This window comes from Gadus chalcogrammus, chromosome 15, assembly GCF_026213295.1.
Source record: "Gadus chalcogrammus isolate NIFS_2021 chromosome 15, NIFS_Gcha_1.0, whole genome shotgun sequence".
NCBI classification, from domain to species: domain Eukaryota; kingdom Metazoa; phylum Chordata; class Actinopteri; order Gadiformes; family Gadidae; genus Gadus; species Gadus chalcogrammus.
Genome location: NC_079426.1, coordinates 2,398,275 through 2,515,476, shown reverse-complemented (window position 1 = coordinate 2,515,476; position 117,202 = coordinate 2,398,275). Strand labels below are relative to the sequence as shown.

Sequence of the window (117,202 nt, the reverse complement as noted above, 5' to 3'; positions counted from 1 at the left end):
AGGCCCCTTTCACAACAGACCATAACACTGTTCAGGCCGCAACTTTTAAAGGTTAAACTCATGTCGGATTATTCTACAGTGATGGTTATTAAGTGTATGATGTTGTGGTAACCGTTTTCTTTTGGGTCCTTTATCTCTGGGCTCCTTCAGAGACCGTGTGTCCGAACCGAATAGCGATCGATTCCCGCGAGGAGAAGGGCTTCGACCTCCTGCTTCATTTGAACTTGGCCAAAAAGACCCGAAAGACACAGGGGTCGTTTTACGGGACTAGAGCCTATGAAGTAACATCTCGTGTTGATCTGAGTGACTCAACAAGGTAATTTGTGCTTTCTTTCCCTTTTTCCTACTGGCTTTGCTTTTCCTTTATTTGTTTGTTTGCTTGTAAGCTTGCGAGTTCATTGCTTGTCCAACGCCTCTTCGATCATCGTATTATCACCGGACCAACTGACATTTCCCCCCTCTTCCCCTGGTCCTGCTGGTCTCCAAAAGGTCCCTGTTCCCCGACGGCCTGCCGCCCTCCTACGTCTTCGTCTCCACCCTTAAGTACGAGGGCTCCGTGACCATGGAGGAGTGGGATCTGTGGCGGGTGCAGACAAAGACGACAAACCTCAGATGGCCGTGACGCTGAACGGAGCGGACTACACGGTGGCGTTCACCACCACCAGCGAGGCACCCAGTGGCATCCAGACCGTGACGTTCTCGCCAAAGACCGCCAGGGTAAACCGAAACCGTACGCATGCTGCCAACAGCTGAACAGAGGCACACTGGCACGATTCATTCGACCCCTTGCACACAAACGCTTTGCGTTAGAGGTTGCCACGGGTTTTGGTGGGGGCGGTGAGGGACTATTTTGGAATTGGGAATCTTTCATGCGTTCCAAGAAAACTGACATTGTCGTTTAAATCTCCCAAGTGGCACCAAGGATTTCACCGTTTGCTTCCGCCATAAATGTCGTCTTTGTCCCAATGTAACCTCAGAATCCGGACTTTTCCAGCGCATGCATCACATGTCCCTGCTATTTACTTATTTACTTGTTCATTTGTTTATTTATTTTCACACATGCAATCAATCATCTGCCCTGGTCTTGGCTCAAAGGGGCGTCCATTAACTCTCCATTAGAGATGGTTACACATCCCAGCAGAGCTAGAGACAACGTTCCCAACCCTCATGGCACCAGGCATTCATTTATAGTGACCACCGTCTGTCTACCCTCGTAGCTCTCTCCTCTCTCAGTCTCTCACCACAGGACATGTGGAGCTCCTTAATGCCTTGCATTTGATAGGCAGTAATGTGCTAATGTGCAGCGGCACGCCAATAGCTGTTTCCAACGTGCTGTTTCCAACATGCTGTCTCTCTTGACAAAGGTCCTGTTTGATGAGAGGTGGCACCAGCTCAGACTTCTGGTGACTGAGGATGATGTGACGCTGCACGTGGACGACCTGGAAGTGGAGACGCTGCCCTTGGATCCCCCTGTTGGGATCTTTATTAACGGGAAAACCCAAGTGGGGAAGTACGTCAGCAAAGAAAACCACCGTACCGGTACGTTCAATGAGGACGGCGAAAGGTTTACAGCACTGTTTCTATTTGAAACAGTTTAAAAGCAAACTAAATTCATGTGCTTAGAACATTTTATACTTTTTTAACATTTGAAACAAACCATAACACTATAACAAAACGCCTCTGATTTTTATACTATTCATATCAAAGGTGCACAGATGTTAGACCCTGAATCGTGTTGGTCTTATCAAGAATAGCAAGTTACATATTAAGACAAATAAAATAACATATAATGTTTGTAATTTGATGCAATCATGCTAGCTGTTTTCCCATTCTGTCATAGATTTTAAGAAAATATACTGGTTTTCATCTTCGAATATTTAATTGGAACAAATGGCCAAGCTTTTTTTATCGGAAAAACTATTCTATAGATATGTTGAACCCTGTCCTCTTACAATATAAAGATAAGTAGGAACACAACGAAAACAAATGACAATGACAGTTACAAACAATAAACCTTTTATAGACTGCACTTAACTAACTTTACTGGCACATTCTAAGCTCTAAGTGATATAGCCTGTGGCCAGATGCAGGACTGCATACGCACAAAAACTCTGTTGTTCTATTCTATTCAAAAAGCAACAACAATAAGAAGGGACTGTGTTAACTGGGTTTATTTCGAGACAACCTTTAGTGATGCCAATAGCTTAATGTTTTTGGGTATCTGTACTCTCAAACTAAACTGGTCTAGTGCAGAGGTCTTGTTGTCACCTTTCTATGACTGGGAGTGCGTCTTGATTCCTGATTGTAGGATGGTTTGAACTTTTCTCTGGTTATTGGAGAGCGGATGTACAGCTGTAATGTTTATGGCTAGCATGCTAATACAAATCTCACAAGGAGTGCTTTTGTCTGTGCCTAATACTCCCATCTCCGGTACTCGCCACACGGTAAATTATTTTCCATAGTCTTTTCCATAGTCTAAAGGACATTAAAAGGCCATTTCCGTGTAAATGTGTCAAGCTAAAATTCCTAGAGAAGAATGCAGTTTTAAACGAATGAAAAAATATTGGCCCACATAGTCAGTCTATTCTACTCGGTTATAAGACATTGATCTGTGCCAATTCCTTTGATTCACAGATTGTATTGTATGAAACCGCTATCCCACTCGGTCATTTAAGTATTTTCACATTTTACTCTAAAGTAAATCATGTTATGTTATTTTATTTGGGTATTTCGAGATTCAGAAGCTCCGCATCTACTGTGGATCCCGAGCAGAACACCAGAGAACCGCTTGTGAAATACCTGAATCGGAAGTATAATCGTGTCTTGAATGACATTGATTGTTCTGTTTGCTTGTCATGGCTATTTTAAATGTGTCATTTGTTTTCAGACCCATTACAGTGTGTGTGTTATTATAAGATCTGGCATTTCCCTTTGTTTGCAAAACAGAGTATAACCACCAGCGTTGTGTGGTGGCTTGGCACTTTTCTCAGCCGCCCAATCCAGTGCCAAATTAACGTTTACAATGCTTGGTTGATATAAATACTGACTACATTTGGAAGGGCTTTTACACAGGCTTACTTAAAAAATCATGAAATGCCCCCACTGTCTTTTTATGCCCTTCCCCATATGCCTAGTTAAATATTGTCTTTACTTTATACATTTATATGTATTGCACAATTGCAAAGCTAGCTACTTGGCTTGCTACCACTCTCACTGGAAATAGACCAGCAGCTAGACTAACTAACCACCCTGTGAGATCCTACAATGCTAGCTCATTCCCAAACAAAAACCTAAACCTAAATTGATGTCTTCTCAAACCAATGACAATCAGAGGAGCCTTTTTCTGTTGTTGTCCAACCTGGTTCAAGTTCACGCGGGATGATTGATCCGTCGTATGTTTCTGTGTTGGCACTGGAAACTGTTGTGTTGCGTGAGACAGTGGGGTGGAGGGTTACGGATATACCCCTGGGAGAGATATTTCTTGGCGGCGTATGTGAAATGATTTACACCGGTTAGCGTATGGCGCGGAAGGCGTGCTGTTGGGGGGCCGTTTCATATAGACCTCTTGGCATGCGCACGGCTCATTACACACCATGTGCACACCATCTCCAGTGGTGATTGATATCTACAAAGTGCTTTGTTTGCTTCATTGCAGTGTGCCAACAGTCCTGATTACTCAGACCCCACCCCAGAGCCATGTGCCTGTCCCCCGGGACCCAGTGGACTGCCTGGCATGAAGGTCTGTTTGAACTTGGTCTGTCTTCTGGAGCAACGTCGTGAGGAAGGGAATCTGTTAAGGAATATTCTTATGTTCGGGAAATGTTTCAATACTGGACGTGTCGAAAGAAGAGGTGCAGAAACATGTCCTGTTTTTATTGTTTATCAGACATCAGTCAAGAGGGGAGCTTTTAAGATTCTTATCTGGCATTAAGGTTATTAGTTATGTATGCAGGTGAATAATTGCAGGCCTTTATAAAGTATGGTTGGCCTATACACGTTATATACAATTAAATCATACATATTTTTACCAAAGTGCTGTTTTGACAAATAGCTTTTATCACTTTCATAGTTTGGATAGCTGCCCTGCTAAATTCTTACTTAGTGGTTTTCTCTCTCTTAACGGATTTTATACTGACCGTGGATTAAATTGGCACTTGTTACTTTAAACATGGCAGATCCCTAGCTGCCGCTGTGAGTTAACACAGGTCAGTGGTGTTGGGTTCTGTATACTTGAATGTTTGTGTAAAGCAGAACCAGATTGCCGCTTAGGGTAAATAGTTGCCCCAGTGGAAATGTCCTTAACAAGCAACAAAATGTTTCATGTCCTTAACGGATAACACAGTCTCAATTAAAGAAGCTAACTACACTGAGAGCACCTCATCAGAGGCTTTATCTGGGCAACAAGAATGTTTGAGAAAAAGCCCTCCCTGGTGCGGGGACACGTGTGTTTATAAGGTCACGCAGACATGCTTTTACTGCCCGTAGTTACGCACAAAATGTCGGAGGCATCGCTGGCTTGCAGATGTTTTGTCTCCCCACCAACAGACAATTAATTGAGGCAGCACATTCAAGGAAAGCATCATTCCAAATTTCCCATGGTTTAGTGGTCAAATTGACAGTGTACATCCATGAAATTAAAACATATTACATACCTGGTCTTGTTAAACAAACGACTTGTTTTCTTTTTTATTAATGATGATCTTCCCGTTGCCTTCAGGGAGAGCAAGGGGGCTCTGGAGAGCCTGGTAAAACAGGACCAGCTGGTGCTGAGGGTAAGCCTGTGAGTACTAAGCAGTTCAATATACCAAATAACTTCCACCAACACAAAGAGCTAACCAATAGACATGCCCGCTCCTTATGATGCAGGCGAGAACATTGCATTCAAAATACTCCAGCAAGCAGACTATTACAAATACTACAAAATAATATATCTACATTCTAAAATATCATGAAATGGTATATGATGCTCTGATGTCTATCACTCAACACATCCATCACAACTTTTTTCTTCTAGGCTGTTCCGGGTCCCAGAGGACATCCTGGGCCAACGGGTCCATCGGGAAAAGAGGTAGTTTAAGTATACCATAATCGACACTGAACTATCCCCAACCATAACCCCAACCCTATGAATACAAGTTGTGCTCCGTGTTTCATTCTCCTTAGGGCCCACGGGGGTCTGATGGGTTTCAAGGGGGAGCTAGGGCCGGCCGGTGCAATGGTAGGGAGTTTCATTATTGTGCCTGATTAGAATTTATCACCATGGGCCATCTGGGTGGCGGAACGGATTCGGATTTCCGCATTCGTTTCCCCCACCCCCCCGCCCCTCTTTAGAACAAAGACGGAACCAAGGTTGTCTCTAGGTACATGAGGCACATTGGTTTAATTGTCAAAGTAATTAGTAAATCCTTGTGATCATTGTTGTAAGCTGTGACTCATTCCTTCAGGGAGAGAGAGGCCAGCCAGGGATGTCTGGACAGCTCGGGCCACCAGGGGAAAAGGTGCGACACATTGTTCACTATCGACCCAAACCCACATCCATGCTCATTTCCACTTTCCAGGGGTCAGGGGAGTTTATCTACTGGCTACAACCCTACAGATGTACTAATTTTAGACCTCAAAGGACATCCCTAAACAACTGTTGCCCGGTCGCACATTATCTATGGTCTATTAGCGGTAGGCTTTGATCTTATGTAATGACAATGGCTTGCTACGGGAACCACTTTGCATCTGTTTCACGGTGGATTAAACAGAGTAAAACATTCATGGATGCCTGCTTCCAAGGTCAAAGAAAGATGTGAAGGGGCGTTTGAGTCCGACTTCATTAAATGGTTGAACTTCGTGTTGCAGGGCTCACCGGGACTCCTGGGCAGAGCAGGGCTGCCAGGACAAGATGGAAAAGTGGTGAGAAACGTCATCCTCGTCAGCATAGAGGCTGACTAAAAAGCGATGTTACGATGCGTAAAGTTATGGGTAAACACTTCTCGTGCCCTTCCCAGGGGGCTGTGGGCATCCCTGGACCAACCGGGCCAGCGGGTCATCCGGGAGAGCCGGTACGTACCAGGAATCCTCCTCATTAATAATAATAATAATAATACATTTAATTTAGAGGCGCCTTTCAAGACACCCAAGGTCACCTTACAGAGCATATAGTCATCATTCAAAACTATGTAAAACAGACTAGGAATAGAAGAAAAACAGAGGTTAAACATGAAGAGTAATAATAATTAATAACACTCAAAGACGCCTACAGTGAAGGGGGGACCTCACTAACCACCACCAATATGTAGCACCCACTTGGGTGATGCACGGCAGCCAATCGGTGCCAGAACGCTCACTACACACCAGCTTGAGGTGGAGAGTTAGGGATGAGGTGGAGAGTGAGGGAAAAGAACATTCAAACACTATCGACCATATGTAAACACTATCGATCACATTTAAACAATATCGACCACATGTAAACACTATCGCCCACATTTAAACACTGTGGACCACATGTAAACCCTATCGACCACATTTAAAACATTAGCCCCGTTTAGAGACCCCGTAATAGCTTAAAATACCCAAATCTTTCGTTCTATTTCAAGGGTATACACGGAAGAAATGGAATCGACGGGATTCCGGGGAGGGCCGGACAGAAGGTAGGCTTCGCCGAGTCTTGTCAACCATTGACGGATTAATAACAGGACGCATGGCCCAAAACAGTGGCAGGCGGTTCATTACGCCAGTCTTTTACTGCACCAGTGTGTCGTTTAATGACCCGTACGAACAGCTTCCCCGCCGACCGACCCGTGTGCTTGTGTTTTAGGGAGAGGCGGGCGCCAACGGCATCCCCGGTCTGGACGGACGGGAGGGACACCCAGTAAGGCATCGTGTCATCGTCCTCATTCTTCATGTCGGCCGTTGTGTTCACAAACGCATGTTGTGGTTGATGGTTCGCGTCCACCACACGGTCTGAAGTTGACAAAGTGCCACGGTGAAACGTGTGATGGCTGGCATCCCAGTTCTGCAACTGGCTCAGTCACTCTTTCTGCCAGACGTGAAATCCAAACACATGCTTGTATGTGTTCTATATTTATCCTCATGGGGAACAGTGTTCTCAGATTTCTCTCACTCTCTTAAATAAAAAGTGCTATGACGATAAAAAGAAACCTTTCTAAGGAAAACGACGGTATAGGGAAAATCAAGCCGACCATATGCATCTTATTCAAATAAGCATTGCTAGAATAATACCCAAAGAATAAACAAGCCAAACGCAAAGCATGTGAGGCTCATAATAGCGAGCCACGTATTGCAGAACACATACCAGGAACTAGACTGACACTAATTTGAATGTACTGTACGCTCGCTGTTCAAACAACAAAGTACCATGAGGTCATGAGTAGCAGCATGCGAGTGGCCTCCACAGCCAGGAAATGATGGGTGATCCCCCTCTGGTTCACTCCAGGATAACCCTGTTACGTAACGAGCCACCCGGGCCACAGCCTTCAAGCAAAGGATTGAACCGAGGCCTCGGTTTGCTGATGACAGAGAAACCGTTTGGAGGAATAAAAAGTTAAAATTAACCGTTATCTTCCAGCGGTGCTGAATACGAATGCTGCACTGGCAGTTTAGTGATAGATTTATGAATGATGAGTCAGTCGCTCCACAAAGCCATTATTTCCACCAGAACAAAACATTTAGTGGATGATTTAAGGAGGCGGTATCTGCACTCTTTCAAGCTTTATGTAGAATATATTAAAATAATACATAATCCTTAGCCGTTGCAATCGGTCCGTATGTTCGTCTGCATTGATGTCGGTCTGTCGGTCTTTTCTTCTGTCTGGCTGTTCCTCTGCCAGTGCTTTTCACAGTTGTGATCAAACCGCTTGACATCTGCACTAGTTTTACGGGGAAACCAGGGGCTTGAGGGTTTCCACGTCGGTTTCCTTGGTTCTGATCAAGCTCATAAACAATCAGTGCTCTGAACTGATGAATTTAACTTTCCCTTTCCTGCATGTAAAGCAGAACACATTTCCATTGACAAACATAAACATCATACTTTATTAGAATTTGTTGCAGGCTGCTCACGCAAGCAACTATTTTATTTTGATGTTGAGTCCCATCGGGTAAGTCATGTTGATCATTAAATGTGTCTAAAAGAGTCCCATATCTTTCGTATGTCTTGGTTTTTAGTGGCAGCATGTCTGACATTGATGTGGCTCCCGAGAACCATCGTGTTCAGCATCAAAACGGATTCGGTTTTCCGCCGTAAACAGTGGCGGGAAACAGTTATATTTTCCTTGAATGATTAATGAAGTACGTCCTTTCGTCTTTCTGAACGTCCAGACCATTTAAGAGTTCAGTCTGTGTACAAGCATTACTCCGCCCCATTAAATACATCAATGAATGTCACACATGGATGGATTGATGCTGAAATGGAAAAATAGGCCAAGTAAATACTGGGAAGGAAACCATGGAGTGCAGTTTCAGTGTTTTACTATTCTAAAGGTTTCTTCTTGCTCCTAGGGATTACCTGGCCAGACTGGAATGGCCGGACAAAATGGACTTAAGGTGAGCTCCTGCTTTTGTTACCTTTTTCAACCTTTATCTGTGTTTAACAATTGATGTTGTTGTTCTGATAGAGCTGCAGATTGCACTGCTTCAATGAGACACCAATGTGTTTTGTATCTGTAAGGGAGAAGCTGGACCAGCTGGTCCGAGGGGCTTCACAGGATCAAGTGGCTCACCTGTGAGTCCAAATACAATTGTTTATTCACTGAGCATAGCGGTGATAATAATGATGATGATAACAGCACAAATGCTTTTCTCTGGCCCCTGCAGGGTCAGAGTGGTTTACAAGGGGAACGAGGTTCTGTTGGACTACCTGGAACCAAGGTAATTAGTAGTTATATAGAGCTCTTTATCACACTCAAAACGCTTTGCAATTTGTGCCTCGTATTAACCCATTCACACACCAACGGAGGTGTCGGCCATGCATGGGAACAGCCAGCGCGTCGAGAGCATTCAGGGTTAGGTGTCTTCCTCGAGCTAGGAGGATCCGGAGATCAAACCAAAAACGTTCCAGTCGCCAGACAACCCTGCTTTCCCTCCTGAGTCACTGCTATTCTGTTCTCAATGTACATTTAGTTGTGCAGTGGTATATAATTATGTTAACATTAAATACTGGCAGTTAAGCCACATGATATTGCCTTGAAGTAGATAGGTAGATTCAAAGGATAAGTAAGTGTATGACGCCAGTGAACCAGATGAACTCATAGCAGTGTATGGCATATTGAAAAATGCAGATGCATTTGACTTGACAAAAAGACAAAATCTAAAGCTTCCCTGATTTAGAAAGTTGGAATAATAACAGCATTATAAGAAGGCTGCTACGCCGGTCCCTTTCATCTGTGTTTGATCAGGAATCATGAAGCATATACTATTGAGTAATTTGTGCTATGGCTGCCATGCTAATGATGCTAAATGAAGTGGTAATCCAGACAGCCTCATTTGGTCTGTGGAAACATCGTGGAAACTCCAATAGTGTGGGCTCGTCTGGCCTGGAACAGTTGTCTGCCAATCAGATCTCATTAGTTCTTGCGCCGTTAATTGAGCCTGAGTGCTTTGCTACATGGCACAGGAGTGAAGCTCAGAGTTAATAGACATGCGGTCCATGTCAGGATTTCTTACCAGTTAAAATAAAAACGACATTTCTTGGTTCTGTTGAAATGAGAGTGACTACGAAGGAGATCGCTGAGATCATAGTTCTTGAGACATAGGATGATTAAATTAAACGTGTGGCCGACAGTGTACTCGTGTTCCATGTGTTTGATCACTGTATGTCATCATGGGAAAATGCTTAGAAAATGACAGGCTTAAGTCATACATGATTTACTATTAAGTCGTTCTGCAAGACACTTTTATCCAAAGCAACTCACATGAGTGAGGCTTACAAAAAATCAAGGCATACAATAAAGATTGGAGAAACTGCTCAAACTTCCAGGTGCGACACGACCGGGTTCCCAGAAAAAGCCCCAGACCACCTGGACAGAGTGCAGCGTAGCTATAGGACGTAAACCACATTGTTCTCTTGGTATGCAGCCTGCTCAGACATGGGCGGTCCTAATGTAATCCATGATTGGTTCTTAATGAAGGGGAGCAAGGGAGAGAGCGGAGCCCCAGGACTCTTCGGGAAACCGGGCCAGGAGGTACGTCTGTGCGGTAACGTAGAGGTCCACACAGACAGACATGCCCAGACCACCACACTCTTTGTTTGAACCCTTTAATCCGAAGGATGGATTCAAACAAAGTCAAAACCCAGTATGTTTCTTTTCTCAAATCTTGTCGGCCAATTTGTGTTATTATATTCTGAAATGCTGGTGTTTCTCAATAATGGAATGGAAGTTACAGTGAAAACGACCACTGCAGAAACGATAAATGTGCCCTGAGGCACTGAGTGTGGGTAGAACACATTTGATGGGGTTAATAATCGGGTTCGATGAAGTGTTTAATACATGGTCTTTCTGTACTGGATAACATCTTGAAGGGGAAAGCGGGGAGTCCGGGACAAGCCGGGGAGCCAGGTCACCCAGGCATGCCCGGCCTGATGGGAATTAAGGTATTTATAGAATCCCCTTGTAGTCCTGACATCTGTAGTCTCGCCACTGTATACTAACAATGATTCAGCAGTTCTGTCTAGTAATGTCTTATTCTAAGAATATCTTAGTCCAAGATCCTTTGATATGTCTGTCATAGCTCTAGTACTCACTGTATTGTGATACAGCGGTACAAATACTGTGTACTTATAGTAATTACTGAAGTACTTGCAGTAATCTGGCAGGATGAACATGCCTGTGATTTGTCAAAACTAATATTTACATGAACTGGGCTGCCTGCGTGATGTTGCAAACATTTAGTTTGTTGCAATGTTTTCAAATTGCTTCACATAAATATTAACACTGCTTGATTTTGAGCATACATCTAAAGTGACATTTGCCAATTCTGGTTGATAAAATGCCTTGAATGACATTTAATTGTAGACTTCTGTGTTCTGTAACTGATAATGAAGGTGGAGGTAGAATTTATAAGGGATTTCAATCCGTTTTTTTAATTATTATAAAAAAATGTATTAAAGATCAAAATGGCGGTGCTAAAAGTATGTTCTTGTCTTTCATCAGGGCCAACGAGGAAGTACAGGAGAAAGAGGAGGAGAGGTACCCTACAGACACACTCATCCCCCCCCTGACTGCCTCATATCTAAAGTTGATCATGACCCTTCTCAAAACTGCGTGATGCCAACTCAGCCGGAGCCAAAGAACGCTGCCATGTTCGGCTCAGGAAAACATCCATTCCAATAGCATACTAAGATTGATGTAGAAACGCTCCCCTACTAGAGAAACCTTTCACATAAGATTCATATTTTCTTCATCCAGTAAGGAAAAAAGAATTGCATAATCTGGTATAGATTTGGACAACATGGAGAGGTCTGCTATATTTCAGACCTCGATAAGTACAGTACAATTGGCAGACGTTCCTGCGCCTTGCATGCTTTTCAAAATCTGGGGGCGGCCAAACTTAAACAGCAGCAGCCAAAGCTTATGTCACAACAATTATTATTTTTGCCATATGCTATGGTTTCCTGGTAACTCTCATGTGTGTTCCGATGATATCTGATACATAATATATTTATATTTTTATTATATATTATATAAATATCTTATGTGTGTTCCGATTATGTTTATTTATCGATTATATGCCTGTGTGCAGCATATATATATATATGCTGCTGCACACAGACATATAATGGAAGCTGTGCAGGGTTTTCTTGTGGTGCTGTGAACTATGTGCTGTTCTTCCCCCCAGGGAGGTAAAGGGGAGAGGGGAGAGCATGGACGACCAGGGGAGCGTGTGAGTGCTTCCATCCTTGTCTTCCTTCTTGCCTTATATATACACTGGCCCATGTATTAATAAATACGTAAATGTTGTCAACGCTGAAGAACAGCTTTCCTTGAGAAAGTCAATTAGAGAAAATGTTATTTTTAAAGTCGCCATGTGACATTTCAACTAGCTCGCTGCTTAAAATTATCTTGACGTCACGTTACATTTCGGGGATTTAAAGGTTGTATCAGCGATGTTAGGCCGAAAAACTTAAATGATCACATTCATCACAAAAACAAATGATACTACCAACCACTCTAAACCAAAATAAATAGTATTCCAACCGATCACCGACAAGGGGCGGGTGTTGTGGGGTATTGCGCTGCGTTCATGAACGTTTTTACTGGATGCACGAAACACGGAGGGGAGGGGCGAGCTGGCTCTGTTTGTTTGGGATCTGGCTTCAAACACCAACAGAAGAGACGTCACCCGACATCGCTGATAAAACCTTTAACAAGGTTTTTTTGTCCAAAGCGCGTTACAACCAAACCATTCCTACACACATTCACATACCGACAGCAGAGGGGATTGTCTCATCTTACTATCGACGCATCCAAACCCCTCCCACCTGCGCCAGCCGGCCTTCCCAGCTACGCTAGTTTTGCGTCACACAGTTACCAACAATGGAAGGGGCTCAATCTAACACACTGCGACTTTAATAATGGATGACATCAGAAAGAAAACACACAGCTGACAAAAAATATGTGAATACATAATGACACTTTAAGTATCAAGAAAAGTTTAAAATATATATATATATCTGTGATCACTGTTCAACACTACATTCACTTGGTTATTTACATTTTTCACCCTTCACTATATTTATTCTTCCCTTTGGTTCCCTTACTGTTGTCCCTCATAGTATTGGTACCAGTATAAGTATGAGTAGTGGTACAATCCCGTATGATTATCATCAGTCCTCTTTGTTACTCATGAGCGTTTGTGTCGATGTGTTGTTATTGACAGGGCTCTGAGGGTTCCAGCGGCCTGAATGGAGAGGTGTGTTGAAAACCTCGTCCTTCCCCCCCCCCCCATGTCGTCCTTTCCCCCCCCATGTTGTCCTCCCCCCCCCCCATGTCGTCCTTCCCCCCCCCCCCATGTCGTCCTTCCCCCCCCATGTTGTCCTCCCCCCCCCCATGTCGTCCTTCCCCCCCCCCCATATCGTCTTTCCCCCCCCATGTTGTCCTCCCCCCCCCCCCATGTTGTTGTCGTCCCCCCCCCCCCCCATGTCGTCCTTCCCCTCCCATGTCGTCCTTCCCCCCCCCACTGTCGTCCTCCCCCCCCCATGTCGTCCTCCCCCCCCCCCCCCATGTCGTCCTCCCCCCCCCATGTCGTCCTTCCCCTCCCCCCCATGTCGTCCTCCCCCCCCCCCATGTCGTCCTTCCCCCCCCACTGTCGTCCTCCCCCCCCCATGTCGTCCTCCCCCCCCCCCCCCCCATGTCGTCCTCCCCCCCCCCATGTCGTCCTCCCCCCCCATGTCGTCCACCCCCCCCCCATGTCGTCCTTCCCCCCCCCATGTTGTCCTCCCCCCCCCCATGTCGTCCTTCCCCCCCCCATACCGTCCACCCCCCCCATGTCCTCCCCCCCCCCCCATGTCGTCCTCCCCCCCCCCATGTCGTCCCGTCCCCCCCCCCCCCCCCCATATCGTCCTTCCCCTCCCATGTCGTCCTCCCCCCCCCCCCATGTCGTCCCCCCCCCCCCGCAGCGCTGCGCTGGTCTGCGCCCGGCTAACTCCACGCTTGTGTTTGGCTAGAAAGGGACAACTGGAGACCCAGGACAGAGGGGCCCAGGAGGTCAGGACGGCCGACCCGGACAGCCAGGAGCCGCGGGCCCCCCCGGGTCCCGGGGCGTGCCTGGGACCAGCGGCTCTCAGGGGCCCTCGGGACCAGAAGGCCAACCCGTACGTATGGTGCTTCTTGAACGGGAAGGACCTCACCAGAAACCGCCGGCATCATGGTGGCGATGATGAGGTGGAATGAAGCGAGGCTGGGCTTTGGTGCTTGTGCCCGACAAACCCGATGGTGTCGGACGAGGACCCACCAGAAGGCTGCCAGTTCCCTGGAGGAACTCGCAGACGATTGAGAGCCTCAGGAATTCTGAGCGCTCGTTAGTCAGAGTGTTTGACCCTGACACCGGCTGAGCGTGCAACATGATGTCTCCCATTATCCATTGTTGGGGAGGCGTTTCGAGGTACGACCGGGACATAAATCCAGAGCCAGGGATCTCGGTGTCCTCGATGGTGGTCACAATCCTTTGTGTTGTGTTGTATCGTATTGTATGAAGGGTACTTTGGCCACCACCCTATGCAACAACGGTTGTACTGAGGATTATCGTACGTGTATTTCAACACAGTCCACTTCTTTCTCTTCGTTTGTACAGGGCAGCGAAACCTCCGACCAGCACATTAGGCAGATTTGCAGAGCAATGCTTGAAGGTAAGTTAGTTATGTATGTTGTGAAGTTTGTAGACGTGGGTTTCTATCGGGTCTCTCTTGTCAAAGAGATGCATAAACTCAGTCACAGTTACCACAATGAATAAAAGGTTGATCCAAAATGTGTATATTTGATATTGGCCAATGGGGAGACCCGGTTGCTCACCGGGTAGAGCGCGTACCCTGTAGGGACAGTCCTGAACACAGCGACCCGGGTTCGATTCCTGCCTGTGGTCATTTTCTGCGTCCCCTATACCTCCAATCTCTCACTCTATAATAAAGCATAAAAATGCAATCTTAAAAAAAAATACATATATAGTTAGAAGTGCATGTAGTAGTATATGCTACACGTGAACCTCCTAAAATGGCGTAATTGATTGGTTCGCTATCTCGGGATATTGGGCAATATCCCATGATTGAGATCTCAAACTCGGGATATTGTTTTCATCGCAAAATGTCCCGCTTTGTTTGCTAATAAAAACAAATAATCCCGGAAAAAAGTGTTATCTTGTGGATTTTGTGGAGTGTTCACGTGTAGTATATACTAAAACAATTATTCACCTCAGCCCCGTGAATAGTGGGGAATAGCCCCGAGACCTCGGGGCTGTTCCCCACTTTTCATTTATATCATAATTGTTAAATATTCAACAACCCATTTAATAATTATTTCGGCCCTCGGACCCTAACGAGCCTAACGAGCCTAACGAGCTCTTCTTTGTGGTTCTCTGCTCCCCAGCGGAGCTTCCTGTGCTGTTGCTGAGCCAGCCGCAGCCCAGCTGCTCCGGTGCTAACACACTCCCTGGTCGCCGGGCCCCCGTGGCCAGTGGGCCGGCGCGCCTCAGGGGGTACCCCGGGGTTCCCGGGCTCCAGCGGCTCCCCGCCGGCGCGGGATACCCGACAATCCCCGGGATTCAGGGCTCAAAAGGTACCTTAGGTAAAGGTTTAAGGAGCGTTTGAGGACAGGAATATACACACAGACACTGATTCACACACACACACACACTGACTCACACACACTGACTCACACACAGCACTCACTCACACAACACACTGACTACACCACACACTAGACTCACACACACACTACTCACACACACTAACTCACACAGCTGACTCACACCACTGACGTCACACCCACTACTCACACACACTACTACACACGACTCACACACACACTGCTCACACACACACACTGACTCACACACACTGACTCACACACACACACTGACTCACACACACACACTAACTCACACACACTGACTCACACACTGACTCACACACACTGACTCACACACACACTGACTCACACACACACTGACTCACACACACACACTGACTCACACACACTGACTCACACACACTGACTCACACACACTGACTCACACACTGACTCACACACACTGACTCACACACACACTAACTCACACACACACACTGACTCACACACACACTGACTCACACACACTGACTCACACACACACTAACTCACACACACACACTGACTCACACACACACTAACTCAAACAAACACTCGCTCGCTCTCACACTCATACTCACTCATACCTACACGCACGCACGCACACACACACACACGCACACACACACACACACGCACGCACGCAAGCAAGCACACACTAAAACTCTGACTCACCTCACTGAATCACCCACTCACTCACTCATACACAGCGTATACACACAGATAGATCAATGAGATAGTTATTGTGGACATGTGTGCCCTGTTTACTGCCAGTACATGGATAGTAATATCTACACCGTGTTTGTGTGTGTCTTTGTGTTTGTTCTCAGGGGACCCAGGCTTTAAGGGGGATACAGGAAACCCAGGAAGATCAGAGGTTGGAGATCCAGGGCCACAGGGCCCCCCAGGTAAGACACGGTGGAGGGGCTGGGTCCCCTTAAAGGGGCCCGATCCGGCCACCAGGTGTGAGTGTGATCTGCCGTTACAATCTGTTTTGAATATGTGCAGCTCCCGACATCACAGGTGGGCGTGTCCACCTAGATGTGTGCTGGATAGATCAGTCTACCAGCCTACCCAGTGGACTGGAGCAAACGTTGCTCATCTATCCGTCACACATCTAGGTGGACACGCCCACCTGTGATGTCAGAAGCTGCACATTTTCAAAACGAGCTTGTAACGGCTAATCACACTCACACCTGGTGGTACATATGTACCCTTTAACAGGGGGAAAGAGTCTCCGTTAGACACACTGCAGAAGGCAGCACTTCACTCGAGGACAGCTTGACATGCATCCCCTGGTGTTAGAACCCTGCAAGCTGGAGAACGTAGATCTGGGTTTCTACTGCACACGCATACTATAGGTACAAGCTTGGACTGTATTGACTTGCATTTAATTAACTTAGTGAGTCGTTTAGCAGATGCTTCTACCCAAAAACAACTTAAATGGATTAAGTAATTAAGGAGCAGGTATGGGCTTCTATACCTGGGATAATTACAGGCTACGGACATCAGGACGCGAGTCCAATCCCCGGGGTCGGGATTCGAAGACGCTAGTGGTTCCCCGTATATTGGGGTATGGACCCCACTGGGATCCTTTGATATGCATTATGGGTCCGCAGAACACTGCTGCTACAAGGCTATAGATATTTGATCAATCCATTTTAGCACAACCATTTAATTAATTTTTAAAGGTCTGATAGCTGCCCTGTATATCGGAGCTGACTTCAAAATAAACCTTAGCCACGAGCACAGGGGCGCCGCTAGGGATTTTGGGCCCCAAGAAAAGAATCTTTACTACACGAGCAAATCAATTGGCTGTGCACGTAGAGCGATGCGATCTACGTTCACCGAGAGATATAGTCACTAATGTACCCAGGGCTGATGAATCCGTACGGGGGTCGTACTGAAAAGCGTGACGACAGGCTTCTCGATGGTGCATCTTGAAATTAAGGCTCCGTTCGGACAGAGCCTTTTCTTTTGAGTTTGGTTAATGTAATCATGCGACCCTGAAATCGAGCCGGTGGCTCTCATCCGATTGTATGCATACATTGCATCAACATGCTGACTAGCGGTCGGTAGCATCCTGCTCAAGGGACCAGTTTGGGTACTCCGCAGGAAAACACAACAATGACTCGTGACCAATCTCCGTAACGTTTTGTCCGCCAGGTCCCATGGGTTCCCCATGTTACAGCAAGCAGGGGTCGCGGGGTAACCGGGCGCCCCCGGCCAGAGCGGGGCGAGGGTAAGCGAGGGACAGTCCGGGCCGCCCGGGTCAGAACGGAGCTTGTCACCCGGCGTTGTGCTACGGCAACATGTCGAGGCGGGACCCTTCAGTAAAGGACCCACTATTGAGGCCCCCACCCCGCCACCCCCCCCCCCCCCCTAGATTAGACTAGATTCACATCAGGACCCACGCAGTTGAAAACACTGGTCCATCATTTCCAATCTCAGGAAGAAAACTCATTCTTACAGGCGTTTTTTTTGTCTTTTTGTTGTTGCGTCATGTGGACACGACCTCCTCTGATAGCCCACATGTCAACATGCTTCTTCATCCTCATACGGCAGCAACAGCTTCATCTTCAATTTTGTGTGTTATGTTGTGCTGTAATTATCCAGATAGGCTTACAATGGATCTTGCTAGAGTTTGGGGCTTTCAAGTTTTGACGGAGGTCTTCCGTTGCATATTTAAGTGCTACACGGCTCACAAGAATTCGGATTAACCATTCGTTTCAACTAGGAAGCCGCCTGGGTGGTACGTTTTCCCATCTGTGCCCCCTTGTGGTGCTTCTTTGCATGTTTTCAACACTGGGTTTAAACTCAAAGTACATCACATTATTGTAAACATTTTCCGTGCTCAAGAAAATTATTTTGTGATAACTTTCTGAGGAATCACATATTTCAGGGGGAATATGTTAATGCTGACTGTACAAAACGAAACGCCAATCTTTGTAAGAAACCCGGAAACTGACACATCATGTACTTTAATGTCTTGTAATAGCTTTTACTTGTGAATACCCTCATTACAATAGTCTAATCCCCCAAGAGTAATGTGGCTGAATTTCAGGTTGCTTGGTTAGTCGTTTTTAGTGTTAGATTTATTTTATTGTTATTTATTCAAGGATCCTTAGTGTTCTTAACAGTGGATATTGGAGGAGCTGTTGTAAAACTTGTGTGCGCCGTGTGGATTTTTGAATGGATTTTTAAAAACTAAATAAAGCTTTTTCTTTAAAGTTTGTGAAATAATAATCGTCATTTTTTTATAACTTTCTGAATCATATTATATAAAATATTTGAATCTCAATGTCGGCAGCACTTCTGCACAGAAAATAACGTGCTTCTCTTAGATATCCCCTGTAGACTACTCGGAAAAGTTTACAAAATCCTTTAATTTACCTTGTAGAAAGGTAAATTTAAGAGACCAACGTTTCCACATGACACCAGGGGGCGCTGTTGAGTAACATCTAACTTAACGATCAACCCGTTTATACAGCGAAATCTGATTAAACCGGAGCGTTGTGTGATGCTCATAAACACTTGCTGCCTCACCAAAACAGGACGCAGTGCAATAAAGAAGGCATTTCCAGCTGAAGTGTGGAGCATTAAGCTTTATTGATCAACGACACTGTGCGGTAATAAAACAACAAAATAAAAAATATACAACTATTTGAATGATTTAACACGCATTAGGCCCCGTTCAGGTGGTTTTCACTCATATATTTCACGTTGGCTCAACATATGGTTCTTCCGCACATTACTCGGGTGATTAAAGGGCTCTGTCATTATTCTTTCTCTTGTTAAGTCCAGTCTCCGATTTCAAGTGTCTCCTTTTACACATTTGAGCCGCCACATTCATCTTCCGAGTCAGTTCACTTTTATTGCTGCTGCCGCTAGCTGGCGCAAAATACACACGCACACGCACGCGTATACAAAAACACACACACGCACACACACACACACACACACACACACACACACACACACACACACACTCACACCACACACCACACACACACACACACACACACACACACCACACACACACACACACACACACACACACACACACACACACACCTCAGTGGGATGGACTCGTAGGGGCACAACATGCCTCATCACTTCACTTGCTCCACAAATCCTGCTGGTGGAAGCATGTTCTTCCAGGTAGGCCTACTACAAGTCGCCACCGCTTTGCCATCGTTCAACACACTTTATTCAATGAGGAATCTGGGATCCCTCGACTGGATGGGCGTAGTCTACGTGCTTTGTCACCGAGGCGGAAAAAGTTGCGGGACCAGGTCATACTACACCAGCAGTGCAGCGCTTTAAATATGACCTGCTGGTGCTGCTGCTGCTTCTCGAAGAGGAGTAGGGCTGCTGCAGACTCGCTCTGAAGGACCGGAGACCCCCACCCAGAGAAGAGGAGACCCCCACCCAGAAAGGACCGGAGACCCCGGTCCAGAGAGGAGAATCCCCATCCAGAGGAGAGGAGACTGGGACCTCACAGCCACCAGTGGATCACTTTCTCCCACGATCCAAACTTTTGTTTTCCTGTGGTTATTTGATCACAACCAGGCGATGTGATTGTTAGAACTGTTCTTTTTAAAACTATTTTTAATAAATAGGCTAGGGCGATGTAGTTTGGCTCAACTTTAAGTGACATTTCGAGCTACTTGTTATCACCATGGCAACGACCCTGAAGCCTCTGAACCGCGCCGTCGGCCTGCTGGGACTCCTGTGGGGCTGCCTGAGCGCCCTGCACGGCGCCCACTGCGGCTTCAGCGACAACCACGTGCACTCCAGCTTTATTTATAGGCGCCTGCGGAACCACGAGCGCAGGGAGATCCAGAGAGAGATCCTCTCCATCCTCGGTCTCCCGCACCGCCCCAGGCCCTTCTCGCCCGGGAAGCAGGCGTCCTCGGCGCCCCTGTTCATGCTCGACCTGTACAACGCCATGTCCATCGAGGAGGAGGAGGGAATACAGCAGCCGCAGAGCGCGGGGAAAGGCTACGGCGGGAAGCACTACGGAGCCCCCACGCGTAATAAGGCGCTACATGCGTCGCCGTCCGCCCAGGGCTACTCCCGGATGGCGCACTACCGCGCGGCACCCCTCACCAGCCAGAGCCCACCGCTGCCCCCCGCCGCCGCGGCCCAAGACACCAGCTTCCTCAACGATGCTGACATGGTCATGAGCTTTGTTAACTTAGGTGAGTTGGTGTTAACTTAGTTGCGTCAGATGGTCACCCTAGTTCGGTTGTTTTTGCACTGGTTTTTGTTTTGTTTGTTTTGATGGAGCTGGAGGTCTGTGTTATTAGGATAATATTGGGCATTTTCCCCGTGTTCAGTATACTTTCTTATTTTTCATACTTCCTATATTGTATTTTGGAGAGGATAAGTAGGATCATATCGTTTATTTCTTTATTCTTTGAAACAGATTGATCCCTCGTCCCACTCGTGTATTATGACCTAATTAAGTTGTTCTAACTTTGAAGGAATGTGGCATGTAATGCAGGCAGGCCTAGGCGTTTTAAAGCTGTCCATTTAGTTCTCCTGGATAGTTAAATTATTCAGTTTCTTCGGTAGCAGCCGACCCTTGACCCAGCGGTTCAGAGCAGCTTATCAGATGACTGTCTGACCTTGGGAAAATTGTTCTCAATTATTTCCTGTTGTTAAGACGGAACGCGGCAGAGCGATGCCTTGTGTAGTTCATACCCTGGTTTATCCCCTCTCCCCGAAGGCCAACGTTGTCTTTGCCACTAATTGAGGGCGCAACGCTTTTGTTTATTTCATCAGACTTAAGCATCAGTTACATTTAATAGGCTCAGAAACAGCGGGCTTCTTTTGTAATGTGATACAAAGTCGATAATGAGATGAACGCAGCTTCACAAATTGGCCTGTAGGTTCCACGCCATGCACTATAAAGCAGAAACAAAATGTGTATCAGTATAATCACAAGTCAAAGGAATGTTTTTTTCTTCTCAAAGAGACCGTGATGCATGTAAAGCTGAATATATGTTGAGCTGGTTGGAGAACTAATCCCTCACCTTGGCCCATGGGCCCATCTGTTTCCACTTAGCGCTAGCGGGGCATGCACACTGTCAGCCTTGAAAGCTCCGCTCTCATGTTGGGGACTGTCAGTGAAGTATTCAATTGCTCTTTATGGCAGAACACTCCAAGCTCACTGTTGACGGTTAACTTCAAATGTTTTACAAACCACTCTGTGACTCATCCGAGTCACTCACTGAGGCTATAATAACCCATAGGCTACTACCACTAACAACAACAACGCGATACTAATAACACTAATGATGATATTATTAACCTGCTAATACGAATACTAATAATAGAAGTAATAATCATATAATTAATAGGCTACATGCATTCATTATTATTATTAATAATAATGATAATAGTAGCAATAATACTACTAATAATAAAATTAATAGTTATAATAGAAAGCACTAGAGTCAAATTGCTTAGGTGCAAACAACATGTCGGAAAACTATGGGAAAAATGGATTCAATAATTTAAAAGTTTATTTTATCACATTAAGTAATTCTTGTACATTTTTATATATACCCTCCTCAGTAACAATATTCCCTCAGATTACTATTGCTATAATAAGACCTACCCTGTAAAGTACTAAATTAACCCACTACAACTAATTGGTTTGAAAAACGATGGATAAGACTTAAACCAATACCAATTATTATTATTGCTAATTTTATTCAACATAATTGATTCAGCAACCCATATATTTTGAACACGGCCTGTGTTTTTCTCATCTCCAATAGAATTTCTGAGAATATCATAGATAGGCCTATTCAACGTCATTATATTCCTAACAGGGCTGTTAAAGGAGTGAGTGATGCTAGCCAATCCCGGGTCAATATAAGGTCAGGTCTACGGACGTGTCATAGCCACATGACGTGGAGTCTTTCCCTTTAACTGAAACACAAATTCAAGCTTTATATTTTCTGCAAGGAAAAACACATAGGCCTACATATGGAATATCTCTCATTGTATCGTAAACGGCATCATCTGAACCGCGTGAGTCAATATGAGGTCAGGAATGAGGTAAGAATCCGTCGGTCACATGATGTGAGAGCCTGCTCCTGCCTCTACTACCCTCTGCGTGACGTGAGAAGCCGACGAAAGCGTCTTTAATTGAAATCAGCCTGTTTTCCCTCCCTGACAGCCCATTCATCACGGCCAGAGAATGCAGTTAGCTGCACAGTAGAGGGCCTGTCTGGGAGCGGCTACCTGTATTCACTTGACTGATTTAATGGAGTGGAAAGTGCTTTTCTAGGTAGTCAAAATGTTTAGATTGGAGCTGGAATGTGAAAGAAGATGTGATGAATGTATTCCAGCGTGGCGTTTCACATCCACCCCGCTCACACGCCCGCCCCGGGCGGGAGCCGAGGCCCCTGTTTTCGGATGAGTAACTGTGTTTCCCTTTCTCCCGTTCAAACATGGCCGCCGCTGTGTTTTCCTTCTCCAGTGGAGAAAGATAAAGACTTTTCCCACCAGCGGCGACACTACAAGGAGTTCCGCTTCGACCTCACCCAGATCCCGGACGGGGAGGCGGTCACCGCCGCGGAGTTTCGTATTCACAAAGACCGGGGCTATGCCCGCTACGACAACGTCACTCTCAAGGTCACCGTCTATCAGGTCGTCAAGGAGTTCCCCAACAAGTGAGTACCGGCGTCCGACCGTGGTGGGGGGGGGAGATGGATGCAGAAGGCAGGGTCTTATTGGTAGTGTGTTGTCTTTCACACAACAGTGCTTTGTGTTGTTGATTCATTATGATGTTTTGCACAAATTATAATTTGTTGTGTGTCGTGTCGATATGAGGACTCTGTGTCTTGTTTCATTCATAGTTCTGCTAAAACAGTTATTTGGGAAACATAACGACCCCATAGCTTGTTGAAGCCTGAAACACCAACCAAAATAATGTTTGTTATTGAATTGGCATCAGAAAAGCTAAATGAGCTCTCTTATATCATTTAAGTATAATTTCATATATATTTCCCAGCCCTGTACAGCGTCTTATTTTTACATTCAAGCAACACTTCCCCAGGCTCTTAATAAATAAAAAAATAACTTGATGATTAAATTGCAAATGACACAAGACAAATTTCTTTGTGATTGAATCATTTTCTTTCGGTCGGGGACACATTATTTATAGCTCTCAAACATATGAAATACATATATACGGCAATAACTTTTTTATTTCCTACCACAACGTCTCCATTTCAAAAGGGTTAAAAAAAACAAACAGAGCAGGAACATTTCTTTAGCAGCTGTTGTGGATTTCCACCGTTGTATCTCTCAGGGAGCAGTCCGTGGCGCACAATACGGCTATCTGCTATCTCAGACCCTGTTCCACTTCATTCTCACCGGCCCTCCTTGCAAATATAGTTCCGGGATAAAGAGGATTCCATTAGTCGGCCGGCCACTTATGAAGCCTTGAAGGCCTGTCACTCAGCACCCCTTATGTGTTGCCTACCAGGGCAGCCCGGGGCCCGGATCGGGTTATGAGGGCCCATTAGGGGGTGTGGTGGGACCGGGCCTGTCAAGGGGGGGGCCCGTACGCTGTCTGCTTTACCCTCTCCTCTCGCATGCCCACCACCTGGGTCCCTTAACAATATTCCGGAAGTTTGAGCCATAACTCAGCCGAAGGCACAGGGGTGCACTTAAGGAACGGGCCCACATTAGCTCACCAGAAATGTGTTGAGGTGATGGAAGGCCAGATAGGCCCGTTACCCTTGGGGGCTTTGAAGAAGGCCCAGCCACTAAACCATGTCCCGTTTCAAACAGGGGGGGGGTTGCAGACCGCCCCTTCAATGTTTCTACGGACAGATTTATAGTCTCCGGTAAACATTACTTATAACTATAACTCGATACTTGTCTTCTGACCCAACACTGTGCATATCATGTTTGTCGAGCCATGTGAAAAATGTGACGGCAAGTTTCCAAAGAAGGAACGTAAAGAAAAAAGCATTCTTCTAGAGCTTCAGGGTCGCGCTACATTCGGCCGAACCACATGGTGTGTTGTGATTTGAAGGCGGTTTTGGTGGCGTGCGTGAGACGTGTGGTGCGGAGTGTGTGTTCATCCATCATGTGGTGTAATGTTTGGATCGTGTCAGTAATTTGGTTTAACTCCGCTTCCTGAAGTGCTCAAGACCTTCTCTCAGCCCTGAAATGCGTCACAGCTCCCGACATCCTTACAGACTGCTTCTAAATTATCTTCGGTTCCAGCAATTGTTTTGGTTTAAGAGTCCCCCGAAAACAATGGAGACTGAACAAAGTAACTCAAACACTTGTTACATTATAATAAATACAGATTTAAAGTGCCACCTTCAAAGATTAAAAAAGGATAAGTTAGGTTGAACCAGAAAGTTAAACTAATTGACGCATTGGCAACCCTGTCGAGAGTTTAAAAACCTTCAAAGCAAGCATTAGGTGGGTCAGATCCCCTCTACTGTGTTTCAGTCTACTGGTGCGGAGGTTCGAACCTCTTCAATCATGGCCGGATATGATACGAAAGTAACTCCAAGACATAGTTTTCATCTTAGCTTACTCCTTGTAATGTCATGTTTGTGAGAGAATTGTTTTAGGGATAGAAAAGTTTATATATTATACTAGTTGGTCGTACATATACATAAGTAAGGGAGTTATATAAGGCAAGGGAGACAGACTGATGCAATCGCCTTGTCAAGGTTTATTCACTCTAATGACCGGCTTGCGGAACATTTTTCTCTCTGATTACAGCGTCAACTTTTATTATTGATTTATGCTACTGCTAGCAACAATAAAGTAGTGCCATTAGATTCTGCGGTTGAAATAGCGTCCGTAGCAACGTCTGTTATTCACACAGCAATCTATGTCTGCTATCCAGCAATACAGACCACTGAATGCCGTAACTGATCATTCAGAATTGAGCATTCAAAAAAGCCATGTAATAAATATAATGTTGTATGATTTGCAAATGTATTTATGTGTTGGTTGGGAATATACTTTTGGTGATCAGCCCCAAAAATGAACTCAATGTTTACAAGGGTAAAAAGCTTAATCAACTAAATATTAATATTGCCTGATGTATATCTACTGTTTAAATCTAATTTGAGGAGTTCACTTTTGAACAACGCCATTATCCATTCAGAGACGCAGAGATGTTCGCTGGACTCCAAGAAGGTGCGGGCGTCTGAATGGGGGGTGGCTGGTGTTTGACATCACAGCCACCAGTAACCACTGGGTGGTCAACCCGCAGCAGAACATGGGCCTGCAGCTCTGTGTGGAGACGCTCGACGGTAAGGGGAACCTCCAGCTTCTCTTTTCATTGTTCTGGACGGTTAATAAAGAGTTTTTAGAGTTGTTAGTATAGGCCCCTTTTTACGATATGAGGCGCTCGAGGGAGGGGGTTTCAGTCCATGTGAATACATACCAAACATAAATACTGTATTTCTATACTATATTTAACATGTATGTGGTTTAAATCACTTTCTGTTCAACGGCTACAAAAAGAAAAGGGGGAAAAAATACCAAAAATGACTTAAACGGATACAGTCCGAGAATAAAAAGCGTTTGACGGTTTCACTGGGTGTGAGCTGACGTGGCGCGTTCTGATTGGTTCGCCCGCAGGCAGGAGCATCAACATGAAGTCGGCGGGGCTGGTGGGCCGCGGCGGGCCCCAGTCCAAGCAGCCCTTCCTGGTGGCCTTCTTCAAGGTCAGCGAGGTGCTACTGCGCTCCATCCGGGCGGCGGGGGGCAAGAAAGAACGCCAACCGCAACAAGTCCGCCGGGCAGCAGGAGACGTCGCGGGCCCCCGGCGCCGGAGGTAGGGGCCCCTTCGCCGATCACGCCGGCTCTCTCTGCTCGCCGACCCCTAACCTCAGACGTTACTGAGCATGTGTCGCCGAAAACGGTTGAATGCTGTTTAATTAAGTGGAATCAGTATGCTTCAGTTTTGCGTCTGGATCTGTGTGTAATACAACAATATGTTAATTAAATGTATATATGCTTACAGTAATAACAGGGTTCACAGGATCCAATTTGATCACATTGTGCTCAAATATAGGTAGATCTAATAAGCCACACCTCGCATCAGGACCATGATAATACTGATACTGATTAACATTTATGTCTTAAAATCAATTGAACAATACCCACGTACCTTTTCCCGACATATTTATTATATATCATTAGCAGTGCATCAATCCAGTAACTGTGGCTTAAAAATGTATGTTACATTATTTCTGTATTATTTCGGCTCTAAGCAACACTAAGTTATGTTGACCACTTTTCTTCATTTCTTTTTTTCTTCTTCCAGACCTCAACATGAGTGAACAAAAGCAAGCCTGCAAGAAGCATGAACTCTACGTCAGCTTTAGAGACCTGGGCTGGCAGGTATGCAACACGACCGTTATAACCACGTAATCCACAACTCCGGCGAGGTCAACGGTGTATTCGGTGTTACGATAATGGAAGTCGCCATCGCTCTCCGGTCACAATGAAAGACAGGGACACCTTCTATTCTCTCCAAGGACACTGTAGCACCTTGAAGAAAACCTTTCCTAATGGCAACCTGGCAGGCTCATACCCGACTCGCTGATATCTTTGGGGGCCTGCACATCCTCATCCAGTTTTAATTTTAGGCCAGCGTGACGTTGCTCGGATAACAGCAAGTTGTGCGGATCTAATTGAAGGTAGTTCTTAAATAAGGTTGAGGTACCGCGCACTGTGCCAGTCTCTAAATCCCCTGACGTGTGTCGTATCTGACTTTTTTGGCGGATGACAGTGGCCTCCGCTTACGCACGACTTCTGTTGAACCCATTGAACGCTTCAATAACACTTGAATGTATAACCACGCCGCTGCCTTCTAAACCGTGTAATGTTTTCTACTGAATGCCCATGCAAACACGTGTTATATTGCTTTGTCACATACTTTGTACACGATTTCCATGCATTCTTGTGAAGTGTGATGGTGGGGGTGCCCTCTGGCTGGGTTGTGAGTGGGCTACGGCCGTACTGAAAAAATGTTGGTTTGAGTGTGTAAATTTATTGAAAAGGTACTCACAGAAAGACACTTCTTTTTTTTCCCTCCTCCTCCCCCTCCTCCTCCTCCCTCCTCCCTCCTCCCTCCTCCTCCTCCTCCTCCTCCTCCTCCTCTTCTACAGGACTGGATCATTGCAACGGAGGGCTACGCAGCTTTTTACTGCGACGGAGAATGCTCCTTCCCTCTCAATGCGCACATGAATGCGACCAATCATGCCATTGTGCAAACCCTGGTGCGTATTTTGTCTGCCTGCATCCAACGCTTATTTGACCAGCATTCCTAAAAGAGGAAAAACTACACCAACGCTAACATGTGTTAGCATAACAAACAACTTATTAACTGCCTGTCACTTCCATCTCTGTTTTTTCTTTTTCCTCTTCCAGGTTCATTTAATGTTTCCTGATAACGTGCCAAAGCCATGCTGTGCCCCCACCAAGTTGAACGCTATATCAGTGCTCTACTTCGACGACAGCTCCAACGATATCCTTAAGAAATATAGAAATATGGTAGTGAGGTCTTGTGGCTGCCATTAAGCGTGAAGAGTCACTGTTTATTTATGATAGGTGGTATAACCCAAAAATAAATATATGTTCCACAGATGTGATCCAATGTACAGTATTATGTATATATGTTTTGATATCTAATTTATTTTCCACTCTTTTGAAAGACACAACACTGAACGTCATAACATTCATCCAGAACATGGCACTTGACTGTTTCCCTTTCTGTCCATTGTCATATAATCTCTATTAGTCCAGCTATATATTGAACCGTGAGTTAACATATTAAATATATAGATATAATATCCATTGGAATATTAACGCATCCCTGAATATAAGATATTACATAATAAGATGTGCTTGGTTCAATGCAGCCCTGGAATGCAGTGAACTCAAAGCACCTAAACAGATATTCTGACATATAAACGTATAATATTGCGAGGTGTGTTCCTTGTGTTCTTTTGAATAGGCTGTCCAACCTCAAGCACTACAATCAGACATTCAGTGTTGGCTACATAACTGCCTGTATTAACTGCAAATCACGAAACTGAGTTATTCTTTGTTTCCTTTCACATCACTATAAAGATCTTCAAACAACAACTTTTTGGCACACAATTATAATCTCACCAAACAAACAATTTGGAGTAGTTGTGTTTTGTATCTCCATTTTAACATATCAACATGATTTTTGTGTTTTTATAATGGCTAATGTATTTTAGAAGATTGCCCTTTTTTCTAACACTAGTGCCTGTTCTCTAACTCAATTGAGCTCTGTCACTCTCCCAAAACACTGGCATTGACAAGAATTTTCCTACAGGATTTCCTACTTGGTCAAGTCCCTTTCCTTTGTTCATTTTTCAGCTAATACTTTTAATGCATTGTTGCTGGCCTGCAGTCCTCAGATTTCCTCGTGTTTAAAAACCATCCTGGAACCCAATAAAGGAATGAACCCGGAAGCTGTGAAACTTCTGTCCAGTAGAGTCACTGGTAACACTAGCGCCGCGTGCTGGGAACCAGCCGGAATTTGCCAGGAGGGGGAAAGCGTTTGGCGCCTGAAGGGGATGGCCAGAAATCACCTCCAACGGCAATAAGCAATCCACCTTCACATGGGCGAAGGACGCAGGGGTGAATTTAGACATAGGCGCATGCTCACATCCTTCACGCCTCTACAGGTTGTAGGAGTAGTCTTCCCTACCAACCGCAAAACGCCGTGCCGACGTGAATCAATCGGCCCACACTGGGAGGATTAAGTCGGGGTGGGGCTAGGGAGTTCATAAAGTACCGTAATGCTACTTGGTCCCGAATGTTTATTGAAAGTGCCCATTTAAAACCAGCCAGTATTATAAGTATATTTTATATAACCGTTTATATACATGTACTGCGATAAATTATAGGGAAATGTAATGTCAAGGCCGGACTTGACAGTCTTCGTTGTTTTCGTGTCCAGATGTGTGTGCCGTCGGTAGAGCCAGTACTGCCAGAACCAACAATACGTTCGAGGTCCTCGTTGTACCACGCTATGGCGTAGATGTGCGTGCGTAATATCGAAGAGGTATACGGTGAATATTTTCTTTTACTTGCGGAGCTAAGTTCCTCCAGGGATTGGGTTCATGGGATTCATATTTATTTACTGCAACGTGTTTACCTTCACCGCACACAGCACCCACACTGTTACACCGGCTCCCCTCTCTGACCCTCCCCCACTCCTTAACTTCTCTCTCTCCCTCCCCCCCTCTCTCTATCTCTCCCTCCCTCTCTCGTTCTCCCTCCCCCTCTCTCTATCTCTCTCTCTCTCTCTCTCTCCTCTCTCCCTCTTACTCTCTCTCTCCCACCCCTCTCTCTCTTCCTCTCCCTCCCTCTCCCCCTTCTCCCTTTCTCTCCCTCTCTCTCTCTCTCCCCTCTCTCTCTCTTTTCCCTCTCTCCCTCTCCCACTCTCTCCCGCTCTCTCCCCCTCTCTATCTCTTTCCCTCTCTCTCTCTTTATCTCTCCCTCTCTCTCTCTCTCTCTCTCTCTCTCGCTCTCCCCCCCCTCTCCTCTCCCCCCCTCTCTCTCTTTCCCTCTCTCTCTCTCTCTCCCTCTCTCTCTCCTCCCCTCTCTCTCTCTCTCTCCTCCCCTCTCTCTCTCTCTCCTCTCTCCTCTCTTTCCCCCTCTCTCTCTCCTCTCTCTCTCTCTCTCTCTCTCCTCTTTCTCTCTCTCTCTCCCTCCCTCTCTCCCTCTCTCTCCTCTCTCTCCTCTCTCTCTCTCTCCTCCTCTCTCCTCTCTCTCTCTCTCTCTCTCTCTCCTCTCTCTCTCTCTCTCTCTCTCTCTCTCTCTCTCTCTCTCTCTCTCTCTCTCTCTCTCTCTCTCTCTCTCTCTCTCTCTCCCTCTCTGACAGGGCAGAACATTGAGTGACTGTATTTGCCTTAATTAAAATCAGCACCCTGCGTGCCCAGATGTGATGTGGGCTCCAGCAGGGTGCTGACGTGGGGCTGAATAGAGGAGGCCACCTGCTAACTTCACTCCTGGCCCCACGGACGGTCAGCATTCCTGCGGCCCGGTTGCCTGGCATGATTACCACTAACACTCCACAATCCCATCTACTGTTTTAATATCATGGACTGCTTCCAATCCCGGCGGGATAACTCCCTCGCTCGCTTTTCCGTCACGTACGGGCGGGCGAGAGCATGAATGAGCTACCTAGAGGAGGAGGTTTTCTCTCCGAATCCGCACGCCTCGTCCTTACCAGAAGCCAATTCCCGACCACATGAATGGCACGCTAGTAACAATTGCGTTATTGAGGCCAGGCTAATGAAACGGGGCCATGTTTCTGCCCTCAGAAAGCCTCTGTGGCTGACTGGATCCCAAGGGGAGTTCAGTGGGCCAGGACCCCATGCCCATCGGGGTGGTGGTGGGGGTGGGGTGGGGGGGTTCCCCTGCCCAGAAAGTAGCGAACAGCCACACAAGAGACCAGTCGTGTGAAAATAAACAGCCCTTCAGCGTTATTTATATGGAAATCATCAGGGTTTTTCTGTTGTTATTATAACGTGTGGCTAGGTGTATGTGTGTGCTGACACCTCCAATAGCGCTACATATCAGTGATATTATCCATGAAATATATTATGTTATTATCATTATGTATTCATGGGAAAAGTGAATAGGCTTAAGATCGGTTGTTATGCGCTGGTATTCTTTAGGCACACTGTGGTTGGTTCTCTTTCCATGGCTGTTGCGCGTAGTCTGCGAAACAGACATATCGTACTAGATAACAGAAAACGTTCAGATGCTTATTAAATGATATGGTTTCAGAGAAGGGCGGATGTGAGGGTTTAAACTTCTGAAGCTTTCGGTAGGTCTTGGACTTGACATTTAATGAATTGAGTCAGGCTTGTGGATCCGTCCTCTGGCAATCATTTGCAGAAAATGGCACGTGGTTCTCGGCTGGGGAAAAAGACCCAGAAGGGTTTCATAACGACAGTGTCAAGACACAGGGGTTTATACCCGGAGCACGGTGATTTACTTAATGAATGGCCATGAATGAAACACTGGCTTTATGTGTCCCACGTCAGGTAACCTGGTTTCCTATACCTATTCCTTTTCCTTAGGATTGTATATCAAGGCCTATGAATATCCCCCACTACCAAGGCAACCTGCACACACTTTCACCAACTGGTGAAAGAGAAACTCTTTGCCTTGGTTGTACAATGATGTTATTTTTCGCTCAAGTTGAATTGAGTGCAAATGCAAGAAATAACAAAGTGTTTCCTTCTGTTTTTCTGTTTCCTTCTCTTCACAAAGCTTGTCTTGTGTCTTGCTGAGTTATTTCCAGATTTAGTCATTGCATTCTGCACACAGAAGTCATGGATTTGAGACTGGAAGATCTCTATCTGAAAATAAATGAAGGCTACACTTAGCCTATTAGATGAATGCTAGAAACCTACACTTAACAATAACAGCAAGATAGCAATGTGAAAACAACAGAAAAATCTAGATTATTATGGTTGGCAAAATTTCGATTTATTTTGTTAATCAGAAGAGAAAACCACTCCACAAGTGAAAATAAATAACCACTCCCCAACTAAACATGTTTTATAGATAAGTTAGGAGAGGGGGGGGGCATTGCTAACTGATATAGCTTGTACAGATATTAGTCTGTAGAAAGGTCCCACAAAAGAGGAACCTCCAAAGAAAAGTAAGTATTTATAGTGATGTTTTGTGCCATTTCACGACAACACTTTGTAAACTACCCATTTTCTATCGCCCTTTCCCTTCTCCATTGTGCCTCTGTTTATTTGGAAAGTGTCACCTTGCAGGTTCATCCACGAGGCTCGTGAAATTGTATCTAATAAAAATGTTGTGCAGTTTACCTAATTCATATTTCCACATGTGGTTTTCCTTAGGGGTGTTCTGTGGGTGGGCCCTGACTTCCACGCTGCTCAATCAGTGCTTCTTGAAACAGGGGTGGGGGGTGTGGTAGGGTTGAGGCTAGGGGGAGCGTAGGGGACCATCTGGGTCACATTCTTACGTGTTGTTTGGTATGACAGGGCTGAGGCGAAACTCGCTGAGAATGCGTCCTAAACGCGGGCCCATGTAGAAACCCTGATTGTTTGTTTGTTATTCCCATGTGCACGTTTTGCCTCACACACATGCCATCGTGCACCACACACAAGACACCCACACAAACACACTTTTGCGAGCACACACGCACACAAATACATGTGACGCACAGACACACACACCGGAGGGAAAATGTGAAGTGGATGGTGTTGTGAAACTCAAACAAAGCAAAGACACCTGCTTATTCAAAACGTGGTTTCTATCTGTGGGGACTGCTGACAAACATTTAAAATTAATCTATTTGATGATAATTCTCTTTGTCCTCTTTTTAAAACCGTGACGCTACATAGTTTAGTAACAAAGGCCTATAATGTTTAAAATGGATAGAAAATAAACCTAATTTCCGTGCAGTCCAACATCATTCATTGGAATCTGTCTTGGGTTAATATTATCCGAAGACAATACTTCATAGGGCAGTGGTATTAAGACTGTCTATTTTCCCAAAATACTATTCTTGGGGGTTTTATGTGACAAGTACTGTTTTACAGAAAAAAATGTATTCAGACTGCAAAAACTCTTGCACCTTAAAATAGGTCTTCAGTGCAGGATTGAAATACTCGCAGCTTCCATTCTAAGTGGTTCCATGTAGAGCGAAGGGCTTCTTTGGTCGTTCTGTGGTTATCAGCACAACTGTAAATATGTGGCCGTGTAACACATATAAACTTGTTTGTTTGTGGTTTGAAATTTAAATCCAAGAGTGGTTGGTTTCCAATCGAGAGCCAAGAGAGAATTATTTTCGGCCAAACTTTATTTGGCTGAACCGCAGAGGTAAGCATGAGAGTAAATATACAACCAAGAGGATGACATGGGCAGTAAAATGAAGTATATACACTATATACCTATATATACATTTATGCAAGAAGAAATACTAAAATAATAATGTCAGTGTATGTTTTTTAATGCCATGCCTTTTCATTGAGGAAAAACTGATGTCAACAGCAATTACGCTATAGCGCAGTAAATTTTGTTTATATCTAATTTCTTTTTACAAGAGACGTGGACAGATTTAAGAAAACAAAGTCCAACTTTATGGCCTCGTTGGAGTGTTTTTCCAGCCATGGATTCCCCAGAAGTACAATTAAACACAACGCACAATATATCTGTAGCTACTTTGAAACATCTGCTCGCATCTGTGGCCCTGTACTATCTGTAATGAATAGGCCCGAGAAGTTTCCCATACCGAACCTTAATATCTCAGCCAAAGACTTTTTCTTACCCCAAAACAGAAGTTCCTTGTAATTAAAGAACAATGTTCCTTTCAAGTCTGGCCTAATTAGCCACGGGGCGAGCCGAGGTGAACTTTAACAACATTTGCTGAGCTTGACAAATTCTTTGATTCAATTCAGATTCCGGTGAGTTTTACTAGCCTTGGCCTATTCACTAGGTGATCATTTGATGACTGAGAAGCAAAGGATCAGGTCACTGACTTGACTGACCTGAAGCCATGAGATCCAATGGCGTGTGAGTGCTTCTGGGTAAGCTTTTACACACATGCTCTCTCCAAGGAGTGTGTGTAGGAAAGTTGGCGCAGATCATGACAATCCTCTTCACAAATTATAAGCATGAGCCACAACTTGAACCAATATACCCGATTTATTTGTCTTTATTTCCCCGAAAAAATACGTGCAACAATTGCCAAGCATCGTGGTTGCACAGGAAAAAAGCTAACTAATGGATTATGCCATTATATTGCATTCAGGGTTAGGAAATTGTGCCAATCTCCCAGTCATGGCACTTTTCTGTTGTTACACTTCAGTAAAATCCATGATGGGGAAATCGAAGACGGATGTAGGATGAAAATTGATTTAATCTGGTTCCTGTTTTCTTTCTTCCACTTTATTTTCAGTGTATATCTGAGCGCTTTAAACCTCTTTCATGCCAGTGCTGAAACCTGTACCCCATAAAGTATGTTTTGGACATCTGCTCTCCCTCTTCCCCATGCTCCCATCCAAACACAAAACACACACAGAAGAGCCCCTCCAGTTTGTAAAATAGATGTTCAGCCGGTGGCAGGCGGCAAATTTTTTAGTTTACGGTAAAATACTGAAATACGTATATAGTCTGTTTGATCGTAAGAGGCGTAACAAGGAAAGCATTTTGCACTAATGCACTGTATACACAAGTGTTTTGCGTCTGTGGGAGAAGGGGTGCAGTGTTGATAGCGGTGGGAATGCACTGCATCTGCCGGACGGAAAGAGGGGTACAACCCGTGCCTAATGGAGACTGACTTAATATAGTCTGTAACCTGTTTCTCCTCAACACTAACATACCTATTGTCATTAAGCATGAATGTACGATCCTTGAAAGATATACCAGCCAGCGGTGAAACCGTTTTTTCTCCTGTTTTCGTTTCGCTCACTGTGAACACGAAGGCCACAATGTGAATAAAACATATTCTTAAAGAGACCAGATGTTGCTATGCTTCATTACTATAATTAGCATTAACAATCGCCAGCCGGCGGACCAAATCAAAAGAAGCCCTTTTCAAATATCGTATTCCCTGAGCCAAGACAGAACACGTTTCAAGTAGGTATGGGAAGGGAGAAATTATAGAATTAGAATCTATATTTATAAGGCCCAAAAGCCTTCCCCCTGTATCATCTGTTTAAATTGCGGCTCCTCATTCACCTGCATCGCGTTGCTTTGTTCACGTGGCCGGGCCCCTGGGGGCCCTCTCTTTAGAGTAACCCGCTCCAGCTGCTACCGGTCAGGATGAACCTCCGCCGCTGGGTTCCCTCTCAGGAACGTCAACAAGGCCTTCCCGGTGAAGACGCAGGCAGGCCTACCGCCCATATATGAGCTTTCTTCCACCGCAGTTGAAAAGCAGGAGATTGTCTGTTTTTAAAAGCAGTCTGTTTAATAGATCCCTTTGCACCTTTCTGACTGGGTTAAAGTTATTCTTTAGAGTGAAGAGAGGGATATGGGGAATGATGCCTTTATGTATCAACGTTACTGTGAAAGAGTCATGTTTGACACATTCAACGTAGGGCCTATGTTATATGAATACTTAATACCGCATAAGCTGTTTCATGGATTATAACAAAGTTGACCTGCTCCAAGTTCAACAGCTCTTAAGTCGGCCTATTGTGCTGATTGTAGGATTTCCTTTCCCCTGTGCGGAGCTGTTTCTTTCTGTCCAGCTGAAAGAAATGTAAAATAAATTAAACCAGTGAATTTCTGCTGAATGAAAAAAACCCAAGGGTGGATGTGTCTCTGGCAGATATACTCTGACACAAAGCTTAGCTAAAAACCAAGAAAGATAGCAGAAAGTTCAACAAGTTGATAACCAGTGCACACAGACACATCCACAGACATTGTACTAAAAAATAAAAAATAATAATAAAATAAACACAAAATGAGACACACAAAAAAATCTAATAAATATTTATGTGCATCAACCGACACTGCAAATCAACGTTAGTCCTGAGGTCACAAAAAAAGTAATTCTCAGCGCTGATGCAGAATCAGAGTAGCCACCATTGGGTTCTCATCAGCGGATGGTTTATCACGGAGGAGGGCTGCCTTAGTGCGAGGCCTTCATTAAGCCGATTCTATTGTTAACATCTGTGCTACGAAGAATGAGCCTTTCTGTGGTACAGTTTGCCCTGGCTTAACAAGGGATTTTATTACACGCTGCAGTTGATATTGGCAGCCCCGGCGCGTCTGGCAATGGAAACTGTTCAGCTGTTTAGGTCACAAGAGATCAATCAGAGCAGCGTGTTTCCCCCGCTGCCTTGACTCTCAACAGGAAGTAGGCTGACATTGAATAAGTAGGCGGGGGCAACATATCCTCGTGACAGTAAAGGCGTGTATAGTGTGCTGTGCTTTAGGCATTGGTTCGACACCTAAATTGATCAGTCTGGGAAAAAAATGTCGTTGTAGTAGCAGCACTCTCTGTAGTGTAGACAAAGCACATCCAAAAGCTACTGTTGTATCAAAAAGTCTCTCTCTCTCACTCTCTCTCGCTCTGTCTCTCTCTGCCCATGTGATGCTGCTGCCATGGCAACATGCTGAATCATTATTTACGGTGTACTGCATCGGACACGACTCCTCCTGATGTAATCCACTCAAGCATCTAAGCCAGCCTCGCCGTCATCCCCGTCCCGCACGCACGCATATCGATCGATGCACCCATATTGGATGACGGGGAGACACTGACACCGAGGCGGCATCGTGAGACGACGTGTTTCTACCGAGCCAGGTTGTCAAGCGAAAACACGACCAACGAGGACGCGGATGCTGTGGTAAGGCAGCCGTCTGGATGGGCAACGTACCCACGACAGTGAAACACTGTCTGAGCCACGAGCAACTCGCTCGGGACTACCCGTGGCTGAAGCGGTGGCTCGTTGAAGAGAAGGTGGGCATATTTGCTGTGTCTGGTTTGTTTTTTCCCCGTCTCCTTCTTGCACGTGTCTACACGCCACGTAACCATCCCGGGAAACGCGAGAGGATGGGAGGGGGGGGGATGCAAACATGTGAGGCGTTTTAAACTGAGCTTGTCTGATGCAAAATGTAAAAGATAGCCTATTGCATTGTCATAGTTTAGATAAACCCATCTTCAGAATAGGGAGTGGCGCTAGATAAAATAAAAAAATGTTGTATCCATGTTATTCTCTTTTAATGATTGACATCAAAGCTCTTGCATGCATGTTGAATGTTTATAACGGTTAAAGGTGTAGTGTATAGAATTGAGTAGGATCTAGCCAAGAGACTTGGCAGATGGAATATCATTTTCATAAGTGTGTTTGAATTAGTGTATATTCTTTTGAAATAAGAATCGTTTACTTCTGTTACCTTAGAATCAGCGCATCTATCTTTGTAGGGTGCCCTTCCATGGAGCTCGCCATGTTACTACCGTGGCCCCGAAGGGACAAACAGCCCTAGAAAGATCAATTTAAGAAAGGGGGGGGGGGGGGGGGGGGATTCTGCAAACTCACTGCTAGATGCTACTAAATTCTGCCACCTGGAACTTAAAAGCTGCTCTCAGTAACTCAATGGGCCCTTATGCATTTGTGTACAACAATATTTGTGAACAACAATATAGGCCAATATTTGTTTGTGCGTCATTTGGTTTTACCTTTTCTCCACCATCCAAAGGGCACATTTACTATTAGTGAACAATTTGAAACACAAGGCCAGACATTCAGCGTTCTCATCATCTCCAGAGTATCACCAGGTTCTACATCTGAACGCAATCACACGTCTGACTCCTCTGTGTTTCTGGAGCTCGGCTTGGGGAGTCGTTCATGTTTTGCACACTAAAGAACGATTAGACCATGAGTTATTTATAATGCAATACCTTCACCAGTTCACCCCATGCCCCTCTATAAACAGAACGATCCTTTGATATCTTTCCAGAGTCTTGGAGCGCACGAGTACCCAGAGTTTGTTAAAATCGTTGAGGTCGGGCCAAGAGATGGGCTTCAAAATGAAAAGGTATGCTCTTATATCTGTCCAAACTGTTTAATAATTAGGCGATATTTCAAATGAAAAATCTGTTCCGTGCATATAGGAAACTTTTCCAATAGTAGGCCTACATCATGTGGTGTATGATCTATTCTTGTAAATCTGGATATTTATGGGAGTTTATAGAACATGCACGCTTTTTGTACATGATCGCAGTCAGCATGTGTTTCACATTTTCTTTTAAATATCGTACGCTTCAAATGTTCCTTAGATTCAACAGAAAACATGACACAGGTTCCCTAGATAGCTTTCTGATGCTTTCGCTTTGGCACCAAGAAATCGCAACTCTTTCCCTTTTTTCCAGCCCGACACAATCTGAAAAATATGACATGATGAGGGACTTAAATTTCAGCAATTTATCTGTGAATAAAAATGTATTTTTTAAGATTCAGCAGGTGAGTCCGGTAAATCACTGCGATTTGCAAAGGTGTAAAAAGAAAAGAAAAAATAAGAGACACATTGCTGTCTGGTCTTGTCTTGTGATACTTCCAGCCTCGAATGAGATCACGTCCATAAAATCAATGTTTCAACTTGATTCTGCTTCAGGAGATTGTTCCGACGGAGGTCAAAGTCCAGCTGATAGACAGGCTCTCAGACACGGGGCTGTCTGTAATCGAGGCCACCAGCTTTGTGTCTTCAAAGTGGGTACCCCAGGTAATAAATCCATGCGGCCGCTCAGACAGCGTTGAGGGATTTATGGAGCGTCCGTTTTAAGAGCGTTCTACTGGGGGCTAAAAGCAGCACGTTTAGCAACACACCTTATTTAACGCGTGGAGGTTTTGAATGAGTAAACAGAGACTTATACTTTTATGTGTATTTGTATAGCATCACCGGCACATTTAGCCGCCTTTTTAAAAAATATTAGTTTGCTGTTTCATTGCACGTGGCTAGGAAAAGGCTGCCTTTGTTCTCCCATAAGGTTAAGTTTTATGAGGCCCAACTGATATTCCTTTCCACCATATGTTCTCAGATGGCCGACCACACTGAAGTTCTGCAAGGAATCAGAAAGTCGCCGAACGTTCGCTATCCCGTTTTGACGCCCAACATGCACGGCTTCCAAAACGCGGTGAGTGCTATCCTTCATCGCTTTATGTGATGTTTTTTGTAACTTGTTGACATCGTTTGACATCTTTAATACCTGTGAAGACGTAGGTGTTAGCGTTTTCCCTGTATTATTTCAGCTTGCGGCGGGTGCTACCGAAGTAGCGGTGTTCGGGTCGGCCTCAGAGACGTTCAGTAGGAAAAACATCAACTGCTCCATTGATGAGAGCATGCTGAGGTTTGAGGAAGTCCTCAACGCCGCCAAAGACCAGCAAATCCCAGTGCGCGGGTTCGTACTCGAGACGGTGTACAATGTCCCCCTTTACAAGGAGTAAAACCGCACATCGGATTTGATACCGACTATAGTATCTAACGGCGACGAAAAACCCCACAAAATGTTATATTTATCTCCAAATGAAGAAAAATATAATCCGTTATGCAAGGGAGTACTTACACGATTCAGCAGTAATAGGTCTGTTCCACTACGTTCCAGATGTGCACCAAGCTATTATATGCCTTGGTAAACCACAAACACACATGTACGTCGAAGAGAACAAATCAAGACCTTCGTTGGGGAAGGTATAGAATATCGTCACATACCAAAAAGCCACCAGCCACTTCCGTAATAATGTTTACACTTTATTTCAGATTTTTCTTGTTTTTCTTAAAGGTCAGGCTACTTATAAAATAAAGAATGGCTGTGCACGCCATTTACACACATGACCCCCGAGTCATGCATGTGCATTTTATGATAGCTGATTCGCAATCTCTGTATCCACTAGGACTGCATGGGAAACCACAGGTATTCTAGCGGTGTTAGGTATTCTAACATATTGGTGTTATTGCCTTTATGTTTACAGAATTCGATATTTCTCAAAACGTCTGTTTCAAACGAATGATGTCTCTAACTTAACTTTGTTTTAAATTCAAATGATGATGATTTTCAAAATAAGGCGCATCTCACTTATCTTCTTCAGATATGTTTCCTGTGCCCTCGGATGCCCTCATGAGGGACCAATCGACCCTTCTAAAGTTACAGAGGTAAGATATACAGTTCTTTGTCTCCCAAATGTATAGCCATAATATGGTATAATAGAGAGGAACCTTTATTGTGTAGCAGTGAATGTTTAATAACAAAATGCAGTTATCTTCTTCCAAAGTAAAATGTTTATTAAGTAATAATAATTATTATACTGCTAATAATTATTATCATCATCATCATTAGTGCTTCCCACAGTATGGCTTATGCTACACCACTGACTGTACTCGACAAACTCTCCCGTACATGTAGATTATAATTAAAAAGGGAGAAATATACAGAATGCGTTTATATTTATAATAACAGTAAAGCAATTATCTAAACGTACAGAGGACCATTGAATTGTATCCTATGTGGTTCGTACAGGTAGCTGGATTCAGGTAGCAGCATTTTTTCTCTCACTGCGCAGTTTCACCGTGTTTTCCTCACAGTAAACAGGTCGCATCTGTTCATAACAACCCAATCATCAATCAGTCATTATAATTTCCCCAACCATCTTTCATGTTTCAAAAGCTGTGTGATTAGGTGTGATACCTTGATTTCCCTGGGTTCCTAAATTAGACCGAGGTGCCATAATGAGTGTTTCTAGGGTGACTCCCAGCAGAAAGGTAGCAGATTCGATCCCCTATGTCATGCATATATTGATCCATGAATACATGTTGCATCTATGTTGCTTTGAATGAAAGTCTCTGCTAAAAGAATTCACAGTCACTAATCCTGCACTTTTCGAATATTGTATATATTTGTCTTGTTTGTCCTGCTTATTCAAGTCCAGGAAGGCCCTGGCTCACAGCATTCATTAAAAGTAGCCTGACCCCCGTGGTCAAAAGGTTCTGGGTTCGAACCCCAACCCCGCATTCTCAGTCTACCTGAGACTCGAGCAAGCCCCCCCTCACCCTTAACTCCCCCCCCCCCCCCCCCCATGAATGCCGTGTGTCTCAAAAACGAAAAATGTATGTGGTGGTCGGCTAAACGGCCGATAACCTCCCAGGTGGCGAAGAGGCTGTACGAGATGGGCTGCTACGAGGTCTCCCTGGGGGACACCGTCGGGGTGGGGACCCCGGGCTCCATGGCCGCGATGCTCCGCAGTGACCCGGGAGGTGCCCTGCCGCGCCCTGGCCGTCCACTGCCACGACACCTACGGCCAGGCGCTCGCCAACATCCTCACCGCTCTGCAGGTGAGAGAGCCGCCGCCCTCACGCAGGTACGCTCACGCAGGTACGCTCGGCCAGGGCCGTTCGCGGGGCCGTTTAGTGAGCCGACCAATCACAGCCCATGAGCCGACCAATCATCGACCAATCACGGAATTTAGTGAGCCGACCAATCACAGCCCTCGCAGCTGCAGGCTGTGATTGGTCGGCTCACTAAATCCCGACGCAGAACCGTAACAGGTTCAGACTGCGCCGAGGCGTCTGCGTGGTCATTGCGTCGACGTGGAGCCATAACTGAGCCTTTACTTCTTAGTGATTTGATTGGATGTCGCCGAAGTGACAAAACGCTCGAGCTGTGGGTCAGCATGTTGCAGGTTTTATACGATGTTGAGTAGAGGCCGGATTTCTGATGTCTAATTAAAACCGGTTGGTTAAAAACTGTGTTAAAACTCAGGTTAGGGTTAGGGTTAGGATATGTTGTTCTATGTTTTATGTGTTTTTATATCTAAAATATCTTTTAGATGTACTTTGAAGAAGAGGCAATTTGTTAAATAGGTGAAAACCATGCGGTAACTTACAAGGGGACATCAGTCTCGAGCAGTGTTTTCGAAGGTGGACGAGGTGGATATTTTACTTTATCATCAATCAGACCACAGCATAGAAAGAGGGTAGTACCCTTATTGGTCCTACAGAGGTGCTGGTAAGCTCTGACCGACAGACGGCTGTGGTGAGGAGATGTCGGGGGGGGGGGGAAGGGACGCATGCTGACCCCGACATGGGGAAAGAGTTTCCAAGAACACAAAACCAGAGTGTGGGAGAGAAGACATTGTACATGAGGAAAGTTTGAGTATGGTGGTGCAATTGGGGGGGGGGGGGGGGGGGGGGGGGGGGGGGGGGGGGGGGGGGGGTGGGGGGGGGGGTTGGATTGGTGGTTGAAGGTACAAGGAGAAGACGAGGACAGGACAGGGAGTCAAGCTCTGCTGGAGAGATGAAGGAGACGTATCCATCATACTTGGGGAGGAAGAAGGGGAAAGGAGCAGGAGGGAAATCAAGAACGCTAGGAGAGGATTGAGGTGGACGGGTTGTTTTTCCTAAGAGAAAGGGTACACATCGATGGGGAGTATGATGTAGATTTCCTCGTCCTGGCTTGTGTCGTGATGGTATCTGGAGATGAAGAGGCTCCATTGTTCTGGGTCCAGCTGAAAGTGGAGAGGGCCTCAAGGAACCTTTGGGAAAGATAATGGTGATGCATGATATTCTTGACAAAAACAAATGTTGTGGTCATTTCTCTTTTCTACCTTTAATCTCAGTCTCTCTCTATGCAGGATTGTTTTGGGAACTTTCCCCCCCCCCCCCCCATCATTTCTCATACTGTGCACATACATATTGTCCAAACCACAAAATGCCCCAGGAATGTTCTGACAACATGCGGCTTGCATCCATTAGCATCACTCCCCTTGTTGCTTTGAGGAGATATCTCCTCCAGATGTTGAACTCGAGGAGCTAATGCGATTTTCTGTTTAACGTTTAGCTAGAGCAGTCGATGTGAGCGGGCCAGGTGAACGCGTGTAATCCCACTTTCCAGCTATTCCTCTTAAGGATTCATCTTTGATGTACAGTGTAAAGAAAGGCCCTTATCTTTTGTGTATTTTCCATTATAACAATCATCTCTACCGGTCGTGTAATTATTTCCATGTCATGTACTCAGAGGTTAACTACGTCTGAATGAAGTGATTGGTTGCTTTATTTCAAGGCCAATGTCAAGAAGCGTATGTTTCCTATGAGCTGACGAATGATTAAATTGGTACTTGATGTTCATATTCTACGTTTAAATGAGTGGATTTCGCCGGAGTGACCTCGCTATAGACCTGTATCGACAGGATGTCCCTAGGAAGAAAAAACTAAGGTGCTCAAGCTCATCTTTGTCCTCGACCGGATTCTACTTAACTCTCTTTGATGGATGACAACCCGTAATTTTAGCGAGGTGTTTGAAATAGATGCATTAGCAAAGGACTGGCTAAGGTCTTGGCAACCGATTTGTTCGTTTTACAAACGTTTTCGTCAAAGTAGTCCTTTGAAAATGATGAATGAGCTTCAGTTAGCAATATAAAATTGCTTTTTTCTCTTTAATATGGCTATATATTAGCCATATTGGATGGTAGGTAGTAAAAAATAACACCAGTTCTTCTAATTTAAAAAAAACAACTAAAAAGCACAATCTCTGCTTCGTTTGCTGTTATTGTGTGTTCATATCTATGGCTATGAACCAAAACGGACGTACCGAACAATATGTCACTGTCCCGATGTTATTGTGCTTTTGTCTGCTGTGTAACCCAACTGCTGTGTGTCACCACACCTCATTATGAATGTGTTCAGTGGTGTTGTACTGAGAAGGTACTGTTTGCCTCATAACAAATATGGGGGATTACAATGGGCATAGAGAGAGAGAGAGAGAGAGAGAGAGAGAGAGAGAGAGAGAGGAGAGAGAGAGAGAGAGAGAGAGGAGAGAGAGAGAGAGAGAGAGAGAGAGAGAGAAGAGGAGAGACCATCAATCAACATGGACAAAGCATTAAGTAACATGATACGAGCCTCTTCACAAAGGAAGATGACTCAAAACCAAGCCACAGAAGAAATCCCAGAATTTAAATGAGCATATATTCCAGTGGTCCTGCCGTCAAACCAAGACACACACACTCGTCTTTGATGATGCGCTGTTGCCGCTTTCTCCTCCGAACATCTCCCTCAAGGTCCTCGTCAGCCTGAATCAGAAGAAGCACCCCTCGTTTCTGTGCAGTGCCGTACCTATCGAGTGCATCACTCAGATGTTTATTTTCACTGTTTGTCTGTCTTGACTTTCCCGCCACTTCTGACCACCGTGAGGAGGGGGGGGGGGGGGGGGGGGGGGGGTTGTTGTCTGTGTTCAGAGGAGAGGGATTCTCTTTGAGAGCCCTGGGTGGGTCACTGCAGGTGTGGGGGGGGGGGGGGGGGGGGGGGGGCAAACACAAAGGCTCACCTATTCAGTGTCTGTTGGACAAAAGCGAGCGAGACTGCAAGGTGGACGGATAGAGAAGCCCTGGGGGGGAGTTAGGTTGGGGGGGGGGTGAGATGAGGTTTGGGGGGGAGATCATCCTTTCACTTTCCCCCTACTGAAGTGAGCACATGAATAATGCTTTATATGCAACTCCAAAGCTGTCGTAGTAGGGGTGTGTGTGTGTGTGTGTGTGTGTGGTGTGTGGTGTGTGTGTGTGTGTGTGTGTGTGTGTGTGTGTGTGTGTTTGTGTTGATCTAGTCTCCCGCAGCGACGACCACTTTGAAACTCGAGTCCTAGTCGGTGTGCTGGGAGACACTGGAGTGTGTGCGACAACGCAACGGTTTTAAAGTATTTTTGCATTTGTAATTTATACATTTTACACAGAAAAGGTTGCACTAGGCTTCGCTGTGTTTTCCTCAACAGATGCCTTTTCGGGGGCTGTGCAGGGATTGTGTGTAGTGGAGTCGTGAGAAACGGCCAACTAAAGTCAGACTACTCCGACAGTTGACTTTGTGCTTTGCTTGCGGACGGCCCTGAAAAAAAAAAAGGGGACCAATTGTGTGAGACAGCGAGACATCCCCCGCGGATCGCGTTTCGATTGGATTTAAGACGAGACAACCCCCGCCCCCCCCCCCCCCCACACACACATACCCCCTTCGCCATCCCCCCCGTAAAGCCACAGAAACAAATGTCTGCCAGGGATAATTAACGCAAACATTTGCTGGAAATGAAAAACTTTTATGACTGCAGTGTGCTCGTCGTCTAAGTCCACCACCACCAACCGGGAGAAGAAATTAACTCTGCCATCTCTCTCTCTCTCTCTCTCTCTCTCTCTCTCTCTCTCTCTCTCTCTCTCTCTCTCTCTCTCTCTCTCTCTCTCTCTCTCTCTCTCTCTCTCTCTCTCTCTCTCTCTCTCTCTGACTCAACTCCTTTGTTCCTGATAAAGACATTCCATGGTCTTTGTACCGTCTTTCTTCTTCTTTTTTCAGCAGGTCGACGGGCTTTGTTAACCGTAAAAAAAAAAATAGAAAAAAAATATAGTCCTGGCAGGTCACACAATGAGAATGTATGTGCTTATATTTCACAGGTCTGGCAGCTCAAGGTATTCATCTCAGCATCCCCGTCATTGGGTGAGCTGTCAAGGGCTGCATTGCTCACCAGCCAGTAGAATGAGCTTTGTTTTGCCAACAGCTCATATTTTGTAGGGTTGGCTGTTTGATACATTGAACGGTTTACGAGATAATGTTACCTCACATCGGGGTAAAGGGGTTAAGCTATTGACGAATAATAGATGAAAGGTGAAAACAGGTCTGACCTCTTTAGTAAAATCTAGAATTTAATCTTGTGAGCGGATCGACTAAAACCTTGTCAGACTACTTTATCACATGTTGTCCGTTCAAACCAACACACATTATAATGTACCAGTTGACAGCTTGGCAGATTCTCAGTGGCATTTGATTATGGAAACCAAATCCAAGATTTATCTAAACATCAACCTTTCAAAGAAAAGCTTGAAGTCTCTTTCAAAAAGCTTGCCAATAATGTGATGTGTTTATAGCATCGGACTCCTCCAAAAAGCCAAGCTGAAGGTATTCTCTTTTAAGTAACCCATGACAGTTGTAATAAACTGTGTGGTTGCTTATTCCTATTTCAGATGTAAGGTGCGTTAGGTTGCGTTAGGTCGCTAGGTTAGGCGTTGCGTTCTTCCATCATGGCAAGTTTAAAACACACCGCCAAACAGCCACAGCTTCAAAGAGTCCAAATATTTTTGGACTGTACTGCAAATATTTCGGTTGTTGCTTTCTCTCGTGCGGCCAGCCGGGTCAAAGCTGGAATAATTTCATGTTGAAAGCGAGTTCCCCCAAGGATACGAGCCACATGGTCACTCACATGGCCCCGCCCCTTCCTGAAATTGCCGCAGACGACGTTCCCCAGACGAAAATTAATTCAGCGGGTTGCACAAGGTGTCTTAACGCGTCCCAGGTGAGCACACCTTTTGTCATTAGCAGACATGTTGATCCGAAGGGACTCGCAGTGGGCATCACCAAAACTAACACCCTAACAACTAGGCTGTCCTCTCCCTGATTGGTTGGTTGGTTGGCTCGCTGGCGGGTAGTTGGCTCATTGGTAAGACTGCTAATTAGTTGGTTTGTTAGTTAGTTATTTGGTTCATTTTAGTGCTAGAGTTTGTACACTGAAATCGTGTTCAGCTTCTTAATGTTTTTCTTCGTTTCGACTTCCACTCCATTAATATGCGTAACAGATTGGTGCTTGATGACAGACTTGTTTATCTGTTGGTCTAAATACCTTCCCATGTGATGTGCTTATCAGCTGTGGATCTCACCTGTGAAACCCATTTATCCTCCTATTCACAGCCATAGAGCCACGGTTTGCAGGCTTCAATACACATGTACTATGTTTCCTTTTTTCCCAGGTCTTTCAACCTCTCTCTCTCTCTCACTCACACACTCTCTCTCACTCACACACTCTCTCACACTCAGACACATACACACGCACCGCACGCACGCACGCACGCACGCACGCACGCACGCACGCACGCACACCACACACAACACACGCACACCACACACGCACACTTGTTATGACGCAGTTGCAAAAACCCAAAATGTATCCAGTGCAAGTGTAACGTATCGCGGAGCTGCTTAACCACCTGAATAATGAAAACAGGAACCAGGGTTTGTATTAGACCCAGGAATGCACTGTGCATTTTCCAGCCCGACACAACCAAGGCTACTGCTAACTTAGCGGTGCGCAGTAATCCGAACGCTGGCGGAAAGGGCTCCCTGACCACCAGCTCCTGTTTGATTAGCGTCCACAGAACCAGCGCAGGACCGGCTGAACGGGAGCCTTGTTCCCGGGCCTTTTGTTCCTGCGGATCCCCTGTGGCCTTACACTGGTTCTGCAGCCCCGCCCGCCCCCCCTGCCCCCCCCCACACACACACACCAACCCACTCCCAGAAAAAGTGCGAGGATCGCCGCGGTGGATTACAAATCCTTGTTTATACAAAAACAAAAATGAAGTCTGAATATCCTGCTGCTCTGGCTACGCTGGGGTTTCTCAAGGTCTGGAAACCCCGTGTGGGCGAGCGGAGCTGCCACTGTAACCTCGAGCACCTCTACTACTACTACTACTACTACGACGACTACTACTACTACTACTACTACTACTACCACCAGCCGCGCCCCGCCTCCTCCCTACTCACTCCCCGCCAACACAAACAGCAATTACTACAGCCCTTCTGGGGGACCCTCGGAGCAGAGACGGGGCCGCCTTGCCCCGGGATTTAGACGCCAGAAAGAGGGGCAATTAGGAACATTGTTCCACGGAGGAACAAGAGGTTTTCATGACTAAATGCTGTGACCCAGAGTTCCCCAGGGGGGGGGGGGGCTGTCTCCCTACGATAACGAACGTAACCCGCTGACCGCGGAGGGGAACGGGGTGTTAATGAGACCTCACTACGGGGGTCTGGCGTGTGGTGGGGGGGGGGGGGGGGGGTGTGGAGGTTGACGTTCTGGCATCTGGCTCGGGCCGTGCTGGGTCCGGGCTGCACATCTTCTATATGATATTCTCACGACAATTCCCCTGCATGTGGAACATCCCGCCGCTTTGATCTGACTCTCAAGGCCTTTGCTCTGGAGTGTTTTTTTGGGGGGGGGTGGGGGGGCAGGCATAGTTCTGCTTGTGGCATTTAGAAGAAGAAGAAGAAGAAGAAGAGAAGACAGCCGTGGTAAAAGGGGAAGCAGTGTGTGGCTGTCGTTGAGCAATGCAGCAGCCTTGTTTAAGTTGAGACCTGCGTGTGTGAGTGATGCCATGACTTCTGTTTCAAAGCGATGAGATGGTGTGAGAATGGGGGCGATCCTCCCGGGGCTCAAGCTTCTTCGGTCTGTTAAGCACCGACGGGTTTTGGGGCGCTATACGCTGCAGAGGAAGTGATGTGAAGGGCTCCATCCTTTTAAGTTCGAAGCAGTGGATGACTTCTATTGTTATCAGACGGCACGTCATTTCAAATACAACCGAGGCGATGGCGCCAGCGAGGACGTTACACGGTGCAGGTTGAGCGTTCCAACTGATATAGTTTTCTCCGAAGCGATCGAGGAAGAAGTCAGTTATTTGTCAGTATCTTTCGGCTTGGAATTGAAAATACCCTGAGAATTAGGCTATTTCTTAGAAACAGTGCGACTATGACTCAATATTGCTCAATTTCATATGAACGACAGAGCAGAATAAGCCCGTATATTCCTACTTTAGCGGTTACCGGTTAGTCTGTTCCTAAGGCCTCGTAAGGAACAAAAAGTCCCTGTGCACGCCGGTAAGTATGAGCAAATCCCCATTCTGGTTCAGGGCAGAGAGCGGTGCTGTACAAACACGAGTTACAAGGAACGTTAGGAGTGCATGAGGCATACTCTTCATAGCGGTCATAATGCCTCACTATGAACAAGGCCATAATTACCCCGCCACCGGTGGTTTGGATGACACCAAAAACAGGATGAGTCAGCCGTATCGGTGTGCCTACTCAATCTCCCCCAGACATAAGCCCACAGTTCTCCTCAACAGATGTAAAACATGACCACAAGGACCTGGCAAGTGGGTACGGGGCACCAAATCCAACAAATAAAGCAGAACCAAGGACCATTGTTCCGGGGGGGTTTACCTGGGGGGGGGGGGGGGGGTTAGGTTAGGGAGTGGAAGCCAGGGATCAGGGGTGCTGAATGTCTCTTTGTACGTTGGTCCCAGATGGGGGTTTGTGTGGTGGACTCGGCAGTAGCAGGCCTGGGGGGATGCCCATACGCCCAGGGTTCGTCTGGCAACGTGTCAACGGAGGACGTGCTCTACATGCTCCACGGCATGGGCATTCAGACGGTAAGTGTCCCCGTCACTGTCACTTTATTTGTTTTGGATTGGATTGGTTGGATTTTTTTTTAGCGTTTTTATTATTCAGCGTGCATTTGTGGCTGCCAAAAGTGACATTGTCATCTGGTCGTTATTTGGAAGATTGATTATGGGGATACTTTGATTGAAAGTCCTTTCGAAATCGTCCCGATATTTTTTTGTAGCGCGATGAATTCACCGGTTCGCTTACATGTTTTGCGCTGTGCCAAGTGCTCTCCCTTCTGGTGGGACTCGCTTACTACACATTCGAGAGATTTTATTTTTTGTGTGAACTAGAAATGTGCTGCTCTTAGCCCCTAGCACATATTACCCCAACACCTACTAACATCAGCGGTTTGTGTGTTTTTTTAATGATGACGAGGATGATTATGGGAATATTAGTGATGATGATTGGGAAGATGGCGGTGATGATAAGGATGATGATGGTGATGCCGCTGACGAATATTATTATCACTTTGCATTGTTTATTTCAGGGAGTGGACCTCTCCAAAGTGATCACAGTGGGGGACTTCATCTGTCACTCGCTCAACCGCAAGACAAACTCCAGGGTCGCGCAAGCACGAGGATCGCAGCTGTGAATCAAAGCCCGGGAGACGCAATCCTTGGCACTTCAACTGCTGTGGTGTGCCGGTCAACTCCTTGTCCCGTTTCCCCTGGTTACGCAGCCAGCAGACGGGGCAGTAACAGGGCAGCTGTATTGAGAGGCTATAAGAAGATACAAGGTCGGTGGCAGTCACACAGAATGAGAAGGATTTAGGTATTGCCCTATTCAATTGACGTGGCCAAAGAAGTCTGATTTAGATATTTACTGTAACTTATTTTACCTTTATCTAATACATACGCTATTGAGCCCAACAAAGTAACACCCGCACATCCACACCCACACGCACACATTGATAATGATGCCTCAAATCCCAACCCCCTGAGCTCACTAACCATTGCCAAAGATTCCTGATTTGGAAATATATATATGTATGCAGAGAGAGAGAGAGAGAGAGAGAGAGAGGAGAGAGAGAGAGAGAGAGAGAGAGGGAGAGAGAGAGAGAGAGAGAGAGAGAGAGAGAGAGAGAGAGAGAGAGAGAGAGAGCGATGAGGGAGATAAAGAGAGAGAGAAAGAAGAAAGAGACAGACAAAGAGACAGACAAAGAGACAGACAAGAGAGGAGAGAGAGACAAAGAGAGACAGAGACAGAGACGGAGAGAGACGGAGAGAGAAAATGATATACTACTTCCATTTTACCACATTCCTTATATCAAATAATATCAGTGCACTGGATAGAATGTGATGTCGTTCATGGACTGCAATCAGGAATGTGGGATAGTGACCATGGTTGGTGAAGGCAAAAACAAACTTACTTACTTAAACTTTACTTAAGGTCTGAAAGCCCAGAAGGGAATGTTTGTTGGCCATAACAGAGGCAGATACTTATCCCAATGTCTGTAATTTTTGTCTTTGATAATTACATCCATGCCATGTTGCCGTACGGTCTTTAGTATAATTTAGTATAATTTGCATCGCTGGTCTGCCCCTTATAAGCTGCCAAACTTGAATGCAGTTTCAAACCATTCAAAGCATCCAAAACCAGGAGTGCAATCGTCAGATAGTGATGGATGATTCAGTTATGTGGAGGATTAAGAAGCAAAAGGTTTTTTTTTTTTTTGGCGTGCCACCCTAGTGTCTCTATGAGCCTTCTCCAACATATTCTCTCGCTACCCCTGCCAGATCAGCCTGCTGCTTGCCCTCATTATCAGACCTCTCTTTGATGCCTGGCATTAATGCCAGTAGATGGGCGGTATTTCAGTGCATGTAATTTCAGTTTGTCGTGTGAAATACTTACACACAAATATTAAATATATGGATATTGTGTGGGTGTTGGATGCCATGCAGCTGATGTTGTTTCGTCATTTGGTAACAGTTTTTTTTTTTTATCATTAAAAATACATGAATGGAAATAAATATATATGTTATTTTTTTCAGGCAACAAATCAATGAACTGCCCCTTAATAATCAATAACATCATTCATATCTTGCTACAAATACAAAACAAAAACAGGAAAGAAAACAGGGAAGCATGAACATGAAATGGGAGAAATACCAACATGAATACCAACATAGTCCCTTTGAGGAAAGTGTACAGCAACAACAAAACAAATATCAGTAAATAAAGGAACGGCACATGTACCATTATAACTGTGGAGACCCCCCTGCCAAGGAAAGCCCTATGTTCTTTCCCCTCTTCATGACAGAGAAACGTTTGTTTAGTTTGTCAGAGAATAGCCACACATGTTGGTTTCCCCTGGGGGTGAAACTGGGTTTGGCCTTTTTTCCTCAGCACACTGGAGAAAGAAATGAATCACACGTTATATAATACGATGACTATGTTTTGGATATTACAATCACATTTAATTTTGGTGCCATACTTACCCAGATTTACAGAGAATCCCAGTGGTCACTAAAATGACGATTACAATGAGGGCCAAGTATATCAGCCCGTAAAGGAGGTGGCCTGAATGGACAACATCTTTAATAGTTTCATAATCGAAAATGTAGCAGTGAGATGCTTGTTATTATGCAAATGAATGAATGAATGACACACACACAACACGCTAATCATTGTGTATAGTTGTACTACATATACAATATATCCATAAATCATTTAATTGCCTTACCAGTCACCCAGGTGTGTCCATCAGACTTCGATTCCCCAGTGTCAAAGGTTTTGTTAGAATCCACCAATGTTGGCCAGAGTCCCGCTATAAATAATAAATTCAAACGAAAAACATGTGTAAAGTAGAATCATGTGACCAGGCCCCTCGCTATACGAGCTACAAATCACAACGAATCACACGCCTCGTAACACGAGCACACTCACTGAAGCGTGAGCGATTTTTGGAGTACATTACTGACGGTGTCGCATCTCTGCCGCTCGCGGGAGTTCAAGCCCGTGCAGGTACACGGGTACTGAAGTGGGGTGCCCATCAACGCGAGGAATGCCGTTCTGCACTCGGCCTCTCCGCTGAGAAGGAGAGCTGGTTCCATCTGCCAAACGCACTCCTCATTTCCATCGTCATATTCCCCGCACGTCGCACTCTCCGCATCCCAGCATTTCGATGTAAAGCTTTCAAGCGCTGTCTGTTTGTTTGGATGCAACAACAAAGCCACAACAGCAACAGCAACAGCAAGGCTATAGGTGTAAGCAAGCTTCTTGTTGGATGACAGTGCTGTTTAGCATTCTCAGCCCTTGAAATTGTTTTTCCTCCCAATTACTGCCGAGACAATGCAGACTCCATTATGTGCAGCAAGTGCTGCTGTTCTCACACAGACTCAATGTGGTCATAAAAGATCCCAGGAGTAGGGTAGTATCGCAAAGAGTAGGGGTTTCCCCGCTGTCAACCAGGGGGGGGGCCCTGAGTCAAAGTTTATAAAATGAAGAACAAACAACGGTGGGCCTCTTCGTAACTCATTTATATATTTCTGTCATTCAATAATGTAATTATCATTTTTATTATTTTTTTAGAAACCTTAATTTTTGGTGCCCCCCCCAGGTACTTGTTGCCCTACGCACTCTGCATACTCTGCGATTAGGGAGCGGCGGGCCAGTACACACTGGTGGTGGTGAGTTGGGTCCCCCCCTTCACTGTAAGTGTCTTTGGGTCAATGAAAAGCGCTATATAATTATTATAATCATTATTATTATTATAGATTTTCGTGAAAGGACATTCCGTTTTGGTGTATGGGATCACATTTCATCTTAATTGGACGGTTTGTGAAGGGGAGCAGGGACAATGAGGGAGGGGGGGGGACGAAAATGTAATTAAGATAAGGCTGCAGGGAAACATACATGGCATTATTCATTACATTGGCTCACTGAATGATTTGTATGGTTGAAGATGTTTAACCCGTTTTGCACGTAGAGATTACATTTTGTGTGAATCAGGGACAAAAGCTATGCTGTTAATGCTACACAACAATAGAAAAGCAGTATAACAGTGCCTTACAATTCTCCACAGTGACTGATTGGGATAGACGTAGATAATGACATGTCTCATTAGATATTCTGATATTCAAATGTATCCTATATTTTCGCTCATTCAGACTTGCAGAAGAGGAGATAGAAAGGACATAGAAGTGAGAGACAAAGACGGAGAGAGAGACAAAGAGAGAAGAGCTCTAGAAAGTGGTCGAAAGGCAGAGATGGGGTGTGAAAGCGAGAAAGGAGAGAGGGAGAGAAAGTTATAGAGACAGATCAAGTGAGCAAGAGAAAGACAGATAATTAGTGCAAAGAAGACAGAGAGAAAGAGAGTGGGTGAAACACCGTGAAAGAAATACAAAAAGGAGCAACACAGAAGGCAAGAGAGCGAGGGAGCAAGACCGATTGAGTGAAAGTGTGTGTGAGAGACATAAAGAGCCCGGAGAAACAGACCCCATAGCAGAAGGGGTGAGAGAAACAGACCCCATAGCAGAAGGGGTGAGAGAAACAGACCCCATAGCAGAAGGGGTGAGAGAAATAGAAAGGGTGCGCATGAAAGAGACCGAGAGCAAGAAAGAGAAACCCAGCTGGCAAGAGAGCGAAAGAGCACACACACACACACACACACACACACACACACACACACACACACACACACACACACACACACACACACACACACACACACACACACACACACGCGCGCGAACAATCTCGCTCACACACGCAAACAGAAACCAAAACCACACATGTAGGCATACACACACACTCTCAAAACACACACACACACACACACACACACACACACACACACACACACACACACACACACACACACACACACACACACACACACACACACACACACACACACACACACACACACACACACACACACACACACACACACACACACACACAGAGAAGGCATACACAGCCCACATACCCAGTATATTAGTACCTGCAGCTCTGGTCCGTCCAGCAGTGGCTAACCCCTTCCTGACAACTCCACATTTCACCGCCGCACGTGCCACTGTGCAGCCTGGCGGCCATGCGCTGGCAGTCCTTCTCCCCGGGCCCGCAGTCACACATCACCAGCAGGTCGGCCACGGACGCGGGCAGGCCCCCGTAGAAGTGCCGGGACGCGCCCCGACAGCGCGTGCCGTCGCACCGCTCCTCGCCGCACGCCTCCAGCAGCGGCCAGAGGTTCCGGTTGCAGACCGGGTCGGCGAGACACGTCCCGATCCGCTTCAGGCAGGACCCACCGTCGCTGGACACTGACACGGAGGGAGGAGGGACACCACTTGATGTTGTTGTTGTTGTTGTTGTTGTTGTTATAGCCTTTTTGGTGCCCAAGGAGAGCTCAGCACTCGTTGCCCCTCCAACATCCCCCCCACCGAGACACACACACACACACACCCACACACCCACACACACAAACACACAAACACAAACACCCACACACCCACACACACAAACACACACACACACACACACACACACACACACACACACACACACACACACACACACACACACACACAGTGACTGTAATCAGTGTATATGAGCACAGAAGATTGTTCCCAGCCCCCAGCCTGTAAGGGGGGAACGGGACCACTGGGACAGACTCCTCTCTCCCATGTCTTCTCCCACACCCAAAGTTTCCCAATGCACGACTCGTGCATACGTTTAACATTATAATGGTGTACCTCGTTTAAATATATTAATATCTATTACTACTCTTTAAGGACATCCTTATCTGTTCATTTCATTGTGGACCATGGAGCCAGACAGGGACGGACTAGGGCCAAACAAGGAGGTCACTTGAGTGTGTGCACATTGTTTTTATTTAAGTCATTCCTCGATTTAATTTGAATTGCTGTGGGTGGCTGGAGCGCAGTTTTCATTCTGCATCCATGGGGGGCACCTTGCTGTCCATATTCATTTTCACCTAAGTATTTGTGATTGGCTCTGCGCCTCACTACGGACTGCCGGCGGCCCTGAGTGACAGGCTAGGTCTGCCCACGCCAACCTTTATATTGCACCTGGTCCATTCCTCCCTCCGTCTAACTTTTATGACACAAGCTGCCCTAGTCTACACAGTATTGAAAACAGTAATACCAACCAAGGAATCTGTTGGTCAGCAAGTTGTTTTTAGTTTTAGTGTTCTATTGGTGCGTGTTATGCCCGTACATGGTATGGCACTTGAGATCACTTGGGAAGCTTATAATTCAAATTAATAATCAGTAATGTGGACCAGCAGTGCTGTCGTTACATAATGACATTCAACCCATTTTCTCTGTGTCGATCAATAACAAAGAATCCATTTCCATGCACTCCGTTGAGCCATCCCAACCCAATCAGGAAGAAGACAAGAAGAGAGATAATTACCGACGCCGAGTAAATTGCTGGCTTTCCAGTCCATCTCTGCAGGCGTGCTTCTCTTCCGCAGAGCTGGAACACAAACAGGAGAAAGATCGAGATTCAAGGTTCAAGATGGTTCATCAGTCATGTGCACAACAGTTACAACAGCTGTCACTGGCAATGAAATCCTTGAGTCTCAAGGCTCATGGTTATGGTTCCACGTCTACGCAACGCAAGGAGCGACCAGACGCTTCGACGCAGTCGTCGACCTGTTTTGGTTTATGCTTTTGGTTTACGTCAGGTTTTTTGTAAGCGGACCAATCACAGCGCTTCCTGCTGCGACGCCTCGACGCAAGGTGAACATTTTTTGGGAGACGCACGTCCGGCCCTTGCGGTGGACGCAAGGAGGGAACGCAAGGACGCAATGGCTCCGTAGACCCTCTTGCGCTGCGTCGACGTGGAACCATAACTGAGCCTTTAGGCTCCTGCAATATAAAAAGAAAAAAGTACACAAGTGAAACACAAACTGATCATAATGACAATAAAATAAAATATAGTAATAACTCTAAACGAAATAGAATACAGTACATGGAATATAACAATGTGAAATATGAATATTTATGAGTAGTATGCACCGATGTGGAAGAGTTGAGTGGTTATGTAAAATAGATAAACAGGTGTGAAATGTAAACATACATTTTTTTAAGCAGATGTCGACTGATCTAAAGTGGCGTAGTGGTGAGCTCAGTAGCACCATCACCTCCCCACTTCTCCACCATCAGACATCCATCGCTTCGAACACATTTTATTTATACCCTCGTGATGCCCCCGGAGAACGGGGCCAACCACGATTAACGAACCCCCGGACCTGGGTAAATAAGTGGGCCATTCAGAAGGTTTCAGAGATTATGGGGAACAAGGATGGTGAGAACGCTGCACCTGGTTTCTGGTGGCATTGTGTTGTGAGTGCTTGCAGAGAGCGACAGGGCTCCTCCTCCTCCTCCTCCACCTCCTCCACCACCTCCAACCAGACACACATACACTGCTGCAGTGACGGGAACTGCTCCAGCATGGCCCCCACGCTCACGTTACAGACCTCCGAGCCTATTATTTGACACCCTTTGTCCGGGAATGGAGCGCAGAATAAACAGGGAAGAGGAAAAACAGGATTTTTCACTAATCAAGCAAAACCTTTTGATGATTAACCCTACCACACACACACACACACACATACACACACACACACACACACAGGCACGCACGCACGCACGCACGCACGCACGCACGCACGCACACCTGCAGGCCACACACACCCCAACACACACAGGCAACAGACCACACACCTGCAGGCAACAGACTCAGGCACACATACACATGCACGCGCAAACAAAAACACACACACGCAGTTGTATTGTACATTACGACTTTGCACACATCTTTGAATACAACTGTTCTCAAGGCCTGTATCCACATAAGTGTGTGTTTAATAATGGTATTGCTGTGTGCTCAAGCTGTCGGCAATAGGGAGGTGAAGGTTCTCCCCAGTTACAATCATGCTACCGCTCAAGGCTATTTCTTCAGCTAGAACAAGCTAACCATATTGCTATCTGCCAAACTCAATTCAGTTCCTAATCCTTCTGAGAAAATGTGATCATTGTTGTGTCGCCGTTAATGACAACCGAGAAAAACAACAACACACTTACAGTATACGCACAACAAATACTTCTTTATTAGCACCGTTTGGATGCTTTCTCTCATGTTATCACCCTTATTTATGAATCCATGTCCTAAGTATTACACTGTTCAGAATCAACCTGTGTTATGCTGTTTATTTGAGAGATCAAACACTTTAGACATTATGTGAACGATGATGGTGAGTGTGATGTGATATTTACCGTCATCGCCACACAGTGAGCCAATAGCACCTGCCTGTTCCATGTTTCTGCACAGATCAGAGATGCAGGTATCTATCGACCTCAGGCATTCGGGGGATCTAGAGAGCAGCCCCATTGCAACATGATGGATCACAACTCCTGCAAAGGAGTCATGCATAGTTCATAAACCACTTTTAAAAAGGTTTGGATTTCTAGTCTCAATTGTGTTTTGTGTGAATTGATGAAGTGGTACTTCCCATTAGACTTGTGCATCTATTTTATCTTGTTATCCACTTCGATTGTAGCCTACAACTAAGTTAGATGCGATGTTTTGACTTACAAAAAAAGTTCCCTCTAAGAAGTGATGAATAGTAAAAAAGATAAATGAGATGATATAAGGCAGAATTCAAAGTGAGAGAATTCCATATTGTGATGATAGTCAGCAAATGTTTTTAATCCATTGAAACGCGCAGTCTAGAAGAAACAGTTGATCTCTGATATTTATTATTTATATGTCTATGCTTTGATCCCTTTTCATAAAATGCATCCAAATTCACCCAAAAGCCTAACAAGTGGCACTCACCTAGTATCAGAGCGTTTCCCAGATGTGTTGGCGGCATGTTGACGTGTTTCTGATCTCGGGAGGGACAAGTGGAGTAAACGGCAGCTGCTCTGTTGACACTGAGCCGACTCTGCCCTTGACGTCAACATAAAAGAGCGAGATTTGAGGCAGCTGATGACAGGGTATGTCCTCGCGATAGATCCCAATCAATCTGGCGCGTCCGCTCAATTAAACCGACAAAGCGGACTTCCCATCGCAGCTCTACAGACAGTTAGTTAAACAACAACCATGAACAATAGGCCTACATCATTTACTGGATCAGCCTGGTCCTTCGAAAGCACCAGGATCTGTTCTTCATGATTTTTTTTGAGGGCTGTTTCAGGCCAATTTGAACATTATTAAATGTCAGCCATCAGACATTTCCTATAGGCCTATTTAGGTTTTCACATAGTATCTCTAGATCAAGGATTTCCAGATTTTGGAAACTTGGTTGGCTACATGGGGCTTTTGTTACATGCTGAACCTTTTTGCCTCTTGGACCCTTAAGGTCCGCATGGATTTGTTTTCTTCTGTACAGCGAGAGTCAGCCCCCCCTAGGCCACCCCTGTTAGTAATTGTGCAAAGTTGTGGGTCAATAGCTCAACAAATTACATCACCGTGTCAGTATCAATACTGATAATAATTAGCTAAGCGCTGATGCTCAAAATCGCAGATAAACGGATTTTGTTCCTGGTCCATGACTCGGACTCGCCCCAAATCGCTTGGGGGACGACACTCATCTCCTTTCCCCGGGTGACGTGCCCCCCCCCCGCCCCTATCAGGAGTTGAATTCCATACACCCATCGTTTTGCATAAATGAAAGACTCCCTGAGCTTGTGTCATCATTTGACACAAGCTCCATTCGTTTTCACGATGGAGGAAACGCGTCGTCGTCGAGGTTAAATATTTATAAATCTGCAAGAATGTGACTTGAGACATGACACAAATAAGGAACCACCGATGTGCGGTGGAAGTGATCCGACCGTCACCCCTGACATTGATTGCAGCCCAGTGCAGGGGAGTTGTGATGCAAGGGCTGGAAATACTGGGGAGACAAAAACCCAAGCCGTTATATGTTTAGGCCCAGGTTACATGTGAATAATATAAGTAAATAAGTAGGACTCAAGTAGCCTACCATGAGCAATGTACCAATGAAACGACATGAAGTAACAGTTCCCTGTTAAGGTAATAAAGTTTAAACTAATCTTCGAATATCAGTAGTATGAGTAAGTTCTAATTTATTACATGTATTTGTTTAATTGTCAGGGAAAATGCAGAAAAAAAACATGGAAATATGAGGTGGACGTGTTACATATAGGTTAGCCTATAGGCTTATTGGGAAGCCATTACCCTGGTCAGTGGCGGACTCAGACTGTTTGAAGGGCAGGGGCGAAAAAATAAAAAGGGCACATTCTGGACAACATGGGGCCCCACCAGCGGACACAGTGGCTTTTCTAACCTGATAGTGTTTTGTTCCCCCAGCGGAGCCTTACCCTGCGTTCACACCAAAAGATGCATTTGCTGCCCGAACGCGTTGACGCCTGAGTTTTGCGGCGCGTCAAATCAAGTTTTGCGGCGCGTCAAAGGTTTGCGGCGCGTCAAAAGTTGAAATATTTCAACTCGAGCAGCATTTGACGCGCCGCAAAATACGTGAACGCGCCCTTCGCCCGTGCCCGGCAGCGGGCACGGGCATGCCGCGCCGCAAATCAGATTTTGACGCGCGTCAAATCAAGTTTTGCTGCCCGTTTTCTCGGCAGCAAATGCATCGGCAGTAAAGCAGCAACGCGTCTCTACATTCACTTTGAATGGGATCACGACGCGCGTCAACTTTTTGCATCTTTTGGTGTGAACGCAGGGTTAAAGGCAGCGCTGCCTGGAAGGTCCTATCCCCTAACCTTAGCAAGCGCTGCCTTGAAGGTCCCATTCAGGGCACTTGTGACATCTCCATGTAGCACTTAAAAGAATAGTTGGGCTCATAATTTAAATGGGGGGTCTGGGGGTCCTCCCCCAGACAAAAAATTGCTTCAAAGACACTGTTTCCCATTATTCTAGTGACTTTATAAACAACAAAATGAGTTGTTCACATCATTGTGCACTTTCACATTTTAGCCAAAGAAAGGAGGATGCCTTACTGCTTTCATCTTTACTAACATTTAACTAAAAATTAGACTGGAGAAAATTCAATGTGCCGCTACCATGCAGTCTTTGACCGCTGACAGCCAGCTACGGAAACATTTAAGGAAGTTTTCCTTCATGTTGAGGTGATAGCTGACCATTATCGTCTCTCTTGCATGAAATGACCTACACTTGAATGATCTTGAACGCTCAAAAAATGTATACATTTTAAACGGATTATGCAAACTGAAAATATTAAGTTTTTCTAACTTGGCATCTAATTGCGCTTTTCCACTATGGGTACTGACATACTCTTAATCCGCTTTTTGCTTCGTTATCCAGTGGAGATTTAAGTACCACTCAATGTAGCTGTTTGTCATGGCGACACCACATGAAAGCAACGCCTCGCATTCCCCGTTCGTCAGCTACCAAAGAGAGGAACGTCTGCACCTCAATAGCTAACCACAACATGTTTTTTTCGGTTTGCCATATTCTTGCCCCAGAAGGCACATCATCATCATCAGGGGCAACCTATAGGGCACTCATTAATTTTTGTTCATGTGTAAAGGTCAGCCAATAAGGCACTTTCTCTAATTTTCACCACCATAGAGGGCACTTTAGGACACTTTTTCAACCATGGGGGCACCAGACGGGCAGAAGGGCACTAGAAGGGCACCAGACGGGCAGAAGAGCACTAGAAGGGCACTATATGGACCAGACGAGCAGAAGGGCACTATCAGGGCACTAGAAGGGCACTAGAAGGGCACTAGAAGGGCACTGGAATGTCACTAGAAGGACCAGACGGGCAGAAGGGCACTATCAGGGAACTAGAAGGGCACCAGACGGGCAGAAGGGGACTATCAGGGTACTAAAGGGGGTGTAGTTTTTTTTTAGCTGTGTAGGTGAGTAGGCAGCCCAACGTTTTAACTGGCATTATTTTTAATATCATTCATTCTTAGCTGAATAAGATTAGCTCCTGAAAGCCAAACCCACTCAGATTAATTTAAGTATTACCTTGACGCATGACAATGACCATGAACAAAGAATACCTGCCATAGGAATTTTATTATAATTGAAGATTAGACATTGATTTACCATTTACTCCTCTGCACATTAAACACTAGCAGTTAAAAAATGTAATGATTATTGACAATAGGTTTAAAAAGTCTGTTCATTTGACAGGTGTATGTGTGTGTTTGTGTGCTGTGAAAGTGTGTGTGTGTGTGTGTGTGTGTGTGTGTGTGTGTGTGTGTGTGTGTGTGTGTGTGTGTGTGTGTGTGTGTGTGTGTGTGTGTGTGTGTGTGTGTGTGTGTGTGTGTGTGTGTGTGTGTGTGTGTGGGGGAGATCCTTATGTAAGTGGGTTTTTATTCACCTTGGCTATAACCCTTGACAGAAAATGTATGGTTGGGTAGATCAATGCTTGGATGGATAGATCGATGAATGAATGCATGAACCAACGGATGGCTGGATCAATGGCTGGAGGCGTGGATAAAGAGGTAGATGAATGAATGCATGGCTCAATGGATTGATCATGGGACAGATGAATGAATCGATGGTCGTACAGGTCCTTTGGTTGCCTGTTGTTTCCAGCAGAATACTTAATATTGTTGCTTTACTTCATAGAATCACGTGATAAATGGTTCACTTGACTGAGGTATTGGAAAAAAACCAGATTGAAACCTATTGACGACGTACTGCAATCTTGTTAAAATACGTTTATTCTAGTGTAACAATTTATACTTAACAACGCAAGCAATGCAACCATGTGTCTGAGATAAACAATTGACCCCAAGATAAACACAGTGTACAGACAGAAAGACGGATGGACGTGTTGTCAGAGGTCACTAGAGGGCTGGTCATTGCTATTCCATCGTTGTGGATACCACTGAACAGGGGTTGTGGTGCTATATAGGTCACCATGGGAACAATGGCAGGGATGAGGCCGGCTGCAAGATATTACAATTCTATGCATTCGAATAACAGCATGTCCACTAAAGTCAACAAACAACAAAAGAAAAAAATCCTTAGGCCATTATCCAGGTAACACTAGGCAGCCCCGTCGAGCTCTCTCCAGCTCAAGGATTGTAAACGAGAAAATCAAGATTTTCCTCACGTTTTTAAATTTTTCCAATCCTCCGTCTTAACAGGAGAGGTTGGGATTCGCCGATCCTTAATATCACAGCACAGCAGGGGGAAGCACGCTCGCAATCCCCAGCGTATACGCTTACAACCGTGTGCGTCACGTTTGGAGAGATTCCCGCTGATCATCTCATTCATCCGAAACAGTGCGTCATTCCCCTGGTGTAATAAGTTTGTGTCACACAATCTAGACACAATGCATTTGTCAACCCGTTGGAGAATCTAGAGGGGATTCCTGTCTGAACACAGCAAACATGAGACTTTAAGTGTGGACCATGAAGCTAAATGTGAGTGGATGGTGTATACATGCATGACCAACAAATACAAGAACTCACATGCACACATGCACTTACATTCGCTGAACCCTACCACCTCTAGAATGACAAACAGCTCTGCAAGCATACCCCCTGCTGGGTAACCCTCCCACAACCTTAGTATATCAACGCTTTTTATCCATACACATATATGCTGCTTTGAGGTTGTATCACAAAGCAACTGTAGGAAATACCAAAGATCAAGACAGATCTCTGGTAATGTAACCAAACCGAGATCCGTTTAAAAAGCACATTTTACTGTGTATTATAGGGAAAAGTTGCAATAAAATGATTGCAATTAAATGATAGGATGAAAACAATTTCATCCTATCATTCGTCCCTAACCTTAACCCTTACAGGGCAGGCATGGAATAGTATACATTACATCATCAAACTCATCTATAAAAACACAAAGCCTCTATGTCAATACGAAACCTATTCTTTGGCAAGGCACAGTGAGGTCAATATTCTTCTAATGAGAGCCAACATCTTTTCCATTGCAAAGTCCATCTGTACATAATATATCCGATACTCATGTTACAACAGGCTGCGTTCTTTCCTTGCGTGATATCATATATTTACAATAATTACAGTGACTACACCAGTGAAAATATCGTGCGTTCACATATCGATCTACGTCGTTTCAATGCCCGTCTCTTGTGCGACGGTATGCGTCGTGATGAGCTCCACGCTGTTGTGGGACAACACCACCTGGTCGGAGATGCGTGACACGTTGTCCACGTTGTGGACCTGCGTCGACAGGGACTTGCGACTGTCCGTGCTCGCCCTGGTTCGCCTCTTTGTGCGGCTTGGCTTTTGACCCACGCAGTGGCAGGAGAACGCCGCCTTGAACTCCTCACGGAACTTCCCTGTGAACCAAAACGGGGTGAATACTACTTCACGGGGCCTTGCAAGAAACAAAAGGGCATTGCACGTTGTGTCGGGCGTTCTTGCGAGCTTACCGCTTAGGAAGTTGTAGACGATGGGGTTGGCGGCGCTGTTGGCGTAGATGAGCCAGTGGGAGAAGGTGAACCAGGCGTAGACGGTTTCTCTGTCGTTGGTGTGTTTAAAAGTCCCGAAAACCCTGCAATGACAGTCAGACATAACAGCCTGAACATCAGCTCCAATTTCCATCAGTACTTTTGTTTGTTTGTTGCACGGATGTTGATATCCATGCTGCACTTTTTGTACACAATAAAAAAAGGTAACATGCCAAGATTGGACTAGTGCAAGAGTAGCACATTGCCCCGTCTGAAGAGTCTGAAGCGTGCAGTCCAGTGAGTGTGTGAGTGTGTGTCCAGACGGTGAGATTGGACGAGGTCACCAGCACCGCCCGGCTGCATAACCCTTACCTTTTCATCATGTTGAGCACGCTGATTGGCAGGTAGCAGAGGGCGAACACGAACAGCACCACAATCAGCATGCGAGCCGTTTTCCGCCGGGCCCGGACCTGCTTGACCTCCGCGCACACGGAGACGGTCCTCACCCGCACGGGCTCGCCAGGGGCCGAGGCCTGGGCGCGACACTGGAACGAGTGCCACTTCCTCTGCACGACCGACGCGCTGCCTGGGATCTGGGGGTCGGGTTTCATTTGAAGGTAAAGGGAGAACGCGTCAGGCATCACGACGAGAGGCTTGTTTTGGCAGAGCGGGGCGAATTCCAGCGTTGTGAACGGGGGGAGGTTTGTACATGCATGCAGGCAGGCGTGTCGTTGGACCCACACACCTGTTGGCACCACAGCTTGTGGCATATCTGGATGTAGGCCAGAACCATGAAACACAGCGGCGCGAAGTAGGTGACGATGAAGAAGCAGGTATGGTACACCTTGGGGTAGATCTCCTCTGTCAAAAGAGCAATTCAGGAAGGTTTCTTTAGTGGATGTTTGACTGGTGCCAGACGGCCTTACAAGCTGTCACACTGGAGGACAAGTTCAAACTGATGTTTCTTTTATTTTAATGAATAAATTAATTACAGAGATACACATCCAATCATGCTAATGACATAATATTACCCGGCAAGAAATCAGATTGGAAAATGCTGGCTACACAATGTAACAATTAAAATGATCATAGTGCCTGTTCTAGCCTGTTCTTTTTATTGATGACATTATCTACATACACTGTTACTCCCATGTCTCGAGAACATAATTATTTACTTGTAATTTGTTTTATTTCGTTGTTGTGATATCATCATTATACAATTCCTATAACAACCCAGCGCATTCGGAGTAGTTTATATTATATGTGCCACTCAGATTTCCCTCGGGTGATTATGATTAATCGGGTAAGCTGGTTTCATCCTACATTTTCCTAGGGTGTTTAATCAAGTAAGCTGACTTCATCCTAAAATTTCCAGTGTGCTAAGAAGCAGAGCAGCAACCAAAACCTCATTTGATTTCGACCCCGAAATATCATCCGAAAACCCTGATTAAATCGACGTTCTTTCCAATATTTCTGCTGGAACAACAACACAACCATCTCATCTTTCAGCACACAACACTGATCCCCCTCCCGAGCTCCACCGAGCGATCATCCAGGGCTGCCCACGCACCTTCCCAGTGCTCGTCACACACCGTGAACAGTCTGGTCTTGTTGGTGAGCTCAGGGAATAAACTGGTGCACTCCATGACGATTGCCTGAGGTACCATGATGGTGCAGGACACCAGCCAGATCAGCACGATGCTCTTGCGCGCACGTTTCGCCGTGCTCTTGAACATCAGAGGGTGGCAGATGGCGTACCAGCGATCCTGGGCGATGCAGCTGAGGGTCAGCACAGAGACGGACACGGAGATGGTCTGGGGGGTTTACAGACAGAACACACACCGTGGATGGGGTTAGTCCCTACTGGGGTTAGTCTAGTGTGTGCGAGAGCGGGAGGGGTTATGTGCTTGTTGTGGTTCGTGGTCAGGCGAATGCCTGACCACGAACCACAACAAGCACGAACCATTGCTGAGTGCCAGAATTATTGCTGAGTGGAATATGTGTGGTTTGGTTTTGATTCTTATCTTCCACATAAAATCCAGTCTAATGTTTTCACTTACACTTCAATTACGTCAGGCAACGCCGTTTAGCTTATTTTACAATGATCATTAAATGATTGCAGATGATTTTATCAGTGACTCATTGGGATTAGATCATTTAAAAGCAGGTTGGTGTTATGTCCTCTTGCATGATGCCTATAGTCTCTGACTCTTACATTGAGTATCGATCTGAGAACCTTTCCCCTGTTAGTGGAATAGCCTATAGCGATTATACTACTCCCGGTCGTGTATTACGCAGGAAGAGAACTGTATATGTAACTCTAGGTAAAAAAAAGGCCACAGTTGGAGAACACAAATTCAAGGCTGTGTATTGGAACTCAGAAACTGTGTTGTCACAGTTTGCATATGATAATGATATGGGTCTGCCCTTGTAACATTATTTCCATTGGCAAATGAAACTAAGGATTTAGTGGATATGCTTTTACTGGTGTGTAGAAACACACAAATCTGACTCACACGTCTCACTGGGCATTATACTTTTGAGGATGTCGCAAAAACCCAAATTCAAAACTGCATTAATGTTGTGGCTGGAATTTGATGCATTTGCAAGTCAAATGTAACATTAACCAAATTGTGGATTTGATCTCTGAGGGGGTGGATTTGACACAGAGGCTTCTACCGGCTGAATATATATATATATACATATTATATATATATGAATTTGATGTGATAAACGAGGGACATTAAATAACAGTGTGAAAAATCCATTTTCATTTCACGCTGTCTTTAAAAAAGCTTTGGCTGTCCCGAGGCCTCATTACTACTATTGCTTTGTCGCAGCGCGGCGGTGTGGAATCAATAGACCAGCGCGGTTGATGCTTCTTTATTGGAGAGACAGCTCAAAGCGCAGATGATTAAAAGACTCAGCCTGTCCGGCTGGAGTGCTTTCCTCTGGTTGTGTGTTGGGAGCAGTCCGCCTCAATGAGCTGACTGCGGAGCTCAAAACAAGTGCCAGAAGTTTATTTACCAGTGCCTGAAGAAACAACAGGAAAAACCTTGTATCCGTTGTTAAAAGTCCCTGAATTGTGATTACATTACCTGCTCTTGTGCATTTCAATGTTGGTGCCTTTTTCGGCACAATGCTTCAGTATTATCAGTAGGTCAGCATTTAAAATAGTGCAGTCTTGGTTTTACAACCAATCCATGGAATAATGTGTGATTGGTAAAAATGCTTTTGTCTCCTTAGAGTTTTTTATAAGGAAATGGCTGGATATAACTTTATTTTCAATGGCTAACCTTCAGGCTGGTATTATTCATGATGAATTCATATGAATAACTGTATCCTGTCCATGACCATTTAAAACAGTTCAACAAAAGGCTCTTTAAGGAACAGCTCCACAGTAGCTCCAAGTCCCCTATGCTGTATTGATTGGCAGGGATGGGATTGCCAAGGTCCCTATCAATGTAAGACGTGACTGAACTATCTCTATATCCCCATAAAGAAACTGTAGGACCCTACATTGCTTGTGTCCCCAACGCCCGACACAAACTCAAACGTACGCCCCTGTGCACTTGTGTTTTCCCACTTTCAAAATGTGAGGATCCAAACTTGTGGTTGCACGACCACGCTAATCAATTCTTCCTGATTCAATGTTTGTTGATTATAAACACTCTCCACCACCATCATTAGGTTGGGCTGATATCGGCAGGCCTGCCTGAATGCTTCTGACTGATTTGCCAGACGCTTGTTAACTTAAGAGTGAACCGAAAGCAAAATCAATGCAATTGTAAACATCGGAGGCTTTCCGCCGCACTTTGGCCTGCCGAATCATACATATTGCCTTTTCTGATTTCCCCACTTGTGTGTGTGTACGCGCGTGCGTGTGTGCGTGCGTGTGTGCGTGTGTGCGTGCGTGTGTGAGTGTGCGTGTGCGTGTGTGCGTGTGCGTGCGTGTGCGTGTACGCGTGTGTGTGCGTGTGTGTACGCGCGTGTGTGTACGCGCGCACGCGTGTGTGTACGCGCGCACGCGTGTGTGTGTTTGTGTGTGTGTGTGCACTGCCTTGACCTTATCACCTCCCTCAAACAGCATGCAGTTATTGTTATCATTACAGTATACTTAAGGGTGTGCAGCAAATGACAAATGACAAGGCCAGCCTACGTTGAGCCAGTCACGTTCCCTGGTACGTCACAACCCTTTGAAGAGCTCAGATATGGACCATCCTTTGAAATAGAACCACAACTAGGAATGCCAGAGTTTGGCAGCGTTATAGTATTTTTCTACTTACTGTATGGTAATGTTCCTTTTTTTGAACAGAGGAATGAAAAAAAATAAAAATAAAAATAGTCTTTGGCGAGGCCAAAGACTTCCCTTTCATGTGACGTGCTTGATTTATGTAACGCACAGAACCAGTGAGAGGGGGGCAGCTTCAGGTGTCTGTATTACATTATTCATGAGGCTAATTCAGCTGGCTGACCTAAATGTGGCGTAATATAGAAACTGCAGAACCTGACCTTTGAAATGAATGAATCTAATGTTAAGTTATGAATGCAGCCCACCAAAATATCATCATCTTACCTGAAGGTAAGGCACGATTTTGCAGAGCGTGCTTCCAAAGAACCATGTTTCGGTGATGTCAACCACCAGGCTCGCGGGTAGACACGTGAGGGTGACCAACACGTCGGCAAAGGACAGGTTGACAATGAAGTAATTGGTCACCGTCCGCATGTGCCGGTTCTTCACCACAGCAAAGCAAACTGAAAGTACAGGACAGCAATATGGTAAGTGTTCTTCACTCCTACACATCAACTAATTGCGGTGTGTGCCCTTCAAAGCCTTTTGAACCGCAGGGTCTCTGTGCCGAAAGAAAGGGTCACGTCAATTCATTAGGCGCCACGTTCCTTGCTTGATTATTTCAGTGGTTTAGTGTGTTGAACACAGTGAGTTGATGGCATTCTCTCTATGCAGTTTTAACACAACGGGTCTTGCCCTAGTAAGATGGGAACCATTCATTCATTATTTCAGTGATTCAGTATTTGGAGCACAGCGAGTTAATGGCATTCTCTCAATGCAGTTTCAACAGGTATTGTAAAATGGGAATCTTTTTTCTATGGTTATACTCTATGTATACATTATAGAAGTTAAGACATATTATAATATATATATATATGACCAGAATAGATCACTAATAGCAGATTAGATTATTATGCAAAAGTACGATTTTATTCTGATTATTCGAATAGTTATTTTAATATTGGAGTACGGTATACGTGAAATGTTAGAATATCTCAATGGCATTTAAAGCGCGGTTCCAATATAGGCTATGAGTATTTGACATTTAAATTGGCTTCAGAGGAATATGTGTCTATTGCACACACTTTCCTTTGAAGCGACCGCAGTAGCTGTCAATCCAATCCGCACATTTGAATAAAACAAATAAATCGTAAAGAGAAAAAATAAATTAAACAACAATGAACTATACCACAGATCATCAGATCATCAAACAACATAAAAAAATGTGAGTGGTGAGTTTGTTTGTCGAAATACAATTAAAACAAAGAGTCGTCTACATAAGTATTCATTTAAATACTTCAAACAGTACAACTTACCTAGTGAATTTCCAATAAGTGAAACGAAGAACACAATAATGTATCCTGCGATGAGCACCCATTCATACTGCTTGGGTTGTAGGTACTCCCTCCAGATGTACTTCACAAGTTCATCATCCTCATCCACCACTATAGCGGGAAGACGCAGTTGTTCCACTTCACTGCTGTTATTCATATGGGCGACAGAAGGGCGACAATCTCCACACTTCGAAATGACAGTGATCCCAGATCCAGACATCTGGTGACGGAAACAAGCCCGGTGTGTCCCCCCGCTGCGCCAAACCCGGAGCTCGGAGAGCAGGTGATGCTGAAGACAGTCACTAGGATTCCTCGCACCTTGTGGCGAAGCGCTGCCGGTTCGCCAATGCACAGCGTCAAAATGACGCAAAATAACTTACCCAATCTCGCTACGGCTCCCCCCCTCCCCCCCCCCCCCCAACACACACACACACACACACACACACACACACACACACACACACACACACACCACCACATAAACCAACACACACACACACACACACACACACACACACACACACACACACACACACACACACACACACACACACACACACACATAGGCGTCGATTACGGGGGGGACGGGGGGGACATGTCCCCCCCACTATTTGAAAAACGAATTTTGTCCCCACCACTTTTAAAAAAGGAAAAAAAAAAAAAAAAAAATTAAAATCCCCACATACTCAACCGAAATCGTCGAGTCTAAAATCATGTGATAGGCGCGCTCGAAGACATCATTTATTAGATAGGCCTACCTAATAAACCGTTGGAACACACAAGACCGGAACCCATGGCAACGCCGGTAAACAAACCCCGACTCCCGAGAAGCCCAATCCCTATGAGCTCCCTGCGCTACGGCCATCCGGAGGCACACAGAGCTTTTGGCCGTGATTGATATTATATATACAATTATATTATATTATATACTATTATATATAGAGCTCCGAGAGTCACAAACGGCAATAATCACTTTCTCCTCCATGCTGCAGTACACCCCGGACTGCACTGCGCTGAGTTTGACGGTTGAACGCTGATTGGCTGTTACGTTACACATGTCACTCAGTGGCCACGCTGTTGAACGCTGATTGGCTGTCATCACGCGAAATTCGTGTCAAAGTTGAAATTTTTCGCGCCACAAATCCTCGTGAACGCGCTTGCCTGTGCACGGCGAAAGTGTAGCGCGACAAATCAAAAATATTCGCCCGATACGCGTCTATACGTTCACTTTGTATGGGATCTTGTCGTCCCGTTGCATTTTGGAGTGAACGCACTGGAGAAGTTTCAAGACAGACAGCCAAAATTGACATTTTTATTCAGAAAATAGCCGGTCCTTTTGCTTCCTATAAAAAGCATGTTTGTGACACTAGATATCGATATGGATACGTCATCTAGCCTGCATGTGGAGGGCCACATAAGGTAAGAAATTGGTTTACGTAAACTTTGCTGCTGGTTCTGTTTGCTCGTGAATCGTGATGACCTGGCCAAAGGTTACCAACGGTCCCAAGCGATTTTGATCTGATTCTGGTTGGTGCTCCAGTTAGTATGCGTTGTATATATAGATTGCAGCTAGTAGCAGCTACACACGGTGCGATTGCTATGCCAATGTGGTTATAGTTGGTTTTGTCTGATTGAGATATGTGACGACTTGGAGCCTGGTAGGCCTATCCTGACATAAATATGTTCTCGAATAACCTGTGTGATTATCCTAAACTGAAAGGGATTTTATTTGCGGACAATTTTCTTATGATGTTGTAACAAGTGAAGTCTACATTGGTCCTTCGCAAGTGTTTACTGGTGGTCAGGATTTGGCAGATGCAATTCTCCTCTGGGTGCTTGTATTTTTCTTTTTTTAATGCAGCATAACATATGCTACCAGCAGCCCTTGCGCGTCTTCAAAAGGCTGATGCTCAGTACCTCGTTTCATTTCGTACCCCCTTTACAGTCTGGCATTGTTTGTCTGGTAAACTCTGTCGATGTCAAGATAAGTGTTAAATTGCCAACACTGTTCTTTGTCCTGTGTGTATTAGTATTAGGCCTACATATCCCGAGCCAATACCCTGGTGTTTCCAACGCTGTTTTGCAAAACAAGCCAAAACACAAACTGTGGTTTTCAACTTTTATTGTTCGAATAGGATCTTCATAGGGTTGGCCCGAATGCCATTTTTCAGGCTTCGAATACTCGTTGGTTTTTCCGAGCGAATATTCGAATACTCGTTCCAGAAAAAAACACCATCAAAAACAACATTAATAATCCTTATATACTCCCTGGAACCGATTTTGACAGTATCTGCATATTTTGTTTAATAGCTTTTTGAACGTTAATTAGTAGGCCTAAGTAGGTTGAAGTTCCTTAGTTTTTCCCCGTGAAAGCGAACAGCTGTTGCTCCATTCCAAATCAGCTGTTCTCTGTCATCTCAGCCCTTACGGGAGCTTTTCAATTCATCCTGGAACGTGCATCTTTTCAGGGAATTTGTACAATAAATCCATAACAAATACCGAATATTGATTGTCTTATGTGTCCATATTATATCCATTATATTGACCGGGTATTCCCAAGACGCTCACGCTCTGCAGCAAGCCAGTCACAGTTGATTGGCGCGGCGCTGTACAGCGAACGTAAACAAACAACTAAGCTAAGGTTTTAAGTATTACTTTTCCTCCAGAGATCCCGCTAATGTTGTGTTATAAAATAAAGGGAAACAAGATATCTATTCTTCCTCCACCTCTCTCGCTTCTCTGCTTAGTGTCGCTGACGCTTATAGTTTGCCTCCCTCGCTCTGGTAAAGTCACCTACGTGGAAAAAAAAAATAACGAAGCTCCGAATACTGATTTAAGCTTCAAATACTAATTTTCCGAACCAGTATTCGAATATTCGAATAATTTCAACACCTGACAATACACTGTAGAGCATATTGTAATGCAGCGTTGAATGGATGAATAGCTTACATAAGGGTACCCAGCACTTTTCAGACCACACTCAAGCTTATGGTTATTGTCCCCACCACTTCTAAAAACAAACTGACGCCCTTGCACACACACACACACACCCTAGAGCCTACACATTGCATACACAGCTGACCAAGAAAAGGAGGCTGTAGTCATCATGAGCAGGTTAGGATGCGTTCCAATCGGCGGTGAGAAAAAGACGCTCTCGTGTTTCGGGGAACGTCTCTGACAGCTTCTTCAAAGACCCCTCTCCGCGCTGTCCCGGATAAATCCACACTTTTGCAGCACTTGCCTTAATGCCTTGTCTTTTTAAGAGCGTTTTGGATGATCTCTTCAGACAAAAGTTCAAAATAGACATGCCGCAGTTTAAATCGTCATGTTTAAAGAATAGAAGTAGGCTACATAACCTGTTACATAGGCCAGGCGGTATGCACCAAAATGCGGCGCCACGCGTGTTTCTGAAAGTTGCTAATGTAACTTGTAACTATCTATCGGTGGCACCGTATCTACTGATTTATATTTTGGCACTGGGATGGATAGTCTTCTAGTTTATTTGTTTATCAGTGACGTGAGGGTACGAATTACCAGCTGATCGGCTGGTAATTCGTACCCTCACGTCCCTGCGTCTCACAAGCGTCTCTCCCCTCTCAATACCTCTCGGGGATCCAGTTGATTCGTTGAGCTGTTAATTGCGCTTTAAACAGGATTGCTCAAAAAGTGACTTTTTTTTATTTCACCACTCCAGTAACATGGAACAAATTGCTGCGCATCGGCGCTCGTCTTCATTTATCACATCATGATTTCCTCTGAGGTTTCACACTGAAGAGAGTGTATTAAAACCATAGAGGAACATCACGACCATGTATAGGCCTGCACATAACGGCATTAATGCTTTCATAACGTCACTTTCTCCCATGTTAAATTATGAATAAATGATGGCCATCAAGGTAAATAAGGTTATTGGGTGTTAAAGGACTTCTTCAGTATTTTTAGACCCGGTTAATTGTCAACATTGTATCCAGCTGTAGAACAGCTTTGATTTGTTAGAGTCAGCTCTTCTCGCGCTGTCGGCGGGTTTCTAAACTGGGCAGTTGGCGAGCAATTGACCTCCATTATGTTCTTAATGAGTGTTTTCCGGCTCCAAAAGCTGTATCTTGGTTTGTCCAACACATGTAAGCGCATCCAAACTGCCCTGCTAGGTAGTTTTCTCAAATAGTGTAAATTCGGTTTGTACAAGCCACTGCACATACTCTGATTTATAGACTGAGGCGGCCAGTTGGGATTATGCGCGAAGATAGTGGCATTTAAGGCAGTGAGATAATTATGAATTCTGAGTGCGAGCAGCATTTCAATAAATTGCGAAGTTAAGTGTGTGTGTGTGTGTGTGTGTGTGTGTGTGTGTGTGTGTGTGTGTGTGTGTGTGTGTGTGTGTGTGTGTGTGTGTGTGTGTGTGTGTGTGGGTGTGTGTGTGTGTGGGTGTGGGGGGGGGGTATAATAACTGATTGGAATTCCCTTCTTAATCAAAAGGCAGTGCTTAGGTAATTGTTGAAAGATCGTGTTAGAAGGAGACTGTACAGTTTTCATTTTCCCCTATTGAGCCAGCCCGGTGGGTCAAAGCCATAAACAGTTCACCACAATGTGTTTCGATACCAGGACATTTAACATTCAATAACTTTAAGTGCTTGCCTCCCAGTATCGAAGTTTGTGAGCATGCACAGTGGCAACTAAACACAGCATCGAAACGTATTTTGTGGCCTAGTACTTCAGGAAGCTTCCTATGCACCGATCGCATGCACTAACCTGAGTGAGAGCAAACAAAGTCCCAGCTATGGGAGCTGCTACCACACTTTAGGGATGTAATTTATGTCAATTGATGGCCTACCCCACAAGAGGAGGTGAGCTGAAGCAAAAGTCATGGCTGATTTACGTCTCAACACGCCAACAACAAACCTTTGGTCGTCACAAACCAAGATCCTTTAAAAGGTGAAGCTGTGTACAGACAATGCAATGCTTTGATTTATACCACAGCATTCTTAAATAACGGATCCTGATTGCTCAAGAATCAGATTTCTGCCACATGGTACATGATATGAGGTGGTTTGTATTTATGTTTTCTCATGACAAAATGTCTGTGAACCTTAAAGTCTGGGCACCACTGAGAGGTCTGAGTGTATTTTATTGATTCAGTCACCTGGGTTATAAACCTGTCAGATGTCTGCTTGTATTTTTCTGGCGGCATCAATCTTTCTATTTGGCTCACCTGGCCAAATATATTTGTTGAAATCTTTGCCAGATAGATACATAAATATATCTAAGTAAAGCAAAAATGAATATACAACATTCAATACGCACGCACACACGCGTGCGCACACACACACACAAACACACACACACACACACACACACACACACACACACACACACACACACACACACATACACACACGCACGCACGCACACACAATCACAATGCTGAAGAAACTTGACTGACTTGATGGCTGCTGTGTTTGACTCCCATAATGGAGGGAATTTAATCTGTTTGAGTCCTAATGTCTTTACAAATCAAACTGGATTCCACTCTTGAGTTTGGTAACAAGGTAAACACACTATTGTCTTAGTGAGTCTTATTTTAATGCCAACATACTATAGTTCTTCTGTACGTTATTCATGAAAAGCATAGAGTGGCGGTTTGGACCATTTCATCTGGGGGCCGCCCTGGGGTCACTGGTTCTATCCCAGTGTCTATCCATGAGTTGTCCTTGGCTGACACTTCTTGAGAACTAGGGTAAATTCTGTCATAAACGGGGTGAATGGCAATGTCCACCCATCCGTGTATACAGGTAGGAACCAGGTCTAATGTACCATCACAGGCACGGTCTGCAGAAAGTCTTTCTCAGACAGGCATCTAGAACTTGATGGAGGATTGATAAAAAGTCATTTATATTCTCTCCGGTTCGTTTCTTTATTTCCTTACGGATTTAAACTATTAGGAAACACTATATTTCCTAATCGCAAAGAACATTGGTAGTCATTATACGTCTTGGATCTTCATTTGCAAGACGATGATGATACAATACCCTCCCCCCCAGGATGTCGTGAACCCACCTATGGTGCAATGACAACATGCTAACAATATTTGCAGCGGAAAAGGTCAACATAATGAACTACTGTTTCTATGAGTTGGCTAATTATATGTTGCTCTTGATTACATGGTATTAGTGTCGTCTAATAGCGACAGCCAAGAAATGGTCAGTGAAACAAAACAGGTTTTGAAAGACTGAAACTTTAATAAACCACATTAATAAAGTTGTATCTTATCTTATCTTATCTTATTCATTGGTGGTCATTCTGTCTGGAATGCATTGCTGCTAAGGGATCTATAAAATATAATGCTGCAAAAATATTCTGCATATAAAGACCATTGTGATAAACACGAAGAAAATTGAAAAAAAATAGTCCAACATCATTATCTTGTTTAGTTTCCATTGCTTTATTTTCTCATACTGGGGATAATAGCTAATTGAGCAAGCAAGCTTATTTACATCTTAAATAACCTTTCTATATGAAACCAAACATATTGAAAGTATGTATATCCAAATGCACCTTTAGAGTAAACGCACATAACATTAACACTGTTGATAAGATCTCAAAACGATAAACACCTTAAGCACTCAGATGTGCAATTTAATCTTATTTATTCTGATGGAGGAAATTGAAACAGTTATACCGAAAATACGAAAATCACCCTTTGTTCAAATGCTTCCTGTCGGCCAACCCATGTTACTTATTTCTTGTTGATTAAACTACCCATCTTTTGAATGAATTTACCCAGTTTATTTTCATGGTGACCATGGGAAGTACGACTATGGTGATGTTCATTCAACACGGGACCCTTCCTCGACGACAAGCCCTTCTCTTTTTCCATGGACGGCGCACCAGCCGGTCCTGACGGGTCACGATGGGAAGAATACTTACTTTCAGGAGCCCGGCGTGAATCAAATCTGCTTTTCAGATGGTCTTCGAAAACCGCGTCGTCGTGCCGGCTCCCTGTTTCGTAGCAGGCCCTAAGCCTTGCTTCAGATAGCAAGTTCTGCTGGTGCATCCTCGAAGACAAAGCGTGGGTCGTAGAGGTTTGCCGGTGCTCCTCGACGTTAAAACGAGGAGTTGACGGCTTACCGCAGGACTGTGTCAGCCGGCTCTTGGGGTTGTCTGCAGAGGTCCTGTGATGGTGAAATGCAAGACGCTGAGGATCTCGACCGAGGAGGATTTGAGAGCGCTGTTCTTCGTCCTCGGCCGTTAAAGTGTCCGTGCTGTGACCTGATTTCAAACTGAGTTGTTCAACGCTTTGCGAATAGTTGGCTTCTTTTTTCTCCGGTATGTTGAGCAAAGACCTAATCTTCATGGTACTCTTTTTCAGAAAATGCTTCTGGTTCTTCTCAGTGGGTATAAACGGTTCCCCCTTGCTCTCTCCGTCAAGTGCGGCCGCGGACACAGTTCTAGATGGTGGCTCCTGCCACGAAGGATATTTCTGAATGTCCACAAAGTTCTTGACGTCATAATGAGACACTGAGCGTTGGTCCTCATTCAGACTTGACCCATAATGACCGTAATGTGCAGGGACCCTTTCTGGGCCTCTCTCCATGTGCCTCCCATACATGTGACCCGGGGATTCATAGGGACTTCTGAACTCACTGTTCCTGGGGTCGGCAACACTGTGTCTTTTATCCCAGTTGTCTGACGAAATGTCTGGGAGTTTCCTCCCTTTGGATCTCCCAAGGCTTGCGTAGATGGAATTCTGCGAAATCATGTCTGCGTTATAGCCAGCATTGTCCCTGGTGTTATCCAACTTCTGTTGACTTTGCCTTTTAAATTCCTCAAAGTTTCGCCTTCTGTCATCCTCTTCTGTTCCCCATTGCATTGACGAGTAGTGCGGTGCAGGGCTCAGGTTTCCAGAGAGATTAGTCGACGAGTTATTCACATAATGGTGATTCTCAGAATGTTCCGGAATCGTGGAGTTAAGAACCAGGGAGGTCCGCCTCCTCGAGGGCAGCACAGAGCTCGGTCTAGTATCAGCTGTTTCGTACTGGTCCAAAGTATCAGTAAAGGAAGTGTCAGGGTGTTTCAGGTACGATTCTATCCTCCACGTTCTCATGAAGGACTTTGAGGTGTTCTCCAGAGAGGGCATGTATTCTTGCACAGAAAGGAGATGCTTGTCATTGTGTGACGGACGCACGTTCTGCCCTCTGGACATCTGTTGCATCTGGGAGAAGTCGTCCATCATGGGGTGGTTGTTCCTGTCGAGAGGGGGGCACGTGTCCCGAGGGATGTTCCAGTTGCTGGCCCCGTGCCTCTGGTTCTGTGGAATCTGAGGGCTGTTGTGTCTGTCCCCAGCAGCGTAGCTGTGTCGTTTGAGGAAGTTTGACATCTCCACAGGGTTCAATTGGGGCGTGTGGTTAAAGCCCCCCGACTTGTAGTCCTTCAGCGGCATGTGCTCGATCGGCTCTTCATAAATCCTCTCTTCGGGAAGTTTCCTGCTCACCTGCCTCTCCATCTGAGATTTCATATGGGTCGCGTCCAGAGTGTGCCTCAAGTGGTTCTTGCGTTCAAACATGTTGCTTGGGCTTGTGACGTACGATGTCATCACGGGCCTGCCGTTCGCCACGTCTTTGGGCGCACAGGGCGGACGTACCGGCGACAGAACCTCTGGGACGGCGGAGCGGGCGTAGAGCGTCCGGAACTCCTCGTCGAAGGACTTCACCAAGTGGCCGGTGATGACTTGCACCATACTGAGGTTGATCTTCTCGAAGGACCACATGAAGCTATGGATAAACATAAAGGACCATCAGTGGGTTGTCATGAGTGCATTAGGATAAGCAGTCATCCATATCAAAGGGCTGCTCTGACTGTAATTTGTCGAGAAATGCTATTGCACGGTAGGGATCAATCAATTATTATTATTATTATTTTGGTGTACCTTTACCTTAATTACTTACTTTTAGAACATTCCCTTTTATTTGTAAAGGTGAAGGAGATCCCAAATGACTGAGTGCACCCCCCTCCCCCGTGTCTATCATTACACATACCTGTATGAGCCATAGATTGCTGTTTTGCAGTCAAAGAGGAGGAAATTCTGCTTCATTGCTCCGTGAAACTTAGCCCCTGACTGAGTGAGGTATTCCTGTCCCCTCACCGTGCGTACTCTCATGTTCTGCGGTGCGGAAGAAAAAGAAAATATCAAGTGAGTATATGGATAAAATATGTCCCTTTTTTGTCATCGGAAGCCTACGACATCAACAGAGATTAGGAATAACTATCATATGTATACAATGTCCGGTAATTCTCAAAAAGAGTTGATTGAACCTCTCAACATTGACTTACAAGGTGTGTTAGAATCGTTAAACAGCCATGTAGTAATTACCACCCAGTTAAAACGAGACTAGACTGGAAGTCTATTTCCACTCTGAGCGGTTACTCTTTAAGAAATATTCACTCTCTCGCAATCGCTGTGTGAAAAGAGAACAAGGAGTAAACCCGCTCAATATCATATTCAATTAACATTGTGGATTTTATCTTAAAATCCTTTTCCTTTTGAAATGCTGTTCTGAATTTGACCTGGGAAGATATCAAACACATCAACGAAGCACATGAATTATCAGTAAAAGCAATATACTTGTACTTACTCTAAGTTGTGGAATTTTTATATCTTGACTTTCAGCCATTGCGAGGAAACTTTTGAGATTGAGATCGTCCAGAAGCACATAAACAGGAACACCTCTCCCCGCCGCATCCACCATCTCTTTGAATATATCTATATCAGTGAACATATCCATCACAATCGCAATGACCTGCAAAGGGAGAGAATGCATTTTAGAGGACAGATTTTGCGTCATTTACCATTGGATGTATGCACTATATATTCCTGCGAGGTAGGACAGGATTCCTCCCTTACTTAAGATACAAGCTGCAACAAGATCGGAGCTAATCCAGAATAACAAACGCGTTAAGAATAAAAGATTGTTTTCATTGTTCAAATGTACGTTGTCATCAGTACAACGATACAATGACGCATTGAGTATTTACTCAGATAATAGACTCCAAACGACGCAACCATAACTAGACACTAGTTTCAATAATGTCTATATAAATGTCATAAAAGGAGTGGTAAGGTGTGTTTGCAGAAACGCCCAAAAGTGGATTCAACATCGTTTCCCAAGCCAGTCATAATAATTAATAAAACAATGTCTTTTCAACCTGCTAAGCCGGGCACGACTGTCTGAGACATCATCTGACAGGCTGTGGGCCCAAATCAGAGAATAATATCGGCAGGGATTTGTTTGGACAGATTCCACCGAGGCATGTCTCTACTGCCACTGCACACACACAGATCCCATGACGTCAAGTTGCTAAACCAGTTTGTGACGCTTGAAACCCACCCACTTACTCCTTTTAACTGGAAGAGGGGGCTGAACAAATATAGTGTAAGACCGCCTCAGAGGACAAAGGTCTAGTGTCGCATCGTGTAAGAGGCGGCGGGGGGGGTGGAGGGGGCTCTCTCTGAGCCGGGGGCCCTTGGATCAATGTGACAGCAGGGGGTCGGTGGGGGGGGGGGTGGAACCCAGACACTGCAGTCAACACTCCATGCACACCACACGACGCGGTCACCTGTCTGGCGTCCTGGATGTGTTTGCGTATGACCTCCTTGATGGGGGGGCTGTTCTGTCGCGGCGGCTGGTGCAGCAGCTCCACGCTCGTCTGCAGCCTCTCGTGCATCACCTCCGGCCACCCCAGCTCCAGGTCCGGGGTCACCACGTCCGACTGCGTGGGCCAGTAGGTCCCGGAGGAGGAGTGGCTGTCGGACGGCACATGGCGGACGTCTTCAGCCGGGGGGGGGGACACCGGGGGCCTCTGCACGTGTGCGGTGATGAGAGGAGCTCCTCCTCTGAGAGGAAGCTCCCCACGCGTTCCCCTTTGAGGAACTCCCGGTACGTGTCCCGCCCACCGCTGAGCAGCTGGTCGATGGCCAGGCGGTAGGCCTCCTTGTAGACGGGCGTGATGAGGTCCTCCGGTCGGAACTCGCCCTGCAGAGAGGACAGGTTGGACAGGTTCTGGGAGGTCATCGTGACGCGAGGACCGGGAGCTGAAGAGCCGGAGGGAGATGAACAGTTTATGATGAGGAGTTATATAAAACCAAGTTTTTACAATACATGAACCGACGAGGAGAGTTTTATCTCTCGCTAATGATGAGGCATATATGACCGTGATACGATGATAGCACGCAGACAATATTTGCCGAGGAGGCGCATTTCCTGGATCATATTGTACAATATGGTTGTATTATGTCGTAGCTGGGATGGACCACCACTTAAATATACTTAAACACAGTATTACAAGACACAGATGAACACAAACTTCATCTTTGAATGAGCTTTATTTGTTTTTTTAGTTCTCACTTGGTACTTAACATACTTCAAATCACCCATAGTGTATCCATATTTTGTTGAAAACCTATGGTATTACATTTTGCCATTATAGGACCGATATTGGCAACATTGAATAAGGCAGGTTTGTATTCAGGGGATTATAAAGGTATCTTTTACCTATTACAGGGTGTGTGTTTATGAGTTTAAAGGTTCTGTTATCTCCAAAAGCCTAAGGCATTAAGAGGCATTGTTGTGTGTTGGAACTCCACATAGAGGTTTGTCTATAACGCAGAAAAAGCTGTCCCAGTTAGCTTATTTATGTATAGTTGTGTTTGAAACACAATAAATCCCCTGCCAAACCTATAACACTATATTGTACACTGCTATTTCTGAGACTGACCATGTGTTGCTATGGTCTAATCTGTGATTCATTTATACAGTCTATACTTTCAGGACATTAAAGTTTGAAAGGAATGCTATGAACCTGTTACCATGTTTATATACCACCAAAACCAAATACATTTGAAATGGAGTTATAATTTGCTTTACAGCAGTAACTTACATGATTGTGAACTATGCAAAACTCCTCTTGAAGGCTCCTAAAGTATCCCATTGAAACCGAGTCCACATATTCTTTACACACGCTGCAATGAGCGGCTGAAGCTGCGCTTAAAATAAAAGTAGGAAGTGTCTCGACATGAGAAGCTTCTGTCGGTTGAGGGCGTGGGTTCTAGTTCGGACAGGCAAATGGCTCTTGAAACTTGCTCACTGGCAGCCATAAACCTGTTCGACATATCTAGCCACACCCATTCTCCACCCACCACCTGGGTGTGTGTGTTGTGTGTGTGTGTGTGTGTGTGTGTGTGTGTGTGTGTGTGTGTGTGTGTATGTGTGTGTGCGTGTGCGTGTGCGTATGTGTGTGTGCGTGTGTGCGTGTGTGGGTGTTTGTTTTCCAAGTGTCTAATCTCGGATCAAAGGTCACCACCAGAAAGAAAGAAGAAAAAATGAAACAAAGAAAGCTGTAATTATTAATTGAGTTCCTGTTTAGCTGTAGAGCAGTTAGGCGTTTAGGATTAGGGATTGAGTCTCACTGTGGCCACTGGCCACCAATGCTTGATATGTGTGTCTTAAGAAGATTTTCATAAATTTGTCATCCAAATGGCACAAATTTATATAATTACTTGAGTGCAATAGAGCTGCACATTGCTATGTACTATGGTACCATCTGTAAAAACGGAATTCCCTTTTAAAGAAGTCTTAACACCCTACTTATTCCTGAACTTAGAAAACCTGGGCTCCCCTGAGCTTAGCTTGGGGCTGAAGAGTAAATAGCGGTGAGATTCTGTACAGCTTAGCAGCATCTGCCCTTACATAGCTCCTGTATCAGAAGAATGATCAGCATGTTGAAAGGAATTAGAACAACAACAATACCGAATCTGTTATTTGATAATACTGATAATAATACATTTAAAAAGTAATTGCAAAATATATATAAACGACGCATGAATTTAGCTTAACACAAATAAAAATATGCATATATTAAAAGCCTGAGAACCAAATAATCAAAATGACATTAAATGAGGAAAAGATAAAGGATAAATGAAAAGAACCGACCTTGAAGCAAAGGCTTTAATTTATTTAAAGTTGTTTGCTGCTTGCATGCTGCTAGACTTATCTGCTCCGGCAGAACATTCCAGAGACTAGGCATCCGGATGGCGCAGAATGACTGTGTTCTTGATGTTTATCATGATATTTGTTTATTAAACCACGAAAGCTGGATGGGAAACCGGTCGGCCTTAGTGTTATACCATTCAGGAAACAGATACCTAAAGGTCAATAACGGTCTGGGTGATCAAACAATAACAATCGTCTCTCCTGGCTTTACTAAAACATTTGTTCATTTTTATAATAATAATTCTTGCTTCGAATTTTCACCGAGCATTAATCCTACTCCTGCGGGCCAAATCTAAAAGTTGCCTTTTGGAATCAATTTGGATCTGTCAGTACGGAGGTGGACAATATTAAAGTGAATCACCATAAAAGTTATTAACAGGATGATTTATCCCAATTTCGCTATAGTGACATCATCTGATTTGTTGCAGGGTCACACCAGGCTTCACGCTAAATTGGAGAACGGGTGTGGATTTTTTCTTTGTGCGGCAGTATCTCCTGAGGCAGTACAGGTTGTCTGGTATGCGGCTCCACCCAACTGAGTCCCGATGTGCAAGGCACCTTACCTTGACTGCTCCCGACTGCTTGACGCGCTGTCTTTTGCCTCGCATAGCTGCACTGCCATCGGTGTATGAATGTATGTATGAACGGGTGAATGTGAAGCAATAATTGCCTTCCTGTTCTCATTTCCATTTCAACATGCTCCATTTCGTTCCCCTGTGCTTTCTCCGGAGAAAGAATTGGGGCTGTGTCAGCGCGCAGATTCAATATGATAAAAGGCCTACCAACAGGAGCTTGGGGTACACCATATCATCTGAAGGATGGAAGAAGAACACTTGATGCTTGAGCAATCCTTTTCTTAGGTAGCCCAGTGATGTTTCAGACTGATAATGCAGGTTTCAAAATGTGGACTTCGGGGGTAAGATTCCAATTAAACTAATCGAAAAGAATAGTTCAAAGGAATATGTCTTTTATTTTTGTTTTTCCATTTCCTCCCAGCTCCCTGGCTATCCCTATTCAAAACCTGAGTGGAGACATATAGTGAAGGTTGAGCACTTCCAGTAGCTTTATAATATTGTGGGCATCATAAACAGATATTAGATAAACAAATGTGATTGAAAGAAAAAACCTGCTCCTGTCCACTCTGTGAGAAAAGACCCTCACAAACACACACAAACAGACGCATACAAACACACACATGTTTACCTGCACATATACACACACACACATACACATATCTCACATGCGCACGCACACACACACACACACACACACACACACACACACACACACACACACACACACACACACACACACACACACACACACACACACACACACACACACACACACACACACACACACACACACACGCAATCTCAATACTGTAATTAGGAAGTGTGAATTCAAATCCACGTTTTACTTCAATAATAGGTTAGCCTTTTCTGTGAGGATAACTATTATTAATATCCCAATTATAGGGCAGAGTAATAACTCTAGGTCTCCAGGATTACAAAATCCTTCCATTTCAGCCAAAAGTTCAATCCCACTCCTACACACGCCCCAATCAGTGTGACACATGATTACAGAACACCCAGTGTGTCCATCATGTTCCATGTGAAAGTAAAAAAAGGGAACCATGTTGAATTGTTACGAGTAGAATCAGAAAACCTGCATAGAGGAGGAAGGAGAGGAGAAAGAGAGTGAGATGAGAAGGATAGGAACTAGCAGTCAGGAGTCACAGGCATTTCTTTCTCTGCTGTGTGATCACATAGGAAACAGTTCCACATCCTATGCTTCTCTGGCTGCTCCCTCAAACCCATATATATCAATTGACATTGATATATACCGGCGTGCCATTTCTACCTTTGATCCTGCAAGTCCATGCATAGTCTCAAAGACGTCATCTGATATAAATGAATATTTCCTGTTTTCGCTTCAACTTGCTCCATTGCAGCTCCGCACTGCAGCCTGACGAGTTGTAAGCTTATGTTAAGCTGTGGTTTTATGTTTGTAAGTTACCCACAGTGTCATGTGTGACAGCCAAGTCAATAGGACATGCAGAGGGTGATGGATAGCAGTGAGGAGATGTGTACATTGAAAGCCTCAAAGGGAATGAATGAGAATGTTTTGCAGTTATCCTGTGTGATCATTAATCACATCGGTGTTTAGAAGACACTATCGATCCATCTATCAAACTAAGGTGCAGGGCTTAATCGCAGTAGCGCTTACCAGTCTTTAATCATTTCCCTCCATATAGAATGTAATTGTGTTTAGTCTTCATGCCTTTCGGTGGGTTCCTGTTCGTAGCAGTATATGTCCAATGAGATAAGGACAGGATATTAAATGGCACCCTTCTTTCTGCTTGTCATTCGTCAGCGTTCGCTGGGAGGAACATTCAAAGGAAGCTTGTGTAATTTGGAATTACAAGACGATTACAAAAGCTTCCTTTGGGTGTTACGGTAAGGTCTGGGATTTCTCTGCGGTTCCCTAGCCAGACTTGGCATGACTTCATCGCTTGCATAATGACATTGTACACACGGCCAGGCAGATGTTGCACAACCTCGAACACTGTCCTTTCAGCGTTGACCAGGGAGCTTAGTCTGAAGTTAAAGCCAGGGAAGGCAATTTGGAGAATCCCGCCAGCGTAAGCTCGATTTTAAAAGTATCCATGCAAGAAATTACAAAAAACTCCCTTCAGGCTGTCTGCAAAGCAACTCCCCCCAAAATACCCATGACTAGCTTTGTGGAAAGCTCCAGTCAGGCGCAACGAGGGCATGGACAGAATGCAAGCAGGTAGGGATAGGTAGGTTGACTGTAGGCTGGCCATCCAGTCATTTCATTCGGGCTGAAATGATTTATTGCAAGCAATAGTCAGCACCAGGTACCAGATATTTTTTCCTCATTTTTTTGTCAGAGCATTTCATTTTTCATGTTGGCGTGAGAAATTCAACTAATTTGACCAAAAATGCATCTAAAATGAACTGCCTTCCCTAGCTTTAGGAGATGATAAGCACTTGATCGTTTTCCTGTAAATGACTGTCTTGTCCTCTTGCAGCCACTGATGAACGTCGATGTGTCAACGTTCTCCCAGGAAACCCAAGCCCTACGGTGGTGTCGCATCGCGCACAACGAGACTCACCTGTCTGAGCAGGCACTGCGGCCGTTTCTTTCCTTTCATTTAATGATCAAATTGTTTGATTAGCATTCTGAATTTGATCTTGTATCTGTAAAGTTTAAGATGAGTCACTAAAAGTTGCGAGGAATTCTTCTGAACAGGAATACCAGTATTATCACTAAGAGATCTATTCGGTATATGGTTAATGCTTTTGTCTACCAACATCTTCATGTAACTGTACCCGTCTTGTGCGTAACTGGGCTGGACGTGCAACCCCACTGGGCAACATTTGAATGAGTACTTAAAACGCCCTCCCTCTGATTTGTAAATGTTCCACAGCGTATATTATCACAGTGAGATGACTTACCTATAGCCCCCAGGGATGAAGAGCGCAGCACTTAAGCCTTAGGAGCACATAATGGGCCGATGGTCTGATTGTCGAAGGTGACCTTTGCACGACTTCACGTTTCCTCCATGGCGCCTGTAGGTTGCTGAGCAGAGGCAGGACAAGTTCAGGGAACATGTTTTGAGCTCCTGTAGCGCGATACCAACTGTGGCAGCCGTCCTACACAGTGGACGCTTTGTGGTTGAAAGGATGGCGATTGAATATCTTTGCCTGAAAATGGCAGCTTTGATAGCGTCTTGAAGTAACAGTTATTCAACGGTAGCGTTGTGAGCTAATTTCAAACGAATTAGAAACACATAAATTCCATTAGTCACTTTATTCTTTAGTCAGATCCCCATTAGCTTCCACAGCTGTGGTCGCTATTCTTCCTGGGGTCCACATAAAATAAATAACAATATACAGACATATAAACCTATACAGTACAAAAACCTATCTACATCACAAAAGTCAGAAACACAGAATATATATTGTACAAACATCATTAACCTCTCAGTACAAAGACCAAGTCCATTGCAGGAGAAAAGTGAGTTCTAGAACCGACAATATGCAGATGTATACATGATAATTGTTCATGTTTATAAGTTCAGCAAGTATGGAGAGTCAATCCTGTTGTGTTGATTCCCTCAGCATATATGTTTCTGTGATTTTTTTAATCTATATTTACCCTTGATGCTTCTTATGTTAAAAGGTAAGGTATTCCACTGACTGAAGGCCCTGTAAATGACGGCTTTGTTCAGTTGATTTGTTTTGGGCTTTGGGAGGTCAAAACAGCCTTTCCTGACCAGTCTAGTCATATGACTGTGCCTTGAGCCAGTTTGAACAAGCTGCTCTGAAAAAATGCAGGTTTCCGATCAACAGCGGCATTTTTGGTAAACATTACAAGACTAGATGTTAGTTTAGCCTCAACGTCAACCAAGACAGACTATCGTGCATCATGACATTAGCTCTAAAAGAACATTGAAGTGCCAATCTTGCAGCTCTATTTTGAGCAAGTTATTGACATGTTTTTTTGCAGAGCTGGACCACAAGACCATACGGTACCCTAAGTGAGAGAGATACCCATAACTTTGGGTGATGAAAAGTATAAATTTGGACAAGAGGCTGCAAAATGATGACACCAACTCCAAGAATTGAATACCATCATGAAAAAGCTACAATAAATATGTATGAATAGAAAATACATATTATGATGGTAAAATAACAATTTAGTAATGTTGTTAGATTGTTAAAATAATGTGCCTCAACACCTTGCAACATGTACAATTGAGTAGAACTCCATAACAGTGTTCTGTCCACTTCAACTGGCTTTGCAACTGTGTGACATTAACTGAGTGTCTGAGTGATGTAAATAGACGTATATCACCTCATTAGACACACGATATTAAAGATAATATTAGCACCTCATTGAACCACACATTGTTAGTGATAACACCTGTTCTGACTACTTTCTGCTTCTACACAGACTGGTCAAGACAGCACCATATAAAGATGTATGGGTCTGAGATAAACCACAAGGCCTCTTCAACCTCCCGCCCACACTAATATAGATTGAAGATTGACCTGTGTCCAGCCGATTCTTCATGAACCGCCTCCGCTGTGCGATATGGCTTGATTTATTGGCGGCATTATAACGTCGACACCTGTTCTCTTGGTACTGACCCGTGAACGATCACTCCACTCAAACAAATATTAATCATCAGGTAGCCTACGATACTTTCCCTTCTGGCAACACAGAGTCACGCTCTGATGTGCACTCACGGAGGTAAACTTGATGTGACAAATTGCTGTAATATCGGCCCCGGCCCACCCCCAGGTTTGCGGCAATACACTGTGTTAAAGTGTTATTATTATATACATTTTTAAAAAGAATATGTGATGTTATTATGTCAGGCACGTAGCCTGATTAAGCCGGGTTGCAAAAGGGTTACGCTGTCAACGTATTGAAACCCACATTGAGCTAATTAGCATAAACCCCTGACCACTTTCCCTGAAATATTCCCTGGTGACGTTGCGGTCGGGGTCCACTGTGTTAAGCTGTAATTTGAATGCCACTTTGTCTTCGTTGTGAGCCTCAGGGTTTAATTTACATATGACAGCGTTGGCTGTGTCATAAGGTACGCCAACCTTGCGTAGCGTGATATCTCATCGCATGTCCACGGACACAACACTGCTCCTCTCAGTGGCGGACTAAAAAAAAAGGGCCCATTCTGCACAACATGGGGGCAACCAGCGGGCAAAAAGCTATGATGCATCATGTATGGCACTTTCTCTCGTATTCACCACTCTAGAGGGCACTTTTTTTCAACCATGGAGGCACTGTAAGGGCATTAAGAGGGCACTCATTGAAGCACGTTATCGAATTGTCTTGTTCTAGAGTGCTCATCATCATCGTTTATTGTATGAAGGGGCACCAGAGGGCACCCACTAATTTTTTTCACATGTAAAGGGCAGCCAATAAGGCACTTTCTCTCGTATTTGCCACTCTTGAGGGCACTTTTTTAACCATGGAGGCACGGCCCCCCCCCCCCCCCCCCCCTGAGTCCGCCACTGGCTTCTCTGATTGAAAGAGAGGTTTGCATTTATTTGACCTCTTCTGGGCGGCCATTGGATGTAACATATTGAAACGTGGATTAAGGGTGTTATCATGCATAACGATCCAGAATTACATCATCCAAACGACCACACGCCAAACCAAATTGAATCTTATCTTTCAGGGAAGATTGTCTCAACGATGCCACAAAAAGAATTGCCTTGAGCAAGCAAACGCACACAAGACATCAAATTGGAGAAAGATGTAAAGGTCTACTGTTGACAGAAGTGGTGGTGGGCGGGTGTTCTGTGAGACGAGCTCCATGCGGCATTGGCAAATGGGGCCTCAACAGACTCTATTATGTTCAGCATGCTTTCAATTGATTTGGAGTTGGAGTCAATCAATCTAAGTGTGTTGCCACACTCAGCGTCACTTAACCAACGGAGAGCATCTCCCACGTACAGAGACAAAGGACATCGGGAGGAAGGAAGGTGGAGACTTGGTTGGCTGGTATGGTAATGAAACAACAAACCAAACCATCCCAGCTTCATACAGATGTTACCTGCACTCGAGACAGAGCGAAGCAGTCGTCATTCAGATCCTCCAAAAAAAATAATCGTTGAAATCGTCGATCAAAAAAACCGCCTCTGTGTTTACAGCAGATGTCCTTCACACCATTTAACTAAACGTAACCATTTTTTTTCCGATCCTGGTACTGTGGCATGTCCATTAATGTCTAATGATAGCAGATGGGAAGTATTCTTCTTCTACTTAATACTAGAAACTAATGACCAAAATGTACTATTTTCAACATCACAATTCATTATTAAGATAGAAAGTAAGGTAAAAAAAAAGTGTAACATTTCAACTAACTTGTAGTTAAAACAACCTGGATACATGCTGATCGATAGTGATTTTGGTAATGTTATCAATAATATCCCATCCTATAAAAGGTTGGCCAGCTCGTACCTCACTCTTTTACTTTATAAGAACCTTACCATCGACACTCCTAAACCCTGCCCATTCACGCCACCCAGCCAGCCAAACTACGTTCACGTTCTAAAATAACCCACGAGTCAGAGTGGAAAGAACACTATGTTGAGTTTTTGAATTCTGAAAGTTTGCAATCTACTAACTGAGAATGCCTCGATCTTAGACTTTGTGGCTTTTAATTGCCATGGTTCAGACGTTTGTTTTTGAATAAAAATAAGGTGCCAGACAAAAGCATTAAAACAGGATCCCTCTGGTCTGGGATAATAAATCCTCGAAGCACCCCTGGATGGAAGTTGTGTTAAGTTTGTGATGTAGTTGAAGAATTACAAGTGAACGTCTCAAACACTCTCAGTTGATTCTGTGCGCGTTGAAGCAGCACTCCAACAACAGCGCTGTGTTATTCTGAATAAATCTTCCATCTTGAGATGATAAAAACACTGGAATAACTCCAGGCTTAGTCAATAATAAATAAATAAATACAACCAAGAATGAAGTATTGCTTTTTTCATAGGTGACCTGAAACGACATTGCCCAAACCCCAGTTCAGTCAGCTCACACCTTGTAACGGGGCAATATCAAACGTTAGAACTTGCAATGGAAGTCGAATGGTCATTGAATACCAGGGTTAGGGTTAGGGTTATTAAAGACCGAGATCAATTTATTTATTTTCACATGTATTTTACACGGGTAAGAATGTATAGAAGGGAATGTGATTGGATCCTTTGGGGTTAAGCTCTCGAAACTAGATCGATCTCCAAGTGTAACAGTCAGTTAACATGGTATCAAATAGGATGAATGTGATAGATGACTATTTAATTGGATCGTGACAAATTTACCTAAATAATTTGGTAGACACCAACTTATTGCATAATTTATATTGATGGGTGAATAAGTCTGAACACAAGTCGTGGTGTCTTTAATTACCTAACATTTTTGAATAACACAATGATCTGTTTATTGAAGTTCTATCCAGCCTTAACCACCAATACTAGTTTATTTGATCGGATCAAGATTTAAAATGCACTGATTATGGATACAAATGATATGTCAGATACAGAACCAAAACAGAACTCAACAGAACAATCAATCAAACAGAGATCAAATGTTTTCATGAAACAATCTCTTTAAGCACGTTTCCAAATATAATGAAGCTGTGACAAAGGAGGAATAGCCTATTGCCTATTTTATTTGTGGGTCCCTTCTTCAATTCTGTGTCATTGACCATAATGTACTGATCAACTCTTTGAATAGAATGCATGTGTTAAATAATTCAAAGGCTGTTATATTCCCCTTGGGAGTGTGAGCAAACAATTAATCAAATCCTCAGCTGATTTAACCCAAATATATAAGGTAAACAGTCGCTGCTAAACTGCGCTATTCTCGACTTTTCAACCATCTGCCGTGTGTTTTACGGGCCTAATTAAAACAGGATTGAAAGATTTGCACAAAGGTCTCCTGACACACATCCCGAGTAACAACGTCCCACAGAGTTCAGTAATTGGCCCAGTGCTCTTTTCCTCTGCCCTCAAACCGTATCTCGAGGCATTGACAACGTTTGAGAGCAGCATTGCAGCAGTTGCCCTGGGATCACGCTGGAGTGGCAGTGCCGACCAAAAAATCTCTTTTTGCCTCAGGGAGAAGCGGTCGCATTTCAGCCATCAAGTGGCACAGAAGGTGTCTTCTTACTCCTTTGAACGTCTGAACTCGAATAGAGTCACGGCATATTTTACATGACAAGCATACAGCTTTGTCATTTCGGGATATAACTGAGAGAATGGTGCCAGACCCCACAGGTCATTAGTGTGTCTGTGTACGTGTACAGATAGTTAAATTAAGTGGTTTCCGTCTTGTTTGTTTGTTTAGAAAACCAATTATTCTGCAATCTTCCCTTGGTGCCAAAAACGCACAATATACAACTCATAGAGATCCTGCCCTGGTTGTCAAGATATGGTATTCATTTTAATATTTTATTGTTTAGATCTGAAGCTCAGCAGGAATGACCACCCGCCTTTCATGGGTCAAAGTACAACCTGGGCTTCATGTTCACCTTTATGACTTTTATTCACTTGGTCAGCTCTAAGCTCAAAGTTTTTTGTTTGACAAATAATAAACTCATATTACGTTGCTTTAAATGCAACTCATCTTCATCTTTAAACAGATTCGAAATCGAATGGCTGTGAAGTTTCTCCTCACACTTGTGTGTAAAAGTGTGATGAAGGGTTTCTCCCAGCGTCGGGGCAACATCTACAAAGCTCGTTGATTTGCGTGGGCCAAGTAGGGGGAGGTGTTTGAATGAGGAACCTCTGGGTGGCCATTATCTCTGCGATGATTAGAAAGCGCTATTGATCGGCGCAAAGACAGCGATAAAAGATATTTGATAAGCTTCTTCAGGAAAAACAAATGTTGTGTTTATGTGGATTGCAGGCAGCTGACAGCGGAGAAACCAGCCCTCACTTCAGAGGAGAGAAGCAATGCAACGAGTCAGAAATACAAACCCTGTATTTATTCTGCGCTGCAGGTATCTTTAAACTGGAGAATACAGAAATGAATATTAAATAGAGGTTGCCAACGTACATACCCAGAAATAAAAGAAAGGTGTGCACAAGCTGTCTCCACAAATATGGCTTTGAAAGGGGTGTGCATAAGTTAAACTATTTATGTGCTTGGTGTGTGTGTGTGTGCGGGCGTATGCTTGTCTGTGAGCATGTGCGTATCTGTTTCTGTGTGTATCAGCATATTTGTGCATGAATGCGTGTGCGTTTGTCTGTGAGTGTTTGCATATGTTCATAAGTGTGCCTGTGAGTGTGGGCATGTGTGCATCTGTTTGAATGCCAACCTATGCGTTTCTGTGCGTGGGCGTGCTTGCATGGACGCTGTAAAGGTATAAGGGGGACCTTATATACACACTAAGGTCCCAATCTTGGTGTGTCATCATGTGTTCACAATGCTAGGCAGAACGCTGCTCTGGGACTGAGTGCGACAGTACACAGGGGGCCTCTCTGTGCCGGGCTGTCCATTTGATCCGTCTATCTTGCAGTGCAGTGTGGGTAAGAGCCTGTCATTGAGCTGCGCGTCGTGGCGGGCAGGTCGGCCTTTATGTGGAGGGGGAGCTGATCTCGCTGGCTTGCCTGTGCCCTGCGTCAGCAGAGGATACACGTGCTGGCTGTCACAAAGGCCCCCCAGAGGCTGCTAGTGTGGTTCGGAGCACCTCGTCACATGTAGAAGGCAGTGTTACCTGGCTCAGTGCATGCTGCACAGAACGCCGCTTGATTGACACACGTGTCTGACATTTGACGATATTAGTCTGATAGCGTCAAATGTGAGTTAATGTAATTTTGTGCGTTGCTGTTAAAAGACAGAGGGTTGGGACATGTGGAAAATATGCAATGTTGAAACTAGAAGACAGTTTTTAGGGAGGTTTAGGAATAGAACTGTTTTATTTCAAGTTATAACCGGTTTCCGTGATGTCTTGTTTTTTTTGCATTCTTGAGACACAAACAAAAACCCAATGTACAAAGGTAGTTTTACAAATGAAGCCCCATCTAAAAATTCTAGATTTCTCTTCCAATGCAGTCAGGGCTGCATTCCAAAAAAAGTCTGGTGATTCTCCTCGCACTTCCTGCTAAATTTCCTGATGTTTTTCCTTGTTCTATTCCAATTGTCAGAAGCTCCACAAGAGGCTGAGTCGTTCGCCAAATCGTCTTGGGTTGCCCAGGATACATCAGTGTATCCGAAAAACAAGTGTTAATCAAGTAATTCTACGACTAAGCCTCTGGACAATTGGAACAGAACAAGGAAAAGCCTCAGGAAATTTAGCAGGAAGTGCGAGGTGAATCACCAGATTCGCCTCGCCTCAAAAAGAGGCTCAGTCGTTCGCCAAATCGTCTTGGGTTGCCTAGGATACATCAGTGTATCCAAAGAAGTGTTAATCAAGTAATTCTACGACCACGTCTTCAGACGTTACACATCACGCCTCTGTGTGGCCGCAGATTACAAGCAGGTTTTGTTACAAAGCCTGAAGAATGTGACTGGTTTGTAGAGCTGAGCCGGCTCAGCTGTCCCAATCTGAATTCAGCATCTGTCCTTTATCGTGCCCGTTCTCGAAGCTCAAGAATCAAGGACAAGTATTGGAAATCCTGCAATTTTGTTCAACCAACTTTTGCCCTCAAAATGAAAGCCACTTCCTAATATCATCAGGGTCCCAATAGGGACGAGGAGTTCTGAGGAACAACAACAGACACGTCCCAATGCACCCTGAAATCACACACGCACGCACGTACACACAGAAACACAAACACACACGCGCACGAGTGTGTAACATCAAATGATAATCCATGTGTGCAACTTTTGACGCTGTGGAATAACCTCTTTCATTCTTGCATTCTCTTTGATGGTTTGTGTCCATCAATTTTAGACGTCTCCCACCCTCTTTGCACTTCCACTCTGTCCTATGTTGTATTATTCATGTGTGTTATGCGTTAACAAGCCACAAGTTCCCTGCTCCATCAAATTAGGGATTTCATTTTAGGTGTACGCACACACAGGATTTCCTTAAGGGAAAAAGATTTACAGCAACACAAGTTATATCTGAACTATCTCCAGTCGAATAGTCAAACAAATTGTCAAACCCATGTGCTCTCCTAACCTCTTTTCCATGACCTCGATGGAAATTAGTTCAAGCAAAGACGTTGAGCTAGGACAAATGCATTGCTCAGAGAATCCAAGTACACTTAGAATAAGGCTTTGTGCGATAGCAGATGTACACACTTACCCTCCTGTCCACTCATACTCATATATTCCGACATGCAGATAAGTATGTCTGTATGAACACACCTGGTGAACCTTTCCGTAGCATTGGAACAGCTCTTATCATAGCTGCCTACTTAGACACTTCAGGGTCATTCCATTCCTTTAGAAACAGAAGCAGAAAAGACAGCAGCCTCAGTCTGCTTTTCCCTCCATCCATTTGAATCATTCGAAACGGGTTGTTGTAGCAAAGAAAAAGATATCTTTCAAAGAACTTTTTATTCATTGTTTGATGAATGCGAGTTTGCGTGGGGAACAGCGCGTCGACATACATCACCTTCCATATACCCATACGAAGCGCTGTTAACCTTTAACAGTGCCACCCATCTCTCTTCTGTGTTATTTCTCATCTGCACTTTATTCATAGAACTGTACTCAGTCACATATATAAGCAGCCTTGTCCCATAGGGGACGAAGAGGAGTAGTAGTCGAACATGTATAAACAGCCATTAATAATGTGTGTTTTAAATACGGGTGTCAAAAACCTCCGGAAGCACTTCGGCCCGACTGAAGGTGGTCGAAGCACCCTGCCAGGATGCGGGTTTGACTGGAGGAGGACGGAGCTCCTCAGACTCTAGGATGAACAGGGCTGACGTCGACTTCGTTCCCACGTCTTCAAGGCTGCCCCCTTCACTCCGCGGTGGGCTTCTTGAACCCAAACCGCCGTCCTCCTGGTTCCACCTGAGGGTCGTCATCTCTGACTGCAACGGAAACAGAAGAGTTTGAGATGAACTTGTTAAATATACGTCGGGTTATTGAGAAGTTAAACATGATTGTACATTATATTCACATTCGGTAACACTCAACACAAATATTCTTAACGGATAACTTTCGTTGAGGAAACCTTGATGGTGCCACTCTTGTGCTGATAATTTGTTAGTGAAACAAACGCAGTGGAACAAATTGGAGAGTTTCAGCTGTTTGATTCATAAGTACTTTTTAATACAGGTTATTTTCTGCACTTAATTGAGGATATGAAAAAGCTTATGCAAGAGGAATGAGTTGGCTTGTGCAATATGTGGCAGGGGTGGCTCTCTGGCTCTGTTCTGTCACATTGGCACAGAACAAGACAAAACTTGTCAGAAAAACAATCAACAGGAGACATAATTATGATGAGTAGGGTTCATTTTATTGTGTGTGTGAGTGTGTTTGTGTGAGTGAGCGTGTGTGTGAGAGCGTGTGAGTTTGTGAGCGTGTGTGTGCTTGTGCAAGTGGGTAATGGTGTCAGAGAGAGCTGCCTACATCACCACCATCACAGCTAACATCTCTTCTTATGGTTGATGATGTGAACGCAGCTCGCACAATGTGCGGTAACCCACTGAAGACGTAACCAGATACAAATGCGCAAGTGTGTGTTTGTGTGCATTCCGTGTGTGTGTGTGTGTGTGTGTGTGTGTGTGTGTGTGTGTGTGTGTGTGTGTGTGTGTGTGTGTGTGTGTGTGACAGCTCAGTGAGACTCCCAGCTGAATCCATGACAGCCCCGCTGCTTCTGTGAGGGATGTGTGTAGCGCTAACACGCTAACACGCGGCGCGTGCGGTCACCTCAAGCAAACCTTTTGATCGCTGGCGTGTCGATGAGAGCGTTATTATGTTCACACGACTAGCTCTGTGTTCGTTTAAATCAGGGGATTGCAGGCGTCCCTCCGAGTGACAAGAATTCCCTGCACAATGAAAATGATTTAAATGGATCTCGTCGACTATGCAAATGTTTATCGATAATGTGTAACAAAATTAAAAAGGCATCTGAAATGTATGGAAAAAAAGTAACATATACACTCCTAAAACAGATTTTAGGAATGTCTCTGCGTTATTAAGGAGTCGCCAAATCTAGAAGCATAGCCTACTTTATGTATTTGGGGGCTACAATAGCTTTGAATTATTCATTCAACACCGCATGCAGAATCTCACGTCTGGAGAAAAGATTCAGTTTCTGTATTCACTTAAATGTTGATGGAAGAGTTCAACTCATTCATGTTTTTTGAGCAGAGAGAAAGAATGTTCTCGATCAGACGGCTGTTGACTTGCAGGAGCGACAGCTGTATGAATGAGTGAATGAGGTAATGTGAGGCACAAGCTAGAAAATGCTTTCAGTGCCCGCATGGAAAGAGAGACATAAATGCAGACTAATTCGATATATTTACGCATTATATTTATAACTGCACTGCTGTATACTACTATATACTATATAGGGCTTCTGCGATGCAATTCCTGGAAATGTGAAACACCCAGTGGTGCAACATCTCGGTTGCTATCGTATTGTATTGATTTCAAAGACATTCCATTTGACAAATTGCTTCTTTCGTTCGGCGAGGTTGAACTTCGCTCCATTCGGATTGCATCTCAATTGCTACTGCACTTCGGGGGCGATGCCTTGATCTCTGAACACCTGGCGAGGCTTCTCCTCGATCCGGGAGAGGTCGGGCTGGGAGTCACGCTGGGTCAGGGCCTAGGTGATGTGATCTGTTCTGCAGCAGGGAGACCAGCTGTGGCCACTGTATCTCGGTTATGAGATGCAGACCAGTGCTGTGTTCTGATATCCATACTTCCATGAGTACACTTAAACATAGTACACTATTCGCACTTACTAAGTGCGCTGATTTTCAGATTTCACTGTCATTCCAAATCAAACACTCCGTGGTGCACCGACCGGATATTACAATTGCAACTGCCACCACGTCTCCTTCCCCGCAAAACCGCCCGCTTTGAACGGTCGCATAGTAGTTATAAAAAGCTATTAAAACTACAAAATGACTCCATTAATGCAGGCTGTGTGGAAAATGCGCAGACATTGGCTCAGCCTGGCTCCGCCTCTTCCGCTATGTAGCTAAGATGGCTGCCGTTGAGTACGAAAAGTGTACGTCAATCAACACTCCGCGGTTTGACCGTTTTGAGTACACCATCCGTGTCCTTTCAGTACACTTCTTTTCGCCCCGATCTTGCGCTCCGTAGTGAGTGTGGATAGTATGGATATCGGAACACAGCAGGACTATCCCTTTATTAGTTTGAACATAAAATTGTGAGCCTTAGCGATAGCTACGAAACAAAATGTTCACCAAAGTATTATATTGCCTGAAACGTTGTGAAAGGTTTTCCTTTTGGGACTTTGAGTTTGTCCCAGGAAGCGTGGAGAACAGGATGGAAATCCAGCACTGAAAACATGCTATTGAGTGATCAAGGGTTCAAGGCACCTGCTACACTGTAAAAGAACCAAAGCAATTTGTAGCGCTAATTAATAATAACAGGGTTTATTCATGTAAGCTCAGTGTTTTATAATGTCATGCTTGGTTGTGGTTTGAGTTTGTACCGGGAATTTGCATTGTTGTCATCTCTCCGGGTATATTTTGACCCATTAAGTTTTGTTTCATTTGTTAACAAAAAAGCTTTAAAGAACCTTTTTGCATGACTAAATGGCCTTCTGCGTGCCGGTGTAAGTACCATATTGGCTCGGCTACCAGATCGGCTCGGGGTCCGTCGTCTGCTGATTACGTTACACAATATCATTGGCTGTACGCTTGAATGGGCGTAGGCTACATTGTGATTGGCTGCTAAGGGACAGTTGCGATTGGCTGTTTTGTGCTGTAGCTCTGGCTGTCGTCATAGCAACCACAGCGAGCACATGTGTGAGCGCGAGTAGGTCTGTCTAGTTTCGGTTTGTGTTGCCAGATTGGGCATATGTCCCGTTTTTCCAGCCTAACGTGATTCAAAGTAGCCAAATCAGGCTGAAAATTTGCCCAATCTGGCAACACGGACGGCTTATCTTAACAGCCAAGATGATTCCGAGGGATGTTTTGTTTTTAGAAGAAAACTATCCATACAGATAGGTTGGGAATGGTCTATGTTCAAAATGAAAGATCATTACAGGCTCTTTAATTTAAGCCATAAAAGACCTTATTGCTGTAGATAGCGTATTGTGTGACGTAATCAGCAGACGACGGACCCCGAGCCGATCTGGTAGCCGAGCCAATATGGCACTTACACCGGGTTTTAGCCCTCCTGCTCCGTAGTGGATTCTTGAAAGCGTGCGTGGGAAGTGTTTACCCTTTGAGCTGTCCCCTTCCACCCATCCATCTCTGCCTGCAGATGGGTTAGCCTTGCATAACTGCCTTTGTTCAACTAATATAACATTGCCTTTTATTATTTATTTCGCAGAGTTCATGCTTAAGGATTCACAAAAACACTACCATGAATGTTTAAATTATGCTAAGCAGTGTTTCTCAGAGTCAGGACTTTCCAGACACTTAGGGCCCTAAAACAAGCGGGGTAAAAAATAATGTGCCCCCCTGTGCTCATCCTACTCCCCGAAGCGGACACGTCAAGAATATGTAACATGGGAACCATTTGCCGTTCTTCTTGAAAATCTGGAAACTGAGATAAGGTCAGACGAGACACAGAGAGTGACGAATGGAAAAGATTGGCAGACTGACGTCAAGATGCCATCAAGATGATCAGACTGTCAGAAAGACAGGTTAGAGAGAAGTCAGGCAGAGGCTGACAGACAGACAGACAGACAGACAGACAGACAGACAGACAGACAGACAGACAGACAGACAGACAGACAGACAGACAGACAGACAGACAGATTGACGGCCTGTGACTGACAGATCGTCCGCCCTACCACAGAGCTTGGGGCTGCGGGTGTGTCCACCAGATAGCGTGCAAAGGGGTTGCATCGGTTTGCCCCGGCGCGGTCTTCCACTTGCAGCCTCGGAATGGCAATCATCGGTCGAATGACTCCAGGTTTAGTCTAGGAGAAATGAATACATGCATGAGAACTTGGAAGTTAGTTCAGAGTGTTGTTGTGGAGATTGCAGTACGCTGCTCGGGAAACAGTGTGTTGACAGGGAGCAGGAATAAAAAATGTGAAATCGATTTGGCACCTGGGTTTCTGCCGGGATTCTTTCCAGGGATAATGGCGTTGGGCTCCTTACAGTTGCCTGAGGACACAAGGCGGGGTTTAACGGAACATTATGCCTTTTATAACGTCTCCCATGGCATTCGGTTACAATTGTCAGGTATAAATATTTACCCTGAATTGAATTACACATGTATCAAGAATGCTGTGTGAAAGACACTTTGCGATCTACTCCTTGTTGGGGAGTCTCCAGAGACAACGAGATCCAGGGTGTCGTGTTGTGGGATGGATATCGAGTTGGCAGGTTGACAGTTTCTGTTCTTTCTACGTGTGCAACAGCCTTCAATATTTACAGCTTGTATATTTAATAAACCCCACACACTTCTATTTAATAAAACAGCACACACTTTTCCGTTTAAAGTAAACCCATCTCAGTTTATACAAAAGAAGAATAAAACAAGAAGAACAAAGAACATGGACTACCACCACTTTTCAGTTTAAAGTAAACCCATCTCAGTTTATACAAAAGAAGAATAAAACACAGAAAGTCATGAAGACGAGTTCAAGAAATTTAACTTTTGACGCGCCAAAGCGTGACCCTTAGCCGCGATAGCCAATCAGCGATGAGCTTGACCCGATGTCACTGGCAGAGAGACGGAGGACGCACAGAAGCAGAAAGAACATGGACTACCACCACTTTTCCGTTTAAAGTAAACCCATCTCAGTTTATACAAAAGAAGAATAAAACACAGAAAGTCATGAAGACGTGTCAACAAATTTAATAGTGCTGCCAAGTTAATAACACCGTAATCACACCGTAACCAGAAGTACTTATTTCTATACTTTCAATCATTTCTAAACTTGAAGCAAAACAAACAAAGGGCTTTAAACTTACATATTTAGTCTCTCGCCCCGTGGGCCTCCCTGTTGAGTTGAGCTGCGTTTGCTGAAAGACAGGAGACCGGGGAAGCCGACCACAGTGAATAAAGGTACGGCCACACTAAACGCGTAACGCGCGTTAGAGGCGTAGAAAATGGGTATTTTTGCATAGGGAACCATTGGTTTAGGCACGTAGATGCTTTACACGCGCTAAAGCAGCCCTAGGCACCTAAATAAGGCGCCCAACGCACCAACACGCCAAACAAGCCCAACGCACCAACGCGCAGAGTTCAAGAAATTGAACTTTTGACGCGCCAAAGCGTGACCCTTAGCCGCGATAGCCAATCAGCGATGAGCTTGACCCGATGTCACTGGCAGAGACGGAGGACGCACAGAAGCAGAAAGAACATGGACTACCAAGTCATCGTTTCAGTGTGTGCTGAAACGATGAGGAGGTGGTGAAACTCACCCAGCTGTGAGCGCCTACGGAGGATGTCATGCACTAGAGTTTAGATTCTCTGCCCGAGCCCGAGCCGACCCACGGGCGGGGTCGGGCCGATATTTCCCACCACTATCCTCGGGCCGGGCCTTTGATCGAGCGTTTGTCTTTTTTTTAAATCATTGCTTTATTGGCCTAATCTGAGGAGAAATCTATGCCATAAACAGAAATATTATAGGCCTTTTTACACGGGTCTTCTCAGTGCCGTGGAACGCTCCGTTCACTTGCATGGGTAGTAGTCCGGTAACTTGTCAACCCCGCCCCCAGCATCTTCGGTTGCTAAGCGACGTCAACGTCTTTGGCTGACTATTTCTCTGCTGATCAACACTAAGAATGCTGGTAACGAATAAATTGTAAAAAGACACACCATGTGAAGTTATTGTATCGTGTGATAAGCGGAATAATGTATAGAACGTCGCCGGTCATTATCGAAAATAAGCCCCTTCAGGGCGAAGCAAGACACCTCCGCTGGGCGGGCTCATCTAGCTGAGTAGGCGCGTTGAACCATTTTTGTGACACACAATGATCAAGCGTCAGGTTAGGCGCGTTATGGGCGTAATGCGTTCAGTGTGGCCGCAGCTTTGACCTAACATCCTCAAAGCTCTTATGTACTTCAGGGTGGACGGAGCCTTGTTCAATCTCCTATCTCTACCTCAACACTCGTGGTTGTGGTTCATTACTGACGGGGATAGCTAATGTATTATCTATCTGCTCTCCTTTTAGAATAATATAAACATTTGCGCCTTCATCGACAAAGGACACAAACACAAATAATATATGCTTACATATTTCTAAATATTTATCTATATTTCTAAATATATATATATAGATATATATATATACAAACAAGGCCACAAATAAAATAAACACAAGCCGTGTTCCATTAGAGTATAGTAACAATTTCAGCTTTGACAAGTAATGGTTTTCATTCTGTTGCTAGTGCTGCAGGATGGCGATAATTCTGTCAGTTGCTATGAAGCCCATCACGCAGAAATTGCCATTCCTGGGAGATGTGTATTGATGTTTATCATTTCATTCTGCATTGCATAATACATCAAGAACAAACAAACAAATAAATATGAATCCAATACATTTTTCTTTTTCTCTATCATTTATAATTGGCGCTGTTCTGTATAATTATATTTTTAATGGTTACATTGTGTTTTGGAGCTCTTTTCGCATACCATCAATCTAACCATAATTTGCTCATTGCTGAGGTTGAAAGCTTATCCTTTTATTGGATATTCCATTTACATAAATAGACATACACAATTGTAGGTGGAACCCGAGCATACCAGTTTGTTTGCATTTAATATGTGTGGGGATAACTTGCGGAGACTTCAGACGGGCTGTTTTACAAGCTGTTCCCACTCTGTCCAAGTTTCACTTCAGTTGTGGCCTTTCCCTTTCGTTATGAGACGATTCTGGACCCAACCCTGAACCCTGTTATCTCCCATCAAGCGTTAAAAGTGTTGTATTCCGTACCTTCAGACCCGTGACCAGGTGGCTGGACTCTCCGGACGGCTGAGCCGAGAGCGAGGAGACCTTAGTCTAAAGGGTGAGGAAAATAAAACCATCAAAGGAGTCATTGAGAAGTGTACACCTTGTCAACACTTATCTCCTGCCACACAGGGACCACAATGGAAATAAGCCTTCTGGCTTTATTGTATCAGCCTTGACTATTTATGTATTTGAATGGTCAAATAAAATCAATCAATCAATCAATCAATCGTTCATCCAGTGTTCTACCACGCAGAGCTCGCTCACTTTGGGTACGCCGTCTTCCAGTATCTTATCAATGACAGCGTACAGCTCCTCTGACTCCTGTCTGAGCTGGGCAGGGGAGCACATCTGGGCGGGAAGACAGGAGGGGACGGGGATGTCAGAGTGGAGAGAGCAGTCAGGCGAGGGTCCCTCCAGCTCTGGGAGTCTAGAACGTCTGTGTTTACGAGTCAAGTCGAATATAGCCCCTTAATCACAGTCGCGGTCTCACTGCCCCACATTATACGATACCAACCCCCCCCCCCCCCCCCCCTAACCGTAAACCTCCAAAGGGCAAGGGGATGAAGACTCCTGCAAACCCAGAGGGAAGACACTTTGAGAAGGAGATATCAGGATTTTCCCTTCCAGGGACAGCGGCAAGAGCAATAAGTGGCAGGTTGGCAGACATACAATTGCAGCAAAAAGGATCAGCAACGACAAAGAGAGGCAAAAAAATGTACGTGAACACTATTACAAATAATGACTACAATCGGTTGTAACGTATTTAGCATTAAATATTAGTAACAAGGACGATTTAGTCATTTCAGACGCTTTTATCAAAGGGGACTTCCAGTGAACTCAGATACATGTGGAACAGGGATGAGGGAATCTTACTCCAGGCGAACGAGCTCATTGGGGATCTGAGAGCTCGCCCAGCGGGGGGTCCCCAACACCCGGGGCCATGCCACTCTCCTACCAGCCGCCATTAAGTAATGGAGGGTTGCTAATGTGATGATTGAGCACGGCGCTCCAGGAGTTACCTCGGCGTGTGGGTCGTCCACACCTCCAGCCCCACTGGGGACGTCCTCCCCTTCCACCTCCTTGTCTATCACCTGCCGATGCAAAGCGTCAATTCAGACCCCGGGGAGTTCGCTACTATAGGAGGCTAGGCTGACGTGACGCTATGATGGAATGGTATTCAGTTATGTATGGCAGTCAGGAAGCTCAATTCTCTCCCCTCCTTCCTACCCCCCCCCCCAAAAGAAGGGGAAATTGCTGCTATCTTACTGACTGTTCTTTCTTTTTGCACTGTTACCATTACCGTTACAAATATCTGTAATACTTACAGAACTTTGCTGCCATTACTGACTGCCGTTTTTGTACTGCCACAACTCAACTTAACTTATAAAGAAACTTCTGCTTCTCTTCGATTTTATGATTTTATTGTCTATCTTTTTAATATTAGTAATGTCCTTGTCTCTTATGCACTTTACTTTTAGTGTTTTCTTATTTGTTGTGTACTTTTAGTGTTGTCTTATCTGTTCTGCAAGTGCACTTTATCTGTTCATCTCGGGATAGGTAAGAAACGTCTTCTCGATTGCTTTGAATGTTACACGTGAAGTCATTTACATTAAAGCTGACTTTGACTTTGATATAAAATGTCTGACTTATACTGAATCATACCGCTGTCGACCTAGAACAGCCCAAAGACCTTTCCCGGGGATAGGCCTTATAGTTAACTTTCTGCTCGTTTATGAACCAAAACATCACATTAGGATACATTTACATATGATATTTAATAAAAATCATAATAACCTCATTTATGTTTCAACATCCGGACACATATCTTTTAAATATTGTGGTACATATTAAAAAACAATGAGCTTAACTCACCTGCTGATCCAACAATAAGGTGTTGGTGGGGATGGCAGCCAGAGACTTGTAGCTTGACTTGATCTTGTGTGGCTGTGAATCACCAAGGAGACAGAAGGGATAAGATATCATTTGTGGTGCTTGGTGTTCTTTGAACTGAAACAGCGGCCTTGTTGGGGCGTCATGTCTATTTGGGGGTCAAACTGCAAGCAGCCACATCTATCTGCCCATTTTTATAAATAAAAATAAAAGAGAACAAGCAAGCTCGCTGCAATCGACGTTCAAATTAGTGCTGGGTGTTTCTGTGGTGTGGGTAAATGAGCGGGTTGCTTCTGGTTCCCGTTTGAAGCTGGTGTTTGGGATTATACAGTTCCAACAGTTTACCCCATGCCATAAAAAAGGGGCCGATGCTCTTTTCCCCCCATATGTCACACAGACCTTTTCAATTTGGGGAATTCATTTCAAACCTCTTCAGAAAGAACCTTCTACTTTGATTCTACTTTGATTCCAGTTCCCTTTTATAGTTTGCTTTTGGCTTTGTTGAAACGCTGCAAAACTTTAGCTTCAAGACCCTTCCTGAGCCAGGGACGCACACAGCCAACGTGTACCGCGGCGAAGGGAAGTAGTTCAAGGGAACATTGATATGAAAAGGAATGAACACGGGGTCTTTATCGAGACGGAGCAGATCACTCAAAACCTGTTAGAAACACACACAGAAGGGAGAGGGCGTCGACGCGTCGACACGGCAGGCAGACGGCATGCAGCCGGCGAACACCAACAAATATCTACCTTCCTCTTATTTCCCTCCCTGTCGGTGTAGTCCGAGCCCCGGCTGCCCGGTCTGGGAGACGGCGTGGAGCGCAGCGAGGGCGACGGGCACGGGGACGGGCGGGGGGTGAGGTCGCGGGCCTGGGAGGCGGGCGAGGGCGAGAGGGTGAAGCGGTCGGGGGTGGAGCTGCGAGAGCCGTTGGGCGACGGCCATCCGGGGAAGACGACGGGAGCGTAGCGGGAAGGAGACAGGCAGGAGGAGCGGGGTACGGGGACGGGCGAGGTCGCGTCCCTGGGGGAATCAACCGGGCCGGGCCCGGGGAAGGAAGTGTTGCCCGGCGCCGGTGACTTTTTGGCGGGATACTTTGGCGGCTCGTGGGAGTGTGTTTGAGAGGCGAAAGGCTGGTGTTTCTTCAAGCAGGACTGCAGAGATCGAGGTGGCGGAGAAATGCAATCAAGCCTGGCGGTGGCAGGCAGCGGCGGGGGACTGCACACCCGCCGAGGCGAGAAGTTTCCCGCGGCCGTTGTTTTGGGCGAGGGCTGTTTCTGTTTGGCTGGACTTGTCTGCCGGGGCTCGTCCGCAGACGACCCGGGGTCTGTCTGATTAGCACCCCCCTTTGGGCCGGGGGAGAGGGCTCCGGAATAGCAACAGGGGCGTGACGGGGGCGGTCGTGTCGGCTCCGTCCCCTCATCAGGTCCGGCGGGATCAGCTCCATTAGCCGGCCCGGCTCTGGGCCGGGGCGCCACTGATTGCGGCGGAGGGACCCCCCGCCCTCCTCCTGTGGCCCGGAGCGCAGCAGGACCGGCCACCGGGCGGGAGAACACGGTCTGGAACACCGGCCGCTTGTCCGTGCGATAACTGCTCTCCGAGGCCGGCGTTTCCGTCGGGCGGGGTCCCGCGGCGCGGCCGTCGGGGAGGTGCACCGAGGGCAGGGCGGGCCGCTGCCTGAAGGAGTCCCAGTCCCAGCGGCTCTGCGTCGGGGGCTCTGCGGCGGGGGGGGGGCCCGGCGACGGCGACGGGGACAGGGCGGCCCGGGGGGACACGGGGGGCAGGCCGGAGGCGGCCGAGCAGGCGGTGCAGGAGGCCAGCGTGATGTGGTTGATGGGCCAGCAGGGGGAGTAGGGTCGCTGCAGGGCGGGGGACAGCACGGGGAGACGGCCCTTCCTCAGGATGGCCGTGAGCAGGGACAGCCGGGTGAGGGGGGGCCGGTGGCGGCGGGGCGGCGGCGGCGGGGAGCGGGCCCCCTCGGACTCGGCCAGGCTCTCGCAGGACGACTGGCAGGAGGCCCGGGGCAGGTGCAGCATGCTGGCGCCGCTGGCCAGGGCGTGCCTCCGCACCCGGAGCACGGTGGGGGTGAAGGCCCCCGACCGCGCCGAGGAGCAGGGCGAGACGGCGCGGCTCGGCGTCAGCGGCGGCGACGCGGCGCCCGACAGCTGCATGGCCGACCAGCTCCGCTCACGGTCCCAGCCGTCGGAGAACAGGGACTCCCGGGAGGACGCCCGGCTGGAGAACAGGCTGGAGGCGTCGCTGGGGCTCTGCACCCTGAAGTCTGCCGCCGGCCTATTTGCGACGACACCCGAGCCGGACTCGGCACCGGGACAGACGGCGTGACAGCGCTGCTGGGAAGGGCTCGGGTGTTTACCAACAACGGTCTCCATGGGAGCCGCTGGGCGACGGCGCGTGCTGTCAGCCTGCGGACTGAGCGGAGGTGAGGGGTGAGGGAGGGCCACGTGATCCGCCCAGCAGCGCATCGACTACAGCAGAGGGAGAGGGAGAGTTGGGGGGAAGGAGAACATGATAGGCGGTGGACTAGTGCGCTCACTCACTGGGGAGCTCTGTGTCATTCCTCTGGAGAGCGCGCGGCATAAATCAAATAGAACAAACTGGTAGAATGCACTGATGAAAAGGAAAAAAAGATGAAGCCCTGGCGAAATAGGACTGGAGAGAGGGGAGAGGAGTTGACTCTGGCACTCGAGATCAAACAATATAGTGTCTCGAAGCACTTGAAAGGAAAGGCCATACTTATAGAGCATACTTATAAATAACAGCTAAAAATAAAGCCATTTCTATCCGTTTTAGACAGTCGTCTTCACAGATTCCTGACACCATATGCAGGACTACTTATGGATAGTGCATATAATTAGAAGGTTTTAAAGGTAACCTAGGTGACAGCCCGTCAGGATTTCCCATCAATTGTCTGACATCAAAGCATTATATATGTGTCAGGAATATATCAAAACAATACGATAGTGTACTGTACTATATATGTGTAACACACGTTCAATGTGCACAACACTAAACCCTTCATATTACAACATCCATAATGCTTTGAATCTACCGACCTATATGAATCTGTCATCAAATCCAGTATCAATAATTACTCCCAAATCAACTTACCTTGAAATTTGTCCTTTCTTGCGCGGAGCTTTTAGCTCCTTCCTCCATTGCGGGATTCACATGAAATATTCCCGCTTTATATGTCCAAGCGTGCGACATGGCCTCCCGGATCCGTCGGCGGAAAACAGCTGAACTCTGACCAGGGAGAGAGAGAGAGAGAGAGAGAGAGAGAGGGGGGAAATGAGGCAAATGTTAACTGGTGGGAAGGTAACCCGAGCAAGCCCACACTGAACTCTCTGCCCAGAATTGACTTGTGACTTCCCCCCCTTCAGGGAAGCACCGTGACCTCCCCCCCCCCCCTCCCCAGGAGTGTGTTAACTTTCCCTGGAGCACATGCTCACCACATAGGATTCGCACGCGCCAGCAGCACATGTGCTGCTGCTGGGATTAGCACGGCAGGGAAAGCCGCAGCCAAGCGGGTGTGACTGTTACATGGGACTGAACAACCTCGTCTGCATACAGTGCTATGTGTTTGACAAAATGACCTCCACACAGGTTTGAACTAGGTTGGATCCGTAGGGCATTGGTGATGAGCAGTGACCAAGGCAAAGTTAAAGCTGGAATGTAATATTGCTTGAAAGCTCAAGTGGGCCCCCCATTAACGCTGGTAAAATGACCGATGACAGTTTGAAGCATTCAAGTATTCTGATGTTAATATTATATAAGGTAATCATACCTTCTCGACAAACCCTTGCCTGTCCCTTAACTATTAGCATCCGTGATGACATATGTCTTACGAGGGAAGTTATGATCAGGTTTATCACCAGACTGATGTTTAATCCATCATTCACTCGATCGACAGGCATTATGCAATGAAAAGAATAAGCATGATTTACATTTTTGAATCAGGATTCAACAGGCTGCTGGAAACATTCCTGCACATTTGTCGACCATACATTATGAAACTGAGCTTCCTGTCCCACCCCATCCCAAAGGTCCTCGACTAGATCGGGATCTGGGAACTTGGGAGGGCTGCGCGGCTTTGGGGAACACGGCAATTTCGCATGTGACAGAGGATGTTGTGCAAACAAAATATGTATAGCTACATAAAACCGCTCATGTCAATTGCAACGGGTCAACCCACTTGTGAGATGAACTCATTTGGCCCCCGTGGTTGTAAACAACTATATTTTGGACGCTTAAACGTCAACAAGAGAAAACAGAAGGGCTGAAGATGAGAGAGTGTGATTATTCGGTCAGGATATGATTAACCATCGCGTCTTGCCAAAGGCATACTCGGATCGCTTGTAAATTATGCCCTATTTCTGACGTCCAATCTGACACTGATAGGACACTCAGGAACACTCTACAAATAGACATAAACTGCCCAGCCAACGAGATAGAAACATTAGCATTGAAACACGCAACCTTGAGTCAACCTTACAGACCATTGGCCATAAATGATGGATGTCAAGGAACACTTACTGCTCAAACGGCAGGGACATTTAAAACGACATTCAACACATGATAAAGATTTCTATTCACTTCATCACAGACATTAATACCTCACGCCTCAATACTCAACATTCATTAGGAGGGGACTTTGGCTGGTTGTCAATTAAAGGTGCACTACAACATGTCGGGAATCGAGAACATTGACCAGATACATTGGATGAATAATTAACCAAATGATAACGTCCTCTTGTCTTTAAGAAATGAAAAGAAACTGTTTCCATGTAGTGTCTCATCTCATCTGTGTGTGGAAACGGTGAAATACGTCGTCGTGAACAAATCGCTCAAATGCTTAAAGGGGTCATATTATGCCACCAGGTGTGAGTGTGATAGCCTTTTAGCCTTCTGACATCACAAGTGGCCCAGTCCAGCTAGATGTGTGCTGGATAGATCAGTCTACCAGCCTAAACGTTGCTCATCTATCCGTCACACATCTAGGTGAACACGCCCCCTTGTGATGTCAGAAGGTGCCGATTTTCAAAACGGCTCGTAACGGCTAATCACACTCACACCTGGTGGTATTGATACATCACCTTTAAATAGACCAGCCAGACAAAGGAAACAACAGGACACACAGGTGCGCAGAATCACGGTCACACCCGGTTCACGGTTCGGCGTTCAGTCGCTTCTCCAAACGTCACTTTAGCGTGCTAAACCAACAAGCCACCACGGTATCTGGAACACACCCCGGCGGCGGTTGTGGCCCCCTGCTGGGGAGACCTTTGAAGCCGCTCCCCAGGCACCCTGCTACGAGTCAGCCTCATCGGTCGGTGACTGTAGCTGGTGGCGGTTCGACCGACGCCGTATATAAATAACCAGTCCTCGCAACATGGCACTGGATTACCATTTAGATTGAGTTGAATTGCTCAGCAACCTATACGCTATGTTAAAAGATCAAGTGGAGAACGGGATGATCTCAATCAGACAGTCTCAACGGGATGATTAAAATGATTACAGCATCTTGTTCGTTACCATCTGCAGCACACACCCTGATTTGATGCTTTGTACCTTTCGTAAACAGGGAACCACATCCTTATGAATAGCATGTAAATGTTTACACTTATTCTGAAATTACTCTTCAAATTCGTCTTATGTTACGAATATTTGAACCACGTGAACGCGCACACACACACACACACACAAATACATACACACACACACACAGACCACACACAAACTATTTGGATGATAACAGACTGCAATAGTAGAACCTACTGCGGACTGCTCTCAAACACACTCACACACGCACGCACGCACACGCGCACACACACACACACACACACACACACACACACACACACACACACACACACACACACACACACACACACACACACACACACACACACACAAGGAAAGAACAGATACACAACCATTTAATAAATCTAAAACTAATGAAACATTTAATATTCCCATTAAGGGTTACAATTATGGCCAATGTTATTTGAATAACTGACCCGTAATTAAGGACGGCCTGTTAATTACATTCGTTATCATAATGTACCTTAATTTGGTCTGCTTGTAGTGCTCCAAGCTCTACACACGTCTCTGCATCAGTGATCACGCTTTTAATCTGCGTTCACTGCGTTCGCGGAAGACGAGAGATAGTGAGCTTGATATAATTCCACCGGATACCTGAGAGAACAGAATGAAAGGTGTGTTAATTATACCTGTTCCTGTCAAGCACATTGAAGGAGAGAAATCAAGGGGGCTTTCACATCGCTGGGATTCATCAATTCAAAGATGAGGAAATTAACACTCCAGTGTCCATATTACCTCGATGGGTGGAAGTTGTTTCTCTGCCTGATACATTCCCAAAAACGTTTTGTTGGAGGAAAGTTTTCACAACCTTCCAGGTACGCCAATGGTCATGATCTCCTCCTTTATCATTTTATATTTCTTGGGAACATGTCACACCCATGTGGAAACTCCAAGGGCCTCAAGTGATTCTTTGGAAGGGGTTGTGCCTCTCATCCATATTAATAGACATGGGCCTTGGTTTGCCTATATTTATTGTTGCCGTGGTAATGACGGGAGGAGTTGTAATCTCTTGTTGATACTAATCATAGATGTAGTGAGATCATCTACCCAGCCAAGGCACACAGGAAGTTCCCCTAGGGATCAGTAGAAGCCATAGCAGTAGGCGATTGTTCCTGGACTTGATTGCTCACCATTAGCACAATGAAGATCTCTACGTCTCAATGAGTCGTTCTGAATAGGCTTCATTTGCAGAATCTGAGTTTCATTGCCAGTACGTTTTTACGTACTAGGATGCGCCATTAAGCATGACTATTGAATGAGTCATTCAGCAGATAGTTGTGTTGGGTGTATTCAGATGCAGGTCACTAAGCAGCAGGTAGGACGCGGAAGGGGTTCTGATATATCGGCTGGCCGTCAAACAACCTACGGGCCCTATGAATATAACCACCTTATCAAGGGGGACTAGTGTATGAGTCTTACCCAGCATGTAACAACTGCTCAAGGATATGGAATAACACAGAAAAATAGTGAATAAATAAATAAAACCTGGACCGGGCCGTGGCAGGTGAAGAGTTGAGCAGGAGAAACGCTCAGGAGAGAGGAGCGGGTAGTACATCAGACTACGAGGTCAATACAACGAAGAAAGCGAACATATCTCCTGATCAATTGGGAAGACTTCCCAGAGCCGTGGTTTTCATGACCAGAGCTTCGCTGTCGAACTTCAAAGGAGAGAATAATGAGGAAGATTAAGAAGAGATGAAGAAAACGAAGACGAAGAAGAAGAAGAAGAAGAAGTAGAAGGAGAAGAAGAAGAAGTAGAAGAAGTAGAAGACGAAGAAGTAGAAGAAGAAGAAGTAGAAACAGGAGAAGAATCAGAAGAGGAAAACAGAAGAAGAAACAGAAGAAACAGAAAAAGAAGAAGAAGAAGAAGTAGAAGAAGCAGAAGAAGAAACAGAAGAGGAAAACAGAAGAAGATGAAGAAGAAGAGGAAGAATGAGAGGAAGTAGAAGGAGAAGAATAAGAAGACGAAGTAGGAGAAGAATAAGAAGACGAAGAAGTAGAGAGAGGAAGAAATAAGAAGACGAAGAAGCGTAGGAAAGGAACAGAGAAGACAGAACAGAAACAGAAGAAGAAACAGAAACAGGAGAAGAAACAGAAGTAGAAACAGAGGTAGAAGGGCAAGTGTCAGATGTGTGCTGAAAGGTAAAAGACCCGACGGTGGTGGGCGAGCTCATTGGTATGCACCTTGGAGGTCGAGCCGCCAGCGAGGGCGTATTTTTAGACACCTCGTTGAAAGGGGCTGACTTTAATCTTGCTTTGCACAACCATCGCTGCAAACCGCAGATAAAGGAAAAAGTGAATAGAAGACGGAATTGGGGAGAGTTCTCTGGCTTTGGTCTGATTACCCCACCCGCCCTCCCCAACCCCCATTCTGTCCCAGAACTTCTGCCGCCACCACCCTGTCCTCCACTTATATTTGTGTCGCACGGCAGCAGATCACGAGCTCTTAAGGTCAACACCGGCCTTTCCGGCCCGCCACCTTAAGTTTTCCGTTGAGCGTTTAATTGCCACAGGAGTTGGCGGGGTCATGTCGTACACCTCGACAGCCCCCCCCCCCCCCCCACCGTAGACCTCCTGGGGTGTATTTCCTCCTCTGGGCCTTTCCTCCCCCACACGTCACCCATGGGGAGGCTGAGGTGACTGGGTTATTGCTCTCGCTCTCTCTCTCTCTCTCTCCCCCCCTCTCTCTCTCTCTCTCCCCCTCTCTCTCTCTCTCTCTCTCTCTCTCTCTCTCTCTCCCCCTCTCTCTCTCTCTGTCTTTCCCTCCACCCTCTCTCTCTCTCTCTCTCTCTCTCTCACCCTCTCTCTCTCTCTCTCTCCCACCGTCTAAATCACTGCGTGAGGCAAGACCACCCGTCTCACTCAGTGATTTAGGGGGTGGGGGTTTGCTGTGACTTTCCCCCCCCTCGCGTGTCACGCACGCGATTGTGATGTGACTCGGTTATTGCTTGTGTGCGCAAGGTCAATATACCCAGCTCTCTCGCCCTCTCTCTTTCTCTCTCTTTCTCTCTCGCTATCTCTGTCTCTCTCTCTACCCATAACTAGGGGGTGCACGCTGATTTTGGCAAATGTAGAATCAAATAAATGAAATATTTGATTGTATTTAATTCATGTTTCATAAAAAAAATATCTTCCTGATAATGTATGGATGGATGTTTAAATTCCAATGTTTCAGTCCTGTGACGATCCCCGAGACACTGAATGTGCATAACTCTGCTGCCACGTCAGAACATCAACAACGTGGCGTGGCACGTGGTGGCACTAATGAAAGAGTTTAGTGGCAGACAAACACCCCTCCCTTCAGAGACGAGAGTCTGTGCAAATAGAACGGCCTCCGCCAGCTGTTCGCGGCAAAATAAAAGTGTGCTGCTGTGCATGTCCACATCAGAGAAGGTTTCTGATAAAAACGGAAAACCAAAATCCCTATTTACACACCGAAGACCATGCCGACGGCCTTTATGTAGTCCGATCAAATGTCTCTATGACGTCAAACGATGAAAAGCCCCTAATATCAACACCGCTAATCTGTGTGTAGCTGTGAGGATATTATATTAAAGCGGCAAAGTGTAACATTGCACCTAGCTTGTAGCTTAAAATAACCTGGACATATCTGTAGACATGCATAGACACACAGTTGCACAGCCAGTGAGATTGGATAGAACACTGTTACGGAGTCTTTTGAATTCTGAGATTCTCCCTCCTGCAATCTAGGACGGGCTCAATCTTACAAATTGCGACTTTATGAGTTGTCACTTCGATTATATGAGCATGCATGGGATGTAATGGAATTTGTAATGGTTTTGTTTGTGTGTGTGTGTGTGTGTGTGTGTGTGTGTGTGTGTGTGTGTGTGTGTGTGTGTGTGTGTGTGTGTGTGTGTGTGTGTGTGTGTAAGTGTAAGTGTGTAAGTGTAAGTGTGTGAGTGTGTGTTTGTTGTTGCGATTGGGGTACAGGACAAAAGAGAGGAGCTGTGTCGAACGCAGCTTGACACCATCTTACCTTACCCAGATGCCCGTGTTGTGAGCTCTCCATTCCAGTCTCAAGTGGCTTTACATAACAGCTCCGGTGCCTTCTCTGAGGAAGAACACTAACAAAGTGTTTCTGCTACTAATTGTCTTTAGGGATAAAGTAAAGAGTGAGTGGTGTTCCCTTTCATCTCAGATGTGTGTGGTGTGTAATCTAAAACTGGTCCGTTGTTGCCATTTGGCTGCCTTTTATAGCCACATAACGTCCAGAAATAGCCAGAGAACGTACGCAGCACTTTGGGGTAGTGATAACAATGTCCACACTGGTAGCAGGGTACACCACTGTCACTTCCCTTGAGCCATTGCTTTGGTTTACTTCTTAAAGTCGGGACAAAAAAAATATATTCTCAGAACGTACCCAAAAGATGTTTTGCCATATTGTTGTTGTAGCAGTGTGTTCTGTGTTACGAACATTGTAATTCCACAGCTCTCCAAAGAGAATAACTTTGACATTATAGCATTTAGAGAAAAAACAACATCAAGAACATGACAATGTGTGGATTACTAAGAATAGAAAATGGGTGCAACAATGCCACACACGTGTGCAATATGTATTTCTCTCAGGTAGGTGTTCAACACTGAGCATCACGGGATAATCAATTAAGTACATAGTCTTACTTTTTGAATTATTATACGAATTATGGTATAATTGCTTTTTGGTTGTTTTTTTTGCATATTAAACACAACTCAAATGACAGGGACGATTTCCCTTGTTATTCAGTGTTTTAATTGCTTCCAGGGTTAGATAATGAATGGTGCGGTAAACAGTGATAAGTTATGGCAAGAAATCATAGAAGAACTTTTGAAAGATTCACAAACTTTTGGTTGTTTCTATGCCCATCTAGCTCTCACTGTAAAACGGCAGATTATCTTCAGCGTACACCTGCAAATAACTCAAGCGTACCTTGAGCTCTCCCCTCTCGCCTTGAGTCTAATGCAACGTTAACGTTATTGCAGAGTGTTGTACTACTACCACTGGCTCTACTGCTAGACCAGCTACCGTCTCATTAATATAGACAGTCTTTAATTAATGACTGAACGGACAAGATAACGTTAAATATTCATTTGAAAAGATAAGAATGTCCTCAGAATGATTAATAGGAGCCGGACACCTCGAGGCTGTTCCTTCGAGTCTTTCTGAACGATTACTGCAGAGAAAAAATAACATGTGAAATACGCAATTAATATTGAATAGTCCACCCGGTATCACGCGATTGCGTGCTCCTGCGCACAAACGTTAATCTATTGAAGCGTGTTCCAGAGCACGATAGTCCGACTTTTTGCGTGTTACACAGAACGAAAATGTAAACCAATGCATTCTGAATGGGAGTGTTCTAAGACAATTAAGTGCTCCACAAAACGGTACGAGAGAGAGAGAAAGAGAGAGAGGGCAGGGACAGAGGAGACAGAGAGAGAGAGAGAGCGAGAGAGAGCGAGAGAGAGGCTTCAGAAAGGGTGTGCGCAGATAGTACATTGCACCCTAGTTATGTTTATGCCCAAACCACAAATGCTATATTTAAGCAAAAGATCACGACAGGCTGTGGTATGTGCTCATTATACCACTGTTAAGGGGCGTTGTCCGGCCCCGACGCGCAGCGGAGGGCCGGCGACCCCTTCACAGTGGTATAATGAGCACATACCACTGACTGAAGTGAACTATTGCTTTTATACAACGGTTACTATTATGGCAAAACGAAAGTCATAGACACTACATTTAAAAAGAAACCAAGAAAGTCAAAGTAGCCGTTTTATTAAAGAATACAAAAAAGTAGTCCCTCCTGGCTGCCGCTATGCATCGACGGTCGCTATGCAACACACTTTAGCGTCCCTCCGAGAGAAGGCTCCGATAGAGCGGTTCGCCGGCAATTTATCCTATGGAGCAGTTCACTCGCCGTGTGCCTAAGCTTTCGTTAGTCTCTCCATCGCCTTGCTCACTCCCGGAGTAACATTTACACCCTCTCCATCATCCAACATATGTTTTACTTTGTAACTGTTTCTACTTCCAGGCGCGGAGTGATATGCAAAATCATATAAGCCCCTTCAATCTTTCACAAAATGATCGGGCGTCATAGCAGTTATGTATACGCTCATTATACAACAGTTGGGAACCAATCAGATCGCTGGATTTAGGTCCCCCGTTGTACAAGTATATTTATACAGTGGTGGAGGTATCACATATATGAAAGAGGGCATTCAATTATTCTATGATCAATGAGGCCGAAGCCCTAAAGGAAGTGATGCAATAGGTGACGAGGGTCAACAAAGAACCCCTTTTATCAAAGGGGGTCTCAAAGGACTCATACGCTTCAACACCGGCTGTAGCAGAAGTGTTGAGACGAAAGATGATACATATTTATTTCATTACATTGTGTCGTTGATATGCATTATTGAAAAGTTGCAAGCATATGGATTTAATGCAATATCCACAAACAGTTCAAAATGGTACCATGAAATGTCTTGTTTATTGTATTAACCAGTTCATTTCTCTTTTGTGAAAGTCACCAAAAGTGGAAAAAAGTTAAACGCAAGGTCACAGGTAACCCGACCCCGGATAAGCGGTCGAAAATGAGATGAAGGTCACAGGCTAACAGTGGAGCTGTGATGGGAACCAGCAGCCAAGAGCTTCCATGGAAACTTTCTACCCATGTTAAATAGATTTAGTTGGCAGTTCCTTTTCTGCCCATTCTTTTTTAAACTTGTGGAAGCACTTTGCAGTACTGGGAGACACAATTTCTAACGGCAATGGAGCTAGATTCTAAAAATATCAAAAGATGCCCAAAGCATCTAGCTTTAACCCATAGTTGTGTTTTATCAAATTAAAAAATGTCAGAGTTTCATTGACCACAAATTGAGCAGAAATATTTTGCATACAAATCTTTAAATAGTTTAACCACATTAAGAAAAATACATTTGTTAATTTTTTTATTAGTGAAGCCACAAGTTTTGCACATTATCCAAACAGAATACCTGAAATGTTGATATTTCAGCACTTTCGGGTTAAAACAAGAGAAAAGGACAACCTAACAAGAGTGAAAAGTTTGGGTTAGGTGACCTATAGTTCAAAGATGTCCCTGGTCAGGTAGACTAAATAAAAGTGTATTCCCAATTGCTCCAGGACAGTCGTGTAATTTACTTGTGAGCTCTCCCTCAAGCCTAGAGAGACATCAGTGTTGAACCACCAACTGAAAGAGGGTATTTGCCATTAGTATGAGTGACAACATTTCATGGCTATTAATTTAGTTCATTATATTTAGCCGATTTGAATAGACTTTTCTAGCAGGTGAGGCTGTCAAAGAACTAAATATGGAGCAACTACAAAAAGTAAATTTGCAGCATGACCAAATTATACAAAAAGTATAGGAACTGTTCTAGCAGATATGTTTTAGAAGTCTCTTTTGATAGGCAGGGAATAATTGTCTTTGTCACCCTGTAGTCATGCCATCAAATCTGTTGGGCAAAGTACCGCTACTGATTAATCCAGTAGACTCACCAGTCAAGTCCCCCTAGTTAGAAAATGGAAGAAACCCAGTTAGTCATGTTAATTATTCTGTTGTTACAAATGAAGACTAATACTTTCCACATATTGCAATCCAAGTTACTGGCTGCAGTCTTGGATTTTATAGTTCTATATGAATAGATTCAATTTACTAAACTATTAATCATGCTTCAGAAGAATTAACCTTTCTTGGATGGCAGATCTACCACAAGCCTCCATTGCCACAACCTCCAGATGGCTTACGACCTACGGCAACTCCTCGACTACTGCAAGCCAACAAATTGGCTCTTGCACACCAGACACGCATTTTGCTTTATTTTAGGTTTTCAAGCATCTTAAAATACCCAAATCATCGCTCCAATACACAACTCAGCTAATGGCCTACAAGGAAATGCTGAAGCTAGTGTAAGTGATGGCGATAGAAATGGACAAGCTTGCGTGTACAAATATGCAA

At 45.1% G+C, this 117,202-nt stretch overlaps 8 protein-coding genes across 8 annotated transcripts; 4 read left to right on the top strand and 4 right to left on the bottom strand.

The window, feature by feature from the left end:
* The first annotated feature begins 27 nt into the window (after positions 1-27).
* LOC130404918 (collagen alpha-1(XXI) chain-like) lies at positions 28-3,737 on the top strand. The gene is made up of 4 exons (XM_056609866.1): positions 28-316; positions 490-717; positions 1,365-1,539; positions 3,721-3,737. The coding sequence occupies exons 2-4, from the start codon at positions 613-615 to the stop codon at positions 3,735-3,737; spliced, it is 297 nt and encodes a 98-aa protein (XP_056465841.1). The 5' UTR covers positions 28-316; positions 490-612.
* On the top strand, positions 3,672-15,107 carry LOC130405135 (collagen alpha-1(XIII) chain-like). The gene is made up of 19 exons (XM_056610125.1): positions 3,672-4,780; positions 5,015-5,068; positions 5,164-5,218; positions 5,445-5,498; positions 5,848-5,901; positions 5,997-6,050; positions 6,585-6,638; positions 6,806-6,859; positions 8,506-8,550; positions 8,675-8,728; positions 8,821-8,874; positions 10,134-10,187; positions 10,526-10,597; positions 11,157-11,192; positions 11,842-11,886; positions 12,883-12,915; positions 13,674-13,816; positions 14,296-14,350; positions 15,084-15,107. Exons 1-19 carry the CDS (start codon positions 4,629-4,631, stop codon positions 15,105-15,107), a joined length of 1,146 nt encoding a protein of 381 aa, XP_056466100.1. The 5' UTR covers positions 3,672-4,628.
* A 4,365-nt stretch (positions 15,108-19,472) lies between these two features.
* Positions 19,473-28,041, top strand: LOC130404913 (bone morphogenetic protein 5-like). The gene is given in 9 exon segments (XM_056609858.1): positions 19,473-20,527; positions 22,822-23,014; positions 25,486-25,497; positions 25,539-25,633; positions 25,965-26,106; positions 26,108-26,160; positions 26,653-26,729; positions 27,500-27,610; positions 27,762-28,041. Coding segments are annotated over 9 exon segments (1,356 nt in total). The 5' UTR covers positions 19,473-20,004; the 3' UTR covers positions 27,912-28,041.
* An 8,326-nt stretch (positions 28,042-36,367) lies between these two features.
* hmgcll1 (3-hydroxymethyl-3-methylglutaryl-CoA lyase-like 1) lies at positions 36,368-49,709 on the top strand. The gene is given in 10 exon segments (XM_056609577.1): positions 36,368-36,828; positions 37,830-37,907; positions 38,484-38,591; positions 38,908-39,003; positions 39,119-39,267; positions 39,956-40,019; positions 41,009-41,097; positions 41,099-41,195; positions 48,956-49,081; positions 49,585-49,709. Coding segments are annotated over 10 exon segments (1,008 nt in total). The 5' UTR covers positions 36,368-36,732; the 3' UTR covers positions 49,690-49,709.
* Positions 49,710-51,333: 1,624 nt separating this feature from the next.
* LOC130404912 (GDNF family receptor alpha-like) lies at positions 51,334-57,978 on the bottom strand. Its single transcript, XM_056609857.1, has 10 exons — positions 57,903-57,978; positions 57,341-57,478; positions 56,479-56,564; positions 56,385-56,448; positions 55,473-55,535; positions 54,043-54,358; positions 52,019-52,229; positions 51,781-51,864; positions 51,536-51,617; positions 51,334-51,447 (listed from the first exon to the last, which is right to left on the bottom strand). The coding sequence occupies exons 1-8, from the start codon at positions 57,937-57,939 to the stop codon at positions 51,784-51,786; spliced, it is 996 nt and encodes a 331-aa protein (XP_056465832.1). The 5' UTR covers positions 57,940-57,978; the 3' UTR covers positions 51,334-51,447; positions 51,536-51,617; positions 51,781-51,783.
* A 4,932-nt stretch (positions 57,979-62,910) lies between these two features.
* Positions 62,911-69,250, bottom strand: LOC130404911 (orexin receptor type 2-like). Its single transcript, XM_056609856.1, has 7 exons — positions 69,076-69,250; positions 68,045-68,223; positions 65,039-65,282; positions 64,214-64,329; positions 63,841-64,061; positions 63,451-63,572; positions 62,911-63,357 (listed from the first exon to the last, which is right to left on the bottom strand). The coding sequence occupies exons 1-7, from the start codon at positions 69,248-69,250 to the stop codon at positions 63,122-63,124; spliced, it is 1,293 nt and encodes a 430-aa protein (XP_056465831.1). The 3' UTR covers positions 62,911-63,121.
* A 5,985-nt stretch (positions 69,251-75,235) lies between these two features.
* fam83b (family with sequence similarity 83 member B) lies at positions 75,236-81,200 on the bottom strand. The gene is given in 6 exon segments (XM_056610278.1): positions 75,236-77,861; positions 78,126-78,250; positions 78,723-78,887; positions 79,705-79,968; positions 79,971-80,179; positions 81,025-81,200. Coding segments are annotated over 5 exon segments (2,778 nt in total). The 5' UTR covers positions 80,160-80,179; positions 81,025-81,200; the 3' UTR covers positions 75,236-75,826.
* Positions 81,201-92,351: 11,151 nt separating this feature from the next.
* mlip (muscular LMNA-interacting protein) lies at positions 92,352-113,932 on the bottom strand. Its single transcript, XM_056609855.1, has 11 exons — positions 113,227-113,932; positions 106,737-106,871; positions 104,360-106,093; positions 103,592-103,663; positions 102,739-102,810; positions 101,984-102,067; positions 101,702-101,767; positions 99,734-99,784; positions 98,864-98,920; positions 98,602-98,730; positions 92,352-94,687 (listed from the first exon to the last, which is right to left on the bottom strand). Exons 1-11 carry the CDS (start codon positions 113,257-113,259, stop codon positions 94,451-94,453), a joined length of 2,670 nt encoding a protein of 889 aa, XP_056465830.1. The 5' UTR covers positions 113,260-113,932; the 3' UTR covers positions 92,352-94,450.
* Between the last annotated feature and the right edge of the window lie 3,270 nt (positions 113,933-117,202).

Excerpts from the sequence above, each read along its gene's own strand:
- LOC130404918 (XM_056609866.1), top strand. The coding sequence starts at position 613 with ATGGCCGTGACGCTGAACGGAGCGGACTACACGGTGGCGTTCACCACC. Across the intron at positions 718-1,364 it reads TCTCGCCAAAGACCGCCAGG|GTCCTGTTTGATGAGAGGTG; the intron begins GTAAACCGAAAC and ends CTCTTGACAAAG.
- mlip (XM_056609855.1), bottom strand. The coding sequence starts at position 113,259 with ATGGAGAGCTCACAACACGGGCATCTGGGTAAG. Across the intron at positions 106,872-113,226 it reads AACACGGGCATCTGGGTAAG|AGTTCAGCTGTTTTCCGCCG; the intron begins GTAAGATGGTGT and ends CTCCCTGGTCAG. Across the intron at positions 106,094-106,736 it reads AAGAAAGGACAAATTTCAAG|TCGATGCGCTGCTGGGCGGA; the intron begins GTAAGTTGATTT and ends CCTCTGCTGTAG.
- LOC130404911 (XM_056609856.1), bottom strand. The coding sequence starts at position 69,250 with ATGAATAACAGCAGTGAAGTGGAACAACTGCGTCTTCCCGCTATAGTG. Across the intron at positions 65,283-68,044 it reads AAATCGTGCCTTACCTTCAG|ACCATCTCCGTGTCCGTCTC; the intron begins GTAAGATGATGA and ends TAAACCCCCCAG. Across the intron at positions 63,358-63,450 it reads CGTCTACAACTTCCTAAGCG|GGAAGTTCCGTGAGGAGTTC; the intron begins GTAAGCTCGCAA and ends TTTGGTTCACAG.
- LOC130404912 (XM_056609857.1), bottom strand. The coding sequence starts at position 57,939 with ATGCCGCCAACACATCTGGGAAACGCTCTGATACTAG. Across the intron at positions 54,359-55,472 it reads CAGCAATTTACTCGGCGTCG|TGTCCAGCGACGGTGGGTCC; the intron begins GTAATTATCTCT and ends CCTCCGTGTCAG. Across the intron at positions 52,230-54,042 it reads TGGACGGACCAGAGCTGCAG|CTTTACATCGAAATGCTGGG; the intron begins GTACTAATATAC and ends AGCGCTTGAAAG.
- LOC130405135 (XM_056610125.1), top strand. The coding sequence starts at position 4,629 with ATGAAATTAAAACATATTACATACCTGGTCTTGTTAAACAAACGACTT. Across the intron at positions 5,499-5,847 it reads TCGGGCCACCAGGGGAAAAG|GGCTCACCGGGACTCCTGGG; the intron begins GTGCGACACATT and ends TTCGTGTTGCAG. Across the intron at positions 13,817-14,295 it reads CGGGACCAGAAGGCCAACCC|GGCAGCGAAACCTCCGACCA; the intron begins GTACGTATGGTG and ends TCGTTTGTACAG.